This window comes from Talpa europaea (genome assembly GCF_964194135.1).
Source record: "Talpa europaea genome assembly, chromosome: 8".
In the NCBI taxonomy this organism is placed as follows: domain Eukaryota; kingdom Metazoa; phylum Chordata; class Mammalia; order Eulipotyphla; family Talpidae; genus Talpa; species Talpa europaea.
In genome coordinates this window covers 26,273,472-26,417,650 of record NC_140075.1, presented here as the reverse complement: position 1 = coordinate 26,417,650, position 144,179 = coordinate 26,273,472, and the positions used below count along the sequence as shown (strand labels likewise).

Here is a 144,179-nt window from a genome sequence, read left to right as displayed (position 1 = left end):
GTTACAGAAGAGCACATTTGGAAAAAAGAAATAGGCTCCACATAGTCCATGATGTTTTCCTGATGTTATGATAAATGGAGCCATAATCTTTGCTAACATTTATAAGGTGCTTTATATTTTACTTTTGCACACATAATTTTATTGATATTACAAACTTGTTAAATAGATGACTATCCCCATTGTGTACATGAAAACACTGATATGAAGGTGAAATAACTGCCCTAGATGATATAACTGGCAAAAGCCAATAAAAGATGTCATTCCATAGCCCCAGCTCCTTACCTAAACTATCTCCTATGAACACTACCTTGACGGCAGCTAGACTCTTGTGCTGGGAAAACCATCCAGTGTTTTCACTTGGCAAGTCAAATGTCTCATATATAAACTGAACAGGGGGCAAATATTTAAATTGCACTTAAAGAAAAGATTTAGCTTAGAAAAACAACTTTTTGTAACAGTTTTAGTATAATAAAATAGTAATTTTACTAATGTTAATTTAAAAAAGTATCCCACTATTCTAATACCTAGTTTGTGCTTTTAGATTATTGATTTACTTTTTTAAAATTTTCTCTAACATACATATCATCCTGAAAAGAGAAACACAAGAAGTGATAAGGTTTTAGTTGTGCCTAGGGAAGGACATAGGGAGGACAACTAAAGAAACTTACAATAACTGACAGTTACCAGTCATGTCACCACTTCTTATCCTACTATGACACAAGAAGTTTCTCTTATTCTCCTGATTCCCTAAGTTTTATTTGCCTAATTATTCTTGATGCGGTATATGATCAAATTAAAAAGCTACTGGCTCTTATTTCTGTTCAATATTATCTTGAATTGTAACTGATGATTTCTCCACTTTTCAAGATCTCTTAAAGTTTTGCCTTTTGATGATCCCAAATAATTTAAACTGATAAGCAAGCACTTTGGGAAAACAGAAATATGTTCTGTGATATTTATCTTGCCTGTCAGTCCATTTATCTTTTTTTAAAAAATATTTATTTATTTATACAAGAACTGGGGTACAGGCCAGATGTACGGGAGAATAAAAGGATTCAACAGAGACACTGTGGGGAACAGAACAGGCAGACTGACCAAAACACACTGCTGAGGGGAGCAGCGGACAAGACAGGAGAGGTCTGCTCACCATGTGGGTATCTCCTCAGCTGGTGGGGATTGAACTGGCACTGCAGAGGCTGCAGACAGCTTCACTGCACTGCGCTCAAGCGCCTGCACCACCGGGGGGCCCTATTTATCTTTGAAATTACAAGCCTCATAGACATCATGAACATTTCTTGTTCTCATATATTGACAACTACATGCATTCAATACACATTATTATGGACCTGCCATTTTTGCTACTGCAAAAATAAATGACACAATCGCAAGAAACTCCCATTAATAGAGAAATTGACACATATCAAATTATTAGAATGCAGTTGGATAATCACAATATTAGAAATATATGCACATATCCTGAGGTCACAGGACTATTTTTTTGCCTCTATAATTAAGACAAAGCTTCACAGAGGGAGAGTCATCTGAGTTGGTTCTAAAATAATGAAAAGACTTTCATAAGAAAGTGATGGAAAAGTGTATGTTCAATACATTATTTTGTCTCTTGTTTTATGATTAGATGAATTAATATTCAATTAATAGTATGGAGCCACACAATATCAGATGTTCTAACTTAACATTAAAAACATCTTTAGAGGGCCTCCCTGGTGGTGCAGGGGTTAAGCACAGCACTATGAAGTAAACTGCAGCCTCTGCAGTGCAAGTTCCATCCCAGGCTAGGGAGCTGGCACAGCAGACCTCTCCTGTCTTACCCGCTGCTCCCCTCAGCAGTGTATTTCAGTCAGTCTGCCTGTTCTGTTCCCCACTCTGTCTCTGGGAACCCTCTCACCTTCCACACCTCTGGCCTGGACCCCAGCTCTTGTTTGCATAAATAAATAAATCTTTAAAAAAAAAATCTTTAGAAACGGGAGGGAAGAGTACAAGGGACTATGGTGATGATTTACAAGTGATGAGGTGGTGGGAGATTTGTGGGGATTTATTCATTAACTGCACAAAAAGGAATAACAACATAAGAAAATAAAATAAAATTTAAAAAATCTTTAGATTTCATAATGTATCATTTTTTTATAAAGTCTGTATTCTCTTTAAATTCACCAAAATATCTATCATCTTCACTGTGACTGCCACTGAGTAGAATGATAATAATTCACTGTTAATCAATAAACATTAAGTCAACTATTAAGTTCCTTGATTAATTGATCACGGCACTGATGCCTACCTGCACAGGTACCATTCACATTAACACTGTCTTTGCGGGCCTGGGCATTCTCTTGTAAGCCCTTTTAACTCACAGCATTTGTCTACATGTTCCTTTACACAAATCTGTTTTAACTACTACATTTTCCTTTCTAGTTGAACTACAGTTGCAGTTGAATTTTAAGAAAAATATTGCTGCTTATTGTTTATGCTGACCACTTCGCCATTTAATTTGGTTAAAAAGAATTTCTACAACAGTAATAACGAATTTCTATGATATTGTCTCACTACCTGTCCTAACCTGATACTAGGTATTGATGTAACATCGATCAGTAAACAATATAATCTACATTGTGTAGTTGATATAGTTTCTGGCCAGCTGATACATGCTAGAGTGATTCAGAAATCATAAAATTTTGAGATTCATGCTAAGCTGTGTATTCTCTTTTTACCACTAGCTAGGCCATTAAAAAGAATTTCATTATTTCTAACTTCTTCTTTGATGGCCAATCAGGTCACAAATGTCTGTTGTCTAGAATTCTGAGTGGCATTGACCTTGCTTGCTCTTTGCTAATAAATATTTTGGTTCTTTTAATATGCATAATTTTTTTTTACAAATTTGAAATAGATAAATGAGCAATAACTTAGATGGTTCTTCTGTACAACCTTACTTCATTTTGTACAGTTTTATTTTGGAGCTCCTCTATACCATTATATTCCTTTAACTCTGCCAGGCAAGGACTTTCAACATTGCATTTTCCCTAACTTAGATCTTCACCCATCAGAGATCATGGGCTTTTTTAATAAAAGGAAATTCACGTGACCAGAGTGGTCTGAACATTGAATGTTCAATGTTCAATGCAAGTAAGTTTGCAGGTCTCTCCAGTTCTGGGATTCTATCTGTACAATGGCATAATGAAAACAGACTGCAGTTGTATGAAAGTCATCAGTATTATGTCATGGAGAAAAACACCAAATTCACCCTGGATCAAATCAAAGGATGACCCAAGCAATATTTAAAAGAGGTAAAACTTAGTTAATTAATTGAATTGGACATTATAATGTTCAGTGTTTAAATAACATATATTGGAATGAAAGTTTTTTAAAAATATATTAAAATCTTCCTAAGGACTTTTGAATTTGCCCACATTTATTGTGAAACATTTTAAATAAGTCACATCAGAGTTGGGTATCGGCACAGAACCATAATGCCTCTGAGTGGGGTTCCTCACACAGCCACACATCATGATCAATAACCTACCTAGTGGAATCTTGTTCTCTTCTTAAATCTAGGAATGAACAACAAAAAATAATAACTTTTATAAGAAAAAGACTATCTATTGCCATTAGGGTGATTGTCTCATAGTTGTAGCCTTACCCATTCCTCTCAGTAAATGCCAAATCTGCCCTCAGAAGCCTGTTCTTTTCAGATATTTCTCTAATGTTGAATGGATTCATACAAAATCTCTCTCTTATCCAATAATAATAAAAGCTAGCCTTTGTTGAGAAATTTAATACCCACTGCCCCAAACACATGAGTATATCATCTCATTTTATTCTTACTCTAACTCTATGAGATAGGTATGATAATAGTGCATTTTTCAGATGAGTAAATTGAGGAACAAAGTGCCTAAGTGAGATGTCAAGGTCGTACAAGCAATAAATAGTAGAGAGTATATTAGAAGTCAGATTATCTGAGAGATAACTGTTACTTAGCAAGGAGGAAAAGTTCAGTCTTATAAAGCAAATGGGAAGTTAAAAGAGTTTCCCTCCTGCCATATGAGGGCCATAATGGCATTTTTCCTATAAGATTATTCTACAAAGCAGTAGATGCACCATAAAATTACATATAGTAAATTGGGGGAAGGGACATCTCCCCAGGCAGTGACCTTTATTACTAAGATTTGATTTGGAAACCAATTTTTATAGCTCAGTTAAAACTGCTAAACTCAGGCACTTATATAACAGAAATGCTGACATGACCTTAATTCCAGAGGTGCAAAGGGTATAATTGAATTTAAGAACAATGTATCTCATCCATTAAGTCATTAAATAGATCGTAATGATCTGACACATTTGGTAAGTACTACATGAAAGTGGTTAACAATGGTATGCAAATAAAATGAGCCTGCACTATTAGCTACTGTATTTTAAATGTGTTTGCCAAATATAACATTAAATTACAATACAGTCATTTAGAAAATGTTATGGCAATATATTTTAAATGTTTCTGAATATAATGCCAACATAAAGAATGGGAATTTAGAATCTACATGATCTTGCCAAGCGCCTATGTGTAATTCAGATAGTTTAAATTTACAGTTTTTGGAATTAAACTTAGTCAGAAATACATCCTTTTGACCCAAATTCATGGAGTTGCCCCAGAGGTGTAGTGAATCTGGTTGAAGAAAATATATAAAGAGGCCAATTAAATGCCAAAATAAGAGCATTTCTCCAAACAGATGTATATTTGCACTATTGAGAAAAAATATCCAGATGCTTGGCATCATATAACCAAATGCATAAATCCAAGTGAAATCACAAGTTAGGCACACATTCAGGGAATTTAATCAATATACACATCCAGTCAGGCTGACACAAAATAAAACAAAGAATCCCTCTCGTCTTCTCAGTGGCAGGGCTAGAGATCTTGATTTTCTATTTATAGTGTCTCAATTCTTCATTTAATCTGACTGGCTTGCAGGACCAATAATGAAGTGTCCTAATCATTTCAGTACAATAGAGAATTTAGTAGCATAAAAAATATTGACTCTCAGAAGTTCAACAATAATCAGAGCTTCTGCTTATTTTATTTCCTTATTAGCATTTTATATAAATGCTAATAATAATAATTTTATATAAATGCTAATAAAGCAAGAAAGTTAATAAATAATAATATACCTAATATATTTTCCAGTAAAGAGCTGGTCACAATAATTGTAAATATATTAAAATGTTTTACTTTAGGTTTATGTATAGGTAGCAAGTCATGGATATGAATATGTGCATTTATATAAAAGATAGATAATATAGTGATATAAAAATTAAAAATGCCAAAAATCACTACTACAAAATAAAATGTTAAAAACTCAAGAGTTTAAATGGAATATAAGTGATTCAATTAGTGTGATGATCAGTTGCAAAAATGACTCCAATTTTTACCTTGCCATCAAAATACAATATTACCACACTAGCACACCTTGAATTGGACCATTTTACAACTTCCTCCAGCCTCTATTATTTGGTGAATGTGATGAGTTGCCATTCTTAGCCAAGGCCTCAAAGAAATGTAATGCAAACTCTCATGCTTTCTTTCTCCTCTTTCTTCACCATGAGAACAACCCTAACCCAATGTGCTGACGAATTAGAGACCATGTGAGAGAGAGTCAAACTGTCCAAGCTGGGATCATCTTAGACCAGCCAGTTCCCAGTTGACCCACCAGCTGCTCACAGATGTGTAAGCAAGCACAACTAAGAACAGCTGAGTCTGACATAGACCAGTAAAACCCACCCAGTCCTTTGTAGAATTATGACAGATAACAAGTATTCATTTTAAACCAATAAGATTTAGAGTAGCTTCTTACGCAGCAATAGATAACTGATACAATTAATGTCAGACATTATTCTTATAGCAACATAACCCAAATACCATGGTATCTCTGAATATTGAATTTACGTTTAACATATTTTAAATGCACTGTCACAGACTGATGTGATAGATAAGACAATTATGATTATCCTCATTTGGAAAACCAGAAGACTGCAGTTCTTTTCTCTCTAAATCCATACCAGTTTTCCAATAACATTTGTGATCTTAACTGATTTCATTGTGAATTTGGCTTAAGGATTAAAAATGCCATCATCCTGGTACCCAAGCTATTATGGCAAGTTCTGTCCTCCTCATCAGAAAAGCTATCAATAAGATATCATTATCTTCAACAAATCCACTAAAAAATGAGAAAATTTCCAAAAATATACAAATAATATAATATTAATCATTGCTTTTATTGTTGAACTTCTATTGTTGAACCCATGATGTTTACCCTTCATTGAGAAGCATTAGGAACAGAGAGAAAATTCACCACTTTTACTTTGGTGTCAACCTTTGGACTACTTAATAAAACAATTAAATTAAAGATGCAAAATGCACCAATCTTTACACTAAGATAACCACTGAGCAATCAATGATAATTAAAAAAATCAATTTGTCTTCTGTAGTAATTAAATTTGTCCACTTAGATATAATTGATATTGTTCACAACTAATTATCCAAGCAAAGGCTCAGAGGGACTTTTAGAGACTGAAGGATTGAGCCAAAGATTCTTTCTAATTTGAAATTGGACTGAATGCCATGTTTTCTCAAAAACTGATTAAGTCTTCCCTAGAAACAAAGTATTGAACAAACTCTACTACAGTCAGGAAATCAGTATTTCATTAAAGGCAGTTTAGCTACTTTCTAGTACTCTCCATGTGGGCTAATCACATAACCCCTGTGTTTCAGTGCACTCATGGCAGGTAATAACATTATCTATACCTCATGGAGTTGTTGTAAGCATTAATTTATATTGGTAATGTATTTAGAATAGTAAGTCCTGCCTTAATTTCATCATTTTCAGTATTATTGATACTATTTTTAGAAAGAATGGTAAGACAGTCACTAACCACAAGTTTATTCCCTTTGTTTTATTCTCATTTGTAACAACTCCAACAGGCATCTTACATTCAAAGGTTACTTCTACCCTTTCCCATATTATGACAGTCAATTGTTCTTCTTGGAATAAAAGATGGCTAAAACAGGAAAATGGGAAGTTCACATCTGCTATGTGGCACATCTGATTACAAGTTATTAAGCCAATCCTTCCCTCTCATAAGCCATTCATTTCTCAGGACCAGAGGGGAGGAATAATAGTAAAATAAAACACAGGATGATCTTATCATTGATGCTTAGCATTTGTATATTCACTTTAAAAGGTGGCAAAGCAATTTACTGCAGCCCTCAGGTGGCCTAAATGACAAGTTAGCATGTTATATAGATATGATATTACCTATTTATTCTGATACTCAATGCAAAAGTGTCAGGGAGATCCCTGGTTAAGTACACTAAATTACTGGCTCCTGGGGCTGGAAAGTACACTAAGAAGCTATTAGCTATTGAACCCGTCCCCTGGATAAGAATCTATGGCCCGTATAGAAGCAAACCTTCCAAATTCTAGAGAAAGCTATTAAACTATCTTCTACATTAAGATCCTCACTCTTCCAGGAAATTCTTTTCAAGGTATTCTGGCTTCAACTTAAGTACATTTGCTCTATCATTTGTTGGAATGAAAACAGCTGGTGAACCTTCTGACCCATTCAGCAGTTCTTTGAATTCTCTCGTTTATCCCAGACTTATATTTCTCAGTACCAAAAGGACAGCCTTATCTGAATGTTTTCCACTTACCCTATAACCTATCTTCTCATATGAGATTAAATTAAGAATATCCTATGCACTCTGATTGTGGAAATGGAGGAATCATAAACTGAGCTTTGCAATCCAGAATATTTTCCCAAACTTCTAAAATACATTCATTAGTTGTATAAGGGTGAAGGAAAAAGAACAGTCCTGACGTTAGATACTTCTCATTGATACTGACAATAATGGGCTAAAACATGTAGTCAAGGGTCAGTATTTGAGCCAAAAGGCCAGAAACAATTCACAGTAGCACAATTCATGGCACATTACAGCTTCCAAGAAAATATAGAATTGAAACAAATAGATGCATGAATGAAATACAATAAAAAACAAACTCCTAGACTTCTAAATATATTCATTAACTAAGGAATTCTGGCATAAAGCAATTGGAAAGTATTTCATTTCTTGTCTAAGGGAAACCAGATGGTTTTTGATGGTTTTATGAAGACATACAAGGTACCTGTTTCAAAATGGAAGACTGCTCACATGTGTCTATAACCATTTTTACCAGTGTTATTAAAATTCATATTTATTAATACACATACTTCTAGAAAAGACTAATAGGGGAAGTAAAATAAGGAAATCTATACCCTGAAACAAACAAAAAAAAATATCCATTCCTACCCTAGGAAGTTCTGAAGAAGGCCCAATCTGGAAACCAACTGGGCCTTCAACCAACTGGTGAAGGTGGCTGATCATACCAGGATAAAAATATTCCTTCTGAGAGGATAAACAGCTGGGACTACATCAAATTAAAGAGCTTCTATACAGCAAAAGAGACAGTAACCAAAACAAAGAGACACCCCACTGATTGGGATAAAATTTGAGCACACAACACTAATGATTAGGGACTGATCACAAAAATCTACAAAGAGCTGACAAGACTCAACAAAAAACAAAGTAAATAACTCAGTCAAAAAATGGACAGAAGAGCTAAAAAGAAACTTCTCCCAAGAGGGAATGCAAATGGCCAACAGGCATATGAAAAAATGTTCAACATCACTTGTCATCAGGAAATGCAAATCAAAACTACAATGAGATAACATCTTACACCAGTGAGAATGGCACATATTAAAAAAAACTAGCAACAACAAATGTTGGTGAGGATGTGGAGAATAATGAACTCTCCTACACTGCTGGTGGGAGTGCAAACTGGCCCAACCACTCTGGAGAGCTGTGTGGAGATTCCTCAATCTGCTAAAAATGGAGCTTCCATATGATCCAGCAATTCCACTCATAGGTATCTACCCAAAGGACACAAAAACATTAATTCAAGGGCCTCCCCTGGTGGCGCAGAGGTTGAGCATTGGGCTGCGAAGCTGCCTGCAGCCTCTGCAGCGCCAGTTTGATCCCCGGCCACCAGGTGAAGGTCCCACATGGCGCACAGACCTCTCCTGCCGCCCGCTCCTCCCCTCAGCAGTGTATTTCGTCGTTCTGCCTGTTCTGTTCCCTGCTCTGGCTCTGGTGAATTCTCTCACCCTCCCACGCTTCTGACTGTACCCAGTGTTTGTATAAATAAATAAATCTTTAAAAAAAAAAAAGGACACCAGCACCCCTGTATTTATTGCAGCACTACTTACAATAGCTAAGCTATGGGGGCAACCCAAATGTCCAAAAATAGATGACTGGATCAAGAAGATGTGGTGCATGTACACAATGGAATATTATCAGCAATCAAAAAGGATAAACTCATGCCATTTGCAGCAACATGGATGAAGCTGAAGGGGATGATGCTCAGTGAAATAAGCCAAAAAGACAAAGAAAAATACCGGATGGTCTCACTTATAGTGGGAATTTAGAAGACCCAAATAAGGGATCAGGAAAAAAAAGACGAATTATAATAAAGTAAAAATCAAAATCAACAGGCAACTATAAACCAGAGACACAATACAGGGGGAGAAAAGGGAGTAGGATCAAAACAAGGGGGGGGTATTTTACGGGGACTATAACCAATATCAAAATGCATACATTGTACAAAAATGAAAAATGATGTAAAAAATATAAAAAATAAAAAAATAAAAAAAATTATACTGGCGCTGTGCTGGACTAATTTACCATGCACAGATTTACCTGCCAATGTATGCTTTTAAAAATAATTTTATTTTATTGAACACTGCTTTACTGCTTTACAGTGTATGTGATTCAGAGTTACAAGATAACTCCTCCTCAGATGCATGTCACCAGCCATTCCCACCACCAAGATACCCATAGTTCTCTACCATTATCCACTGGTACCTCATCACCATTGCTCTCCACCCTCTCCTACGCCCCTTAGTAGCCTTAATTTTATTAACAGAATTCTAGGATTTGTTACTGCTTTGGTTTTGACCAACCTTTTACTTTGTTTCTCTGTAGTCCACATGTAAACAAAATCTATTATGATTAATATAGTTGTCTTTCCCTTCTGACTTATTTCACTTAGTGTAATCCCCTCTACTTCCATAAATGTTGTGACCAATGGCAAGAGTTCACTTTTTAACAGCGGATGTTATTCCATTGTGTACATATAGCACATTTTAATTCACTTATCTATCCTTGGACACTTGTGTTGTTTCCAGAACTGAGCTGACCAATATATGCTTTTAAAGTGCTTCAAAATCAAAGCAGAGACATCCTGCAGGGGAGGAAAAGGGAGAGGGATCAGAGGGAGGGAGGGAGGAGCCCAGGGGACTGTGGTGATGGTGCACAGGTGCACTGATGAAGGAAATTTTATGGGGACTACACCTGAGGGGTGGGGGGAAGCAAATATTGTTTAAAATTGAACAATGATGTAAAAAATAAAAAGTTAAAAAAATTCCTTCTACTTTTATATACATTGAAGATTTTCAACAAAAAAAAAAAAATTTATAAAACCACTTAGGGCCTCCCTGGTGGCGCATGTGGTTGAGTACCGCACTGTGAAGCTGTCTGCAGCCTCTGCAGCGCCGGTTCGATCCTGGCCGGCCAGCGAGAATCCCACATGGCGTGGCAGACCTCTCCTGTCTCGCCCGCTGCTCCTCTCAGCAGTGTATTTCGTTAGTCTGCCTGTTCTGTTCCCCTCTCTGTCTCTGGTAAATCCTCTCACCCTCCCGCACACCTGGCCTGTACCCCAGTTCTTGTATAAATAAAAAAATCACCACTGAGCGCTGAGCAGAATGAATGAAATGCTGTGCTCAAGATTTCCACTATGAAAGAATGACTATTTTCAAATAATACATGGTATACATAATATTGAATTAAAATACAATAAAAGCACCATAATGATAAAATCCCTTATTAATTTAAGGTTAAAACACACAAAAAATCCAAGAAGTATACAACGTAAGTAAAAAGGTAAATTAAATCCTAATCTCCTATATAAAAAGATGAGTGAAAAAGAATGGTTATTTTGATGGGAAATGTAATTTTAAAGACATTAAGTGATAGTATTCAACACATTTAAGCAATGATATTACAGAACAAATATTTACATAGAAGATTTTTTTTTAAAACCAGGGAATCATTAGATCAGAACTAAGGGAAAAGAAGAAGCCTTCCATTAAAGGTCACTTGACAAAATAGAGGTTACCCAGTTGAATATGGATTTCAGGTAAACAAATCATCTTTTTAGTATAAGTATGTCCCAAGTATTTTTATTTGCAAAATACAGCAACAGTTTCTAATTCTTTAGCTTGTTTATCCCCCAGCTTTACTGAAATATCATAGACATATAATATTGTATAAATTTGAACTGTACAATGTCATGTTTTGGTATACATATGTATTGTGAAATGCTTTGGCTTGTTTTTATAGTTTTTTCTTTCTTTCTTACCGCCATATGACTGCCTGACCTAAAACATTATCCATATGGTACTTCATTAAAGCAACTATTATTTAAAGTCTCTCATGTTAAGAAGTTAAATGTTAGAAATCTAACGTTGTCACCTCGGGGATGGCAGTTCTGGTACAGCTATTTAATTTTGAGATCTCAAAATAACAGCAGAAAAATTATCCCCCAGAGAATGAGGAACCTGGAAAGTGTTTTTGACAGATGCACCACATTCTTACACCAGCAAGTGCTGCCACTTTGTTCTCTTTCCTCCCCTTTCCCTTACAATAACACACAAACTAAATTAATCAACCAGATAATGGCGGTGGTGAGTGGGTTTGACGAGGGTTCCACAGTACTGCCTGAGCTGACTCTATCACTTGTATGACTCAAGGTGGGAAAAATGAGAACCAGAATGCAGTCCCTTAACCCAGCCAGAACCCTTTAGAGATTACCCTATTTCTTCTATCTCTCAACTACTATGCACTCACATTTGCATTATTTGCAAGGTTCTTTCCTACACTGCCCTTTGCTAGTCAGAAAAGTTACAAGAAATAAATAGGTTAAGCAACCGTCCAAAGGCCACATATACTGAGTAAACCTATACTTCTGTTTCTTTCCTGGGCTTCTTGGCATAATTTGGATAAAGCTGAGCTTTGGTAAAGTTAGGAGATCTCTCACCTGCACTTCCTGTGAGCTGATCACAGTTCCAGGGATCAGTTCCAGCCCCTACCTTTGATCCTTCTAAGTGAAGGACTCACTATGCACACCACCTCAGATTCTCTGCTCATTCAGTCTTCAATACATATGAACTTTGGGCTAGTTATGAGGAAACAGTAGCGGACAAGACAAAAAGTTCCTATTCATTGAGCCCACAATTTAGGGAGAAATGGATATATGAAATCAGATATATGATAATAATTCAAGTGTAACAAATGCTATGATACAGAGTTGTCAGAATATACTCTCTAAACTCTATGTTGGGAACCCCCCCAGGGAAAGGGACGCTTAAGTTGAGACTTGTAAGACTAATGATAACATAGGTGAAGGGAAAGAGGGTGAGAGAGAGCAGGTGAGTATTCCCAGCAATGAAACTAGAGATGTGCAAAGACCTAGAAAAGAGAGGAGGTGATATGAGAGACAGGGCAGGAACAAAGAATGGGGGTGCATGAACCAGGTCTATGATCTGCTGCCTCTTCAAACCAAATTAAAATATTTACTTAGAGGAGAAATCTGGCCTGGAGAAAAAGTAGTGGGGGAGAATATGGGTGACCCCTCAGTTACTCCTCTCAGGTCCCTAGGTGCTAAACAGGGAAATACTTCGGCTCCTAACCTCCCAGTCAAATAAAGGGTCTGCACCTACCAGGATCTGTCCTCCTGAGAAGCAGTTTAATGACCATTTGTTGTTACTGAAGCAAACTCATTCAAGGGTTCATCACCTCGCCCACTCACTATCCCCATGAGACTCTTCAACCGTCAGTGCAATTCTCTCTGAGGAGTTCTACTAAAAACAACTTCCTCTATCTTGGTACCTTTACATGTTTTGTTTTAACACCGTTTCTGATTCTGACCTTTGAGAGGGACAGATGAGAATCAATAGGAGCTGTGACTGGAGAGTTTTGAGCAGGGTGTGAAATTCACAGGCAATTCCTCCAGCATTTCTCAGTCAAGGGGCTGAGTGTTCAGGATCATGCCCAAGATCACATCCTGCCTCACTGTCCACAGGGGAGCTGCAATGTGGAATGGACGTCCTCCACTGCCCTAACTAGCTAATCAAGGAGACATTTTAAGATACAAATTCCTTGGTCCCATTGCTAACCTACTATCAGGATTATTAGGGATAAGCATTAGAAATTTGTATTTCCAAAATTTTCCTTGAGTCAATCTGGTGTCAAACAATTTTGTAAAATGTGCAGATTTCAGAGCCAGTTAAACCTGAATTCAAGCCTGAATCCAAGCTGTGCACTTAGATAACAATTTTTTTAAACAAATCTTGTTAATTTTATTTATTTTTTTTAAATAATAAATTTTATTTTTATATTCCCCATATGTGAGGTAAATCATCTTATTTCCTTCTCCTTTTCTAACTGGAAAAACTCAAGCTTAGTTAAAAATTGTATGTATAGATAACATTTTTTAACTCTCTAAGCTTGAGTTTCTCCAGTTAGAAAAGGAGAAGGAAATAAGATGATTTACCTCACATTATTAGAGGATTAAATGAGATCATGACTAGCAAGTACCTTACACAGTAGTCCATAAACAGAAGTAGTCATTTAACTTACCTTACCTTGCTGTAATAGGTCAGCAAACTATTCTGTACCTACTTGCTTTTTTTTAATGTATATATTTTACCTTCTATGGTTCGTTTGACAAGCTTAGAGTTGACAATACTTTATTGTGTTAAGCTGAATATTTTTAGTTTATTAATGAATATTTTCTATAAAATAAGCACCTAAAATTATTTGATAAGAGGGGTTTACCTTATTCCTATTTTCTTGTTTTCAAACTTTTTTGTTGAAGTAACACTGCATTATAACATTATATAAGTTCCAGGCGTGCATCATTATCAATAAATAGCTGTATGTACTACAGTAATTTTACCCCTAAAAGTCCAATTCCAACCTGCACCACATAATGGACCCCTTTTACTCCATTTACCCATCCCTGGTCCCCTTCCCTTCTGGTAAGCACTAATTTTTTCTTATAATCCAAGAGTGTATTTTTGTTTTATTTAGTTCATTCATTTTGTTCCTTTGCTTTTCTTTCCCTAAAACCTCCTCCAACTTACCAGCAGCTTCCACAAGCAACAATAAGCGTGACCTTACCTGTTGAGAAGAGGGACTGAAAGTGAATCCACAGGGGAGAAAAAAGAGCCTGTCTACACATTTCCCATACCAACCTGACCCTGGCACAAGCAGAAAGACTTTCACAAAGAACTAGCCACCCATCCTGATGACTGAGAAAGCTGCTGTGGAATGACTGAGGGTGTTGTGGCTTTTTGTTGGAAACCAGAGTTAGTACACAGAAATAACCCCAAGTGGAAGTGACATACATAGTGTGCTCCTCTAAGGCCCGGGAAGATCACTTCCAGGCACGCCCACTCATGGTTAAGGAAAAAGTTGTACCTGGAGATATACATCAAATATTTCCTTTAACATAAATACTTGAATTATTTAACAAATGTCTGTCAGATTTAGAGGGGATTTTAACATATTATTTCCATTTTCACAACATATTTATGAAATAGGTTAGAGCTCATTGATTATATTAAAAACAAGCTATTTTCCCCTTAGAGTAAAATTAGTGTATGTTAATTAAACACAATTGAGAAAAATAGTAAAAATACTACATAAGGGAGAACATTAAAACAATCTCTCTACCACCTAGATACAAGAAAACAAACATTTTGGTGTACTTGTAACAAGTATTTTATAAAATTAGCATAACTCAATATACAGTTTCTGAATCATGCTTTTTTCACTTTTCATTATATTGTGAATTTTTAGTATACTGCTACAAATCCTCCAAACTATAATTTTTAATGTTGACACTATCATAGCACATAAATATTCCATAATCCATTACCCAATTGTTGGAAGTTTCGGTTTTACCTCCTTTTCTTATCACAATAAATATTAAGAGCCGGCTTTCTTATTTACAGCTTACCTTTGGGAAAACTGACTTACAGATGTTAAATGACTTGCTGGAGAGCTGGGACTGGAATAAAAATTCTGCACTCTGTTCTAATCCTCTTTTTCATAGACTACAAATATTAATTTGTTTTAATACTATTAATCAATGCTTAGACCATACTTCAACCTCAATATCTTTTATTTCCTGACTTCATTTTTAAAGCAAACTGACAGTGTAGTACATCATTAACAGAGTTGCTATAGAATACCAAAGTGGGAGTAAATGGGAGGGAGGGGGTAATGAATGTCCCCACAACTCCCTACCTTCCTCATGCATTAACTTCCCCAACTGAATCATCTAATACTGATAACATCACTTCTTGGCTTTGATTCATAAGATGAAGTTTCTCTGGTGCTCAGCATCCCCACGAAAACACCAGCCTCTGCATTTTAGTGCTGTCTCTCTCTTTCTTCACCTGATTTCCTACCCCTCGCCCCCACCCCCGTCATCTCCCCCTCCCACACAGTCTACTGGGATATTTTTTTTTATTTTTCAGTAGAAACCACTGGCATGTGCCATTCTGCTCTTCTACATCATTGAAAAGATATACTTGTAGTACCCTGTGGTCGTCCTTCTCCATCTTACCTACAGTTTTACTTCACAGGGATTCAGCAGAAGGTCATAGAAAAAAAAAACAGGAGCCCAGAACCTGGAAGTCCAAATTCCCAATTTGAGGCTGAGCTGTATTATTGACCTACAGTCTGACCTCGTGGACTCATTCCATTTTTATTAGATCGTCTTGAAAAGTCTTTCCAGTTCCCACAAGGCATACTTTGAATGGTATTGTTCTTTTAGATGCTCTTTTAGAACATTTCTTGATCCTTCCCTGTTTAAAAAATAACTTGTTTAAGGTGGCCTCTTTCTGGCCACTAAAAATCTTTGCCTTCATTCCTTATGAAGGACCTAGAAGAGGACACTTCTCCACCCCAGAGGATTCTTGTCAGAAGTATAGCTCTCGATCCATTCTAACAGAACTTCTTTCCTAGGTGCTAGGCTTTAGAAGCCCCTATTCTGGCTCCCCTCTGGACCTCTTCATCTCAACATGATAATAGGTCTGTGATGCAATGGGATTTGCCCAACTGGAACTTCCTCTCCCTCTTCTAAACTGAATTTTTTTTCCTATCTGGGAAATTCAGAATTGTCTACTCACAAAGCCCTGTGTCTGCTTCCAGGGTCTGCCTAGGTTTTGTTCCTCTGTGCTTTTAATTAAGGACAAAGTATATTCCAGAGGAGGCTGTCTGAGGAATTTATGTTTTTTGACTTGCGAATAGAGCTTGGATATGTAGAGTGGAGGCTACGTTCTTATATACAAATGACTCTGAGGTAAGTACAGATAGAAGGGTAGGTGATCTATTGGAGGAGATGATGGAGACACCATTTGCATATTCACCTCGGCTTGCCCATGAGATACACTCTCTTGCAAAGAGAGGCACAGAGGAGTCAAAGAGAATGGCTCTTCAAAAACTCCATGAGTTAAGGATGCACTGACTGACACAGAAAGAGACTAGGAAGCCAGAAACTCTTCAGGTTAGCGTTAGCTAGAGGCAAGGTCTAGACACGATAGTAACTTATAATTTCTTTTCTGGTCTCTATTTTCCAAATTAGAATTATGTTCTTGTGGGTATAAAGAGTGATATATTAACAGCAATGACAATAGATTATTGAGCCTGCTCAATAATTGAGATTATTGAGCCTAGCTTGATTCCCACATTGACATTATTTCTCTCTATTTATATTGATCCACTTTCCCTCAATTCACTAAAATAAAGGTTACTGGGTAGCAAAGCAATCTCTTTAGGCTGATCTAGCAACCCACAATTAACTAGTACATCTGAGGCCAGACTTGTAATAAATGGTCTATTAAAAAGCTGCAAACCTCATTGAACTGTTTCTCATATCACATGTTTTTCAGGATTAAGAGGCATGATTTTTGTAAATTTATTTCTATAAATTATACCCACATATTTCAAAATAGCCAAGATGGAAAAGCATGTGCCCTTTAAAATGATTTTATAGTTGTAGCTCTATCCAAGTCAGAAAATTAGCTTGGGAAAATTTTACCCAGTTTACAAATTAGCTGGATGACATTGAACAAGTTATTTATCCTCTTGGGGACTCAATTTCTTTAACTGTAAAATGAGGGGGTTGGATTAAAGGGCCTCTAAGGTTCCCTAAAAATCTAAGGTTTTATGAGTGCCTATGATTTTATAAGCAGTTGTGCCTAGAGCTATTTAGCGGAGAAAATTGCAGAATGTGCAAACCTTTAGGACTTAGCAAAGAAATGAAAAGACCATTCATCAGGAAATGGGGTCAAGTTAGAGAGCAAAGAGTATAGTTGCCCGAGCAACTTGAGTTTGAAAAGAAATTATTAGAGTTAACGGCAGGCCTATGTTAGCCAAGGAGAAAGAAAAGAAAGATGCATCTTTTCCTATTGCTGTCCTAGAAGAGAAATCATATGACAACAACTGAACTTTCTAGAACAAAGTAAGATGTGATAAAATAAACACAGAAAATACCTGATAATAAGTTGACTTAAAGTGTTATCTGCTATAGTTTCTTTCCTAGTGTTTTAGTCAAAACCAAGTTTGAATGTCAGCTCTCCGGGGTACTGCAGGGGCTAACTACAGTACACTAATTTGCTCTCCTTCTTTCATTATAAGAAATTTCCCCCAAAAGTCCTATGCGCATAAGAAAAGGTAAAATGAAGAAGGGAGCTGTGGGGATTTTTAATTGCTGGCTCCCTCCCACCTACTCCCTCTTTGGTATTATATGTCGATTCCTTTCATACCTTCCTACATTGTCAGTGATGTTTGTCTTAAAAATGAAGGTCTGACACTGGGATTGGAAGTTGGTGTCAATCCCCACCTCCACCCCCCCCACCCCAAGAAATCTATCTATAATAATAAGAGGAAATAAGACATTCAAACTTGTTGTGAAATTAAATCACAATACAACAGACAAAAATGTGAAACTATTTGATCAGGGTTTTCAACCCAAGACTCTAGTCAAACTACCCTGAGTATATGGAGGCACCAGAAAAAAATGGACTTTTAGTTCCTATATTAGCCTGCTAAAGAGGAAGTGAAAAACTACAGTTTGCCTTGGAAGTTTAACCACATTTAGAGAAACAAATTTCGGGGGCCTCCTTGGTAGTGCAAGGGGTTAAGACACAGCCTATGAAGCAATCTGCAGCCTCTGCAGCACAAGTTCAATCCCCAGCCAGGGAGCTACCCACATGGCACAACAGACCTCCCTTGTCTCACCCGCTGCTCCCCTCAGCAGTGTACTTCAGTCAGTCTGCCTATTCTGTTCCCCGCTTCATCTCTGGTGAATCCTCTCACCCCTCCCACACACACCCCTCTGGCCTACATCCCCATTCTTGTATGCATAAATAAATAAATTTTTTAAAAAAGAGAGAGAAACAAATTTCATACCTGACTCCAAATATTTTGTGATTGATCAAAATGCAGGAAATTGCAGGGATAGTATGGGGAGGAAACAGTGACAAAAGACATTTTGCAAAATATCACATGGCTAATTAGCTCTTCAAAAAATAAAAATTGTAAATAAAACATGCCTCTATAAAAAAAATTGGCTGTATTTCTGATAGTTGTAACATTAAAATTTGAAAATGTGAGTCATATATATATAATCATTTAACTTCCTATCATTTTTTGTGTGTATGTTTAAAAAGTCAAGTTTCCTGAGAATCTAGACAACTTTTACTGTACTTTTTTTTTCTGAAATTTAACTCAGTTTCTTCTGTTTTTGCAAATCTTTTCTTCCCGTTAGAAAGAACATGCTAACAACTATCTAGGAAACAAACACTCAATATCTGTCCATTTTCTTTTCAACCTAAATACAATGTCATTTCTCGTTAGATATTTTGATATTCAGAAAACCCTAATGAAATACAGGGATCTAGTAAGCACTGAAAAGAGAAATTTCTATAGTGAAGGAACTGACAAGGAGAAAAATGGAGATTTTAATATGATATTTTGAGCAACTTCAATAATATTTGACTATGAAGAACCACCATAGAGCCTTTCACACTGTGTGATTTCATTTAACAAACACCTGTACAGCACTTATTTGTGTGCCAGGTCCTGTAAGTGCTTCATAAATATTTATCTTTCATATTTCATAACAACCCTACAGACTAGGCATCATCATCATCATCATCACCATCTAAGAAGTAACTGAGAGAAAGAGAATTTAAGTTATTTTCTCGAGGCCAAGAGCCAACAAGTGACAGCACCAGGGTGTATGGCTACAGAGTCCATGCTCCTCTCCAAGTAAGTCACTGTTTGAGGTAGAGGTGGAGGCAGAGAGAAAATATCCTGGATGTCAGGGCTCTTTAGTATGAAATTTCTCTAATGTGGAAACACAACTTTAACTTCCAGCAACCTCTACCTGTATAATCTGGAAATTCTTTCTCAGGCCTATCCCTCTTATTTGTTCACACAATAAAAGATATGATGAAATGAACACCAAAGAATTATTTTAAAAGTAACCAGCAGAACGACACTGCTTGAGAAGCTAAAATCAATCAACTAAAGGAGGGAACATCATGATATTAACAGTTTCTACCAGATTTGAATTCTCTAAGTCATCTTATCATTTACACAAAAATAAAATGGTTTTGATGTATATATAGGTTTTTTAATGACTTCTCCTTAAGAGAAAAGAGGTTTTAGTTCTTACAAAATATTACTTTGGCCAAAGACCTCGGAAAGTAAGGCTCTTTATACTACTACTAAGCAGTAGTATAAGCATATAAATTTGAAGGATTATTTGTATTAATAAAAACTTAAAATGAACCAATTTATCCATTAGCAGGAAAATGGTTAAATTAAAGAACATCTAGGCAAACATCTTAAGAGTGGTTGCGGCTGGAGAATGTGGTGAGGGGAAGAGGAGTGTTGGTGAAAAAAATAAATTTTTACTTTACAGACTTCCACATGCTTGTGATAGGTCAAATTCACTAAATGTACATGTAAACCTTCAGAAGCCATTAAACATTAGGAGAAAGACTGAGAAATTTGCTTAATGTCATTTATTTTGAGGTTTTATTTTCAATAAAACTTAAGGAAGAAAAAATAATATCTTCCTAAAACTGGAAAATCAATAGTAAATGCAACCATCTCTTATTCCTACGTATTCTTTTTAGAAACTAAAATACATACTTGTGTGGACCATCACTATATTTCAGACTGATTGGATGGCAATACGGTGGTGCCAAAAACAACATAGCAGTTAGAAGAGGTGTCTAGATTCTATCAGGCTTGACTGAGAATTACTATCACTTAACATTTACAAGCTGCTGTTTGATTCTCTTTAAAAATAAATAAATAAAAACTGTAATTCAAAAAAGTAAAAGAATGGTATCTCTCTTGGTTGACTGACAATGAAATGCATCTCCATCCGCTGGGCAGCTTGCTAAGCAAAGCCGAAGATAACATCTGAAACAGCTGTGAGGGTCCTCTCCTTGCCCCCAGCATGTTTCCCCTGCCTGCTCCAAGCTCCATCTACACGTCACCTTGTGTAGTCGTGGGCGTCACTGGGATCAGTCTTTCACCTCTGCCCCGTCCCCTGCTCTTCTTCACTCTCAGGTGTGAGAGAAATCCCGAACCCAGGCTGTGCACTGTGACCAGAACAATCTTTCTTAAATAAAGTTTACCTAACTATAACATCCCCTTTAAAAGTCTTGATCACAGATCCCCAAATCCATACTCTTGGCTTAATATATAAGCTTTTTTTGCCATGACCTCATGACTCTGATCCACTTTTCCTGCCTCATCCCCTGCCTTCCAATTCCCAATCAATGCCCCACATGCAAAATCTTCTAATCATACGGAAATGTCCCTGGTTTACTCTATCTATTCACTTAGATGAAGCTCTAGAGACAAGTGGTGTTTCAGAATTCATGACTTTTTAGATTTTAGACAGGTAATCACCACGCATACCCTGTATGCATACAGCAATCTAAAGGATCTAAGGCATCAACTCATTGTCACACACATAAATATTTCTGCAGCAAACCTACAATATTCATAGCAAGTGTGATAAGGATGAAAATAGCCTCAGGTCAATGCCAGGGAGCCACTGCCCTTGGCCCTTTCAGATCCATTACCCAGTGTTTTCCATGTGCTCTGTGCCCGGAAACTGACCTGCCTGGACTTCAGCTCATGTCCATTGCTCCCATATTTCTGATAGAATTCAGTCCTGGGAGCCCAGCAGGCCATCCAGGAGCTTAGTGTATTTCCCTCTCCTGAAGGGCAGCCATCTGTAGACAATTGCTCTTCAGGCAGTCTTCTTCCTCAGCTCTTTTGTTCTGGCTTCTAAAAACCACTTCCCCTTCTTGTCTCCTTGTGTGTAGGGATCATAACAGCCCTGATGCCACTAAAACCAGGCTGTTGTCCCACTACCACCCTGCTGCTCCACTACCCCATTAGCTCCCTTGTCCCAGCAGTCTACCCACACCTTTACAAGTGATCTCTACTAGATCCTCTTCTGACCACCCCAATTTGAGAATGACATTTGTGTCCTGATAGATCCCTGACAAATGCAGCATATCAGTGGTTTCAAAGCAGGTCAAGTTTTATGGCCCAATTGATTTTTAAAAAACCCAGTTTTTATAATTTTTGGATTTTAGAATTACATATAAGATATTGTGAGCTATCCTCTACTGTCTCTTTCTTTTTAATACCTGCAATGCCCTTCTATCCAATTAACTTCAAAGTAGTCTTTAAACACCATCTGTCTGATGAATTCAAGAATGAACAATCCACTGACCAATCCCCTGCAGACAACCCCCATCGAACAGTCTTAGACACCTATAAATTCCCTGGAATTGCCTTGGAAAACATATGTGGCTATGCTTGAAGGGAAAACCCCAGCTGGGGAAGCAATAGACACAAGTATTGTTATTGTACCATATGTTGAATACATGTTGGATGAAAGGTTTCATATTTCTTAATGTTGCTCTGCAATTCAAAAAAACAATAGTTGAGTGTACTTATAATGACTAAAATGTAGTGGTTTATAAACTTCTTTTGATCACCCTCGCATGCCAAAGACTTACAGACAAAACCTAAAAGGAATTTTTTTTTAAATACTCATCTTTAACATATGCAATGAACTGTAGCATTTTCTAGCTTTTTGTAGTTAATATTGCTTTAAAATATACTCATCATGGGCCTCCCTGGTGGCGCAGCGGTTGAGCGCTGGGTTGCGAAGCTGCCCGCAGCCTCTGCAGTGCTGGTTCTATCCCCGGCTGCTCCCCGGCCACCGGCGGAGGGTCCCACATGGCTCGCAGACCTCTCCTGCCGCCCGCTGCTCCCCTCAGCAGTGTACTTCGGTCCTTCTGCCTGCTCTGCTCCCCGCTCTGGCTCTGGTGAATTCTCTCACCCTCCCGCACTTCTGACTGTACCCACTGCTTGTATAAATAAATAAAAAATAAATCCTTAAAAAAAAAATTACTCATCATGCTGAGAAAAGGGCCATGTCATGCACAGTGTGAATGACACCAAACTATACATAGTTCACTGATAATTGCTTCCAAACATTGAAAAAAAAAACAAATGTTAATTAAAATTGTAACCACAGTTTAATATGTTTTTTGCCATTTACACTGTCATGTTTTTTTTCCCCAACATTTTCAGGGACTTGCTCGAGCAGGGGCAAGAGTTCCTGTCCTAAAGTTGGATGACATCTGGCTAGAACCACAGGATGTGTGCTGAGACAGAAACCAGAGCAGCTGGGCAATCTGGGAGTTGGGACTGTCAAGACCAATTTTGGATATTAGGTCACCTTATCTGAGAATATATGTAAACTCACTTTTTTCCATCTCTCAGGAGGCAGCTTTATTGTGTAATTTTAAAAGAATTTTTTTCTGTGTTGTTTAATAGTTTGGTTAATTTTAAAAAGGGCTTTATGAAATGTGAGCTGGTGGCAGGAAAATGTGGATCAATTGTTGCTTCCCTAGAGTTATTAGTGTTGCTTTTAATAATAGATCCCTGCAAAGTGTCTGTATTTCTTTTAGGACTTAAAAATCAAAGCAAAACATGATTTGGATAGGAGTTTTTTGGTATGTACAAACATTAAATTATACATGGTCTGTGTAAGGAAAAAAACTGTTCTAGGTATACTTTTCTTTGACCCTAACAGATAATAATTTAGCACCTTTGAAAGAAAACTTACTTATATGGATATTGTATCATTTAGGGTTAACACTGGTTACATGTGACAGCAACCCAAAATAGTGGCATTTTAAATAAGATAGTACTTATCTGTCTTATAGAGACAGAAGGTAAGTAATCCAGAGCTGGCATGGCTCCGTGACATCAAAGGACCAGGATTCTTCTGTGCTGCTTTCTACTGACAATCATGACAATGTATACAAATGTGTGACAACTACAAGGAAGGGAAAAGAGAAATGGTAGGTCACCTTCCTTTAAGGACATTTCAGAAAACGGCATATTCCATGTCCCCGTAGAGCCCATTAAGCAGAATGTAATCACATGGCTGTACTTAGCTGCATGAAAAGCTGGGAACTGTAGTTTGTATACCAGTAGGCCAAATGCCCAGCTAAAAAGTAGAAAGTCTCTTACTTAGGAAGACGGCAAGGGCAGATATTGGGGGAAGTGAGCAATTTCTCCCACAAATATACATGATCTACGACTGATAACCCTTTCTGCAACCTTTGCCTCTCCTTCTCGAATAGTTAGCTTTCTCCCTATTCTTCAATGTAGGGTTGAAGGGATTAAGGGAGGATTAATCTATTCCGTTGATTTCTTTGTCCCTATAGAATAGAGCTTGCCGTGACAGCACAGCTTGTGGATGGATGGAACTAGAGTCAATCAAATGCCAACTCCAAGACTGGGAAAAAGCTATGTTGGAATTCTTGATAATTTCTCAACACAGGGCCCTGCATTTTCATTTTTTACTGGGCCCCATAATTTTGTAGATGGTCCTAACCGTTAGATGTGAGGATTGAGGGAGGAAAGAGGCTCAAGTATTACACTTAGGTTTTTGGTTTAAAGGACCAGTGAGCATTTAGTTGTGCAATTTGGGAAAGAAATCAAGAACATTGAACATGTTAACTTAGAGCTGCACCTTAGATATTGTGGTAAGATAGCTGTTGATTGCTTCCATAGCATTCATTTCCCTCTTCCTAATTTTCACATAGACCCATTTCTATTTCTTAACGGTTCTATATGATCCAAAAAACAATTGGTATTGTTCCGTTAAGAAATAGAGACAGGGCCTCCCTGGTGGCACAGGGATTAAAAACACAGTGCTACCAAGCTATTGCCAGCCACTGCAACATTCAACAAGGCATAAAAATGCTCTAAAATGGGGTGAGAGGGACTACAAGTTTCTATCAGCACAGTTGTCTCTTAAAGGCAAACTAATAAATTTCTTTAGAAGGAGAAAGAAAAACATGCAAAGGGAGGTATGTCTACATGTGCAGTGATAGATTTCCTCTGTGAAATTGAGATCCAATCGCATTTATTGATCTCTATGAGTAGTCTGCCACTGGCTTTCCAAACACCCCAAATTCCAGGTGTAAGGATGCTGGTTTACTGAGAGTGATTAATATGGTTGTAAATCCAGGTTGCCAAGTCAATCAGGTATTTTAGAAATGCCTACATTTTACTCTCCTAATGGCCCCTGACTCCATTTTGAATGTTGCCTTTATCAAGGTTCATTCCATTTCTTAGTCACCACAATCCCTATGATTCTCTGAGCTCATTTTGTTTTATACTACTTCCTACTTTATATCCATTCTCAAGTCACTGATCTACTTGTTCCCCCTATCTGAGGGTCTCTGCACTAGCTATAGCTGCCTGCAACTCTTTTTCCATTATCAATCTTCACATTACCAGCTCTTTCTCTTTATTTAGGTTTCAATTCAAATGTCATCTTCTTAGAGACCTTCTCTGGCTATTTAATCTAAAGAAATCCTTTTCAGTGGAAAATTTATTGGCAGGCATGGAATGGCAGGAGATAATTTAAAGCACTCAAAGACAAAGATTTCCAGTCTAGAATATTTTATACTGCAACATTTTTATCACTCAGGACAGAAAGATGTTTAAGGAGCTTTACTGCAAAGCAGAAACTAAAAGAATTTATCAATGCCAAATCAGACTGGAACTAGCCTGTGAATTGGAGGTGGTATAAAGACCTTAAGTAAAACACGGTTGTTTTACCTTCTGATCCCGACTCACTACTCCCCATTCTCACCCCATCATTCTGTCTTCAGAAGTCATGGAGCAAAAACTGTAAGAGGTTACAAATATTTTTCCTGAGGAAATATATGATAGGAAGGAGATTTATTTTCTAAAATCCTCTTTTAAAAGGGGGAGATGTCCAAGACATTCAAACAACCTAAAAGCCCCCAGACAAATGGATCAAAAAGTTGTGGGAATATACATGATGGAATACTACTCAGAGACCAAAAAGGATTAAACTTGTGCCATTTGTGGCAACATGGATGGAGCTGGAAGGGGTTATGCTCAGTGAAATAAGTCAGAAGGAAAAAAGATAAATATTGGATGGTTTCACATATAGAAAAATTTAACAAAAGGTCAAGAAAAAGACAAAAATTTTCAAGCTTACTATAGATTTGAGGCATACAGAAAGGGAGGGAAGGCAGGGGGACTCAAAACAGGGGAGGGAAGAACACAAGGGACTATGGGGATGGCTCACAGGTGATATGGTGGTGGGAGAACTACGGGGACTACACCTGAGGGGAGAAACCAATTACAGTACAAAAATAAACAACAATGTAAGAAAATAAATATATATTAAAAAAAAAAAGGGAGAACCTGTCTTGGTTGCAAAATTCTTTGATAATTGCTTTGGGGTAGAAACTGATACCTGAGGGGTGCAGATCTTGGCAAGATCTGCAGGAGGCAAGAGATGATTTTTTGGGATTTTATTTTATTTTAGAGGGAAGAACAAAAGGAAAGAAGAAAGATAAGAGGCATGATGGAAACGGGAGATGTAATCTCCTTGCTAGGCCTAGTCATTTGGAGACAGGAAGAGGCTTTAACAAGCATTAAAACTCATTTTCAAAATTTTTGCCATTAAAACATTCCAAAAGGCATATGAAAGATGCTAAAAGTAGATTCCTTTCAGTAAAATTATCTTACGCTCAGTTGTAGCTGAATTGCTCCAGGCCCCACATTCTTTCAGTTGAAGCCTTACCTCATGACTTCTAAAATTTCAGTAAAGTATTTAAAAACAACACCTTCAACACACAACTTAATGTCAATGGACATTTTCCTAGAGCTGATGAAGAAAATAAGTTCTATATTCAATGTCTTATTGTTCAAAAGGAGATAGTCCTTAAGGTTAAGGACTACAGAGAAGAATAGACATACACCAAGAGAGAACTGTGAGAAATCACAGGTGTCGTGAAGAATGCCGCCGACTATGGAATTGGATTGTTATTCAAGGTAACCAGACATATGAAGAATAGGAAACCCCTAAGTGATAGCATGACTATTCTAATTTTTGCGTCATCAACTTTATACCTATATTGCTTCTGAGCGAGCTAAGAGACAAATCTAGGCTTGTCACACCTGTGATCAAAATCCTTCAATATTTCCCCATGGTCTACTAGATTAAAAGAAAGATGAAAAGAAAACCTTTATAACACATGTAAGAAAACCTTTGCCAGCTTCCTGTGAGTAGGAAGTACTCAAAACATGGAGGATGGGCAGGGATGGCTTTCTCGTTTCTACCAAATCTTGACTCAAAAAAAAAAAAAAATCACAGAACTCAGTCAGGTCATCTCTGGTCATCTACTAAAACGCCAATAATCCCTCTCCCTCAAATTTTCCTAACACCTCTGTGCTTATTCTTTCCCAGATTTTCTTACCAATATTCAACATATGTGTTTTACTTGTCTAACTCCTTCAGCAGGCACATAAATGCATAATATATAAAATCCATGAAAACAGGAATTTTTAACTTTTAAATTTCTCTACTAGTCTACCTCTAGTACCTTAAATTTAGCATATAGCAAGTGCTTACTAGAATATATGCAGGATGGCTGGATGCATAAAGACATCATTACAGCCTCAGCTCGGAGACTATCTCTAATCTACCTGAAGCCCCCAGAGAGGTTTATGTACTCCTCCTCCACCCTCCTGCCCCATACAGATCTTCTCTTACATTGAAATCTACATTGAAGTCAAGAACACCAGTTTCACTTGCATACAGTAAGGAATCCTTTGTGTGTGATACACGACATGTCATTGAATAAACGAATGATTAATGATACCCCCATTTTAAAATTGAGGGAAATGTGGTTAATAAAGTTTAAATAATTTCTCAAGACACACACTAGAAAATTGCAGAGGTAACTTTTCCTTGGTACCCTACCCCCTCTCTCTGTATGTTCCACCCTGCCCCCACATTTTCTATTTTGTACTCATTTCAAATTCCCAGGTCAAACATCACTCTTCAGTGAAATCTTCCAGTTGACTCTTATTCACATTAATATCTCCCTTTTTTCCAGAAGCTCCTGAACTCGCTGTCAGGGTGAATGGGGGAGGTTATAAGGTAGGCTACAGAGCCTCGGAGAACAGCTTATCTATGTCCCATCTATCTTGCATATACTCTAACTGTTAGGGGGAAAGGCTGTCCTGAGTTAATCCCATACAGGCTTTGTGGACCCCACCCCCACTCCAGACTAAAGCCATCAGGACACTGGGAAAGACAAATCTCATCACCACCAAAGGGAGGGTGGCTGGGACCTGAGGGTGGAGTTGGGCAGCCAGGTTGGATATAAAAACCAAACACGTGGGCCTTGGGCTCTCTCTGGCTCGCGATCGCTTGCCTCCTGGCTTCACCGCTCCTGGCTGGCGGTCAACTCTGAGAGCGCCATTTTGGGATTCCTGATCGGCGGATCGGGTAGGACTCATTTAAAACTTTGTCTCCCACTTTTCTCCCAGAGCTGTACATTTCCTCATTTCCCCTTCCCTTGTAAATAAACCTTTTATTAACCTTTCACGCGTGCCTGCAGTAGAGCATTGATAAGTCCTTTTAAGCGCGCGGGTGAGGACCCACAGTCAGGCACCCCGTTTTATATCGGGGTTGCTCTACAACATAACCAGGGTCTTGGTGCAAAGACCTATTTCTTTTGCAGGTAATACACCCTCCATAGGACCCAGGTCTTAGGTAATATTCTCTCAGGATCTGCATATATCTCTCTCAAGGATTTATATGGTTGGTCACACATGCAATTGTTTGCATGATTTGGTTGAACTGACCTCCTAGGAGAACCTGCAGAATGGAGCAGATCTCCAAGGGTTACCTGAATAAATAGCATCCTCACCCTGAGATTAGCACTCCAGACATCTAAAGCTTTTCCTCCCCCTCTTCCCATCTTTGCTTTTGTTGGAAGTAGAGGCTTTAAATTTTCCCAAATATGACTCCTCCAAAGCTGCTACATGAGAAGCAAAATCTTATTTCCTATTAAAGCGTGTCATGCCACCACATCAAAAATGGAGACTTTTCATTGACTCAACTTCTCCCTTTTTAAATAGAACATATATCAAAAATTTGAAACAACAATTTTTGTCGTCAGTGAAAACGCAAAAAGTTACTTACAGTCAAAAATACGTGCTTGTTACTTGCGTTCATTTTCTCACCTCTAAGCTGAGTTACCATCGGAACCTGCAAAAACCCACAATAAATTCTTCTCTATGCCCTTTGGGCTTAAAACTTTCACTAGGTACTTAACTATCTTACTCAACAATTATGTGCCATCCTAGTCCATAAATGAGTTACATTTATCCCTTAATGTCTCCATAAAATGTGATAGCTGTAAGTCAGGAAGCAGCAATGAATTTAAGGGGCCTGTCTGGTAGTGTAACAGGGCAAACCCCAGGGAAAGGGAAGGTTCCAGGTTCCGTACCCAACCCTAAGGATGGTGGAGCTGGGCAGGGAAAGGAAGCTAGGCAAAGACAGAGAGAAGGGCTGAGAGAAAGAGTTTCCAGTTAAACAACCAAAGGATGAAGGATGAAAAGATCAGGAAGGAGACCTGGAAGTGGAGCATGGATTAGAGACACATGTGAACAGGTTCTGGATTTGTACCAGGGACTTGGGGACATGGAAGGAGGCAGTTGAAAGAGGCAGTGCCTTGGATGAGAGATGCTTGGGGAGGCTAACAGTAGCAGGCTTTATCTTGCCTTGGGTTTTGATTTTGCTCCTTTCCTTTCAGACTTTCCTGGCCCCTCCTACCCCTTTACTGTGGTTCCCCACCAGAAGGCGCCTTGGACTTGTAGCAAAGTTTCAGGCCTCAGAGGTCCTGCTTTGGGCCGACACAGTGTGGCTCAGCATTTACTCATGGGGGGCAGGTGAGGGGAAGAGGATGGGGAACTTTGGCTGTCTAACTGGAAACTATTTTAACTATATTCTTTCTCTTCTTTCTCTCTGTTGCACACTAATTTTATTAAAGTGCCTTTCCATTAAAGGTCTTATACACTAGAGTATGTTTTGTCTTCATTCGCAGGATGGCATAACCCATTCTGAGGGCAGGTTTGGGGGTCTCGGGGTGCCCTTCCTCCTAACCCCTAACATCATTACACTACCTGTGTTCAAATTCACCTCCATCCTTATCCAGCCGTGTGACGTTAAGTCTCTTGTCTGTCTCTTTCTTTCATTTTAAAACGGGGTTCCTATGACTTTATAAAATTGCTGTATTACATATAAAAATAGTCATAAATGATCCCCACTACTTGAGGACTTACTCGACAATGGGCATTGTGCTGACCACTTTACATCCTTTCCATCTAATTATCAGAGCAAACCGAAGGTGCTGGAGCATAGACTCTTGTTCTTTGCAGACAACCAAACTATGTCCAGTCAGGGGGCTCAGAGCCCAGTCAGCTCCGCGAGGGCCTGCCATTGCTGGCGGCGAGGAGAGCGGCGAGGAGGCCTGACCGCCACGCCTAAGCTCCTAACCCCTCAGCTTTAGCCCGACAGCGTCCAGAGCCGAGGCCTGGGCTGCACAGGCCGCCCCCAGCCCGCGGCGCCCCGCTTCTCCCGGGCCCTTGCGTCAGAGGCGACGCGCCGAGTGGGCTTCGAACTTGGGCGCGCCAATTTCTAGTCAGGCCTCGGGCCCGCCGGTCCGGGCTACTCGGTTTTCCTAGAAAACGCCCCGTCTTCACTCTCCCCTCTTCTCCCCAGAACTGCAGTGCGGGGTGAGTGGCGCTGCGGCCAGGGGTACCCCTCACGGGCCCCCCGAGAGGCGACGGCGGCCGGCGGGCCTGGGGCGGGGGGAGCCTGTTTCCAGCCGGACCGCGTCCCCGGGCGCTCCCGAGCCGCGCGCATGCGCGCTCCGTGCGACGCGGCGCCGGCCTGCGGACGTGCGCTCCTGCCTGCGCGGCGCCGGGGCCCGGAGGTGCGCGGCCGCCCGGCCCTGCCGGCTCCAGGTGCGTGGGGAGGCGCTCGGCACCCCGAGAGTGACGGGGAGCGGGCCCCGGGAAGAGGCGGGCCTGCCTCCATCCCTCCACGGAGCCCAGGGACCCGGAACGGGGGCGCCACGACCTCAGCTCCCTTTCTTGTCCCACTTCCCCGCCTCCCGCCTGGTCTCGGGGCGCGGGAACTCCCCGAGGGGAAGGTGTGGGGAGGGTGCTGGCCCCCGCCTGGGGGTCCTGGCGCTAACGGCGTTTTTTCTGCAGTTTTCACCCTTTCTGGGGTGGGAATTGGCGATGTCTGCAGCCGGCTTGACCTCGAGGTGCTTGTTGGCTGTGGGCGGTTCGGGCGAGGTCCAGCTGTCAGGGTCCATAGGGTCCACTGTCCAGGCCGTCAGAGGCGGCTCCCCAGCTGCAGGTTGTCCAGGTTTCTCTCGGGTCTTTGCTTTCTTGTTTCCTTCGTTTTAATGAGGTTAGTTAACCCCAGAAGACGAAGGGGCTTTCAGCTTTGAAGCAACATTGGATTGATTGATTGATGATTTATTATTATTATTATTATTATTTTCTAGATCAGTATTTACAGCCTTCCCCCGGAGTCTATTCTGCAGATATTCAGGATAAGTTTCGGGTTGAACCGTTGAGATTTACTATTGTGTTTTTAATTTTCAGTCTCACAGGAAAATTGCGGTATTAGTTTGTTTATTTTTAATGATCGACCCAAAGAAATGGAGAGCCAGACAATCAGTTGAAGTGGGGTTTGGATGGTGTTCTAGCGAATTAATGGGCACCCTGTCCAAGTACTTGGGGGACTGCACTTGTCCCATTGGGGAACCCTGAGCTGTCACTTATAAATAGGGAATGAGATCACCGCTTGCCACCAGTGTTTCTAACAATATAGGGCTCTCGGTTCGTGTTTTCCCACGTGGTGTGGAAGCAAGTGGCAACAGTATTCAGTCTTAGTGCCTAGTGGTAAGTGATCAAGTAAATGCACCTTTGGGGCACAGGAGCTGTGCATACTCCGTTCCGGTTATAGTCAGAGATAGTTGTCCTGTGTGTGGTTCTAGTATAGGTTGTTGGGTTTTGGGTTTTTCCCCCAGCAATGTTTTATAGAAACGATTAAAGGGAAGGAAGAATAGGCAATAGGAATTGAGTCTGACTGCAAGCCAAAATCTGATGCGAGGTCTTTTAGACCTGATCATAGTCAATTTCAGGACTTGGCTGGCCTGAGGTGGGAATAGGATTGGGGAGCTGCCCTTCCCACACCAGGCTCTGTGCTTAGCCAGTGCATTTCAGTTTTCTGGAGGGAGTTGCAGTCTAGGCCTTTCCCCTTTCCTCCAGCTAGCTGTGACCATACTATTCAGAATTCCTGGCTGAGATACCTCCATTCTGAGGACCTTGGCCAAAGCACTTGCCCAGTGCATCCATCTAAACCTCATATTGTAAGGATGGGTGACCTTGGCTGAGGTGCTTTTCTCCATTTTGACTTAGGACCTTACTACTTCTAGCCCTTCCTTCCTCCTGCCCTGCCCACAGATCCATAAAGATGCAGAGGCCTTTTGTTTGCGCCTCCTTTGCACTAAGATATTTGTGTGCAATACACCCACCTGATCCTCACTCACATGGTGGTGTTCCCTTTAAGGGACCACTGGGGAACATGCACTTCTTTTGCCTCCTGCCTACACTGTTGCAGTAAGTGAATAAAGGTTTCATTATTACTATCAGTTGGATTCTAATTGACCACCTAATTGATTGCTTGTCTGAAATAAAGTAAATTTTCAAGCTCTTGGCAGGTCACTGGATTCATGACTTAATTTTAATCCTCATAACTGTTGTAGTTGTTAGGGATTTGGAGGTCGTTCATCTCTAATTTCTGATTCATTGTTGCAAAAATGCATAATAGCACCGATAGCTGAATTTTGCTAACATGGATATTTGGGTTCTATGTTGTATTTTGTTTCTTTGTTTTGTTTTTTAAAAAGATTTATTTATTTTATACAAGAACCGGGGTACAGGCCAGATGTGCAGGAGGGTGAGAGGATTCATAAGAGACAGAGCGGGGAACAGAACAGGCAGACTGACGAAATACACTGTTGAGGGGAGCAGCGGGCGAGACAGGAGAGGTCTGCTGTGCCATGTGGGTTTCTCCCCAGCGGGCTGGGATCGAACTGGCACTGCAGAGGCTGCTGGCAGCTTCACAGTTCTGCGCTCAACTGCCTGTGCCACCAGGGGAGGCCCTCTATGTTGTATTTTGTTAATTAGTGGTTTGCAATGTGATTATTCTACATAGATTTGTATGGTGTGTTCCATTTAACGTCTGAGTTTAAGTAAATATTTTGGAGTTATATGGACCAATTGAAGAAACCCAGACACGCTTGCTTTCCTTGATAATCCTGTGAACACCAATCTTAGCTTATAGATGACTTACCACTTTGAATAAGTGGCTTAGCCCATTTATTGTGGGTTCCTCTGTCTAGTGGTGTGTGAAAAGGTATGCCTGGAACAGCTTTCACAAAGTTCTTTGCCTCTTTACAGAATTTTCACAGTATGGCGTTTATCCTTACTATTTGTTAGATAGTCTGATATTTTCTACTCTGTTTCATTAAACAAAAATGCTGATCATGATCTGCTAAATTGATTTCACAATTGATTAATGGGTAGTAGCTTATAGTTTAAAAGACACTATAATAAAGCTACTAGCAGAAAATATTTACTCAATAAATGAATTACGATTTTTTTTCTGTTTCTAGTTCATATTGCTGTGTGTGTCCATGAGTGTATTTGTAATTTTGCATTTAAGGTGTCTTCTATAAGACAGTAAAAAGCAAATAGCTTATATGTTGCATGATTGTCAAATCAGCTAACAAAAGCATCCTGAGTTTAGGTGAACTTGTCAACTGTGATTTCAACTAGAAGACATAGCATTAGAGTGAAAGAGCTAGAACAGCTTCTAAAAAAAACCTCTGACTCCCTTATTTATTTTTAAAAAAGTAATAGAAGGATGAGAAGAAAACTGTGTTCCCTGATAAAAGGGAAGATAGGGTGTAAGATTGTTGTAAAAGTGCCTGTGTTTTTGTCTTTATATTAACTCTGAAACTAAAATGATCTTTTTATAATATTGCCTGAAAAATGAACCATACAAACTTTCAATTCCTCAGCCATAATTATGTAAGTAGCCAATTTGTCAATCTTTTCTCTGCACTTGCCTTTTAACAATTCTACAACAAAGTAAAAGAGAGAAATGGAAAGCACTGTAAATTAAGTTAGTGTTTTTATCTTAGCATCCTACAAATGATATTAAGTAGATAAGGATGAAGTTTTAAAATTTTAATTAGTGTTGTGCTGAATAATACCTTACGTTTGTGTATCATTGCATAGCTTGCCAATATGTTCAGATGCATTACCTCCACTGATTCTCACGATAACTTGATTTATGGACAGGCAGGTAGGCATGTTTTTCTTTTAGAGATGAGAAATATGGGCCTCGCCAGTGGCGCAGCAGTTGAGTGCTGGGCTGCGAAGCTGCCTGCAGCCTCTGCAGCGCTGGTTCAATCCCCGGCCGCCTGGTGAGGGTCCCACATGGTGCGCAGACCTCTCCTGCCGCTCCCCTCAGCAGTGTACCTCGTCGGTCTGCCTGTGCTACTCTCCTTGCTGGCTCTGGTGAATTCTCTCACCCTCCTGCGCCTCTGACTGTACCCAGTGCTTGTATAAATAAATAAATAAATCTTTTTTTAAAAAAAGAAAAAGAGATGAGAAATCTGTACTTCCTTTTTTCTACTACTGAGATCATGTGTTGGCAAATTTAGGACTAGAACCTGGGTTTTCTGGGACATTTCTTCCCACTTGTCCATGTGTTCTTTATTGATCCAAAGAAGTAACTGAGAGTGTTAATGATGTGGCTCAGAAATCTAACTTTGATAGATTGGAACATTCCATTCTTGGATCATGTCCATGGTATAGTATAATTAAATCAAGCACATCTTATTTTCATTAATGTATTTTAATTCTTACACATTTTACCAACTTAGCCCAAATGATAAAGCAACTAATAATTGATAAATGTAATAGTGCACTAAAAAATTGAAATTAAAAGGTGTATTTAGTATTATGAAATGCTATATAATCACCTTTTAATGCATCATCTCAATTAATTAGAAATACAGCTTAAATAGACCTTTAGATATTTATTTTAATATTTTTTGTGTGAAATTCATTTTATGTATCTAAAATAGTCATCTAAAATGATTATTAGCTCAATTTTAAACAAATTCCAGATTCCTCTTTAACCTTAATATCTTCAGTCAAAGAATTTCAATTGTTTCTTTACATGTATTTTGAAATTATATATATTTTTGTATTTTATTTTTAGACCTCTGTGGAGTTTAAGAACACGATGGAGCTCATCAGAGTATATCACTGAAGATTATGATGGCTGAAAACAATTTTAAAATGCTAAAGATTCAACAGTGTGCAGTAGCCAACAAACTACCTAGAAATAGGCCATATATTTGCAATATTTGCTTCAAGCATTTTGAAACACCATCAAAATTAGCGAGACATTATCTCATTCATACTGGTCAAAAGCCATTTGAATGTGATGTGTGTCATAAAACTTTTAGGCAACTAGTTCATCTAGAGAGACATCAACTAACTCATAATCTGCCTTTTAAATGTAATATTTGTCAACGCCACTTTAAGAATCTGAAGACATTTGTGAAGCACCAACAACTCCACAATGAAACCTACCAAAATGATGTTAAACATGGCAGAAGAGTGTTGGAGACCAAGCAAGAAAAGCCAGTGTATGGAATGTATCATACGTTCACCACAGAGGAGAGATGGGCATTACATCCATGCTCTAAGTCTGACCCTTCGTACAGCTCTACAAAGAAAAGAAAGAGTATTCATGCATGTACAATCTGTGGCAAGATGTTTCCATCACAATCCAAACTGGATAGGCATACACTTATACATACTGGTCAGAGGCCTTTTAAATGTGTTCTGTGCAGTAAATCTTTCCGACAGTCAACTCATTTGAAAATCCACCAACTCACACACTCAGAAGAAAGACCTTTTCAATGTTGTTTTTGTCAAAAAGGATTTAAGATTCAAAGCAAACTTCTGAAGCATAAGCAGATACATACAAGGAATAAGACTTTTCCAACTCTTTCTTTAAAGGTGAAGAGTCCAGAATCATGTCCCTTGCCTAATAAGTTCAATGTAAAGCAGGATGGTTTTGAAAATGGTGACACAGGTGAATCTGAGGAGAATAATCAACTTGATATCCACTCTATTTATATTGTCCCTTTTCAATGTCCAGAGTGTGAAGAGTGTTTTGAATCAGAGCAGATTCTCAATGGACACAAGTGTTTTCCTGCCAGAGGTGGCAAAATTCCAAGCAAGCTCAAAAGAAGCTACAACTATAAAACTGTTGTTAAAAAAATCTTGGCCAAGCTTAAACGTGCTGGGGGTAAGAAATTAGATAACTTTCGATCTGAGAAAAAAGTATTTAAAAACGGTTTCTTGAAAAATTGTGAACTTATTTCTAGTGAGCAGAACCCTGAACAAACCCAGAGAATGTTTCTGGGTTCTTTTGGCAATCGTGGAACATATAAAACAGTTGGCAATAAAAAAAAGAAAACACTGACTTTGCCATTTTCATGGCAAAAGCACTTCCAGAGCCAAAACATGGGAAAAAACTTGAAAGGTATCCTAACAACAGAAAACATGTTAACTATGGATAACACAGTGAATAATAAAGACATGTCTCTCTATGGTTCACCAGGTGAGGAATTCTTTGATAACTGCGAAGTGCTTCCGTGTGGTTTTTCAGTTTCAAGTGAAAATATACATAGTGGACATAAGGTGTGTCCTTGTGACAAATGTGAGAAAGTATTTCCTTCTGTATCCAAACTACAAAGACACTACTTAATTCATACCGGACAAAGGCCATTTGGCTGTAATGTTTGTGGGAAATCTTTCAGACAGTCAGCTCATTTGAAAAGACATAAGTTAACTCATATTGAAAAGATTCCCTATAGAAGATCTATTTGCCAAGTTGAATTTGACAATTTGAACAAACTTTTCATTCATCCAGGTGATAATGTTAACTATAATCCTTCCCAACAATGTCAGACTCTTGATTTTCAAAATTATGAGGTCTCAGAGTCAGATCAAATATCAGAAATAAAAGTTAAGGCAGAATCTGAGGATTTCATTCTTGGTACCCACTATAGGAACAGACAGCCCTATATCTCTAATGCGCTTCTGGAGTCAGAGCAGAGCCATTACAGTCACTGCTGTAATTATTCAGAACGTACGGAGCGGAATGATGGCCTCCTTTACCAATGCAGTGTTTGTTCTAAAAGTTTTAGATCTCCATCCAAACTGGAAAGACACTATCTAATTCACGCAGGGCAGAAGCCATTTGAATGCTCAGTTTGTGGCAAAACATTCAGACAGGCTCCTCACTGGAAGAGGCATCAACTTACTCACTTTAAGGAACGACCGCAAGATAAAGTGGTGTCTTAAACTCGGTTATGTAACTAACAGAATCCCTCACACGTTTGTGGTCTCTCTGGTGATCTTGTTTGTAAAGCCTGTATCATTTAAAATATATTTTTATCAAGTGGCTTGTATTAGGTTAAATGATTTCATAGGCAGTTAATTGGCCTACATAGAGAAAGGTAAGACACATAGACTATTAATAACAATGTTATAGCCAAATTAATTTTTAGAGGGAAGTATTTGATTTGGTGCCATAAAATAATCATTTTAATATATTTTTTGGCTATATGGAAAGTGTTAATCTATCCAAGATGTGGTACAAATAATTCAGCCTTACTCATTTTTAAAGAAGAATTACTCCTGAAGACATGTCATCTCTAAGATATTCAAAAGACTGAGTGGCAGAAATTGGTTTTTTACTGCAGCAAATAGCCCTACAATATTTCATGTATTTTATATTTTGCATGAAAGCATAATTTTGTCCACCTATGGCTCAAATTCTATTGCAAAACTTATTCTCCTAAGTTTAAAATATATAAGAGCAATAAAAGTGAAAATGGATGAGAAAACCATACCATTAATTTCATCAGTCTTTTAAGCTATTTATTCTACGACTTGAATAGTTTCACCTCCTTTTCCACAGGCAGTTAGAACTAGTTTTGTGCCCAGCCTGTAGTTGTCTTTCCCAAAAGAATTTATAAGTAAGAAGGAGACTAGGATGCATCTCTATAAATTTACCATGTTTACTTATCAGGTTTATTGTCTATGCAGTGTTATCTTTTAAGAGGAATAAATGCAATTCTTCTATTTGGTTATTAATGATTGACAGCAGTTGTTGTGGACTTAAGACTCATCTATATACCTGTAACTCTACAAAAATTATATATCTGCTTTAGTAAACTCTTTTAATGCCTCTTTAAGTGGTTCTATGACTTAACTTACTCTGTTAAGTTGGATCAGATGGCAATGACTAGATCTAGTTTTTAATTCCTGTATGTGTTTTCAAGACTAATGCTGAAGAATTTTATTTAGATTTTTAGTAAATTGTTACTTTAATTAATAAAGTAATTATTCCTATATAGGAAAAAGTTGCTTAGAGAAAATTCAGAATGCCATTCTTCTGAACAATATTGTCATGATTTGGGAAATATTTCACCTACTCCTGAACTACAAAAGACTTATAGTCACAAATTATCCTTCATATTTGGCATTTTTTTAATAAAATCTTGAAGAATGATATTTTCTAATAAGAAAACCCGTTATATTTCTAAGATGAAAAGAACAGGTAGGTATTTATCCTGGCACACTTAAATAGAGTGACAGTCCCTCTACTGAGAATGGATAAATGAACATTGTGAGTTTACATCATTCTCCAAGAACGGTGTGGGGGCAGTGAGAAGGGGAGGTTGATCTGCTTGCTTTTACGAGTGAATGTTGAGAAACTTGGGTTTAATTTACAGAGACAAAACATGACAATACAGATGAATACCAATGTTGTATAAATATTCAGGAGAATCATGTTTTAAAATAATTATTTCTTTAGGTTTATTTGAGATATATTTCTCTAGAGTAAGTAAGATTATCATTTTTAGAATTTGCTTTGAACTTGCAGAACATATCTATTACATAAAAGCAAGAAATAGTTCATATTTTCCAAAACTAATGGTTCAAAGGTTTTTTTCCTTAAAATGTCTGAAAATATTTATTTTGGGATTCTTAAGCTATTTATGTAATTTTATTTGAAGTAAATAGCTTATATACTCCATTCATACCCCAAACAGAGAGAGTTCTAACAGTGTTGTGTTTGTATGATCATTAGACTATTTGCCTAAGTGATACATTTTCTTTTGGCCCATGCCTTTTTAAGCTGTTTCATATTGAAAGTTGGAATATTGTAAAAATTTTGTCAAAGATGTACTGTAGTGCTATTTGAAGTACCTGTAACAAAATACATATTTACTTTTAATATCATCGCAAGCTTCTTGTGGAAACTTTATAGGAATGAAAATAAACTGTATACATCCATGATAAGATTAAGCATTAGCTATTAAGTGATGATTTGCTGCATGCTAAAACTTTTACTATTGTTGAATCAATGACTGGTTTTCAGAAAAGAATAAACTTTAAAGAGAATTAGAAGAATTTTTTGTTTGGCTGATTCCAGACTATAGCATAATAACTTACAGAAGCAGTTTGATTGAATGAGTTTGTGTTTCTGTTTTACACTGCAACAGAGACTACAATTTCAAAACAAAACATGTATGTTGAAGGAAAGAAGATGGTGATTTAAATTCCTGAAAAAGTCACATCAGAATATTTAAAAAAATAAAGTTGAAAGTTACACAGTTTGGACTTTTTTTTTTTTTTTAATGAAAAAAGAAAATCGCATAATACTGGAACAAGGAACTGATGGCCAGTTGCTTTCCTGGGCCCACTCCAACTGACCTACACTGAATTTTCTAACATGATATTTAATCATGTACTTCCTTCCTATTAAAATGCTTCAGTAGCTCCTTATCGCCTACAAAAAAATACATTAATTCCACTGCATGTCATACGATCTTCCTGCTTACTTATTTATACTCCTCTGGCCTTTCCAGGTTTGTACTGTTATAGAATCAGGTCAATGCATATATTTTTCATTTACTGCCTTCATTTCATCTAACTAGTATTAATTTAAATTATCTTACACTGTTGAGTGAAGAAATTTTGTTGGGTCAGGTTGTGGGTTTTTTCCCATGTGTTAAAAACTCACCTACGGAAAGCATTCCAATTCATTCCAATTCATAACTTAGGTAAGGTAACCAACTAGAGTTAGACAATTTAAGGATATAGGAGCAGTTTCTGAAGTCAAGTCTGGGTATCTTACAAGACTTGTTAAAAATAGCATTTGCAAGGGATACTTATGATGCAGAATAGTTGCCTTTTAGAAGCTGCAGGGAAAGAAGGAACATTTCATTTCTATCTTGTTGAGATTTATATTGCCAATTAGGCTTAGAATTTAACTGGAAAGAAAAGTAATGCAATGGTATTACTGAACGGAATATAGAACATGTAATATATTGGATCTGCTTTAGCAAACATACTCTTTGAAGTTAGAGCTTAAATACTTCTCTGGAAGCCCTTAAAATTTACCCAGGACTCTTTCACCTGTGCTCCACTGCTTTTTGTTTATAACTCTATTACTTGGTTCTGTTGATCAGTGGTTTCAAAGCAGTGTGTACTGGAATCATCTATGGGGCTTGTTAAAGCACAGATTGCTGTACTGTACTCTCAGAGTTTCTGATTCAGTGTCAGATTGGGTGGGAGAATTTGCATTTATACAGGTTAGCAATTGCTGCTGTATTAAAGCTACTCTTTGAAAACCACTGAGCTAAACTACATGCTTCTGGAAAGCAAGAAAATGCATCTCAATGTTTTATGCAGAGGGCTTCATACAGTATCTGTAGATGATGTTTGTATATCCTTACGTTCTCAAATGTATACTGAATGTGTGCAAGGAGGAATGAATGAAGCCATTACTACAAACCCTTTTACATTCTCCTTAAATAGACTTACTTAGACTTTTCATTTGCTCTTGGGATGAATTGGCCTTGTAATTTGTTGAGCTCAAAGCCAACCCAACATGTTCTCTCAGCCAAAAACGTTTATCTTTACTCCTCTGTCTCACCATATACTTTGAATAATAATGTTCTCACGCCTTTCTGAAGCTTGCTTTTTCCTTCCTCTCCTCTAGGAACTTCACCAATAGCCCCATCTTTTTTCTAATATCTTTCATTTTCCCTCTCCATTGGTTCCTTCTTCCTACCTGAAAAGGAAAATTCCATGTGTTCCCAATTCATTTATGATAGCTTGACTGCAAGTAAAAGAACACTTAACTCAAGTTGCTCTAACAGTAGGAACCTTCATTGGTTTATATGATGAGATATCCGTTAGGGTTGTTAAACCATATCATTAACTGGTTCCTTCTATCTGCTCTGTCTTTCACAATTACAAGGCTTGTTCTTTGGTACTTGTAGGATGTTTTGTCTGCAACTGGGATTGCACAATTCCTTCACAGGGATATGATGGAACAGGGAGTGAACAGGAGATCCAGAAATTCCCATAAGAGGAAGAAACAACTTTTCTAGAAGCCTACAGCAAATCTTACCCTATAATCTGCCTCAACTGCTCACAGGTACATTCCTGAACTAACCACTGACGGGGGGAGATAGGATTACCTAGTCCTGATTTCCTGAAGGTGATATGCATACAGGTCAAATTTTAAGTTGTGTTTGGAAATAAGAACTTAGGCAATCAGCTGTGTTCATTTCACCTACCTTAAAAAGAGAGTAGTTGAAGCAAACTTTACTTTTACCTGTCATACTAATTTTTGTCATATTTTACTCTTCATTTTATGATCAGAATTGTTGAAAATTCATCTTATATCCTCCATTGCCTCTTCGCTTACTAACTTCTTAGTATTTTTTCTTTTAACCTAATATTTTACTCACCACCTCTTGAGATTTGCTGTATCAATGGTCATGGTAATGAGCATCACGAGTTCAAAACACAACTTCTCCTCCCCTTCACTGTGGATCAGCCAAGTGGTCTGGACACACTGGCCTAAGTTCATCTCCAACAATGGTTCATGACCAATCTAAGCCTCATTTTTCCCTTTCTATCAGGACTATTCAAGGTTGGCTGATATAAATCTAAGCCAGTCAATGTATAGCATTACCTTGGCCAGAGTAATTGGAGTAGGACTTGGTAATACTGACAATTTCACTTCTGAAACTCTTCTCTTTTTATCATTTGGTTCCTTTGCTTGCTTTCTTCCTCATTTGCAAAACACATTATAGAATAGTTGTAAAAGAAATGAAAAATAAAATACACACAATTTTAGAATATTCATATCCATCACTCAAAAACTTGGTTAAGAGAAGCGATATGAAAAGTAGGACGATATAATGACAGAATTTTGTCATAAATCTACTAGGTATTATAAATTAGACATTTACACAGGTTAGATCACTGAGGAGCTGAAGCCTGTTGACTTCATGTCATAAAATCATAAGATAAATTATGAGTTTAATAAAAACGTCTGCTGGCAAACTCACCTGGATACCTCCTGCTATGTCCGACTGTCCCTCTATATAATGGAATCGGCTTTTCTTTCTAAGCTTATTCTATCTTATGTCTTCTCTATTGTGCTTTATGGTTCTACTATTTTTTCAGTTAGTTAGGATGAATTTCTCTTCATTCTACATTTTCAGGGTCTTCATGTTTATTCTCCCCTCTTTGTTTATACTGCCAGAACACAAACTTTGGCCTAATTTTTACTTTTTTCTAAATTATATATATATTTTACATCATTTTTCATTTTTTGCACAATGTATGCATTTTCATCTTGGTTATAGTCCCCATACAATTCCCACGGCCCCCTTATTTTGATCCTAATCTCCCCTCCCCCCAAGTGTGTCTCTGGTTTATAGTTGCTTGTTGAGTTTGATTTTTACTTTATTATAATTAGTCTTTTTCCTGGTCCCTTATTTAGGTTTTCTAAATTCCTGCTGTGAGTGAGACCATCCGGTGTTTTTCTTTTTCTTTCTGACTTATTTCGCTGAGCATGTTCTCTTCTAGCTCCATCCATGTTGCTGCAAACTGCATGTGTTTATCTTTTTTGATTGCTGAGTAATATTCCATTAATTTTACTTTTGCCTCAGATTGACAATAGCCTCCCAGCTGGTATTCTCATCTCTATGTTGCCTACTCCAACCCATAGGCATCTTCCAAAAGTAGATTTTCAATCATCGGTGTCCCATGGCCTTCAACAATAAATGCATCTCCTTCCTGCCGTTTTCAGGTTTGTACCTCCATAAAGCGCCATAAAGTTAAAAACCAAGCGCCGGATCCCGATATGTGGTGGTGTGGGTTTTTTTTTTTTGTTTTGTTTTGTTTTTTTCCATTATTGCTTTTTTTCCGGTAGGAAGAAACTCCAATCTCCCCGCCCCAAGCTATCACCAGAAACCCACACCCTCGCCCTCAGCGTCCTGGCGCTCTGAGACCCGCTCACACCCGCAGGCGGCCTTCTCCCTGCTGGCCGCGAGGGGGCGCGCGCGGGGGCGGCCACCGCCCCCGGCCTCTCTAGCCCGGAGCCGGCACGCACACTTCCGGGCCCGGCCGCCCGCTTCCGGGGAAGCTGCCGCGGCGCGCGCTGCCGGGGTGATCGCTCGGCTCGGGCTGCCGGCCGGTTCCCCCCGCGGGCGCAGACGGCGCCGGGCGCTCAGAGACCGCGTCGGGCCCGCGGGTGCTCGGCGGCGCGCTCCTTCCCCGGGGCGCAGGGAGGGCGCGACCATGGCGGCCGCCGCTCCCCCCAAGAAAATCGTGGCCCCGACCGTGTCCCAGATCAACGCGGAGTTCGTGACCCAGGTGCGGGGGGGCGGGGGAGCGAGGGGGGGCGGGGGAGCGAGGGGGGCGGGGGAGACCGGGGGGCGCGGAGTCGGGGGTGACGGGGGCCGCGAGCCCGAGGGCTTAGGGGCGGGAGACCGCGAGACGCAGGCATCCGGCAATTCGTAGACGAGTCTTTAAAAAAAAGAAAAAAAAAGGAGATCTATTTATGCACACGAGCTGGGGTGCAGGCCGGGGGGGGGGTGAGAGGACCCCCAGAGAGAGGGGCGCGGAGCAGGCAGGCTGACCCGTGCACGGCTGCGGGGAGCCGCGGGAGCGGCGGCGCGGACGGGGCTTGGAACAGGGCGTCTGAGCTGCCGGCCCTGGGGTGCTTGCGGGGTGCTTCGCTGAACCCCTTGTGCCCTCAGGAGCTCATGTTCCCGGGAAAGGCGCAGACAGCCCGCCGCCCTCCCCCGCATCCTGGTTTTCATGGGTGCTTCAGGCTTTGAATGTGAGAGCGAGGAGCTCCGCGCAGAAAGTTACTGCTTCACCAGAAGACATTCTGGTTCTGGCTCAGCAGATCTGCCAACACAGCGGTCTAGGAGTCCGGGAGACCGCTTCCTGTCCCCTGGTGCACCTCTGCATTCTAAATGTCTTTTTATTTTATTTTATATATTCTTACATCTTTTTTTTTAAGATTTATTTATGCATGCAAGAGCTGGGACACAGGCCAGGGGGTGAGAGGATTCACCAGAGACAGAGCAGGGAGCAGAACAGGCGGATTGACTGAAGTACACTGCTGAGGGGAGCAGTGGCCGAGACAGGAGAGGTCTGCTGCGCCATGTGGGTAGCTCCCTGGCCAGCCAGTGGATCGAACTCGTGCTGCAGAGGCTGCGGGGAGCGTCATAGGTTGCATCTTAACCCCTTGTGCCACCAGGGAGGACCTATTTTTACATCACTTTTCATTTTTGCACAATATATGCATTTTTATCTTAGTTATAGTCCCCATACAATTCCCACCCCCCCCTTATTTTGATCTTAATCCCTCCTTCCCTGCCGCCGCCCCCCCCATGTGTGTCTCTGTTTTATAGTTGCTTGTCGATTTTGATTTTTACTTTATGATCATTAGTCTTTCCTGGTCCCTTATTTAGGTTTTCTAAGTTCCTGCTATGAGTGAGACCATCGGTATTTTTCCTTTTTTTTTTTTTTAAGATTTATTTATTTATACAAGCACTGGGTACAGTCAGGAGTGTGGCAGGGTGAGAGAATTCACCAGAGCCAGAGCAGGGAGCAGAACAGGCAGAGTGACGAAGTACACTGCTGAGAGGAGCAGCGGGCCCAGCAGGAGAGGTCTGCACAGCATGTGGGACCCTCGCCCAGCAGCCCGGGATCAAACCAGCGCTGCAGAGGCTGCAGGCAGCTTCGCAGCCCAGTGCTCAACCACTGCGCCACCAGGGGAGGCCCTCCAGTATTTTTCTTTTTAACACTACACAACATACACCTCAGTAACATCTTTACAGACACATCACCCAAAGCAGTGATAGCAAAGGCAAAGATAAACATCTGGGATTACATCAAATTAAAGAGCTTCTGTACAGCAAAAGAGACAATAACCAAAACAAAGAGATACCCCACTGACAGGGAGAAAATTTTTGCACCTAACACTAGTGATAAAGGACTGATCACAAAAATATACAAAGAGCTGAAGAGACTCAACAAAAACAAAGTAAATAATCCAGTCAAAAAATGGGCAGAAAAGCTGAAAAGGAACTTCTCCATTCTAAATTATCTTTTAAGTCTGTCTGCTTCTTTGCACCTCTTTACCATAAGCCATTTCTTTTTTCTGCCTAGATTTAGGCATCTTGATCTGTCTTGTCTTTCCTCTTGCTCTCTTCTATTTCATTCTTCATATTGCTGTCTGAGTTAGTTTATGCAAAAGCAATCAGGTCATCTCTTACCTTCTTCATCTTTAAAGAGTTCTAATTGGCCTTCGGATAGTGATCAGAATCCTTCAGAGTATGTGTGGTATGGCTTCTGCTTATAGCAGATTTTCTCGCTTTTCCCTCCCCAGCGCTGTCTCTGTGCTTTAGCCATAGAGAACTGCAGTTATTTGAGTGTGCCGTGCTACTTGATCCTCTTGTACCTTTTGCTTAGAATCCTCATCCCCTCCTCCCCCCATCCTTTATGTGGTTAATTCATTGTCTTCCACCTATTTTTGCTTAGAAACCTCATCCCCTCCTCCCCCCATCCTTTATGTGGTTAATTCGTTGTCCTCCACCTACATTACTTTAGAGATACTTTTCCGGACAATTTAGATTGAATCCCCCTTTTCTCATATATCTGTATTTTTTTTTTATAGAGGCATGTTTTATTTATTTATTTGTTTGTTTGTTTTGTTTATACAAGCACTGGGTACAGTCAGAAGCACGGGAGGGTGAGAGAATTCACCAGAGCCAGAGCAGGGAGCAGAGCAGGCAGAAGGACCGAGGTACACTGCTGAAGGGAGCAGTGGGCGGCAGGAGAGGCCTGCGCGCCATGTGGGACCCTCCTCTGGTGGCCGGGGAGCAGCTGGGGATCGAACTGGCTCCACAGAGGCCGCGGGCAGCTTCGCAACCCAGCGCTCAACCGCTGCGCCACCAGGGAGGCCCCTATATCTGTATTTTTTCTAGTAAAAGTCATTTATTAGTTTTCTCCCTGAGAGACATTATGTTTTGGAGGGATGAGTCAGGTAAATGAATAATATAGTTTTAGGCAGTGATAAATCTATCCGGAAAGATGAAAAAGGTTGTTAGGACACCGACTGGGATGGGATGCATGAAGACAGCCAAGAGAGTCCTCGCTGAGGTTACATTTAGGCTAAGTCCTGAATGCAAAACGGCAACAACAAAAACCAGGGGGCAGTTCTGGGAGAGAAGGAAATGCATATTTTTGAAAGATCACTGTAGTTAATATGTTAATGTTGGATGGTGGTAGCAGAGCAAAAGTAGTAACATGGTTACGAGTTAGTCCAGTAAGGAGATTATGGTGGTATCTACTGTTAAAGACTGATGTAGACATCTATATTTTGAAGCTAGAGGCCATATCATTTGAAGATTGTGGAGGATTTGAGGGAGACGAGTTGACATGGTTTAACCAACCCAGGTGATTGCCTTGGACATTTACGGAAATGGGGAACATAAGGAAGTGAGATTGAGTGGGGAACATCAGGTGCTGTGTTTTGGCCATACTAAGTGTGAGCTGCCCAGCAGACATTCAGTTGAAAGTAGTTTAGACAGTTGACTATATATGAGTGTAGAGCATGTTGGCAGAATCTGGACTTGAATATAACTTTGGGAGTTAATGACCCAAGCTGATATTTAAAACTAAAGAACTAACTGAAATATCCTAGAGAATTTATTATACCCTGCATTAAATTGTGGAGCTGAGGAACCTGTAGCATTGTACTGGCCACACATTGATGAGTATTGGTTGGAAGAAATACATGAATGAATGAATGAATGAATGAATGAATGAACATACCAGGGCATGTGCCACTAAATAGTAATACCTAATATTTGCCAAATACTGTTTTAGGCTCCTGTAGGCTACAGAGATGAATAAAATGTGGCCTTTGTTTTTAGGGAGCTCACAGTCTGTGGAAGAAAACTTTAAAGAGACTTAGACAACTCATCACAGTTAAGTGTGACACATACCAAGATAGAGCTATGAGGGAATTGTTTCCAGAAGAAAGTATAAAGTAGCTACATTTGTCTCAGGAAAGAATTTCCAGAAAGAACTTTCTCATTGAGAAGGTACCATTTGAGATGGATTTTGAAACCAAAATAGGAAGGTGGGGAGGTGGTTTTCTTCCCTCTTGGACTCTACTTCCTCCCCCTCCTTTGCTGCTTTCTCTTTCTTGTCACTTTTTAAAAATTTATTACTGAATTAATGGGATATGGAAGTTACATATTTAATTTAAAGATCAGGTAGTTGAACTTTGTGACCTCACTTTTGTATGTGACTGTATTTTAATTTTTTTGGGTCCTTCAGTAAGATTTATTTGAAAAATTTATGCTGTCATAACAATACTGACTGGAGAATGAAAAGAATTTCTCTTTTGCATGAGACTAGAGCATGTATGGGGGAAGGGCAATATATTCCTACAGTTAGTGTCAGAGAAGGTACAGAGAGGTTACCTTAAGGAAAGGAGACCCTTAGAGAAAAAATAGAGACTTGATAGGTGCTTAACAAATGTTTACTGAATTGTTCATGAAGTAGAGATATACTGCGGGACTTTGAATAAAAAGACAGGACTTTCATATTTATTTGGAAGTCCCTGACTCCATGAAAACAAGTCAGATTCAGTTCTTTTAAAGGTGTGATGTAAGAAAAAGATGGCTGAGTCTGTGCGGTGCCCATAAGGATCGGAATGAAGAAATGAGGATAACACAGAATAGTTGGGGGTGAGCTAGTATTTTCTATTGGTTGGAGGTGATTGATAATTTTGGAAAGTGTCACACAAGTTTCTATAGTATTACCAAGAGGTTTCCTCGGGCACGTGTCTGTCTGCACTGGGAGGCTCTTCAAGTGAATTGACTGTGACAGGTACTTTGCTACAGAAGCAAAAAATAGCATAGGTCTCATCCCTTAAGTGTTCCTGTTAAGCAGGAAGGAAAGAAAGCTAGATAAGCAATCAAATGATTGATAATACAAAAGATAATCTATTTAAATTTATTTATAAAACGAAGGGAAGAATTAAAAAGAGAGAACATTTCAGATTTTACTTCTTTCAGTCATTCATCCATCCATCGGCTATTATATGAGTGCCCTCTGTGTGCCTGAAACTGTAGGTTTACCTTTTTAATAAATATACTGAGTCTTTGTGCTTGCCAGCATTTTGTATTTTTCAAGAGTTTATAGTTTATTTCTCTAAGAAAAACATATCAATAAGGCCAAATTATTTTTCTATGTTATACAATCCATTTTAGTGTCTGTGACATTGTATAGATATATGTAAAATTCACAATGTCTAGGTAAGCTCATCTGTTGAAATATACCATTGTTTTTACTTTCTATAATAATCTGCTAAGAGACTTCAGTTTTTAAAGGTTTACTTTAACTGTGTCTGGATGTGTTCTCGTCACTTAAAGATTTATTATTTTAAAAATCGACTTTCCTGAAGATTTTGATTGTGGTTTTGACTTTTAGTTTTGACTTAACTAATTGTGATGGTGGGCAGCTCACTTAATCTGTCTAGACCTGGGTTTCCCTAGCTCTGAACTGAAGATGCTTGACTGTAGTTATTAACTTTCCCCTATTACTTGTTTTCTTAAGGGTGGTTAGGAAAGTACATTTTGCTTTCTTAAATCACAATGATGGAGCAGTTTGGAGCATTAGTGGCATTTAGTAGGTTGGGACCAAGGATGCCAACTGGCCTTCGTAAACCTAGAGTCCCTTTAGAAGGTAAAATTACTCTGTCCCCCAATGCCAGTAGCGCCCTGTTAAGAAGCAGATTGTCTTTAAATGATCTCAGTTGTCTAGCTTTACAGTGGTATGAATCTGTGACTTACTGTTTATGCTATTTACTTTTCCAGTTAGCATGTAAATACTGGGCTCCCCATATCAAGAAAAAATCACCTTTTGATATAAAGGTAAGTATTTTTGGTTTGTGACATATTTTTTAAATAGGAATGCTCTTTGTATCTCTTTTTAAGAATTAATTTCAAAAAAGCTTTCCATATTCTTTTCAAAAGTTAAAACTACAGTCTTCTAATTTTCAGGCTAATAATTACCTTAGAATATTTGGAATATGTAAGTCAGACTTAAAAAATAAAGGTCACAGCCAGATATAAACTCTACTGTAATATTTTGTATTTTCATTAATCTTTAAAAAATAATAGGTGTGGATTTTCATGTCAGGAATCTTAGATTGTTTTAAGTTTAATTTATTGTTACTGTAAATGACTACTCACCCTAACGCAAATGAATGTAAATTCTTAGGCTTTATCACAATACATTTAGAAAACTGAATATAACAGTTGACACTTGCTTCTATTATGTCTCTACGCTTTTAATTTGCTTTCTGTCTGGCTTTGGAAAGTACGTTGTCACAACTTGTAATTCGAGTCTAATAACACTGATACATTTTAAAATTAAGTTTTAATAAAAGATTCCAATCTTGTGAATTTTTATTTTGCATAGAAATATTACAAAGAGTTCATTTTAATGATTCTCTCTTGGACTTTTTATGTAAATACATTTTATTTATCTTTCCTACTACTTCGTTTTCTGTTTTTTCATATTTTAAGGAATGGAATGAGATTAGGAAATAATCTCTGAAGTATTGTTTCACTTGCACTGATATTTGGTGGCTTTCTCAAACTAACTTATTTTGTTTGATCTCAGTAATTGAAAACTATTGATTTGGAGTCTGAAAAAACTTAATGATATTAAGTATTTTTAATGTTTTTGATAACAGGTCATTGAAGAAATTTATGAAAAAGAGATTGTCAAATCAAGGTAGGAATGAGTTTAATTTTTATACATAGAGTTTAAGTAGAACCACATTGTATCTTGTCTGAATTTCCAAACTGTCATTAAACTTGGGAAAAAAAAATTTCTGTTTTGGTTTGGTCATGAGTAAGGTATTATGAATATCATAGATGTTATAAAATTTGATTTGATATTTTTTAGTGTTAGGAAGTAAATTTTACTAAATATTATGAAGATAAATTCATGGTAGTCAAGGTAAAAAGCTGGTTGTGAACCTGTAGACGTAGGCCAAAAACAATGTTAAGAATTTTGTTTTTTATTTGAGGATCAGTGGGTAGCGGAAGAGAGTTGTAAGCATCATGATGATGTTTTACAAAGAGAATTTGGAGGGGGCAAGAGACAGCAAATTATTGATAGTTAGATCAATGAATATTATAGTAAGATTCAACATAGTGATGACTTGGGCTAGTATGGAAAGTTGTGATGCAGAGGAGTTATCAGTTTGAAAGAAATAGAACTGAAGAGGTGGTAAGTAGTTAAATGTATGGTAGGTCAGGAAAAGGAGCAAGAATCAAGGATAATGCCAAAGTTTTTGGTTGAGGTTGCTGGATAATTATTGGTGCCGTGACTGACTTTGGCTTGTTGATGTTAGAATTGGATATAGATTATTAACTCACTCTAGGTGCTAAAGGCTCATGAAAGTAGAGATGCAAAATAAGCAGTCCTTTATATAGGTGTAGAGCTCAGAAGAGAGAAGTGAGTTGAGACTGTTTTGTATCAAACATTTGAGTGTTAAGGGTACAGTAGTGGACATGGCAGGTAAAGTTTCTACCCCTGGAGCTTAAGTCCAATGGGAGTTACGCAGTTATGTAATGTTAGCAGGTCAGAATTAAAATCACCTGTGGTTAGGGTATAGTAACAGGGACTACAATTTTAGATTAAAGGATCTGGCAAAAATCCATACTGAAGACAGGCTATTTGAGCATATGTATAATGTATGGCTTATTGGCCTGTGGGTGGGTTTGGATGAAATTGCCAGAGAAAACTTAACTAAAAATGAGTGGGTAGATATAGTCTAGGATCACTTTTTCTTACATAGTAGCCCCCCCCTTATCCACAGGAGATATGGTACAAGACTGCCGGTAAATGCCTGAAACTGCAGAGTACCAAATCCGATATCTACTAAGTTTTTTCCCATACATACATATCTATGATAAAGTTTAATTTACCAGTAAGGTACAGTAAGAGATTAATAGCAGTAACTAATAATAAAGCAGGACAGTTATAACAATATTGTTATAAAAGTTATGTGAATGTGGTCTGTCTCAAAATATCTTGTAGTAGGTGGTATATTGGATCACTGTTGATGGCACTTTACCGAAACTGCGGAAAACTAAACCATGGATAAGGGTGGGGGTCTGCTGTACATAAAGGGTCATCCAATCTGAAAATTATCTTGAGCCTTCAGAACTAGTTTTCTGCCTCTTTAGAACAGGCTTTTCTCCAGTGGAGAGTAATTGCTTATTTTGTTTTTTCATTTAAATGTTTACGATTAGTATTTCTTCTTTGAATATAATTTTTACATAACTAATAATTGAAAGCTGCCAGGGACTTTTGTATTATATAAACTTGGCTATGTTATTTTTCATTCCTGAAAGAAGTAACTGATTGGCCTGACTCACTAAGAGAGCAAAGAAGGAAGGGAGCACAGTGGAATGTGGCAATGGATTATGGGTGCTTTGGTGGTGGGTGCTTTCCCGTGGCAATACCTGATGGAAAGAGCCTGTCATTCTGAAATACCAACAATAGGGCCTCCCTGGTGGCGCAGGTGATTGAGCGCAGCACTATGAGGCTGTCTGTGGCCTTTGCAGCGCGATTTCCATCCCCGACCGGCTGGGGAGCAACCCACATGGCATAGCAGACCTCTCCTGTCTCGCCCGCTGCTCCCCTCAGCAGTGTATTTCAGTCAGTCTGCCTGTCCTGCTCTTGGCTCTTTCTGGTGAATCTTCTCACCCACCGCGACTCTAGCCTGTGCCCCACTTAAAAGAAATAAAATACCAACAATAATGTAAGCTAGTGTTACCCCAAATAAAATAATTAATTAATTTAAAAAGATTTATCATGGCACTCTTAACAGCCATTTTCTTTTCTTGTACACATTTTGAATAATTTAAGTGAACTTATTGCATTGTGCCCCCCAAATCTCCAGATTCAAAAAGGTAAGTTCACTTCTGTAACTTATAAAATGTAGTGTTTATTTAAAAATTTCAGTGATCCATTTTTTTAGGCTAGAAAGCTTGATTATTAGGAAATGACTTGATACGAGATTTATTACTGTTTGTAGGTTGTCCAATGTGACAGTTTATAAGCTTAATAGTGTACGTTAAGATTCTCATAATACACATTTTTTTGCATATAGCCTTTTTTCCCTTGGAGGTACCTGGAAATTAAATCAAGCAGTTCTTTATATTCTTATAGTATAAATGATTAGTGCTAGGATCTCAAAATTAATTTAGTTTTTAAAAATAAAGTAGAACTACCCTGAAACAGCAAATTTTAAAGCATAATTTGTTTTTTTCAATGTGTATTAAAAAAAGGTCAATATTTCAGTATTAAATCAAGATTTCAAAATATATCTGCCCTTACAACTCTGAAATGTTTGTATTTTCTCAGCCTTTTTACTATCTGCTTTTGTCTTTTTAGGTTTGCCATCAGAAAAATAATGCTTTTGGAATTTAGGTGAGTTGAAAGGCTTTACTTTGAAGTTAAAGATAACAATGTGATTTAACACTTAGCTAATTTTTTGAGTGTTTAAGGAAATAACTCAGTTTTGTAAGTTTTATATTTTTGTGACCGGCTAGCTTTGGAATATGTGTGTGATATCTTTAGTTTTCAGAGATCATGTTCTGTTGTTAATATAACATATTGTTAGAGTTGCTTCTCTCAAATTCAGAGAGTGTGTGCTTAGCAATTCAGAACTCTTACATGGACCATCTAGTCATCAGTAAATTGGAGTGCATTCTGTAGCCCTTTTATTCCTGCCAAGAAAATTATTATTACTGAGGTAGTCTTCTTCTGACTTAATCACTTGTAATGTTAATATTTCAGACAAAATAGAATATACAACGTTCAGATTATAAGGGTAGATTTGATTATGTTGCAGCCAGGTGAGGCCAGTAGACTGACCAGCAGGTCAGTCTTCCATTGCTGTTGATAATAGTAGTGTTTGCCATTTATTGAATACTTTTCTTCTGCTAGGCACAGTATTGGCCATTTTACGTAAAGCCCTCCCAGCAACTTTGCTAAGTGTTATCATTTCCATTTACTTAAAAAAGAGATTGATATTAAAGAGGCTAAATAATTTGTTTGAGATAACAGACCTAAGTTATTGACAGAGCTGGGATGCCAGTGTTTAATGCTAAACTCAGATTTTTCTGTCTTTCCACAATACCTTAAAGTCTAGTCTTTATCAGAGGTTAGAGACTCTGTATTAAGAAATGTTACTTCCTACCTACACTGATTTGATCCTCACAAAAATGGCATAAATTAGGTGGCTTTAACATTTTTCAAGAAGGAAATTGAAGTTACAGTTATGAATTTACTAATAAGGTGAGTACCTACTGTATTCTAAGAACTGTGTTAGCAAATGCTTGGTCTCATTTAATCCTCGTAATAATGTAAGTAAAATCTTGTTGTGTAGAGGAGAACACTCCCACTAGAAATTGGAACCATCTGCCCCTTAAGTTAATATCCCATTCCATAAGGTCATGCCATCTTTCAAGACAGAAAAATATCAAGAGGATATTGATACACAATTAGAATAAATCAGAAATCTATCATTGTGGCAAATATCCAAAGTCAAGAACTGTTAGAACTGAAGTAGAAAGCTCTGAACAAATAGCAGGCACCAGTGACAGATAGTGAAAGATGGTACCTATTAGAACCTTTAATGTAACTTCTTTGTGAAAGTGTTATTTTTTTCTGTGTCAACCTTCCAACATAAGTAGTCTTAAGTTTGTAGCAGGGATAAGTGGTCTCTTGCTAGAGTGAAAAGTAAGAGGGGTTGCAGAAGGTGACTAGGTACAAGAATAAACTGAGAAAAAAAAAAGAATTTTGCTAATGAAACTTACAGAAATACATATCATTGTATTACTTTTGCTGCAATTGCTAAAACAGGATCAGGGAAATATTGATGAAGCCTTAATTTTGGAGAAAAGCAGTGTAGTTGGAATCAGATCTGTATCATCTGTGTCTTTATAACCTTGGGCAAATCATTGACTCTCAGAGCCTCAGTTTCCTTACCTAAAAAAAATGTAAAGAATAAGTTTGGAGTTTGCCATGCAATGAGATAACACCCAAGACAAGACATTCCTATTAAAAACTGGCAAACCATTGATATCCCCTGGTGCATTTGGCAAAAACAAATATAAAGATCACTCTGGAATGATATGTATTCCAACTATACTAGAAAAATTCCTCATAGATTAAATTCTGGTAAAGATGCATTCAAATCCCAAATTACAAAGCACATTAGGATAATAATCCACAAGAATCAGTTGGAACAACAAAGAATGGGGTTAGATACTCTTCCTCCCTTTCCAAGCCTAATATTAACTCTCATCATTATTTTTTAAATTACTATGGGTATTAAAAAAAAAGAATGCGTGAACAAGGATTGGGACACTAAAAATGGAGAGAATTAGGGGAGGAAACAAATTTGAGGAATAAAATCTTTGATCAGTAGACAAATTAAATAGATTAGATCCAACCACCAAGGGAATTAGTGAACTGGAATATAGATCTGAGGAAATTAGATAATAGCAAGAGAAATTGAGGTGAACAATATAAAAGGAAATTAAGAGATATACAAACTAGAATGAAGAAGATCAGTAGAATTTCAGAAGAGATTTAGGGAATGTGGGGGAGTGTTTATTTAGAAGAGATGATGGTAAAGAAGTTCTACCATTGAAGCACATGAGTTGTTTAGATTTTGAAATACTCTACATAGCAACTGCAAAACAACAAAGACAGGGTAAAGATCTTAAAATCTGCTGGAGAAAGCAAGATTTAATTTCTCAAAAAAACACGGACAAATAGATTGACTGTAGGTTGTAGTAACAGAAGATAATAGAATGAGACTAGTACATAGGAAAAAGTCACCACAACTTAGAATTTTATAACCAGTTAACTGTCATGAAATAAAGAAATTTCAGACAAATGCTAAGTCTGTTGCTGACAGAAGTTCTTAAGGACATAATTCAGGAAAATGGAATTTTACTTGTAAGAAAAGGATGAAATGAAGCTCCATACATTTTAATTATGAAAAGACCACTCTAGTTTCCCACCTGGAACCTTCTGACTGTTATTTTAGGTAAAATCCTACTTTTCCACTTTCTTAGGTTCTTGCAAACTAAACAAGAAGGAGTAATACATGGTATATGGAAGGTACATGGAAATACCAATGGAGCAGAACTTTAAAACATAAGAGGAAGTAGAAAATGTATAGAACTATAGCAGTATTTAAAACATTTAATTCTGTGGAATGATTTAAAGTAGCAGCAAAATATCCTGCTTGGTTTTGCTAGTGTTTGAGACTGTTTTACAACTCAGTATAGTAATTGATGCTAGTAACTACCGGAATGATAAGAAATGACCAAGTTATGTTTTGGAAATCATAAATACTTAAATTTGTTTAGGAGAATTTTCACCAAAATATTAAAATATGAATTTTGGTATCTTGAGGTGAAAACTGCATTTTTTTTCATTGAAAATTGACTTATGTTGGATGCCTTGTAAATGAAGTATTATGAAGCCTCTTTTTGATTGTCTCTTACTTTCTAGAAATCATTTAGTCCTGATATGCATTAGTATTTATGTCTCAAATATAGTTACCTGTAAAACTGCCCTTCATGGGCCTCCCTGGTAGTGCAGGGGGTTAAGACGCAACCTTTCGTGCTTTCCTTAGCCACTGCAGCACGAGTTCAATCCCTGGCCAGGGAGATACCCACATGGCATGGCAAGACCTCTTCTGACTCGTCCTTGCTCCCCTCAGCAGTATATGTCAGTCAATCTGCCTGTTCTGTTCCCCATTCTGTCTCTGATGAATCTTCTCACCCTGCACACCTCTGGCCTGTACCCCAGTTCTTGTATGCATAAATAAATAAATCTTTTTTTAAAAAAACTGCCTTTCATATCACTTTGTTTTAGAGCTTAGCGCTGGTACTTGTCAGATAGCTTGTTTTTATTCACGTCATGCATACCCCTAAATAAGGGAATATCCAGTATTCTAATGATGCTAATTAGATGGCAGTAACTTTTGACATCATCTTACTTGAAGGTAGAAGACTTTATCTCCAAAGCTGTGTTCACTATATTTACCTTTGTGGTAGCAGTGACTTAGATTAGTTTGTGAAGGATTCTCAAATTATAAATACAGATTTTCAAAATATTTTCAGAAAGTTGTAAATAACTATGCTTTTCCAGTTGAGTGACATATTAAAATGAGCGGCAGTAACTAATGAAATATTCTCTGCCTTTTTACTCTTTACAGCCAGTATCTTGAAAATTATCTCTGGATGAATTACTCTCCAGAGGTATCCAGCAAGGCCTACTTAATGTCCATCTGCTGTATGGTGAATGAGAAGTTCAGAGAAAATGTTCCTGCATGGGAGGTAAGATTTGTATTACTTCATATCTTTCACTGTGTACTCACTTAAGCCATTTCAAAGTAGCAGAATTTTTTTTTTTTTAAAGATTGATTGATTTATTTATACGAGAACCCGGGGTACAAGTCAGATGTGTGGGAGGGTGAGCGGATTCACCAGAGACAGAGCAGGGAACAGAACAAGCAGACTGACGAAATACACTGCTGAGGGGAGCAGCGGGCAAGACTGGAGAGGTCTGCCGCTCCATGTGGTTAGCTCCCGAGCTGGCCGGGATCAAACCGGCGCTGCAGAAGGTGTGGACAGCTTCACAGCACGGTGCTCAACTGCCTGTGCCACCAGGGGAGTCCCAATAAATAATGCTTTTACAACAGAATTTTACTTAATAATAAAATAAACATTGAGAAAAAGAGTAGGTACAAAAAAATACTAGTTTTTTCACTTTAAGTAGTTTCTTCAAACTAATTTATTATACCTTAGAAAATTATGAGTGTAGATTTGTTTTTCTGCTTTGTGCTTGAAACATAGAATGACATGGATAACAAAGATGTCTCTAAGATAAAGTGATGTAAAATTACATTAATTAGCATAAATATTTCAGGCTCAAATGAGAATTTTTCCATGTCTATTTCTTAACAATGAATATGTGTTTATAGAATAAAGTCGTGTTTTCAATATCAAGATAGGTATTCATATAATAATTTTAGTTTTCTCTTTGTCCCTGATTTGGGATCTGTTTTTGCTTTGTGCTGACATTTTCTCTGTGCTAGTGCAGAAGAGGTTGGGTCAGTGGAGGTCCGAGAGGTCTGTTTTTCCTTTGGCCTCCATGAAATGGTCAGTCCGTTAGAAGCATTTCTTCCCGTCTAGTCACACTTTTTTAAATGAAGGAAAGGCATGGGTGCTCACCTCTTTTGAGGGAATGGTCTCTAAAGTGAGAAGATATTAGACTTTGAGATAACACCATCAACACATCTCAAATATTCATTAAATGACAGCAGTCTTAGGGCAAATGAGAGCCCAAAGTATATTATGGGCCTTGTGTCTTTTTGAGAAATCTTAAGGATTTCTTGAAGTTGCTTCAAACTACTTTAGGAAGGGAGTGGGGACATTTTTTGGAACTAGAGAAATGAACTGTTCAGTTTATATCACATTAAGACTGCTTTAGTAATTAGGACGTGAAGTAGAAAAATGACAAAGATTAAGAAGAAAGCATACACAGAGATTTAAGATTTCATAATTAAAGTAGCATTAGGAAAGGATGTTATTTTCTTTCTTTCTTTTTTTTAAGAGGCATGTATTTTCATTTATTTATTTATTTGTTTGTTTGTTTGTTTATACATGCACTGGGTACAGTCAGAAGCGCGGGAGGGTGAGAGAATTCACCAGAGCCAGAGCGGGGAGCAGAGCAGGCAGAAGGACCGAAGTACACTGCTGAGGGGAGCAGCGGGCGGCAAGAGAGGCCTGCGCGCCATGTGGGACCCTCCTCCGGTGGCCGGGGAGCAGCTGGGGATTGAACCGGTGCCACAGAGGCTGCGGTCAGCTTTGCAACCCAGCACTCAACCGCTACGCCACCGGGGAGGCCCAAGGATGTTATTTTCAATAACAGGCTTGGGCAATTGAATATAACCAATAATAGTGCCACTTCCTAAGATAAGTAATAGAAAGTTGAGGAATACTTTGAAAGGTACACAATTTTTTTTTAAGATTTATGTATTTGTGCATACAAGAGCTAGGGTCTAGAACAGAGGTGTGGGGGGGTGAGAGGATTCACCAGAAACAGAGTAGGGAGCAGAACAGACAGAGCCACTGAAATACACGGCTGAGGGGAGCAGCCGGAGAGACAGGAGAGGTCTGCTGCACCATGTGGGTCAGCTCCCTGGGCGGGGATCAAATTCGTGCTGCAGTGGCTGCCCATAGCTTAATAGTGAGACTTAACCCCTTGCACCACCAGGGAGGCCCAAAAGGTACACAGTTGTTGAATCGAGTTTTGGATATATTGTTTCAAATTGCCTTTGGAATATGCAAACTAAGGAGAGAACTGTGAACTGAAAATGTGTGTTTAGCATATGGAGGTTGCAGTAGAGGAAGAAGAATGAGGCTAGAACTCCAGAAACTATGATTTAAGGGACAAAGGAAGAGTCACCCTGAACACACTGAAAAGGAGTTGAGTGTTTGTAGGAGTCCATTGAACTTGACAGTGCTGACGTCTTTAGGGGAGTTCTGTGGGTGTTTTAGAGAACTGAATGAAAAGCATTCATGTAGACCACACATTTGAAGCACTTGTCTGTGAAAGAAGAGATGTGACAGTAACTAGATGGGAAAGAGGATCAAAGAGGCTTATTATATTACAGTATTATTTTTAACCTTATTTATATGCAGTAGTAAAGAGCTACTACAAAACACGAGAGTTTGCCCTTTAGATTAGAGTGGGAAAGCTATAACTTTTACTAAACTTCTTTTTTTATAATGTCAAAAGAATTAAAGCACTTCAGTTCCTTAATAAGAAGATAAATGGCCTCCCTGGTGGTGCAAGAGGTTAAGATGCAACTTATGAAGCTATCAGCAGCCACTGCAGCACAAGTTTGATCCCCCACGAGGAAGCTACCCACATGGCACAGCAGACCTCTCCTGACTCATCCCTGCTCCCCTCAGCAGTGTATTTCAGTCAGTCTGCCTGTTCTGTTCCCCACTCTGTCTCTGGTGAATCCTCTCACCCCCACACCTCTGGCCTGTACCCTAGTTCTTGTATGCATAAATAAATAAATCTTAAAAAAATAATAAGAAAATAAAAGCGAAATATGGGCATAATCCACAAAAGAATAACGGAATTAAAGCCATTTGTTTCATTACCAGGTCTCTGCAGCTCTCTCAAAGTCCTGACAGAAACCTGTATTTATTTGACTTGCTATCACTAATTATAAGTAAGCTAATAATTTTTTTGTAATTATTTCATTTTGCTAATAGACTCCTAGCAAATTTACCATTGTTTAAGAGCAAAAAAGAGGTGAGCAAGCCATTTCAAAATGAATCCTTTTTCTTTCTCTTTTCAGACTTTTAAGAAGAAACCAGACCATTTTCCATTCTTTTTTAAGTGCATCTTAAAAGCGGCATTAGCTGAAACTGATGGTGAATTTTCTCTCCATGAACAGACAGTCTTACTGCTTTTTCTCGATCATTGCTTCAATAGCTTGGTAATTTTGCTTTATCTTTTGGGGGAAATCTCAATGTTTCTTGCTGTTTAAAGTTGAATGTAGATGAGATTGTCTCTGTAGCCAGCTCCTCATCCATGCTGGTGGTGAATAAGGATAATACTCAAAGCTTTTTTTGAATGACTTCCCAATAAAACCATTTAATAAGATCTGTTCACATTTTAATAGATTTGGACTTTTTTTCTATATAGATTCTAAGAAAAATGATGAGAATTGAAATTTTCCAAAGGTGTGGAGTGCAAAGATGAGAAGAGACAAAGACTCTGGTTAAATATGAGCTTTCAGTAATGAGTTCTGTGCCACAAACTGCACACAAAATCCTACATTCATTACTTTTCGTCATGCCTGTGCACAACTGGCAGATCAGTAGAGAATTGTGTGTCGAGTTGATTGATCAAGTGCAACTGCGGATAAACTTTTGAAATCGCTTGTGTGTGATACATATCCATCCTTCATAATGTTATCTTAAAAACTTGCAATAATTAATATTTCATTTGTGCTTCCCTACTGTGATTATTTGAAGGAATGTACCTATTAAAGATAAAAAGTTTCCGAATTAGTAGTGCCCTTAGACTCATACAGGAGAAAGCACAGAGTTCTTTCTGGTCCTGAAGACTGAATGTTGATGGATGGACAGTCATTACCTGTGTCCATGTACTATGTCCATGGGTCTCTTAAAGGCATAGGAATGATTTGTGATGCCCCTCAGCGGTACCACTGTTAGCTCTTTAACATTTACTAAACTAAATAGAGTAAATAGAAACAAATAGCTCTCTTATCAGAAATTAACCTAAACAAGTTTTATTTACTATTAATAGTGTGGTATTAGGTATCATTATCTTAAAAGTTTAATGTCGAAATACTTTATTCTTTTTTACCAAAATGCTTAATTTTTATTTTTTTAGTGTGTATTAATATGCAGTGATGTCTCATTATGTGAGGTGATTGTGTTCTGTAAGTTAGTTACAAATTCTGAATTAGCTAAAATTGAGCCATAGCTACTAGGGATACTATGGGATTAGGTTCCTATAAGCCTCTAGTCACATTTTCTTCCACTGATTTTATGTGTGTTTCTGTTTGAAGATACCTTATTAAGATATATTATTGATTCATTAACTTTGAACTCACAGCCAATAGCAGTATAACTTAGGTTGGACTGAAAATATGAACCATGTATTTTCTCCGTAAGGCTCATTGCAACCTTGTTGTGCCTTGGACAGTTATACCACACTTCAACTCTGTGCTTGGGGACTATTTAAATAAGAAAATTACCACCAAAAAGCATAAAGCTGAAAAAAAAGTGGCACTAAATATACAATAAAAAGGACACTTGTTTAGACCATACAAACTGAAAAAGAAGGCAGAGAGTCTCCTTCTTCGCTTCAGCTGGAAGTGTGGAAGTTGCACGTGTGCAACGCAACGTTTTCCTTGCTCTGTGCTGTCTGTCTGTAACTTGAAAGTATCTGTGGCATGGTTTCCCTCCTGGACTTAGGAAGGGAGTATGTTCCGTATATGGAGACTTGTGTTAAAATGCTGGTGTGTTTATAAATTTGTTTTCTTTTTGCCTTAAACAGGAAGTAGACTTGATTCGTAGTCAAGTACAGCAGCTTATCTCCCTTCCAATGTGGATGGGTTTACAGTCTGTAAGTATCTAAATGTTAGAAGCTTGTGTCTGTGTGATGAGCAGAACATAGAATTTTGGACTGTAACTTTAATATAGGTGTACAAATGGTGGCTAAAAGCCCCTTTCCTGCTTATAAAATTTGTCAAGATAATCTGCATTATCTTATTGTACTTGTGGTGTTTTTTTACTTTTAAAGTTTTTATGTCCAGGCTAAAAGATGTTTAACCTACTTTCAATATTGTAAGATGAAACAAGGTGCTATATATTGAAACCATAGAAAAGAGGGTTTCATTTAGCAGAGAATGATTATCCTTATGTACGTTTTGGAAGAGAACATTTTTTTTTTTGAAAATTTATTTATTTATGCATACAAATATGGGGTACCAGCCAGAGATGTGGGGGGCGGGGGCGGTGAGAGGATTCACTAGAGACAGAGTGGGGAACAGAACAAGCAGACTGACCAAAGTACACTGCTGAGGGGAGCAGCAGGCAAGACAGGAGAGGTCTTCTGCGCCATGTGGGTTGCTCCCTGGCCGGCCAGGGATCGAACTCGTGCTGCAGAGGCGGCGGACTGCCTCAAAGTGCGGTGCTTAACCCCTTGTGCTACCAGGGAGGCCCTAATTCCTTCCTTTTTTCCATCAGGTCTTTATTGAATAATATGTGCAAGTATCTAAGTCAAATTAACATATCTTAGGGAATAAAGTTAATTTAATACTATGAAATTTCAGTATAATACTTTATTCAGAATTCTGTTTCCTATGGACATGTATGTTTTTGTAGATACCCACATCTGCAAGTTCATTCGGTTGACATGGATGAAAGCACACACATATAAATAATTAGTTCAAAAATGATAAATGCCATAAAAGAGAATATGATGACATAGATATGTACTTGTTTACTTGTGATGGTTGTTAGCAACATGGCTTTAAAACCCGTATTTGTCAAACTTTAATGATTATGCTTTTTAAAAATAAAATAACATTTTATTAAGTATAATAGGGAATTAGAAAAGTAATAAATTAGAAATATCCGAATTTTGAATTTAATTCAAAGAATTTTAAATCTATTTTTTTTTTTTTGTTTAAATCTATTTTAATTTGCATGTTCATAGCTTCTGATAAGTGTGCCAAAATATACATATTACCTTTGAGGGGTTGTAAGTCATACATCTGTGTTATAAAATTTGGTGATTAAAAAAAGGAATATATGATAATATCTTTCTTTAGAGTCTACATTTTTAGATATTTAATGGTATCCTTATTTAAGTCTAAATTGGGATTATGCTTTGAAGTGTTAATGCTCATATTTTCAGATTTAAATAATTTAGAAATGATATAGAAATTTAATTATTGGACTTAAAATCTTCACTAGAAAAAGCAGTTTCTTTGGGATTTTTTTTTTTTTATTATTGACAAGAGTTAGATTTGAATAGGTTTTTAAAATGTAGTTATTTGTTTTCAAGTTTTGCTTTGTTTCTTTAGGGTTTATCCCATTGCTCTATATTGTATCATTGTACTCAACAATAGTCGACTTGCTTTTTATCCTTGTAAACTTGAGGTTAGTGATGGTGTAATATATCACTCTTTCAGGCACGATTGGAATTAGAGTTAAAAAAGACACCTAAGCTAAGAAAATTCTGGAACTTGATTAAAAAGAATGATGAAAAAATGGATCCAGAAGCAAGAGAACAGTATGTTGGCAAAGCTTCTTTCCATGTTGTTTTATTATTCTGTGGGCCTTAGATAATGTTGATTATAAGGATTAAAGAAGCAAGCAGGCATGAGTTTTGTCTTTTATCAGCACATTTTTATGTGTGTTTTTTAGGTGTTATCAAGGACTTTTTAAGAATAAGTCAGCTATTTCTACAAAAATTAATGTTTTTATCAACAGCAGATTTCACTGTGTATAATTTCAGCCATCAGCTTTTATGGCATATTTTTAATAGTAATATTATCAGTTGATTAAAAGTCTGTGCTTGCAATATTTCAATGGGAGCAAAGTGCTGTTAGTAGGAAACAGGGAAAGGTTCTGCAAACTCTTAAAGAGATTTCCCTTTTTCTCTTTGGCACTAGCCTGTTGTTCTACCTTATGTACCGCTATTCCACTAGGAATCCTTTTTCTTTCTTCATATTTAATTACTCTTTTCTACTTCCTTTTTCTCTGCTTATGTATATATGTTCAGGACTCACTTCCCTTGAGCCTATAACTCATTTTAGCTCTATCTATTTTTTCTTTCATTTAGGACAATAGTCTACATATACTTTTTTTTTTTTTTTTCAGTCCTGTAGCTCCCACTTGGATTTAGTTCCCCTTCCCTACTCAAAACTTAAATTCTTTTTGACCTCACCAGTCACCTTGGGATTTTTTTCTCAAATATCTCACTTTTTTCCGCAATATCTCACTTTGGGATTTTTTTTCCCAGCTATGAAAAATAGACGCTGTCTTAGCTGGCCTCCTGGGTCAGTAATGGGGCTCCTCTTTCTTCATGTAGTATTATATTTACATACAAAGAAAAAGCTGTGTGTTCATAATATATTAGAACGGGTTTTGGGGCAGAAGTTTAACATTTGAATGTTATAAGAAAGACTTATTCAACATTTGAAATTTACTTTTGAAGTAAGTATTTTTCAAAGATAATTCAGTCAGCATCATCTCTCTGATTTTTTAGGGCCTATCAAGAAAGAAGATTTCTTTCACGACTCATCCAGAAGTTTATCTCTGTGCTGAAATCGGTCCCACTTTCTGGTAACTAATTTTTTTTCCACTTAATTGTGACACTATCATTTAGATGCCCTTATAGAATAATCTCCTAAGATGATTTTAAATTAGGATGACAAAGGGTGTGTTCTCTCTTTTTCAGTTATATTACTAAGTACTGTGATTGCTTAAGAATTGACATTTTTCTTTTTTATTCCAAATCCACTGTTCATAGTGGGTGCTGTGGTGTTGTTTTCACCTCAAGGTTTTTTGCCTTGAGGAGGTGAGCAAAGTGTTTTTACCATAAAAAATTCACATATTTTGAAGGCACCAACATGGTAATTGAAATGTTCACTTTTTACCAAATATTTTCTGAGCTTACTTATAAGACCCAAGACCTTGTAAGGGTTATTTATTCTGGGATACAGTGGTGAATATGATACAGACTGTTCTTATCACATTTGTAATATGGTGCTAAATAGTGTTTTCAAGTGACATCAAATACTGTTTGGAGGAGAAGAGAAGAATTATTTTTGAGATGTAGCTATAAGAAAATGAAAGGATTTCCTTTTGTCATGGCTTCCATTTATTTGTGAAAACAATAACTATACAATATGTAGAGTGTATACTTTAAAACATGCCATGATTATATTATTTATAGAGATGTATATTTATGTGCCTGTGTTACATAACTATATGTCAAGAGGTGTTAACTACATTACACTGTTTATAAGCTCTTTATAAACATTTAGTGAATGCAAATGGAATAATGTTTACCTAAATAAAGGTCTACAAAAGCAATGTAAGATATCCCATTGGTTGATAACATTTCCCAAGTGAAATATAATCAAACCACAGCTGTGTAGATAGATCATATTTATATCTTCCATTAGAGATTGTAGCTTTGTTTAAATGAAGTACAACAGAATTACTTGTAAAACAAATTGATTCTCCAAGTAATATTTTATAACTGAAAATCATATCTACAGTTTGGTAAGGAGTAGATATAAATGCTGTAAATGTTGATTTGGGGCAAAATATTATCAATATAAAGAAAAAAATCATCATGCTTGTGATCTAATTTACATGACATAAGTATATGTAAATTAGATCACAAGCATGATGATTTTTTCTTAAATATTTTAAATATTTATGTCTAAAATATCTATATCTACATATAAAATATTTATATATTAAATCTAAATTTAATAATCTGTATCTATATATTAAATATCTTGGGGCCTCCCCGTTGGCGCAGCGGTTGAGAGCTGGGTTGCGAAGTTGCCCGCAGTCTATGCGGCGCCAGTTCGATCCCCGGCAGCTCCCCGGCCACCGGAGGAGGGTCCCACATGGCGCACAGACCTCTCCTGCCGCCCGCTGCTCCCCTCAGCAGTGTACTTCGTCAGTCTGCCTGCTCTGCTCCCCGCTCTGGCTCTGGTGAATTCTCTCACCCTCCTGCGCTTCTGACTGTACCCAGTGCTTGTATAAATAAATAAATAAATAAATCTTTAGAAAAAAAAAACTACATATAAAATATTTATATCTTAAATATCTTAAATTTTCTTAAATATTTTAGTTAAGTAGCTTATACTTGGAAAGATGACTTGGATTTCATTTTCTTGGAACAAATAGTGTAATAATCAGTGCTAGAACTGCTAATGTCTAATAATTAGGATCATAAAAATCAATGTACAGCTAGCTGTATCTATGGGGTGTTTTTTCTTGGTTCATGTAGAAAGATTCAAAAACAAGGTTTTAAAGGTTTAAAACAAGTAACAAGGCCTGCAATAATTTTAACAACCCATAAAATCACTAACTGTTGGCAATGTTGTTTATATATTGTAAGAAAATGAAAATTCTTAGATGGATCCTGAGCTTTAATCACTATTTGCTCGCTCTCTGGCACAAGAAACCAATAAGATGATGGAAACAGTGTGCAGTCCAGAGAGGGTATAAAGATCATGGCTTATATAGTTAGGAAGCAGAAAGCTAATTTTTAAAAAAACTACAAGAAGGATTTTACAGGATCATTGAAAACAACATGTCCATACCAGCTGTTATAAATGAACTCTGCAAAGGATGACCAGAGAGGTCAGGACTGCTGTCAGAAGAAAGGGAAAAAAAAATACATAATACACTTGCCTAGCAGAACCAATTAATATAAAAGCATTCAGTGTTGTCCTCCAGACCTCAGAATTTGAGCACCCAGCATTTTGTTCCACTTTTAAATAATAAAATATTAGCGACTGTTGTTGCTAATAATTTTCTCGTGCTATAAATAAAGATACAGAATACGGAGTTTCCTCAATTTTAAAATTTTGGAAAATATTTTCTTTTGATAGTATAAGAACAAACGATAACAACAGAGGACTAGTTTGAATGGACTTAACTTAAAAGTTGCTTCTTTAAATTCTTTAGTTCCAATTGCTGTGTGACCTAGACTATGTCTCAGAAAACTTGGATTCCAGTTCTAATCAGTCATTATTTCGTTCTGTACTTTCTTCGAGTCAGGGTCTAACCTGGAAAATGAAGACCTAGAATAGATGTTTTCAAGGTTTATTCCAGCTATTAAACTCTATAGTTCTTATATTTAAAGTCTGGCTTATGGGCAAGTGCCAGTTAACATTTCCATGTATTATTCACAAACAAATTCATAATTCTTCACATAAAACTTTCCATTGTCTTGTATACTGCAGATAAATAAATGGATTTATGTAAGCATTTGTAGGGTGATTTTTACAGGTGTAGCACTGGGTTAGTTACATCTGGGAGTCCTTAGTCTCAGCAGCAGTAGGAACCCTGAAATTATCTCCTTTTTAACTGAAACAATCTTGGCAGGATGGTTTTAACTCATAAAATGGTAGGCCAGTTTTCCTAGCCAAAAAAAATACCAACTTGTACGCTGAAAGTATGTCAAGTCACAAGGTTGTAATTTTAAAAACAAAAATATTCTTAAAAATAGTATGCCCAACATAGCTTAATGTGAGACTGTGATTTAAAGGATATTTTATTGTCTCTGTGTTATTGGCATATTAACGTCAAAATATACATGTACAGAGCAAAGAAAAAAATAAAAAATTGCTGCTTTAATTTGTTTGGTATATATAGCTCTCTTTTCCACCCGTTTTCTTTGTATTCTAAAAATAAATGTAGACATAGCTGTATATATCTTTGTATTTATATGTATATACACATGTCTGTGTACATGAGAGTTCTGGAAGTTAGTGTGTGAAGACAATAAGGAAAATAAAGCAAAAACTGATGTGAAACTGCCATTCTAGTTTTTATATTTCCAAGTACTTTGAAAATCCTTTGGTACAGACTTTTTTAATAAACTTTAAAAAAAAAAATCTTTGCAATTCTGATTTTTAAAATGTCTTACCCAAGCTAGGTTTTTTTCATTTTCTTGATTTATGTGCTAAATACAAGAGTAAACAGCCTTATTTGAATATAGGTGAGGAGTCCTTATTCTGAATCAAAGTCCAATCCTGATAAATAAGAGACAGTTAGGGGCCTCCCTGGTGGTGCAAGGGGTTAAGTAAGACACAACCTATGAAGCTATCTGCAGCCACTACAGCATGAGTTCAATTCCCAGCCAGGGAGAAAACCACATGGCGCAGCAGACCTCTCCTGACTCACCTGCTGCTCCTCTCAGCAGTGTATTTCAGTCATTATGCCTGTTCTGTTCCCTACCCTGTCTCTGCTGAATTCTCTCACCCCCCAACACCTCTGGCCTGTATACCCCACTTCTTGTATGTACAAGTAAATAAATCTTTAAAAAAAAAGAGAGAGAGAGACAATTAATGTTAATAACTAAAAAACTGCCAATTTTAAGATACAATACTCAGAATGGCCTAAGTGAGAATATTCTAACATGTTTTCTCTGTTATGTCTAGATACTGTCACTATGGACAAAGTTCACTACTGCGAAAGATTCATTGAACTTATGATTGATCTGGAGGTAAGAAATGAGCAGTAGCTTTTTTTTTGTTACATGAACACTAAGGGAGCTAAGATTAAATGTATGAAATATTTCTTTAATACCTCAAACAGGCCTTTGTCCCTATCTCAAGGGGTTAAATACTGAGAGGACTCACCAGAGACAGAGTGGGAAACAGGACAGGCAGACTGACTGACATACACTGCTGAGGGGAGCAGCTGGTGCGACAGGAGAGGTCTGCCATGTGGGTTGGCTCCCTGGCTGGGGATTGAACCCAGGCCATAGCAGTGATAGCACTGAGACTTAACTCCTAGGCTATCAGGGAGGTTCAAGAGGGGTTTTTTTTTTTAACATGAGAATTAGAGTTTGGATTCAGATTAGAATTTGGACTAACAGTCACTCATGAGATCTTCATTCAAATTCTATCTCCACTTAATAACTAATTTGTAACCTCTAACGAGCGCAAAAACATCTTCTGTAAAATTATGCCATTTGAATAAATGAATGATTTACAAACTGATTGTTCTAGTTTCTCAGCTTTGTCTTGCTGACTGTCGTTGGGGGTTGTGGGCAGAGGAAATGGAGAAATGAGTCCAAGGATTGTCAATACTTCTGAGTTAAGTATCAGTAGACCTCACCTCTAGAATATCAGCAGACTTGTTGCTGTGTTATTTTTTTCTAGGCCCTACTTCCCACAAGACGCTGGTTTAATACCATCCTGGATGACTCCCACCTTTTGGTGCACTGTTACCTTTCCAATCTTGTCCATCGGGAAGAGGATGGCCATCTTTTCTCCCAGGTAAGCATTGATGTATCTGAATATACTTACCGTTCTTATTCTAAGGTTGTTTTCTTTGCCATGAAGCTGGAAGTACCAGATCGTAACACAAGGAAACTTTTGCTGACTAATGAATTGAATATCGTAAATTCCTATTTAATCATTTTGTTTTAATTGGATGAAGTCTTATTATTGAACTGAATTATGATATTGATGAGGTAGTCCCATATACCCACATATATTGATTTTATGTTATTAATGACTGTGGGATATCAATAGATGATAAACATTAATTTCAAGCAAACTACACTGATTCCAAGGCTCTCTTGGCATGATGATGGTGACAGGCAGTTGGTAGTGTGGAAATGTATATGTGCTTCATTTACTGCCCTGCCTAAGAAGTTGAAGTACTACTGTTTCTCATTTCATGTAATGTCACCTAGACAAATTGTCTTCAAACAAACTCTAACACTTGCCTTTCAATGAGATCATAGAGATAGTTTTTATGTGTTTACGTATTCTTTTAGGAATTCTTTAACCTTTAATCTGTGTTTTCCTCCTTTTTCTCATTCTCTTGTTGTTTCTCTCTAGTGATTGCCACATTTATTAAAATGTATTAAATTCTGATCTGATCTGCCATACATTAGATTTAAGGTGAAAGCAGCTAGGAAATTCTGTTGATGTTGCTGCCACAGGGGGAAACTAGACCTTCATTAGTAGCAGGAACTAATCCAAAGATCGGGCTTGATGGCCTTGGGGACTGCTGAGAGGAATGAGCAGCTTAGCTTTCCCCACTTTGCTGTTTTTCCCTAATAGAAAAACAGCATGTGGAGAAAAATATCTCCAATTAGAATCGTAAAATCCTCATTCAGAAAATTCTGTATTAATGGCCTAAGTGAAAGACCTTAAGAGTTCCTGCTAGTGCTATAGTTTTATAAATTTTTCATTATGTAAATAGATTTTTGTAATTGTCATTAAAATCTTTGGCTTTCTTTGATGGAATCTTTAATGTCTTTTTAGTATTGTGATTGCAGTTTAAATTCTTCCCTGTGTGAATAGACTTAATTTATTTACAAGGCACATCCTTTATCTTCACACACTAAAAAGCACTTTTAGATATCTTCTGAGATGTGTATTGCAATATTAGATTCCAAAGTTTTTCTGCACCTCCCTGAATGTATAACTTTTTATTATTTTTAATCATGTTTGTTCATGCTTTCCTGACCTTATGTTCACACAGTATATTCATTTAACTGTATCCTTCAGCTATTGGACATGCTGAAATTCTACACTGGTTTTGAGATTAATGACCAGACTGGAAACGCCCTGACAGAGAATGAGATGACCACCATCCACTACGACAGAATCACTTCTCTGCAAGTAATTGAGATGCGTTATAGCCTTTGCTGCTGCTCCATAAACTTGGGGCACACTTACATGCTAGGTTTTGTATAGTACAGACAGAAAATGGTAGTAATTTAGTAGTGTTTTCATCTTGAACTTTCAAAATACTGCTAATTCTGATGTTCTCTTAAAAAAAAAATGGCTTTCTTTCATATTCCTCAGTCCTCAGAATCAATATACTGATACTTGAAACTCAGAAATAGAGTATTTTAATGTATGACAAGTGTGTAAGCACTTTGTACATTTTTAAGATAAACACATATGGCACAGCAGTTTACCAGTCTAGCTCAGCTATGCCAGAAAGCACCTTTGTGTTCTGTTACTGATCTAATATTGACCTTGACCTCTATTTCCTCTGGTGTCAGGAGTTTTTGTCAACTTGGAGTTATCCAATTCTTTCTGTTTTAAAACGTCTTTTTAGGAAAGCATCAGACTTAAGTTCAGACTCTTTCATAATCAGTTCCACTATCTCTGAAGGACTCTCTCGCTCTCCCTCTCCCAGCTTGGCACATGGATTCCTAGAGACAGACACTAAGATATCCTTATTGTTTTGGAAGTGGTGTGCTCTGCCCACTGTCCTACCTCAGCTGTCTTTTCCTGGAGCCTGTGTGTTTTATCCTGCCTTGTCCTTGCAGTGACCACATTTGGTTTGTGGTCTCTCCTCTTGACACAGGCAAAGCATGCTGGTTATGGTTGTTCCTGAGGAACTTGGCTGCCTCCTGCTGCTGAGGTCCCAGTCTTGGTGGTGGTGGTGGTGGTGGTGGTGCTAGACTTCTCTTGAGAGCTTACTGACCTTCATTTCCTAGCCTAGCTCATTCTCAATCGTGGATCGCAGGGTCATTTTGTTATCGTAACCCAATGGCTGGCTTAGCCATAAGCTTGGCCACCTTCTGTCACCCATAGTGAGGCACACAGATACTTCTGTATCTTTATGTGCCACATGTACGTTAGGGAAGACAAGAGATGTTATCTCCACACTTTTACAAAATCACCATGATGCTGCTATTTTTATTTTCTTGCAGCTTTCACCCCATCTTGGTTGGGATGTAGCCTCCAAAGAGCCTCTTTGGGCAGATTTCCTAAGCAAAGCAGGGCACAAACACACGATGCTCAAGCTGGCTCTTCAGCGGGAGTTTCCCTCAGGGACTTTTAGTTTTGTTACACCAATTCTTGATAATGAAATGTTTTCTTTTTCTCTCCATGAAGCTGGCCTTTATGGCTATTTCCATTTTTATTCAAAATAAAATTTTAGAAATTAAAAGCTGAACACTTTTTTTTGCCTTTCTGCTAAAACAGTTCTCTTTTTCTTCCTTTTGGGCTGAATGCTTCTGTCTGAATAAGGCTGGGTTCACATATGAAAAGCATGTAAGAGAGAGAAGTGCATTAGTAATTTAAAAAATTTCCACTGCATAGCGTATAAATTGTAGCTGGTGTATTGATACGTAGATATTAATTATTAACTTTTTTTACTTTTTTTCTAGAGAGCTGCTTTTGCACATTTCCCTGAACTCTATGATTTTGCCCTCTCAAATGTGGCAGAAGTAGACACTCGTGAATCCTTGGTCAAGTTTTTTGGACCTCTTAGGTAAGGGAGTGTAAAGGAAAACTATGCAGTCTCTTTTACTCATGAATTTTAATTTTCTTTTTAAGCTTTTAATCTATTACTTTAGATAATGTTACTTATTATACTATGCTTTATTGACACCTGGAAATAATTCTTCCTCCTGCCACTTGGTATCTTACACCCACCTAAATATAGTCATCCATACTATCTTTGTTTTGGTGGCGGGGAGGGGGTTAAAATCTATATTTTTCATAAATGATATTTTTCTTAGATCTTAAGTATTTCTTTGAGTAGAAGATAACACATAGTCTATCAAGCATAAACATAAAGGAGACACCAGTATATGTTCATCATGTGTGATACTAGAAATGTGACTTAGGAACATTTTTTCACAAAGGGCAGTGTATTTTAATAGCTTTTCCAAATTACTGAGAATATTCTTCTTTGATATATGTCAAAATTTGACAGATGATGGTATCTTAAAGGTTGTTTGACCGTAGAATAGCAAACCATGTTTGGGACCTACATTCATTTTTTGAAATGGAGACAAGTGACATGGTTATGAATGAGAGGAGTGAGTTGTGGTATTTATTCTGCCCAAATTGATCTATAGATATAATTAATTTCCAGTCAGAATCCCAGCAGTATGCTTTTAAAGAAATTGACAAACTTAACTCTAAAATGAATATGAAAAGGCAAATAAAGTAGAATAGCTGAAACACTTTGAAAAATTATAATAAAGTTAATTCTACTGCCTAATTTCAAAACTTCTATAAGGCAGCAGTAGTCAAGACGATGAAAAGAGACGAGAGAGAGAGGAAGGAAGATAGATAGACAGAAAGACAGAGATAGATAGATAGATAGATAGATAGATAGATAGATAGATAGATAGATAGATAGATAGATAGATCTGAAACAATATAATTCAGTAATATACTACACATACATCATTAGTTGATTTTTTTTTTTTTTTAAGATTTATTTATTTACACAAGAACCGGGGTACAGGCCAGATGCGCGGGAGAGTGAGAGGATTCACCAGAGACAGATCGGGGAACAGAACAGGCAGACTGACAAAGTACAATCCTGAGGGGAGCAGCGGGTGAGCCAGGAGAGGTCTGCTGTACCATGTGGGATTCTCACCAGCCGGCCAGGATCGAACTCGCGCTGCAGAGGCTGCAGACAGCTTCACAGTGCGGCGCTCAACCACCTGCGCCACCAGAGAGGCCCCATCATTAGTTGATTTTTTTTTTAATTCCTTAATTTTTTATTCCTGGTACCACTACCACAATTTACAGGGCAATATACCTGATGTAATGAAAAGAAAAAGAAAAAGACAAAGCTACAACAGATAAAAGACCTCAGGAATGTACATCTAATTGACACTACCTTGCATTAATCAATAGCTGCACTTTTTGCAAACTGTGGCTATGACAGTCCTGAACAAGAAGGGTTTCCTGTTTAAGCTGCAGTAACTTTTCTGACTATGGATCATCGTTCCTTCTGTGGCAGATTTTTACAGTTCCTCTAATGGATTTGGGACGACTGTCTCAAAGTAACCTGCAGCTTTCCTGACAACTCCTCACTCTCTCTCCTGCTAAGAACGGTAGCCCTTTTCTGCTGAATTTTTAGAACCTTCTGCTACCATAGCCACCACTTCCACCACCAGATCCATAACCACCACCATAGGGACTGCCCGAGCTTCTTCCACCAAAACTGCCCCCCTTCATGGATCCATAATTTGATTGCTGTTGTCCACTATAATTCCCAAAATCATTGTAGTTCCCACCACCACCATAGTTACCACTTCTAAAATTTCCTCCTTCATTGTAACCATCATATCCTCCTCCTCCACCACCATATCCACCACCTTGGTTTCCATATCCTGGTCCACCACCATCATAGCCTCCTCTACTACTATAACCAGGCCCACCACCATAGTTGCCACCATCACCTCCAAATCCATTATATCCACCATCACCTCCTCCATAACTACCTCTGCTGCCACCACCTCCACCACCATAACCTCCTCTTCCACCAACGTTTCCACCACGGCCAAAGTTCCCTCCACCACCTCCAAAGTTCCCTCCACGACCCATAAAGTTGCCAGATCCACCTCCACGACCTCTCTGTGATCCAGCAGACTGCATTTCTTGTTTAGAAAGGGCCTTTTTCACTTCACAATTATGCCCATTAATAGTGTGGTATTTCTGAACAACAATTTTATCAGCTGTGTCATGATCATCAAAAGTTACAAACGCAAATCCTCTTTTTTCCACTCTGCCTGTCTTCCATAACTTCTATGGTTTCAGTCTTGCCATACTTTTCAAAGTAGTCTCTCAAATTATATTCCTCTGTATCTTCCTTAATACCACCAACAAAAATTTTCTTCACTGTTAAGTGGGCACCAGGCTTTACAGAATCCTCTCTATAAACAGCTCTCTTTGGTTCTACTACACGCCCATCAACCTTGTGTGGCCGAGCACGCATTGCGCCACTGGGGAGGGCCCCCCCCCCTTTTTTATTAAGCTGTTTTCTTACTATTGAGTTTCCCACTTTGGGAAAATTTTACAATTTCTTATAAAGGCAAACATGCAATTATTATATGATCTGATGTCTCACAGATCCACCAAAAAGGATGAAAACTTCTATTCACACACATTTGTACAGAAATGTATATAAAGCCTTTATGTATAGTTGTTAAAAACTGGAGTACATAAATATCCTTCATCTTGGAGATGAGTGAACACGCTGAGATATAATCATACAATGGAATACTACTCAGCAATAAAAATAACCAACTACTGCAATGTGTCGCTTAATGATGGGCATACATTCTGAGCGATGCATCGTTAGGTGATACTAATATTGTACAAAGGTCATAGAATGTAATTGCAAACCTAGATGGTCTAGTCTACTTACTACACACCTACGCTCTATGGTGTATATTAGGGCCACTATTGTATTTGTGGCCTGTCATTGACCAAAATTTTGTTAAGGGCAATGTGATTATTTACAAACAACAAGGTGGGTAAATCTCATTGTATTATGCTAAATGAAAGCAACCAGTGTTAAAAGGCTACATGATGTACGATTCCACTTATTTATTGACTTTTTGGGGAAAGCAGAATTATATAAAGATTGAAAGCAGGGCCTCCCCGGCGGCACAGCGGTTGAGCGCTGGGTTGCGAAGCTGCCAGCGGCCTCTGCAGGCCGGTTCGATCCCCAGCTACTCCCCGGCCACCAGAGGAGGGTCCCACATGGTGCGCAGACCTCTCCTGCCGCCCGCTGCTCCCGTCAGCAGTGTACTTCAGCCCTTCTGCCTGCTCTGCTTCCTGCTCTGGCTCTGGTGAATTCTCTCACCCTCCCGCGCTTCTGACTGTACCCAGTGTATGTATAAACAAAACAAACAAACGAATAAATAAATAAAAAACATGCCTCTATTAAAAAAAAAAAAGATTGAAAGCATTTTACCAGAGAATAAGAGAAAATTTAATGTAAAGTGGTATGAGGGGATTGTAGGGCCAACGTATATAAGTAATGAAAATTGTCAAGCTCACAGTAGTCAATGCAAGTCTCATAAAATTATAAATTTTGCTTGGAAGTTCAAATGTTATGATTGGTAGCAAATATCAGTCGTTTTCCTTAAAGTTGCAGGTCTGTTTTGTTCAAATTTGAAAAATGTTTGTTATTTATTCAAGTCTAAATAACCATGGTTTAGCAGTCATTCTTGCAGGTAAAAATTGCATGCAAAATGTTTTGTTACCAATTTAAAAAATATAGATACCGAAGAATCCAAAGGTTAATTAAATATATTTTTAACTGCTTCATCAAGGATATTCTTTTTTCTTAAATTTTTAAATTTTATATATTTTTTTTACATCATTTTTCATTTTTGCGCCATGTATGCATTTTCATCTTGGTTATAGTCCCCATACAATTCCCACCCCCCTTGTTTTGATCCTTCTCTCACCACCGCCAACCCCCACCTGGTGTGTCTCTGGTTTATAGTTGCTTGTTGATTTTGATTTTTACTTTATTATCATTAGTCTTTTTCCTGGTCCCTTATTTAGGTTTTCTAAATTCCTGCTATGAGTGAGACCATCTGATATTTTTCTTTTTCTTTCTGGCTTATTTTGCTGAGCATGATCCCTTCCAGCTCCATCCATGTTGCTGCAAACTGCATGAGTTTATCTTTTTTGATTGCTGAGTAATATTCCACTGTGTATATATGTACCACATCTTCTTGATCCAGTCATCTATTTTGGGACATTTGGGTTGTTTCCATAGCTTACCTATTGTAAATAGTGCTGCTATAAACATAAGGGTGCAGGTGCCCTTTTGAATTAATGTCATCAAGGATGTTCTTAGGAAATTCTTGTTTGTTTTTTTTAACTGCCTATTTGAATGAGGAATATGATAACATACAGCACTGGTTGGTGCCCCTGCCTTGATTCATACCAGCATTGTTACCCACCATTACTTTTGCATTGTTACTGTAGATTTAAACATAATGACAAAAAGTCTTAGTATTAATACAAAAAAACCAAAAACGTCCTTGCTGACTCTGAAGCAATCTCCGGGACCACCATTGGTTTATAGAAGACTCTTTGAGAACTATTTAAGGAGCTTAATTTTCACTGTCGGTTTATTATATTCTCTGTCCATGTAAAAAGACTATTTGCTAGATATAACTTTTTTTTTAATAGGATTTATTTATTTATTTATTTATTTATTTATTTATTTATTTATTTATGCATACAAGCACTGGGTACAGTCAGAAGTGCAGGAGGGTGAGAGAATTCACCAGAGCCAGAGGGGAGAGCAGAGCAGGCAGACTGATGAAACACACTGCTGAGTGGAGCAGCGGGGTGGCAGGAGAGGTCTGCGCGCCAGGTGGGACCCTCGCCCAGCAGCCAGGGATCGAACCGGTGCTGCAGAGGCTGCGGGAAGGTTTGCAACCCAGCGCTGAACCGCTGCACCACCAGGGAGGCCCTAGATATAACTTCTTAAGCAATTTTTAAAACTACATGTTTCAAAAGTGAAGTAAGAATAAAATGTTGTGATCTCAATATTCTTTATTCTGCAGTTCAAATACACTCCACCAGGTGGCATCATACCTCTGCTTGTTACCAACTCTTCCCAAAAATGAAGACACAACTTTTGATAAAGAATTTCTTCTAGAATTGCTGGTAAATATCAAAATCCTTTGAATTTTTGCATGTGGTTTCCCCAGACTTTTTGAATCATTTTAAAGAGGTAGGTAGATCTAGTTTTTTTTTTTTTTTTCTTGAGCTAAAGATTAATTTTGGTGATTTCTACCTGTTTTAGAATTTTATCATTTAAGTTTGTCAGATTTATTTTTTTCTCATTCATTCCACGCAAACATTTATAAGTAGCTTCGTTGTTGAACACTAGATTTAGCCATTGGCGATACACAGATAGTTAATGCCGTCACTGCCTTTTGAATATCATTGTTACACACACACACACACAAATGCACATACATGTGTGCACATAAGCCAGAAAGAAAAGGTATAAAGATATACCTTTAATACCAGAAAACTCAGAGATGTTTAGTTATAAGGTAAGGTAGGTGATGCTTGACTCAGTAATTTTAAGAATTTTATGGAATTTTTCCATCATTTTGGGAAGTGAAAGGCTTTAACTCTCAAATTAATACTGCTGTGGTAAAGTTTTACTTTTTTAGACCAGTTTTAAATTCACAGCAGAATTAAGAGAAAGTGATATATTGTATTTTTAACTTCACAAAAATGTTATATAAAATACATGAGTATTTAACCATATTCCTACTATGAATATTTGGGTTTTTGGCGACATTCACTATTACAGATAATGTTACAAACTTTGTGCATGTGGTTTTGTGCCCATATGTGAACAGTTAGAACATTTACTACCAAGTGTCAAATTATTTGATTGAAGTGTTTTTTTTTTTAATTTTTTTTTTAATAGAGGCATGTTTTATTTATTTGTTTGTTTGTTTGTTTGTTTTGTTTATACATGCACTGGGTACAGTCAGAAGTGCGGGAGGGTGAGAGAATTCACCAGAGCCAGAGTGGGGAGCAGAGCAGGCAGAAGGACCGAAGTACACTGCTGAGGGGAGCAGTGGGCGGCAGGAGAGGTCTGCGCGCCATGTGGGACCCTCCTCTGGTGGCCGGGGAGCAGCTGGGGATCGAACCGGCGCCACAGAGGCCAAAGGGAGCTTCGCAACCCAGCGCTCAACCGCTGCACCACTGGGGAGGCCCAAAGTGTGTTTTTTTTTAAAAGATAAAAGGTGCAGCCGAATTATACTCTAAAAAGTATGTGTTCTCACCAACAACAGATTAAAATATGTTTCCCTGAACTCTTCAGCACTGAATATTATGAGTATTCCCAAGTTTTGCCAGTCTTATGATATATAAAAGCATAGTAGCTGGTTTTAATTTTTTTATTTCCTAACTGCTATAAGGTTGAATAGTTTTTCCAATAGTTTTTGGATTTTTTTTTATACCTGTATACATATACACTGTGTTGATATGTTTTGAACATATGAAACCATATTTAGCACATAGTTTAGTAATTTATATTCCAAGCTAATACTTTTAAGAAAAGAAGATGGCTATAAGTTTTTAGAGATTGTAACAAGAAACTGTTTGTAGCAGGTGTTTTAAGCCTGATGACAGTTGTTTCAGTGCCATTTGGGGAGAAACTCTAGGGAAGGGTTTTTAATTCAAGAATGGAAATGCTCTTTTATTGATATATTTACTTGTGTGCATTACATGTCTTGGGTTACCATCTTTACCCACCTTCTAACAAATCACTTTTCATTGTTTCTAGCTACAGATGCTTTCTAGAAATTCCTTGTTCTATATTCTGACAATGTAAAAATCTTTAATTCAGGTTTTGGGCTTTTATAATAGATTCTTACTATAAAAAGAAATGAGGAATTTTCCTGGACTCTTTCTGTTGGAAATAGCTTTGAATATAAAGTTGATCCTATTTGCCTTTTAGAGTCTTAAAGCTAAAATGTCATCCTTAAAATTTAATATTATGCCAAAAGAAAATAATTTTTAAAATTTATACTGCTACCGCGTTATCTTTTCATTTCTGCCATTTCCTAAGAGATTTCTGAGGCTTTGGATTTTTCTAATATCACTTGATTTAAAAGTTGAAATAAGCATATTGTTTAGGTGATATCATATATCTTTTATAAAATACAACTTTACTATGTTTTTCAAGTGTATTGTTATTTTAGCATGTATTAAGTAGCAAGCTTATTTCCCCATTTCAGATGGATTGCTGTAATAGTAACAGTGAAGCGCTTATGGAGATCATGTCTAATTTTCTCACAAGGGAGAAGACTGAGGCAAGATGATGAATAGACTTCCTGATTGTTTAGCTTAGCTGGAATGAAAACTAACCTAGAACTTAAGGCTTCTTTTTTTTTTTATTAGATTAATGAACATTAAGTCCTCTGGTTTTAAATTCTTGGTATAAGGTATATGCCTTATACTCTATTATAGTATTCCATTTCATTTCTTTTTTTATGAATTAGAATTTTATTTCTCATTTTCACAAGAAACCTGAGAAATGGCATTTGATCTGTTTTACTGCAAAGGAAACCAAGATCAGGAAAGTTGAAGCAACTTGCCCAGTTTTTACCCAGCTCATCACACAGATGCTGAGAGTTGAACTCACATCTGTCTGACTCCAAGAATCTTCGCAATTGGTACCTCTTTCATCTTTGATTTATGAGGAGTATGGGGAAAGAATAAAAAGTTTTCAAGTATTACAATAACTGAAAGACAAACCTCTTTCCATACTTTATGGTGCATTTCTCCATAAAATGTTTGGTTTAACTCCGAGTCATCTTATTTCTTCTAGGTATCTCGTCATGAACGGCGAATATCTCAGATTCAGCAGTTAAACCAGATGCCATTGTATCCAACTGAGAAAATCATATGGGATGAAAATATTGTTCCAACTGAATACTATTCTGGGGAAGGTATGGTTAATCAATATGGACTCAGGTTTAATATGAACTTCAGTTAGAATTTATCAGGTGTTACTGCATGTCTACTTTGTACATTTGCATTATTTTCTGGTACCCTCAAGTTTAATTTTCTAAGCTAGAAACTATTCAGTATTTTAAGTGCTTAGCACTAAGGATTTTTATTCAATTTAATCACACTTTCGTGTGAGGGGTGTGTGTACATGTGTACACATGTTTAAAACAGCCACATTTTTTCCAAAAATATGCTATTGTTCAAAAGATTTCCTAAATTTTTTTGTGAAAAATGTCTTTAAAATTGTGTCAGAATGCACTTTGGCATATGGTCAATTGTGGCACATTCTCATTCTCTGAGGATAAGTGAAAAGCATTTAGAAACAAATCTGGTAAAATGGGAAGGTGAGCAAACTATGAGGTGGTATTTTGGGTCAGAACAAGGGTGTATTACCAGCAAATGATGATGTCTTTTTGGGGGGTGGTCCGTTAGCTGATTTTACAGGGAGTTCAAACAAACCTCCCAAAAAAGTTTCACAAAATAAAGCACTATCAAATAGCCTATTACAGTGACAGAATGAAAGTTACACTTCCTGTGTTATTACATTTCCTTGAATCACAGTTTTACCTCTTTATAGTCATGTGTTAAATATAGGATTAGAGAGATAGACAGTAAAATGTTTGAACTTTTTAAGATAATTTTTTTGATACTGCTACCAAGTATTTGGTCACTTGTCCAAGTAAATGTTAAGTGAGGGTGATGGAAATCTATCGTTCATTAATTATCAGAGAACAAAAGCAGCTCCTGGAAAAACAGTCAATACCTATTCTTAAAGTCTAGCAAAAAAGGCAAAGATTCAGAGCCCAGTATTAATCACTGGAGATAAAGTAGTACAGTGTTATATATATTAATTCATTTTCATGTAAATTTTATCATGGACTAATAAGTTTATGGCAGCATTATTTGCTGGGTGGTAAAGGAAATATTTTAAAATTATTTGAGATACTTCAAATACTTTTTAGAGGCACTATTTTATATCATTGATATGCAGATTGATGAAATCTATCCTTTAATCCTAATTCTTAATTACAGCATTTTTTACTTGGTTTCAGTTTTTGTGTGAAAATAAAAATCAGAGCTCATCAAATACTGTATGCTTTATTTCAGACATTAAATCAGACTTACCAATTTGTGATCGCTTTTTTAAAATACATTGACCAGGTATCTGATTAAAAGAATAAATCAAATATGGATGTTATTTCCTTTTTCAGGTTGTCTTGCTCTTCCCAAGTTGAATTTGCAGTTTTTGACTCTTCATGATTATCTCCTAAGGAACTTTAATCTCTTCCGCTTGGAATCAACGTACGAAATCAGGCAGGACATTGAGGATAGTGTCAGCAGAATGAAGCCATGGTTAGTAAATTGGTTCCACTTGTAATGAAGAGATGCAGGCAGTGACTGACATACTTGTATCAGTTGTAAGTGTATTTAGAAATAATATATACTGCAAGAGAATGTCTTCCAAAATATGAGATGTAATACTTTATACTAAAGATAGTATGTCTATACATATGTATTATGTCTATACATGATATGTGTATTGTGTCTGTATATATGTATAGACATATAGCATTGTCTGTACATACACATGTATTATGTGTAGACATAATACTATGTCTATACATATATTATGTTCTAATACATTCTAATTGTAATTCATATTAAAGATAGTATTGTATTGTGTCTATACATAATGTTTGTGTGTATGTATAGACATAATACTATCTTTAATATGAATTAGAATTAGAATGTAGTAAATGTGCTAAAATATAAATTATGCATTGGGTAATTGGATGGGGCTGGGGAACTGGGTATAAGAAGGAGGAGGTCACACACAGTATTCCTTGGTGGGGAGAGGGATAGGTGTGGAGGGGAGTAGGATGAACATTAGTAAAAGGACAAAGAGGGCAAGGGATGGTTTGGCCAGCAGGCCTATGCATGGGCAGGCAGTTTAAATACCAGAAGTTTATAATAAAAGGATAGTGGATATGCTCGTCACCACTAGTTCAGTCTCTTTCTAAGGGCCCTGATGGGGTTTGGGTGTTGCTAAACATTGCATGGAGTGGAACACTGTAAAGTTTTCCCTCGCCTTCCCGTCCACAGATTGCCTTAAAGATACTAAGTCATCTGCAGTTACTTTTAACACCAGTTGATTATGTCTCATTATTTGAGGAACTCTTTTACTTAAATTCAACTCCCCTTCTGCTGGCTCATGTCTTTAATTTCTTTAGCAAAGCAAAGCATTTCATACTAATTATTGTAGGCAGCTCTGTGTTACAAGATTTGTGAAGGTTTCTCTTTTTTAGACATGACTAACAGGGTAAATACCCTGTGTTCATTATCTTTTTTTAAATTTTTTTTATTTATATATTTTTTTACATCTTTCTTCATTTTTGTACAATGTATGCTTTCTCCTCTCAGGTGTAGGCTCCATGAAGTTCCCACCACCCATTCACCTGTGCACCATCACCAGAGTCCTTTGTGCTCTTCCCACCCACCTTGTATTCATGATTTTATTCTACATGTGAAATTGATGGAGATGTTCTATATCATAAATGACTATAAACAAGTAAAATCAATTATGTAAAATGGATTTTTATTACATTTAAAGTCACACCATACATACATATACAGTTATTCTGCATTTGTTATGAAAAGATAAACAATTTTTGAAAATGAACCAATTCAGGTATCTTCAGGGTTTCTCTTTACTAATTGCAGAGAGCTGCATGGACACTGTGATTATGATCTATTTTTTCATTTTCATATGCTGTTTCATACACAGTTCTATTTTTTTAATTAATTATTATGTGAAAAGTTATTCTGGGTGAGACTGTAAAACACAAAAAGTATTTTTGACTTAATAATCAGTTGAGTCAGTAGGCAGGCTAGCACTATGAAATTTGTATACCCACTGGCTGATCATCCCTGCCCACAGCTTCGCTGAAATTACTGCCCATTGTTTGGACCCCGGGGGAGTGCTTGATTAGAAAACTTGCTTACAATCTATGGTTACCTTGCATTTACATGTTCAAATTCTGGACCTAATTTTGGCCATTTTGTAAATAGAATTTATTAACTAGGGAACTTCAAATAAACATAATATATTTTACTTAAATGCCAAATAAAACAAGCATACTTGGAGATCTTGCAATTTGTCAGTTTTGGTTTTTTTTTTTTGGACAACATTTTCTGCAGAGGGAAGAAGAGAATGTCCTTTTTTTCCCCAATTTTTTTTCTTATCACACATGATGATTTGTTTATTGTCCATCATAGGAAACTGCTTAGTGAGAAGGGGGTCAGTCAGGCTTCTCTCTGTCCCATGGATCTTGAAAGTAGAGATACAGCATCTTTACTCGTTGATGGTTCTAATGGTCCTGTGTTCATGCTGCTGAAACTATTGGGCACTAAGAGAAGATGTGCTTACATGGGGCAGAAAGCTATACTTTTTAATGCTTGATGTTGCTAGTCTATCTTATAAGGGGAAAAGTGAGCAGGGAGAGTAGATTAGTTGGTTGCCTGGTTGTATAAACAGATTGACTACAGTTGGATGAGAGGGATCTTTTTTGAATTGTGATAGGAATTCTAAAACTGAATTTCGATGGTAGACCCCAGATGTAAATTTACTCAAAATTATTGAATTGTGCATTTATGATGAGTGTATTTATGGCAAATAAACTATTACAGTAAAGTTGAGAGTGATATCAAGTCATCGCAAAAGGGGTTAGATGTAATGTAAATGCCTTTTAGAAATTGTCCAATGACTAACAAAGTCATTGACTTGCAGAATTTTTAATTTGTTTCTCTCTTTGATGAAGTTCTGCAATGTTTTGTTGTGACAAAGCCTTTATATAGAATATAGTTTTTTTAAATCATGTAAGCAAATGATTTTTGGCAGTAGTTTCCAACTTTGAAGTGTTGCTGCAATTTTTATGTTACAGATTTCCCAAATATGCTATTTAATGTAGATTCTAAAGCACTTCTTGGACTAATAAAAGAAGAAAGAATGAGTATTTGGATGTTAGTATATTTAGTTATTACAGCTAGCTTGATTATTTTCCCTCCAATTTACGGCAGCATCTTTTAAATTATTTAAATATTATGCCTTGAAGGAGGCATTTTGCAAAGATTTTTTTTTATGTGTTTTTAATTCTAGCATGTTTTAAAATCTTTTTGAGGAACTTTATAGTAATACTTAAAATATTTAAGAAAAATTATAAATGATTCAAACTAGATAAAGAGGAAAATGATAAAAATATAAAATTTTAAAAGGTATACTGGATTATTTCATTTGTTAACATAATAGTTTAGCACTCTTATACGTAGAACTCTCTTTTTCTCTGTGGGTGTGGAAAATATTTTATCTGGGCTGTGTTTTACAGTTGCTACCATAGATATTTCCTATGTATTGGTCCTTAGTAGTTTTTAAAAGTTTAGAAATAGGAGTTACTAGTGTGAGGCTTAAATACTGGTTAAACATGTGTGCTTATTTACTAATTTGTAAGTTGGGGAAGGTTGTTTTTTATTTGAGTAATTATCCATTTCTTTGGTTTTCAGGCAGTCTGAGTATGGCGGTGTTGTGTTTGGTGGTTGGGCACGAATGGCCCAGCCCATTGTGGCTTTCACTGTGGTTGAAGTTGCTAAACCCAACATAGGTGAAAACTGGCCAACCCGAGTCCGTGCAGATGTCACCATCAATCTGAACGTCAGAGACCACATTAAAGACGAATGGGAAGGTAGTTTTCCATTTCAGAAGTGAAGTTGCTTTTGCCTTTTTGGTTTATAGACTTTCACTTATAGCATTAGAAAAATGCTTTTATTAAATGTTACCTTTTTAAACTTTTATTACATTTTGTCTAAAATTTGATGTACAGAATGACAATTGTCTTTGTAATTATTATTAGTAAAAATACCAAGGCTCAGACAAGAATAAATACCACGACGCGTTAATAAAAAGCATAATATAGCGTACATATCAAAGTGTTTTGAAAATTGCAATTTGCAAATCCAAGAAGATGGCAACTTAAGTCATAAATTTAATAAAATAATATTTATAAATTTATAGGATCAATACAAAAAGAATAAATATATTAGGGTCCTAAAGAAGGAACAAAACCCACATATAATTTGTGTACATGCAGAATAAGCAAGGAAAATTGGAATTTTTGAAATATAAAAGCAGTCAAAGTAAAGAGAGTAAGAGTCCATACTATATGAGGAAGATAAGATACCAAACCAAAATTAGACAAACTCAAAAGGCATTTTAGAGTCTCTAGTAAAACAACTCAAGAAGAAAGCTAGTAGTTTATTTCCACCAAGGAAGTCAGATAAAGGATCAGTGAAATAAGATGTACTCACTCCAAGATAAACAATACTTGCAGAGAGGTTTCAATGTCCTTATTCATTATTAGGGCAAGATTTTGAGCCTGGAAGTTCTGTGTAACAGTTAATTTTATTTAGAGGCAGACATGTTCAAAGTTACTAAGTCATATAGAAGTAAAACAATGATAACATCTGTGCCAGAAATGACCCATGAACTGACTTTTATTTGGCACCTTTATATTTCTCTCCCAGCTGTCCATGAGTACTCTTGCTTACTGCCGTGTTATGAGAAACATAGCTGGTAGGTTTTATCTCCTTTCACCTTCTTGGCATTCCAGAAGAAAAGGGGTAGTCCCTTAATAATTCAGATTTTAGATAATATTGCTCTTCATATAGCTGTTTATAAACATAGAAACTATATATATGTTGTATTCATATTATTCTGAAGAAATCTAGCAACAGAACTGCCAGATGTTTAACAAATAACCATTGTAGTGCACATAGTTTGACAGGTTGTTTTTATGACTCCTGTTTTCTCCAAAAGAGTTATGATCTGATGTATCATTCTAAAATAACAGATACTGAAACTCAAGAAAGACATTAAGTTGCTGGAGAAGGTCTTAACATTTATTACTCTTTGGAGCTTCAAGAGGTATTAAAATAAACACTGCTTTATACAGTAGGTAATAAATTGAATTAGCTACCTCTAGAAGTAGTCCTGATTGGAAGTAAAACTTAAAAAAGAGAAAAATCATTTATAAAATGCATAGCCCATAAATCTACATTATAGTGTAAAGAAAAATAAGAAAAAGAATGTTTTACCAGAATCCCTTTCCTTTATTTGAGATTGCTGTCAAAAGGATATTGACCTTTTTTTCCCTCCTTTCTTTCTTTAAATGAAAAATAGAATGGGTGGATTTTGATGGGCAAGAGAGGGTACAGTAAGGTATAGTGGGATAAGGGATTTGTCCCATGGGGCATGATGGAAGAGGTGTTTTCTGTGTGCCACAGCTAATACTGAGGCCCTGTATTAGTCACAGATGCAATAAACCAATAGAAATAAAGAGAACAAAAATGAGAGGTTCTGTTAAACAGTGATGAATATTGTCCTTTAAGACAAAATAGTTTTTAAAGAGTTTAAGCTAAATACTGTAAAACATTTTTTTTGTCCCTTCAAGAAGTTGTGGAGCTCAGGGCTGTCTTCTCTCTTACCCCATTGAAAATTAAGGAATTCATGAAACTAAAATTCTGGATTCTGCTCCAGAAGGCACAGTCAGGGCGAGAGCAGAAGGCAAATGGCTGAATGGAGGGAGGTAGTTGAACTCATTATGATATAGGTGTTTTTATTGTAGATCTGAGATGTCCCACAGTAAAAAGTCTTTAGAAGGGAACAGATGGCCAGTCATCTCTCTGTGATGCCAAAAAGTGACACTGGTAGGGACTAAACTACTTCTCAGGACCACTTCTTTCTAAGACTTAGAAGTTTTAATGAATTGTTCAGACCAGATAGAACAGTTGTCCTTAGTCCTCCTTATTTCTCTGCTTTTTTGTATAGAATTTGTTGAGAAATAAACATTCATGTTATGAATCAGTTATTTCTAGCACACCAAAACCCCACTCCATGTTAAACAAACCAGAATGGTACCAATACTATTAGCCCTATGCTAACATTAATTGATTTAATTGTATGTCCTACTACCACGCTTATGAACAAGTAGGCTGATTAAATTTGCATTTATGTCATATAGTGTCTAACAAATGTCCCTAATGGTCCAATGCCTCTACTTGTAATAATTCTTGAATCTATCATTCTGATGACTGAGACACCATGGACTCTGGCCCATGTCACCTGTTCTTCACATTCACTTACGAAAATGTTCAGCGTTTGTCAACTGAAGCTATATATAGTCAGCCTTCTTCTCAAGATGTTATCTGTAAACAATGCTTTTGTGTCGTGATGAATTATTCTTGAATTGACCTCCTTTGGTGAAATGCAATTAGGCTGTTGTTGGAATGACACTGATGGATAGTTTAAACTAATGTTAGAAACCTGTTAAATATGATACAGATTTATTACATGCCAGCCATACTTTTGGTTACTTACTAAGAATGTTAAAAATAAGAATTATGACAAAGCAGGCCATTTTGGAGCTGTAGCATTACTTGGAGGTTTATTCAGTAATGTATTTGTGGCATCAAAGTTTCTAATTTTAATATAGATTTTTATTTTAATGATTGCTATCAAGCAATAAGTATTAAAGATTATAAGAAAACCAGTAATTACATTACAATGCAAATATCATTGATCATCTCTGGTATTTTTTTTTTTAATCTATTCTAAATATCAGAGGATGAGGACTTGCCATCAAAAACTGAAAATAATAACATTCTTATGTGTGAAATGTCTTTGTTTTACCAGGGCTTCGTAAGCATGATGTGTGCTTTTTAATTACTGTGCGTCCCACTAAACCTTATGGCACCAAGTTTGACCGGAGGAGACCTTTTATTGAGCAGGTTGGCCTGGTTTATGTCAGAGGCTGTGAAATCCAGGGCATGTTGGATGATAAAGGACGTGTCATTGAAGACGGTATGGTGATCCATATTTTTGAAAGTGTGTGAACTTAATGATCAGTTTCTTTTCTTTTTTTCCTTTGTGCATCTTAGCTAATTTTTTTAGCTGTTTTGCATATCAAATTGTCACAAAGAATTGTATATAAAATCTTTGTAAAGTATATGCAACCCAGTTTTAGAAATAATGTGGTTTCTAAACTTTGGTGTTAGGTATTAAAAAGGATAGGATCTTTTGAAATCACCTTTATTTAAAACTTTTCCATTTTGATACTGTATAGTATTTCTTTTACAAAAACCTTCTATTATTGTTCAGTGATATATTTGTCTAATTTTTTCTTAAGTTCTCCTGATTTGATTAGTTATATAGAACCTATCAACTGGGAATAGCACTATCCTACATTTTGAAATGTGGTGATATTTATGTTGTCAGATGACTAGGGTGTAGTGAGTTATGGCATTTGATGGAAGGAGTCCAGAAATGTGAAACATCTAAATAGAACTGTCTAAGATGCCAGCATTCCCCCATTTAAAATCACTGCCTTAGATTGTTAGTCAGCACTTTGATTTCTTAGGTTTTTTACTGATCTTTCCTTGAAATGTTTATACTGTCCTGACCTTTCCTTTATAATGGTATTAAAGTAGAATTGAATCCTTAACTAATGTTTATTTTATAATTTGATTACTCAACTTCTCTCAGAACTTGAATCAGCTTTACCATGACTGCCTGTTGCTAAAATGCTACTCTTATAGTTAGGCTACTCCTGTAACTAAATGACAAGAAAATAGGAAATGGATAGGAAGGATGAACACAAGGCCATATAATGGAGCCCGACTTGGCGATCTAAGACAGAAAGAAAGGAGAATAGAGCAAAGGGACAAGAAAAAGCCCTTGAGCTGTTGTGTTGGTTATTTGTATCCCATATTTCTGTATACATGAAATTTCCTTTTATACTAGTGAATAAGGAATGGATTTAGAAGGATGAAGAGTGGCCAGCTGAGTATTTACTGTATGTAAGGCCATGGTGGGAGCTATGATAAGAGTAAAGAGAAATTCTTTGACTTCTAAGAGGGCATATACAAATAACTATAGTTAATGGCATTGCATCATACATATTACATGACTATATCATGGGAACAGTAAGAATTTAGAGAAGGGAAACAACTTTCTGTTCTGTGGGATTTGATGGATGAGTGGAAGGCATTCTAGTTGGAGAGGAAGTGGCTGAGTTAAGCCTGGATGGTTCACTCATTTATAGAAAAGGAAATACTCTTAACTTACTTTGATATTTTAAAAGTCTGTTTCATTTAACAATTTTTTTTTTTTTAAATATCCAGGACCCGAACCCAGACCCAATCTTAGAGGAGAGTCAAGGACATTTAGAGTATTTTTGGATCCAAACCAGTACCAACAAGATATGACCAATACTATACAAAATGGAGCAGAAGATGTGTATGAAACTTTCAATATAATAATGAGGAGAAAACCAAAGGAAAATAACTTTAAGGTAATTTTTGGGCTACATAACTAAAAGCACCTTGTCATAATTTGAATAACTTAAGATAATCACTATGCAGATACTATGTAAGGAAAAAAGTTAAGATAATAATCCTGTTTTATTTTGATTTAAACAATTCCTTTATTGAAATTCTTGACTATAGATAAGAAAATGAAAACTTAAGGACCTCATCACCTCCACAGATGCCGCATCCAAGATCCTGTCACCTCTCACATCCCTGCTTCCATTCTTGACTGTTCCTTCCCTTATACTATCTGCAGATAGCACTGAATGTAAATTATATCTATATGTAGCCCTATTCAGCATTCTAATAATGTTCCATCATATTAGAAAGTCATTATCATAATCCAGGAAGCCCCTTCAGTATCTTCCCTTTGACCCTTTCCAGTATCATTGCCTGTCACTTTCCCTTATTCACTCTATGTCAGCTACAATGACCTTTCTTGCTGTTCCTTAAAAATCCAGGCTTTGTCATGTGGTATCCCCTTTACCTAGATGGTCTCCCCAAAGTATTTGCAAGGTTCATTGGCTTGTTTTACATAGACCACTCTGTTTAAATGTCACCTTTCAGAGACGCCCTCTCTGACAATCTTATCTAAAGTGGCCTCGCCCCTTCGCAACATTATTAGTCCAATTATCTTAAATTTACCCTCATTGCTTTTATTATACCTGAGAGTTATGTATTTAACTTCCCTCTTAAAATGCAATCAGGCCGCCCCCCCACCCCACCCCGGTGGCGCAGCGGTTGAGCGCTGGGTTGAGAAGGCGCCGGATCGATCCCCGGCTGCTCCCCGGCCACCGGAGGAGGGCCCCACTTGGCGCGCAGACCTCTCCTGCCGCCCGCTGCTCCCCTCAGCAGTGTGCTTCGGTCCTTCTGCCTGCTCTGCTCCCCGCTCTGGCTCTGGTGAATTCTCTCACCCTCCCGCGCTTCTGACTGTACCCAGTGCATGTATAAACAAACAAACAAACAAATAAATAAACAAAACATGCCTCTATTAAAAAAAAAATGCAATAAGGACAGGGTCTCTATTTTGTCTCTGTTTCTTAGTAATGATTGAATTTCAGTCACTTCACTAAAACCGAAGTTTACTGTTTCTTTACCCATTTTGTTTTGCCTACTGTGTATGTGGTATTATGCTAAGTTACACGGAACTAATAGAGATGAGTAAGACACAGCTCAGCTCTTTGGGAAGTTTAGCTTACTAAAAAGGGAAGTTAGAGATAGAAGCAAATAACGTCGAAGAATGGTTCAAAGACGCCAGAAATAATAAGGATAGAGATGAAAATATGGAAGATCAAATGAGGCATTCAAGTTCTTGCCCAACAAAGAGGGGACATGATTAACCTGCCTGTGTTTGGGGAAGGAGGAATGCTCTGTTGGTGTCTTCAGTGTTTCATGAAGTCCCTGGGCATCCCTCGTTTATTTCCTTCTCTCTTTCTGGACTTGTGTGGGCTGCCCTAATCTGGATACTTCACTGAAGAGTTGCGCTGACCTCCTCTGGCCTTGCCCTTGTTCTCCTCATGAACACTCATTTTTCATACATTTCCACTAGTTATTTTACTCTCGGTGGTCCTCTACTTTGATCTAAATCGAATTGTTACTTTCCCCCATAAAACTTTCCCCAGTGCCACAAGGCTCTCTTACTTAAATATGAGCTGTTTTTGTTGTGCTGTTTCAGTGTGCTGTTTGTCACATTTTGCTGCTTTGTATCATTGTATCATTATTTTAAATAATAGTTAGATATATTTTAATCATTTCAATATATTTGTATCATTGTTATTTATCTACTAGAATTTTAATTTCCTTAGAGAGTAGAGCTCTCATTTATATTAGGTGAACATTCATTTTCACTTATCTGTTCATACATTTAACCTGTCCCATATTCAAAGTCTACTAGATCCCCGTTCTCATGGAAATGATATTCTAGTGGAAATTAGAGAAGTGATGAACAAGTAACTGAGTACGTGAATACGAAAATTTTATGTAGTGATAAGTGCAAGAAAATGAAAAAAGACAATGTGATTAACATACATATGTTATTTTGTTGTCCTACTGGAGTGTGTGCCATTTATGATATGAAAATGACTGGTTTGGGCATTTTATTCATTGAAATTATTAGCCTAGAATTCTGACTTTTATTATGTGGCATGTGTTACTTTATTGAAGTAGCTCTTCAACAGTCTAAGAGTTTACTTTAGCTTTTGGTAGTTAACTTTGGATAATTCATATGTAGCTATTATAATGATCTCTTATTGTAGTCATGATTCCTTCATTGTGGAATTCTATTTGACATTTTATTTTTATCACTTTGGTTCCTTTTTTTATTTCCAGCAATGTCAACTTATTATTTCTGATTTGCGATATGTTTCACACTTGAGGCATACATTACTCTGTTTCTGATTGTGGGGCTTTGGAAACTTAGGAGATAGAGGAGAAAACCCCAGGAGCTTCTAAGAGAAAGCATTTGCTTTAAGGGTTTGTTCTATAATATTCTCTTGCTGTCGTGTAAATGTGATCAAATTTTCATCTAGCCCCTCAGGAGTCAAGTGGTAAACTCATTTTTGACATTCTGTCTAAACTTCCAAAGGATAAACTGTCCTTGCTAAATTTGGTCTTTTGTTTAACTCAGTGTATGGTATCAGCTGAAAATATAGCTGTTGATTCAGTCTAGCCAAGCACCTGTCAGCAGAAAATGGCTTCTTGCCCTGAAACACACAGGAATTCTGGATTAGCAAAGCAGTCCTGCATTCCATTGAAGTGCAAATGCTTGAGATGTCTTCTTGACACAATCGTTTTCTGTCCTTTTATGACAGGCTGTGCTGGAGACTATTCGGAACCTGATGAACACTGACTGTGTGGTACCGGACTGGCTGCATGACATCATTTTAGGTTACGGAGATCCAAGCAGTGCACATTATTCAAAAATGCCCAATCAGATTTCTACCCTTGATTTCAACGATACATTTCTCTCCATTGAGCATTTAAAAGCCAGCTTTCCTGGTCATAATGTTAAAGTCACTGTGGATGACCCAGCTCTGCAGATACCCCCTTTCAGGTAAAATCAGAACTGGGCCTGTCCTTTCAGTCATTGGGTAGTGAAGTCTGAATTTAGCACTCAGGGCTGTGGCTAAAGTAAATTTTGAGTCCCATAGCTGGACTCTGTGTGGGCAGGCTTTACCTTCACCATGTAATCACTGGGATAAATGCTTATAGTAAGAATTCTTAGTGCAGAAGTTGTTTTTTAATACCGTGATAAAAGTAGCCTCATGTCTAAGGGGTCAGTAAATGCTTTCTGTTTGAAGAGTGCTGTATCATATTTATAACACTTGATTGAAGAAATATGTCTTTGCATATTATGCATATTCTGATATATTTCCTACTCAGTGCACATAGCTATGTGATATTGAACTTTGTTTCTAAGAAAAAAATCTTTTTTTCTTTTAACCTTGCTTGCATTCATAAAATTAAATACTCACAAAATTGTTACTTTTGATGCTAAATGAACTTCGATTTTAAAATTTGAGTAGAAATAGAACAAAGTATCTGAAGCAACTCGTTATTGTTCTGTGAATTCCATCATGAAGAATCAATCACTGGCAAAGCACTCCGTACACCTTGGGGGTGGTAGCAAAGGGATTACTAGAAATTAGATCACAGAGCTTTCTATTGACTGTTAAATATAAATACACCCAAACCTAGTCTTCATCCATACTTTCCTTATCCTAGCAATGGCAAAATCATTCTTCCAGTCAGTCCATCATGAAATATCAACATTATTTTTGAATCTCTTAACTCCTGTGAATCATGCTTTGTCTTACAAATTCTCCCTTAAGGATACTTTTTTCCCATATCCCTCCTGACTATCTCTCTAGGCCTTCAACACCTTAAGTCTTTATGATGGCAATGTCTTTCCTCCATCTGTCTCCTCACATGGACCCATTACATGCCTTCCTGCTAGAGTCACTCTACTCCCTAACTAAAAAATTCAGTTGTTCCTGTTGCTTATCAAAGTAAGGGCTGACCCCTTAGACTCTTTGATTATTAGCATTTTCATTTTGGTATTACCCATCCTTTCACTATGCAAAGTAAGACTGGAAAAAATGCACATAGAAAATGAATTTTTCAGTTGAATTTTAGGATATTTATTGACTTTCCCGGGTACTTATTGGGAGTTGCCTCTTCTGGTATCCCAAGGCAGACTAAGAACTTCTGCCTTAAAAGCTTGATATTTGAAGGCTACAATAACAAGGGTCTGGCCTGTCTCTAGCCATACTTTCTCTGTTATAGCCTACGCTCTGGCAAAACTAGTTACTTGCACTTGAGCCTCAGTCTGCTGTTGCTTCTTTCTTCCTGGAATGTCTTCTTTCAATGTTTGTGTACCTAACTTCTTCACTCAGCCTAGCTGCCTCCTCTCCCATGAGGTCTTTTCTAATTAATTGAAGGACAGTGTTCAAAACACTTTGTGCAGTGCATGTGACATGTGACATAAATGTTTCTTCTTTGATTTTCCCCCAATTGGGTGGCTTTTCCTAACTTGAACATCCTTAACAAATATTTTAGTGCTTTCAAATCTTCCTTTTAAAAAAAAAAAAATTTATGTATAGATAATGACTTTGTTTGAACCATAAAGGCTTTTTACTTATTGGTAAGTTATTGTTTGTTGGTAAATTATTGTTTGTTAATTTTAAAAATCAACAAAGATTTTGGTCTTGTAGGATAACTTTTCCAGTAAGAAGTGGAAAAGGAAAGAAAAGGAAAGATGCAGATGGTGAAGATGAAGACACTGAAGAGGCAAAAACCTTAATTGTTGAACCCCATGTTATTCCTAATAGAGGCCCTTACCCTTACAACCAACCCAAACGGTATTTTTGCTGTTCATGCTAATTATAGTATAGAATAATAGTTTGCTATTGGAAATTGATTAGTAATATCTTTGAACTTTCTGATGCTTTAAAAATCCCAGTAACTTATGTTTCCAGACCCTCTTTCCTTCTGTCATTTAGCTGAATAGTTCAGACATTTTTGACCATTCAATAATCATATCTTTAAAAGAATGAGAAATAAATATTAGAAAACAACTCTTTATTTGAGCATAGGGTTCTTACGTCTTGGCCATGTATTATTACATGTACCAGTAATATCATGCATTTCCGCTATGACTTACAAAGTGGCATTATATTTGATATTAGATTGGGAATTAGAACTTGGACACTCCAAATGGGATATAAAATGTGCTGAGTTTATTGAAAATTAACTGTAGTCTTTTCTTTCTATAAGATTTATTCAGTCTGGAGGGGCGAGGGTGAAGGAAATCATTCAGTCATGTAAAATGCAAAAGTTTCAGAGATCTATTATACAGCATTGTGCTTATTGTTAACTGTACTGAACTCTTGAAATTTTTTAAGGAGATAGATATCATGTATTTCTTACTTCGCTCCCTTTCTCTCTTCCCTTTCCTCCCCACAGGGCTGGAGTGGGGGAAAGAAGCGATTAGGAGAACAGGGGCATATACAGAGCAAATGTTTAGCACTCTGGTTATTGTCTGAATTTTTACTAAGTGTTATTTATCTATATTTTTAACCAACTTTTAAATCTACTCTTTGCAGCAATACAATTCAGTTCACTCATACACAGATAGAGGCCATCCGTGCTGGAATGCAACCTGGGCTAACTATGGTAAGAAAAATACTATTATATGTCTTCTTACCTGTATTCAGACTAGAAGTGTCAGATTTTTAGTATGTTCTATTTGAAGCACAAAAACCCAGTCTAATTAAAGTGTTTATAAGCAATTGTGACATTGTATGCATATGGTCACTTCAGTGTTCATAAATAAAGGTTTATTAGAACAGAGCAATGCCCATTGTTCATATATTGCCCTTGGGTGCCTTTGTGCTACAAAAGCGGATTATGTATTTGTAATAGAGATTGTGTGACCTGCAAAGTCTAAGTAAGACTTTTTTTGTGTGTGTGTGTGTGTTTTCCATTTTTATTTTATTTTTTTTAAATAATAAATTTTATTTTTATATTCCCCATACAATTGCAGCCCCCCCATTCTGACCCCAATCCCTCCCCTCCCGCCCCCGGCCCCCTAAAAGTGTCTCTGGTTCATAGTTTTTTTGTTGATTTTGATTTTCACTTTCTTATAGTTATTCATTTTCCTGGTCCCTTATTTAAGTTTTCTAGATTCCTGCTATGAGTGAGACCATCCGGTATTTTTCTTTTTGGCTTATTTCGCTGAGCATGATCCCTTCCAGCGCCATCCATGTTGCTGCAAATTGCATGTGTTTATCTTTTTTGAATGCTGAGTAATATTCCATGGTATATATGTACCACATCTTCTTGATCCAGTCATCTATTTTTGGGCATTTGGGTTGTTTCCAAAGCTTAGCTATTGTAAACAGTGCTGCTATAAACATAGGGGTGCAGGTGTTCTTTGGAATTGATGTTTCTGTGTCCTTTGGGTAAATACCTAGGAGTGGAATTGCTGGATCATATGGAAGCTCTATGTTTAGTAGGTCCAGAAATCTCCACACAGCTCTCCACAGTGGTTGGACCGGTTTGCACTCCCACCAACAGTGCAGAAGAGTTCCTTTTTCTCCACACCCTCGCCAACATTTGTTGTTGCTAGTTTTTTTAATATGTGCCATTCTCACTGGTGTAAGATGGTATCTCATGGTAGTTTTGATTTGCATTTCCCTGATGACAAGTGATGTTGAACATTTTTTCATATGCCTGTTGGCCATTTGCATTTCCTCTTCAGAGAAGTTTCTTTTTAGCTCTTCTGCCCATTTTTTGACTGGATTATTTTCTTTGTTGTTGTTGAGTCTCATCAGCTCTTTGCAGATTTTTGTGATCAGTCCTTTATCATTAGTGTTGGGTGCAAAAATGTTCTCCCAGTTGGTGGGGTTTATCTTTGTTTTTGTTATTGTCTCTTTTGCTGTGCAGAAGCTCTTTAATTTGATGTAGTCCCAGCTGTTTATCTTTGCCTTCACTATCACTGCTTTGGGTGATGTGTCTGTAAAGATGTCTTTGATGTGCAAATCACATAGTGTTTCGCCTATATTTCCTTCTATATATTTTATGGTTTCAGGTCTTATGTCTAGTTCTTTAATCCATTTTGAGTTGATTTTTGTGTATGGTGTGAGGTAGTGGTCAAGCTTCATTCTTTTGCATGTAGCGACCCAGTTTTCCCAGCACCATTTATTGAACAAACTTTCTTTGCTCCAATGCATACATAGTCTTTGCTCCTTTGTCAAAGATTAGTTGACCTTAAATCTATGGGTTTATTTCTGGATTTTCTATTCGATTCCATTGGTCTGTATATCTGTTCTTGTTCCAATACTATGCAGTTTTGATGATTATGGCTTTGTAGTATAGTTTGAAGTCTGGGAGTGTGATGCCTCCATTCCCTTCTTTTTTTTTCAGGAGAGCTTTGGCTATTCGGGGTTTTTTGTGATTCCATATGAATTTCATCAATAATTGTTCTATTTCTTTGAAGAATGACATTGAAATTTTGATTGGAATAGCATTGAATCTGTATATTGCTTTTGGAAGGATGGCCATTTTAATAATGTTTATTCTTCCAATCCATGAGCAGGGGATGTCTTTCCATTTCTTTGTGTCTTCTTCTGTTTCTTTTAACAGTGTTTTATAGTTTTCTTTGTATAGGTCCTTTACCTCTTTTGTTAGATTTATTCCCAAATATTTGATTTTTTTTGTTTCAATAAAAAAAGGGATGGTTTTTTTGATTTCTTCTTCTTCAGATTTATTGTTTGTGTATAGGAAGGCTACTGACTTTTGCGTGTTGATTTTGTATCCTGCCACTTTACTGAACTGATTGATGAGTTGAATTAGTTTTTCTGTGGAGTTTTTGGGGTTCTCTATGTATAATATCATATCATCTGCAAATAGTGATAGTTTGACTTCTTCTTTTCCTATTTGGATTCCTTGGATGTCTTTCTCTTGTCTTATTGCTCTGGCTAGGACTTCCAGTATTATGTTGAAAAGCAGTGGTGAGAGTGGACATCCTTGTCTTGTTCCAGATCTTAATGGAATTGCTTTCAGCTTTTCACCATTGAGAATGATACTGGCTGTTGGCTTGTCATAGATGGCCTTTATGATGTTGAGGTATGTTCCTTGTATCCCAAGAATTTCAAGGGCTTTTATCATAAGACTTTTTTTTTTTTAAGATTTATTTATTTATGCATACAAGAGCTGGGGTACAGGCCGGAGGTGCGGGGGTGGTGAGAGAATTCACTAGAGAGCGGGGAACAGAACAGGCACATCCACTGAAATACACTGCTAAGTGGAGCAGCGGATGAGTCAGGAGAGGTCTGTTGCGCCATGTTGGTTGGTTGCTCCCTGGCTGGCCGGGGATAGAACTCATGCTGCAGAGGTTTCAGACAGCTTCATAGGTTACGTCTTAGTGTTTGATTAGTTTTTGCATGATACAACTTTTCTCATATTTTTATTTATTACCTCTTATATTTAAAGTGTTTTTCTTGAAGACAGCCTATAGTTGGTTTAACCATTCTGTCATTGTCTTTTTATTTCACATACTTAGGCCATTTACATTAAATGTAATGATGTTTGGATTTAGACCTATCATTTTATTATGTATTTTCTATTTGCCCTTTGTTTTATATTCCTGTTAGCCTTTCCCTACCTTCTTTTGGGTTCAGGATAGTTTTTGGTGTTCATTGCTATTAATATTTAGCTATTATGTTCTTTTATTGTTTTTCTTGTATAGTTTTTTTCTTATTGGTTGCTCTAGAGAATTACAGTATACATAGTTAACTTTTCACAGTCTGTGGTAGAATTCGTATTTTGTCTGAGTTAAATGGAGGATCCTAACCTCCCTTTACCTTCCCTTTTGTGAAATCATTGCCCTGTGCTAAATGTGTTGTATAAATACCTTGAAAATGCCACCAGGCAAGTAAGATTTTTTTCTTGTAGGCATACTATCAAGGATTGTAGAAAAGACAATTATATTTAGCATCTGTCCTTCATTCCTGATGTTTCAACTTTCTTCTGGTAACACTTCCTTTCTTTCTGAAGAACTCTTTTACCACTTTTAAGATCAACTCTGCTTTTATCGTTACTTTTCTTACTTATCGTTACTTTTCTTCAAGTGATATATCTCTAATGCACTTTAATTCTTTAAAGATATTTTCATAGGCCATAGAATTTTGATTTGACAGTTCTTTCCTTTTAGCACCTTAAAATGTTATTCTACTTCCTTCTGGCTTCCATGGTTTCTGAGAGAAATCGCAGGCATTTGAAACATTATTCTGCTACCTATAGGCTATAATATTTCTCAGTGCCGTTAGAATTTTCTTTCTCTTGAGTTTTCAGTCATTTAGCTATGGATTTCTTTAGCATTATTCTGTTTGAGATTCACTGAGCATCTTGAATATGTGGGTTATCTCTTTGCCAGATTTGGGAAGTTGTGGTGTTTTTTTTTTTAAGATTTACTTATTTATGCATACAAGAACTGGGGTACAGGCCAGAGTTGTGGGGACTGAGAAGATTCACCAGAGACAGAGTGGGGAACAGAACAGGCAGACTGACTGAAATACACTGCTGAAGGGAGCAGCGGGCGAGACAGGAGAGGTCTGCTGCACCATGTGGGTAGCTCCCTGGCCAGGGATTGAACTTGTGCTGGAGTGGCTGCAGCAAGCTTTATAGGTTGCATCTCAATCCCTTGTACCACCAGGGAGGCCCAGCCGTTATTCCTTTAAATATTTTTTTTCTATACTCTGCTTTTTTTCTCTCCTTCTAAAATGTCAATGACATGAATTTTAGGCTACTTAGTATTGCCCTGCAGATTCATGAGACTATTTTGTTTCAACCTAATTTTTCTGCTTGTTGTTCTGGTTGGGTGATTTCTGTTGATTTAGCTTCAAGTTCAGACTTTATTCTATCTATTCTACTATTGAATTCATCTAGTAAATTTCTTAATTTGTTTTATCTTTCAATTTTAGAATTTCTGTTGTCTAATTTATTAATTTGCTATGTGTTCATCACCTTTGTAGGTTGTAGGCCCACCAGGTACTGGAAAAACAGATGTGGCAGTCCAGATCATATCTAACATTTACCACAATTTCCCAGAGCAGAGAACTCTGATTGTTACTCATTCCAATCAGGTAAGTGTATGTTTAGAGACATGTGCATATATAGAATGAATGTGGAGGGAGTAAAAGAGAAGAAGAAGGTGATGAACAAAAACACAGTGGAAATTTCTGTTTGTATAATAACTGAACATAAGTAACAAAGAATACCAGGAAAAGCTGGTGAGTATGATGTTTGTTATTGAGCTACTCTTAGATTATCACCTGTTGCTTTCATTATAATTTATGTTGATATAAATAGAAAAATAACCTTTTATTTCTAATGCAGAGCATCAAAATGTGGAAAAGCTAAGGAAAATATTTGGCTAGATGGTCAAATATTTGGATTAAATAAAATGGCATTTTCCCTCCATCTTCCATGCTAAGCTTTTGCTTTGATACTGAAAGCACTAACCTTTATTAGTAGCTTTTTTTGTAGAATTACTATAAACCTAACTCTAAGCTTACTAATACTGGATTAAATTTTGTATCCTTATGAAGTATATATATGAATATCTATATTACATGGAGGAACTAAGACAGCAGTTCTAATGCATAAGGCATTTATAAGTAATGAAAGCAATAGGAACTAACTTCTTTCCTATAAATAATGCCCTGACTTACAAAAAATTATCTTTACACCCGTGTTCTCTGGTAGTTACTAGCGCAACAAAAATGAGCAAGAATAGGTAACATTTATTGACTCTCTGGTAAAACATGACAGCAGTTCTCAGAACATCCTGAAACACTGTAAAACTTGCATGATAGTCTAAACCTTCAAGGGTACTTATTTTCTCTGAATACATATTAAAATTGGTGACTTTAATTGACTGATTCTTTAAGAGTTGATCTACAAAGAAACACTGGGCTTTTAGAATGCTAAATGTCAGGTATCCTATTGTTCATTGACTTTTAAGCTACAGGTTTTTTAAATTATTACAATTAATACAGTTAATTGTGATTAATACAATTCAATTCATTTCTTTGTGATGTTTTTATACCTTTGAAGTTAATAAGTAACGGTGGCACATTGTATAGTTTACTAAAATTATATGGGGGAGGCCTCCCCGGTGGCACAGCGGTTGAGCGCTGGGTTGGGAAGCTGCCCTCGGCCTCTGCGGCGCCGGTTCAATCCCCGGCTGCTCCCCGGCCACCAGAGGAGGGTCTCACATGGTGCACAGACCTCTCCTGCCGCCCACTGCTCCCCTCAGCAGTGTGCTTCAGTCCTTCTGCCTGCTCTGCTCCCCGCTCTGACTCTCGTGAATTCTCTCACCCTCCCGCGCTTCTGACTGTACCCAGTGCATGTATAACAAAACAAACACAAATAAATAAAAACATGCCTCTATTGAAAATAAATAAATAAATAAAATTATATGGGGGAGAGTGTTGACTGAAACTGTCTTAATAAAAGAGAAAAATTGTTACAATATTTTTTTCCATAATGTAGTCTGTAATAATTTTACTTATTTGCATATTCTCGAGAGTAAAGAATAATTGGAGTATTATTTTACATGTTTGGTCACAACTTGATAGTGACTTTGTAAGTATCTTCTACTTAAGATTGACTTGTCTGATCCAGAGATAGAGAGAAAGTTATGTTGCAAGTAATCAGAGACTTCATTGTTTGCTAAGTACCTTTTTGGATCCTATGATAATCAAATCACACACCTTGATGTCTGTTAAATTTTTGATTGATTTTTCACAACTGCTTTGTCAGATCTTAATTTTCAAGCAGTTCTCCAGCATTACTCTAATTCACAATGAAGTCTTGCAGTTTTTTCCAATATAGCAATGTGGAAGTATTTTTTGTTTCTGTATTTTTGTGGTTCTTTAGTTTGGATATCAAAAATTTGGTTTGTGAGTAATAACATGTGGTATGATCTGTTGGGCCTCAAGTTAGAAGGTAAGTATCAAGAGTTTGAATAGTGGGGAATTTTTTCCTGAAAATTTACATTAATCTCTTCAGTTCCTATACTCTAATTGCTGGGATTTTGATAAGAAGAGTTATCAGTATTTACATTTTGTAGCTGCAGTGTTTATGAGACTGCGTGTTGATTTGATGAATGGGTTTAGGCTGATGGTAGATTACAGTTACTTGAGTGGAGACTAATTTTTAAATGATACGTCTTACCATATGAAACTTTTGCCTTCCTGTAATCTTGACTACAGATGTTCAGATAATACTAGAATTTGAGAGAACCCTAAATATAAACATTTCATAGGTAGAAAGAAGTGACTTCTACATGAATTTCATCAGAGTAGTTTGCAATAAATGAGTGCTTTGCACATTGTTGCTTAGAGAACTTTAGACTTTCAGCCTAAGATTTATTTATTTTTTAAGATTTTTATTTATTTATTTTGTTTATTTAATTTATTTATACAAGCACTGGGTACAGTCAGAAGCGCGGGAGAGTGAGAGAATTCACCAGAGCCAGAGTGGGGAGCAGAGCAGGCAGAAGGACCGAAGTACACTGCTGAGGGGAGCAGCGGGCAGCAGGTAGAGGTCTGCGCGCCATGCGGGACCCTCCTCCGGTAGCCAGGGAGCAGCCAGGGATCGAACTGGCGCTGCAGAGGCTGCAGGCAGCTTCGCAACCCAGCGCTCAACCGCTGCGCCACCGAGGAGGCCCTCAGCCTAAGATTTAAATGATGCACTTTACCTTTGCACTTTGTAGCCCTCTTGATATATTCCACCTACACAATGCCTGAGCTCCTTCAACCATAAAAGCTCTACAACCCGTGGAAATTTGTTTGAGTGAAATGAAATTGTGTGTGAATATTCATTATTTTAGTATTTGTTATTACTTGGGAAAAATAGAAACTAAGCCAAAGCTTTCTCTTTTCATAAATTAGAATCAGTGTTGAAAGATAGGTGACTTTGTGGTCTCTGATTATTCATTAAACCAAGTATGCACAGACAGCAAAGTTGAAAATCAATTTTAAAATACCTGTTTTGTTTAAATTATAAATGGCCTAAATACAAGACCTGTTTCTTTGTTTTGGTTTTGGTTTTTATCTAACTGGCAACAATCATTCTTTTCTTTCCTTCTGAATGTTAATTTTTATTATATCTAAAGGAGCCTGTTGTTTCTGTAAAACTCACCATCTTTTTGTTTCATTCTTCAGGCACTGAACCAGTTGTTTGAGAAAATCATGGCTTTGGACATTGACGAGCGCCACCTCCTGCGTCTCGGTCATGGAGAAGAAGAGCTAGAGACGGAGAAAGATTTCAGCAGGTCAACAAATGGGATAGATGTACATTGTTTTGAAATCGTATATAAAAGAATTTTTAACCTTCTCTTTCTTTCTTAAAGAAACAGCAGGAAAAATTCTGAAAGATCCTAGTATAACCTTCTTAGACTATAGGTTGACCTTAAAGACTGATTATTATCTCCCTCAAGTTCAAGTCCCTATGTTTATGACATTTTTCCTCAAGCATACAGTTATTTCAGTGAAGGGAAATATCTTTTTCATCTTTTTATTTTTATTTTTTTTTAAAGATTTATTTCTACAAGAACTGGGGTACGGTCAGAGGCGCGGGAGGGTGAGAAAATTCACCAGAGACGGAGCAGGGAGCAGAGCAGGCAGATGAACCGAAGACACTGCTGAGGGGAGCAGTGAGCGAGGTGGGAAAGATCAGGTTCGCCGTGTGGGTTTCTCCCTGGCCAGCCGGGAATCAAACCCACACTGCACAGGCTGCGGACAGCTTCACAGCGCTGTGCTCAACCCACTGTGCCACCGGGGAGGGGAGGCCCCTTGTTCATCTTTTTAAAATTGAAGATTACCATTTGCTTTCAATTCACTGAGGTGATTTTTAATATAGTCAATTTAAAACTGCACAACATTACATTTTTTTTCACATTTCATCCACATATTTAATTTGCATATATCTTGGGTACCAATTAGGAAGTTGATTCATTTAATGAAATGCAATTGAATATTAATGATACTTCAGGGTTGTGTGTACTGTTTCAGGGTCCTATTTCCAGTGTAGCTGGACTTTAATATTACATATTGTAAAGTGACTAAAATTTTACAAATTGAATTTCTTCTGTCATTAGTATTTTTTTTCTAAGTTGCTTTATAATAACTTTTCATTTATATTTAAATCTACTTTTAAAGCATAATTCCATGCAATAGGCATAATTAACAGCTGCACATACTTAATACAGCCTTTGGCTATTGAACATGACCTTTTACTAAATTGATCATAGACATCAAAAGAGCTAAGAATATTAAATTATTATGTTGTATCTATTTTGGGTTCTTGTATTATGGAACTCACTGAACATTTGTTAGCTTCCAAAACACCAGAGGGCAAAGAACAGACACATTAAGTTATTTGTGGCTTTAGATTCTTAATTTTGGACCAGCCTATGATACTTCTTTAAATATTTTCTTTGGGTATTTCCTCATATTAAAACTAATTTACAAAAGTGGGCTAGATTCTAAAATCTAGTAGTCTAGAATATAGTGAACATAAAGTTGCTAATGGAATGCTAAATACTATAATTATATTACAACAGAATTTATCATTTTTAAAGAATATTATAGTAGAACCGAAGTAGAATTTTTTTTAATGATTTTTAGATAATATCAAGTTTCTGGAGGGAAAATACTTTCTGCTTTCTGATATGTAAGCCAAACTCCTGTCTTATTAATAGGTGTGTACTTATTCAAACTGGCGTTTTTTTATTTCTCTTCATGATAATTAAAAAGAAATCCAGTAAATATTATCTCATAGTAAAAGAAATGTCTCTTTCCCAAAAGAAAAAAATTGAAAACCTAGTGAGATTGTACATCAGGAGTTGCCATATACAATTTGTTTACTCTAACACAAGTCTGTTAGTCTTTTTTTTAAATAATCATGCTATTATTTATATTTGTATGTATTACTTTTTAAAAATTAAGTAAGAGACTGTTTTTTAAGGATAGTTTCAGAGTTACAGAGTAAGCAAATAGTACATTGATTTCCATTGTAGAGTGCTTTTTAAATTAAAAATTGTATTACAACACATTGTATCACAATAATTTTATCATTTTATTACAGATTATTTATAAACATCACTAATTTTGTTCTCACTACCAAAGGGTTCAATGTAGGAAAAGTTTTAAATTACGATAAGGAAACAGCAAAAAGTTATCTTCTTTATTGTTTATACCTAAGTTGGAAAATTCTTAAAAACATTAAAGCATGTCTTTTTTTTTTTTTTTTTTTTTTTTTTTAGCATTAACAGGTTTTAGGAGATACTTTGTTATTGTTGAAAGAGTATGTTTAGACTTTAGGATCCACTTCTGGTTCTACCATTGTTTTTTTCTTAACTCTATATGGCTGGGTCAGATACTCTAAATTTCAGTTGTCTTACTCATTATGTAAATAGTGATGAGCATACCAGGTGCCACACTACATGCTGGGATATGTAGATGACAAAGAATGATCAAACACATTTAAAAATTACTTTTAAAAAGCTTTAGAACTAACCTGCTTGGGCCTTCCTGGTGGCGCAAGGGGTTAAGCACTGTGAAGCAATCTATAGCCTCTGCAGCACAAGTTGGATCCCTGGCTGGCCAGAGAGCAATCCACATGGCGAAGCTGACCTCTCCTGTCTTGCCTGATGCTCCCCTCAGCAGTGTATTTCATTCAGTCTGCCTATTCTCTTCCCCACTCTGTCTCTGGTGAATCCTCTCATCCCCTGCATCTCTGGCCTGCACCCCAGCTCTTGTATGCATAAATAAATAAATCGTCAAAAAAAAAAAAAACTAACCTGATTTTCTGATAATATATATAATGCTATTTAAAGCAGCCTGTCTGTGAACTATTGAGTTATTATGATGAGACACTAGAGTGTCTTGTACTGCTCTTTTTTTATGAAGGTCTTGTTATGGGAAAGGGGAGAGGAATTAATTAATGGTGTATTTAATGATGCAGTTGATTTTTCTTCCCCCAGAAATGAACACATTGGCAAATCAGCGAAGATCCATAGAGTAGACTTAAAGTAAACTTTGATATAAAACAGCAAGAAACCACGATTTATAGTTAAATATAAATATAAATTCTATTTTCTATTCTTTCTCTGTGTGGCCATTTATAGTTTTAATTTTAGTATGATTGTATTATGAGTTTTATCTTATTTTTGATTTTATTTTCCCACTGTGGTAATTTGTCATTTTATATACTCTGTTATTCAGCTTTTTTTTTTTTTTTTTTTTTTTTTTAGGTAAGATGGTTTACATTGTATTTTGAAGGTTTTCTTGAATATTTTGCCTACAAAATATTCCTGAAAGTCTCATTTCATAATTTTGCCATTTTGCTTAATTGAAATTTCTAGGTATGGAAGAGTTAATTATGTCCTGGCTCGAAGAATAGAACTTTTAGAGGAAGTCAAACGTTTGCAGAAGAGTCTAGGAGTCCCAGGGGATGCTTCATACACTTGTGAAACTGCAGGCTATTTTTTCTTGTATCAGGTAAGGGATTAAGGTAAAACATATTTTGTTATACTGTTGTCTTCCATTGGGAACTGGGATGAATTCTTGAGACACTGCAAAAGCTATCTTGAAATAACTTTCTTATTTAGTAAATTGAAATGATACACTGTTGCCAAAACTATATTTATGAATGTTAAATGTTCATGTTTCCTATTTTCAGTTTTCCTTGTTAAGTAACTCTGATGATTTATTCTGTGAAAGGTCAATGATGCTACATTAAAATTTTTTTTTCTTATTATTAACAAGTTTCCAATCTTTTTTCATCACTGGGATACTATAATTAAATATTCTAGTTATTCCTTGGTAACAAAGTGCAGTTGTGTGACTGACTTTTACTATGTATGTTAATCAAATAATGAACAAAAATATATTTTCCTTTAAAATTTCTAGAAAGCATATTTTAGAACAAGTTTCAAAATGGGAGTTTAAGTTAAAAATTATTTTTACTTATTCTAAAGGTAAATTTTAAAAAAAAATTTGCTTTGTTAGAATTTTTTATATGAAAATAGGAAGCTGAATAAAATGAATAAGAATAAACTATTAGTTGATTTACTAATAATTTTAAATCACAGCATAATCAAATAATGAAAGATTTTTTTTAAAAAAAGATTTATTTATTTATACAAGCACTGGGTACAGTTAGAAGCGCGGGAGGGTGAGAGAATTCACCAGAGCCAGAGCAGGGAACAGAACAGATAGACTGTCGAAGAACACTGCTGAGGGGAGCAGTGGGCGTGGCAGGAGAGGTCTGCACACCATGTGGGACCCTCACTGGTGGCCGGGGATCGAACCAGTGCTGCAGAGGCTGCGGGCAGCTTCGCAGCCCCGTGCTCAACCGCTGTGCCACCAGGGGAGGCCCAATAATGAAAGATTTTTGTTTAACTTTTCTTATTTGTATAACAATAAAAATGGGCAGATGTCATGGTTTCTTGTGAAACAGGGAAGATTATATGCATCATCTTGGAAAGTAGTTGATGTAAAACTTAGACTTGTTAAACTTTAAATAATATAGTAAATACCATGCTTAGTTACATCTTTGGCACAAAGTGAAAGTCCCTGTATTCTCAGGGAGAAATCATCTGTAAATTAGGGAGGCTTAGTAATAAATTTGGGGGAAAATGAACTTGAGCCTTTACAATGCAGATCAACAATTTTCAACACATAAGAATCACACTGGGAAAGTTGTTCCCCTCAGATTCTCTTTCAGTAGGGGGTAGCACAGGAATCCACATTTTTAACTTGTCAGATATTCCAGCTAAGGACCACACTTTGAGAAACACTAAAGTTATAATAGAAAAACATCCTGGAGGATTACAAATGTTGAATTTGAATATGAACTGGAGGACAGAGGCATAGTTAATACTGTAATTGACTTTTATTGCAAGTGTTTTAAAATTAGCTCTCAAATATGTGTTCATTCAGCTTAAGAGGTTGTCCATAAATATACTAAAGAGAATCAGAAAAATTAAAAAGGTCTGGGTGAAGTGTTGACAGGTGCCAAATTGATTAAAAACTTGATTGTCATGTGGAGAGAAACTGAAATAAATGTTTTTGTCCATTTTTAAGCATCTGTAATAAACTGTCTTGAGTATATGTGGAGAATCTGAAATGTCTAAGATGAAGTCCCGTGAATTTATACTGAACTTCTTTCCAATGTCTTCCATTTTGATTTAAGAGCCTTTTATTTCCTACAATCTTAAAGCTTAGTTTTATGAAAGAAGGGCAGTTTAATAGTACCTTGGGTAAGAAATAGTACTCTTAAGTCAAAAATTGCTTTTCTTTTACCTACTAGCTCTTGCTTTTATTCGTTGTTTTTTTTTTTTTTTATTTTGTTATTTAAGACTTAATTAGCTGGTAAATTTGAGCTTAAGTCCCTTTTTCCTATAGGTAATGTCTCGTTGGGAAGAGTATATCAGCAAAGTGAAAAATAAAGGTAATACATTGCCAGATGTTTCAGAAGTCTCCACTTTCTTCCCCTTTCATGAATACTTTGCAAATGCTCCTCAACCCATTTTTAAAAGCCGATCTTACGAAGAAGACATGGAAATTGCTGAAGGATGTTTCAGGCATATTAAGAAAATCTTTACACAGCTTGAGGTAAGGAGTCTCAAGTCCTTTTAACTTTCCTTTAAAGGTTTCAGGATTAGTTGTTTGGTCTTTTCATTAGTATGGAATGTTGCTTTTAAGTGTGACTGTTGAAGATGTTTATAATTTTAGTTCAAGGGATCAATAAAAATGAAGGTATGAATTGGACCCCATTAGTCTGACTTTTCTAGTATAAATTCTTAGTATTTAAGAAAGGAATAATTCTGGCAGGAAATTTAACAGTACTTCTTTGAATTGGAGTTTGAGACTACCACGTGGTCCTTCTAAGTTCTTCCTACCTCTTGACCAGTGTGCAGAAAAATTGAGGTTGCTGTGTTAATCAGCATAATGGATCTTTATTATTAAAGTGAAATAAAGATCACTACTATATAAAGGGGACAGGGACAGGGAAGAACATGTCTGGCTTGCAGGGATCTCTCGCCTGAGATGCTTCCTGGTTTTCTCATTCCCCATGGAAAACATCAGTGGAAGACTACAGCATTTCTAGAAAGGGATCACATTTGGGCTCAGATCCTCCAAGATGAAAGTAAGGTGTAGGGCCTCATATGGTGGCGCAGTGGTTGAGCGCTGGGTTGTGAAGCTGCCCGCAGCCTCTGCAGCACCAGTTCAATCCCTGGCCACTGGGCGAGGGTCCCACATGGCGTGGCAGACCTCTCCAGCAGTATATTTCGTCGGTCTGCCTGTTCTGCTTCCTGCTCTGGCTCTGGTGAATTCTCTCACCCTCCTGTGCCTCTGACTATACCCAGTGCTCGTATAAATAAATAAATAGGTTTTTTTTTTTTTTAAATAAATAAATAAATAAAAATAAGGTGTAGGCTTACTGCAGGCGAAAAGGACTGAGACTTTTTCTCTTTGACTTTTTAGATCCAATCATATTCTACTTCTTAGAACAGTTTCCTGCACATAGTAGATATTCAGAAAATATTGATACATGGTATGGGTAGGTAGATGGATGGATCTATAGTAGATACAGAATAACAGTATGATAATCACATTGTAAAGCCTGTACAACACTATTATGATTACATTTATGATTACGTAGACAAAAAGCAGGGGCATAAAAACAATTCTTTTTTTTTTTTTTTTAAGATTTATTTATTTATGCATACAAGAGCTGGGACACAGGTCAGAGATGCGGGGGGTGAGAGGATTCACCAGAGACAGAGTGGGGAACAGAACAGGCGGATTGACTGAAACACACTGCTGAGGCTCGGAGCAGCAGGCAAGACAGGAGAGGTCTGCTTCACCATGTGGGTAGCTCCCTGGCTGGCTGGGGATCGAACTCGTGCTGCAGAGGCTGAGGATTGCTTCACAGTGCAGTGCTTAACCCCTTGCACCACCAGGCAGGCCCATAAAAACAATCCTTAATAGTAGCTATCTTGGAAGGGGATGGGAAGAAAGATAAACAGGGTACTGCATCTCAACCTATAAGGTTTTAATTACTTAAAAGACGAAAAGTGTCTGAAAGGTCTAAAGTAAGTATAACATAATGTCCAAATTTGATAAAATTCAGTGTTAGGTGCTCTGCTTGGATTTGTTTGCTCCTAACATCCATCTGTTGTCCATCCCCAATTGCTGTATGAGTGATCCTCTGCCATGGTTTGGGGAGAAATGGGAGTTGATCCTTGGAGATATTATTTCCTGGCATTCCTTGTCAACTGACTCCTGGCTGGATTTAGCCAATGAGAGATGCAGGAGGAATGGCAAAAACTGAATTCAGCTATATATATATATATATATATATATATATATATATATATATAGAAATATCCTACAGGATATTTCTCTGCCCGCCTTCTCTGACTGCCATTTCATCTCCTCCATGTCTCTAGTTTCTGTTGGCCTGGCCACTGTGGCTCCAGCTTATTCTGATACCCCACTGCCTGGGCTCTGTTAGCAGTGTCTCCTCTCTTTCTCCCTCTTACCATAGGACCGGTAGTAACTTCCTGCTTTTGCTTCACCACTCTCAGGTTGGACTTTCTGCTTCTCTATCATCTGTATAAACCAGACCTCTATTCCATTCCCTTTGTTATGAATAATGGAAATAGTTTCAGTTTTCCTGGCAGGACCCTGAGTATTTCATGTATATAGTGATGATTGTTGTTTTGTTCAGTATTCGTGTTTTTTGTTGTAAATATTTTACCTTACAAAACAGTCTGAATTGTAGTTTGAATATCAGCTATGATTTGAACTCAGTTAACACCTAACTAATAATAAACGATTATAATTCATTAGACTGATTTATGATAGATTTTATTATTTTCTCAAGAATTAAGTCTCATCAACTAGGATGTATGAATATATGCATAAATTATAGTTATTTTCTTAAAATCTTTCACTTCCACCCACTCCCATAGGAATTCAGAGCCTCTGAACTGCTTCGTAGTGGACTGGACAGATCTAAATACCTTTTGGTGAAAGAAGCCAAAATTATTGCTATGACCTGTACTCATGCTGCCTTAAAACGACATGACTTAGTCAAGTTAGGTTTCAAGGTAAAGAATTCATCTATTCAGCTGCTGTTAGGTTTTTATTTCTTTTCTTTCTTTTTTTTCTTTTTTTTTTTTTTTTAGCTAGGCCATTTTCTTTCAAGATTGGCTCACTTAATTGAGGTTTGCAGTTTGCACTTTAAATTACTAAAAGAGATGTCTTTTAATGGTGATGACAGCCTCCCATGTATTTATAACTAGTGAACTCCAAATTTAATTATTTTAAATCTAGTGGTAGGTAATATGTCCAGTGGGTAACATTATGATAATATGATTGTCTAACCAAATTCTACTACTTGTTAAGGTGGGTTGATTTATTTCCACTGTGTTAAAAATTATCCAAACAGAACTAAAAGCTATTAAAATAACATTTGATAATGTTTTTCACCTATTAGACATCTGTGTGCTTGCATCATTTACATTTTAAGCAAATATCCTCTCCCAGTTGTTTATTCATTTCAGTATATGAAAAGTCTTCCATAAGAGAGTATGGAATATTTTTATTTAGACTATAAAATAAAATAATCAAATTACTTCATATGATTAAAGACGGGGAGAGCTAAAGGGCATAGTCTGTTAGCCTGTGACTTGATTGAAGAGTCATATAATAATTGATCAATAAATTTGACTTTGTAGATAGATCTTTTCTCTGATTTTAATGCAAATTGCAACTGGTTTATCTGTTTTTTAAAATAGAGTGTGTAATGACTTAAGTTCAAAGTTATCGAAGTACTTGTTGTTGATGAAAGTAACCGACAATTTTAATGTTATGAGGTCACTGGAACATAAGTGCTAAATACAAGGTGATGGAGTTGTTATCTTGAATGAAATGTTCCTCAGCTACAAGATAGGACAAAAATGATAATTTATTAAAAGGTAGTGAGATTTTACCTTAGTGGTGTGAACTTCCCCTTTTGTAAATTATTAATGAGCATTTTTCACCTATTTCAATCTTGGGGGTGACAAAATATACCTTGAATTTGACATCAAGGCATATTAGTTTAATAACAAGGGGAATGATACAGGCATATTTAGCATTTTATGCTTTTATGGAGTTACTTAAATGATACTCTCTAAAGCATTACTTGTAGCTTATCAGATGTTCATTACTCATTTTCTTAACTTACATCATGCCACATAGCAGAAGATTGTTAACTTGAATGCTAATAGTATCCCTTAGATTTTCTATATTTTTAATTTCAAGTTCATTTTTACCAAACTTATACATGCATCTGGTTTAAGAGTTTAAAACCCTTGTAGAGCTAATTCAGTAAGATAGCCCCCTGCTTCCATGATACTCCCCAATTAACCATTATTTCAACCTTTATAATTTCCTTTGTGCTTTTCAAAAGACATAATAAATTTCCATTTTAGACTTTGTCTTTTCACTCTGTGCTACTTCTGAGCAGACATAGATGGATATTGGTGCCCTCTCTTCCTTCCGTATTACTTCATCATTTTTATAATTAAAATTTTTTTAAAGAGCAAACTATAGATATGTTTTTATAAGTTAAATTGCATTATGTTCAGAGTTGTTTTGCAGGAGGCAGTGCTTAAAGCTGTTGCCTTTGATCTACTCCCACTCTTGTATGTATTGTAGCTATTGTCCTGAAACTATATGCAGGAACTTATGAGAAAATGTGGCTTTTTAAATTTCTCTTTTTCCTAAGCTTCCACCAGAATGACCTAATTAATCACTGTAATAGGTGATTAATTTTATTTAGACTATAAAATAAGAGGTAATTCACCATCAGGTAGAGAAGAGACCTGTCCACATGCCTAAACCATCAAGTAAAATTGAGTAGCACAGAACTTACAGAATAAATAAGCAGTAGTTTTAAAGAGGAGAGTTAATTAAACATTAAGGGTAAGTATGCTTCCATCTCCCACCTCCTCCCCAAAAAAAAGCAAAGAGGGACACTTTTAAAATTGAAAACTAAGGAACTCTAATTTATACGTAGTGTGATTTGCAAAGAAGATATTTTACCAATAAAACAAGGGATAGGATGTCATACTAAATAGTAACCAGAATTTGAAGCAGAGGAGAAAAATAAAACATGTTGAGAAGCAACCTAGAAAAGAATTGTGTAGAAAGAATTAATAATCAAGCAAAGAATGAAATTTTCTCTGTGGGAGAAACTTGGTTTTTCATTATTTTACAAATGTGCAGTGCCTCACATTACTAGAGACTGGGCTAGTGGGAAGACAGACTTTAAATTTCTGGGAGACAAAGGAACAGAGTACTGGGAAACCCATTTTTGTATTTTAGGAAGTGAGAGAAGGCCTGGATAAAACATGGGTTTGAAGCTGATATTTAAAGAATGCAGTAGAGCCAAGCAGACAGAAGGCAAAGTGAGAATAGCACCTCACTGCCAAGGTTCTGAGACAGGCCTCGTTTTGCCAGTCAGAGAAAATGAAATAGGTCAATGTGGTTGAAGTTTAGTGGGTAAAGAGAAAGGTGACATGAAGGAGAAGATGAAAGCAGGGCCTAGACTGAAGGAAGGACATACTTAATACAGCTCATGTGGGCCATTTTAAGAGATTTTTTTTTCTAAGACAATTTTAAGGTTATGAAGGATTTGAAACCAAGAGTTGACGTGACTTGGTGATCATTGTATCAGTGGTTCAGGGAGGAAAGAGGAAGGAGGGGAGAAGGGACTAATAAAAAGATTACCGTCAGCAGTCAGTGTGGAAGTAGAAATAAAGAAAAGTGAATAGATTCAAGAGGGAGTTTTGAAGGTAAAGTTGACATATTTGGGTGTCTGAACACCCAGATGTGAGATGGAAGTGGATTTACTGAGTATTGAGTAGGATTCCTGCACAAAAAAGAAATTCTAAAACTTACTGGAGGAAGAATATCCAATGGAAATCATATATAGTCATAAATTGATTCTTGCTTGTGTAGCACTTACAGGAATGAATTGAAAATAACTAAATTGATAATTACAATCCAAGGAATGAGATTCAGGATCACCTCAATATAAAGTTGTGTATTTGAGGAATTTCCCTGAGGTTAAAGCCTTAAATTGAAGAAGCAGGAGGTTGATAATAAATAAGATCATGAACTTTCTTTTTGAATAATTTGTTTTATTTTTATCAGGAATTTATTTGGGATTTTTCTGATGGTTGTTATTGTTATGGTGATAATTGTTCAGTTTTCAAGCTGTCTTTTTAAAAATACTTCCTCTTTCTCCCCTTTTCAGTATGACAACATTTTGATGGAAGAGGCTGCTCAGATTCTGGAGATAGAAACTTTCATACCTCTTCTTCTACAGGTGAGAAAGGAAGGCCAGAGACAAAGAGTTTTAAGAATTCTGAGGGGCAGCATCAGAAAACTGCACAGTTTTGGGATACTGCCATAATTATATATTCTCCTTAACTTCATTGTATTTGGTATTCCATTTTAAGCCTGTTAGCTTCCTTTAATCTATCCATGGTTATTTTGTAGTTTGTATTGTTTCTGGGGGTACTGCTTAAAAATTCATAGTTTATCTCTAAGTTTTGAAAAGACTTAGTAATTTCAATCAAGAAAATTGCGTTGTTGAGCTAGTTTTTCATTTCTTTTGTTAGAGTTCTTTCTAGAGTTGTTTTTGATTTTCACTGAGCACATTTTTCTTTATACCTAAATTTTTAGTGCAATAGTGGTATCTAAGGTGTTTCTTATTGTACAGCAGTTTTTACTATGGAAGTTTCAAAAACTAAATGTGAAATTCCAACTTAAAACTTGACTGTTCTGTTGTACTCTATGGACAAATTGGGTTCTAAAAGTTGTTTTATAGACCAAGTTATTTGAAACTTAGAATGCATTTTATCAGGATATATTTCAAAGATCAAGGAGACATGTAGAGAAGGAGGTTGAGGAAGTAGTATAGGAAATAAGAAGATGTATGTTTTTACTGCTTTGGGACGTCAGAACTGTCTCTTGGCTTGTGATGGAAGGCGTTTACTAAGACACCTTTCCATTGCCCTGCATGGACACCTGTTTTGTTTTTTTCTATGCACCTTTACTTAATCCTGACCTAGCCTCCCAGATCTTTTGGACTACCTGTTAAACTAAACTACCTGTGAAACTAGGGTAATTCCATGCTTGTCTGCTCAACGCCTGCACCCTCCCTCATCCAATATCAGCCAAGATGATGGCACCCATTCTATAAAGTTGCCAGATTCCTCTCTGGAACCGGTGACTATCAAGAACTAATAAGTTGATAAAGCCCATTTTGTTACTAGCAAGACTCCAGTGCAATAAATTGGAGACTACAGGGTAATTAATATATTATTTTGCCGTCTCTTCACTTCTAGAATCCTCAAGATGGTTTTAGCCGACTTAAACGATGGATTATGATTGGTGATCACCACCAGTTACCTCCAGTCATTAAGAATATGGCCTTTCAGAAGTATTCCAACATGGAGCAGTCGCTCTTCACTCGCTTTGTCCGGGTTGGAGTCCCCACTGTGGACCTCGATGCCCAAGGGAGAGCGAGAGCAAGGTAAAGGAGCCACGGTGCTGGGGACAAGGGGGTTACTGCAGAACATCAGGTCCGCGATATGGGTATTTAACATCTTCTGCAGAGACTTAGCCTTCCCTGCTATATTTATTCATTGAGGTGATTTTAAGTGACTTATATATGAAGGTTATCTTTCCACCGTCCAGTCCCCTTTCTTCACACTCGCAAAAGTTACATGGCCTTAATGTCGTTTTGAATTTGAAATCAAAAGGTGAATAAAAGGAGAACACAGCAGTTCTTCATCAAGTGTTTGCAGACCCCATCTCACAGTTACCTCAAAATTTCCCTTAATTTACAGGCTGTTCTCTAATTTTTTTTTTTTATTTAAAGAGTAACAGTAGCACTTCCTCAGAGAACACAGTGAAGTTATCATTTCTGTAATATCACCAGTCTCCTGACCTTTGCATACTTAAAGTAGGAAAACAAAGGTTGGAAAGCATCGCTGATAAAAAGATGAACACAAAATGGGTAACATGAAAATTAAGAGTATAGTTCTTTAGACACTCCTAGTTTATTAAAAGGGATTTTACATTGCTAATATATCCTCTTGGTGGGGGGTTGTCTCTGGAAAGCTTGTGCAACCTCTACAACTGGCGATATAAGAATCTGGGAAACCTACCCCACGTGCAGCTCTTGCCGGAGTTTAGTACAGCAAATGCTGGCCTGCTCTATGACTTCCAGCTCATCAATGTAGAAGATTTCCAGGGAGTCGGAGAATCTGAACCTAATCCTTATTTTTATCAGGTAAGAAAAAATGTGAACTTTTAAAGAAACTCTGCATTTGCATTACTAATTACTACCTAAATCAGTGATACTGAAGCATTTGGCTAGACATTTAAAAGGGGAAATTAAATACCCGTCTCATAACATAAAAAATTTAATTTCAGATGAATTAGAGGTTTATACACCAAAAAATAAGAAACTAAACATACTAGAAAGAAGAAAATGTTGTATATGTTGTTCTTACTAAAGCAGAAATCATAAAGGAAAAATACTGATTTGAGAGCAAAATTTATTTTCATTGTTTAACAAATAATGCGTCAAATTCTGAATATATGTAGAATGTTTATAAAATCACTTTGAAAAAACCAAAGCCCCACAGAAAAATACACTAAGGAGAAGATTGTACAGTTCGCACACATAAAAAAAAGGATGTAGATTTGTAACAAGTTAAGTCACTGCAAGATATTTTCACCTCTGATAATATACTCAGCATTGAGATAGGTTTGCAGAAATGCTATGCTTATACAGCGCTAGAAGGAATGTAATTTGGTGGACAGTTGTTGATATGTTTTAAAAGCAGTTTTCACTTTTCTTGGAATTTATCTTAAAAAAACATAATTGGACAGCATTACAAAGACTTCCATACTAAATGATCATCACATCTTTTTTACTGCAGATTATTTTGAAATTTAGAAGCAACTTCAATGTCTTATCAGCAGGCATTAATTACATTATTACATATTCCATATATTGAAATACTGAAGAGCCACTCAGTATAATAACATTATAACTTACTTTATTGACCAGGAAAATGTTCGTGCTATATTAACTGAAAAAAAATCAGGTTGCAGAGTATACAGTGTCCCATTTTATTTTTTAAGGAGAAAAATAATACATATATACAGAAATACATACAAAATTACAACAAGACCTGGTATCGTATGCACCAAAAGATTATGCTTTCATCTGCATTGGAGCTTATAGTTAAATAAATGTAGAAAATGGATGTAGAAAATGGAAAGATTTACAGACATGTGACTTCTTTTCCCTTCTGTCTTCCAAAGAGCTAGAAAATTTGAATGAAGAAATAGCTCAAGCTATGTATCACCAACAACCAGAATATATATGATTTTTTCTGTAGGTCTTCCTGTATTTTCTGTGTTGCCTTTTCATGAAATTCAGCTTCTTGTCTGTCTTTTTTGATTTTTGTGTTATCTTTATGTCCTCATTTTACTTTCTTCTCTCCTCTGTACTTTCAATTTGGCCTCCACTAGCCTCGACTGACCGACCAAGTTCAATTAAGCTTCAGCTTTAAGGTCCTCCCCCTACCTTAACCAGAGTCTCTAAAATCACAGTAAGCCACACTTGAGATCCTATTCCCACCTGAAGTGGTCTGGTAACAGAAGTAAACATCAGCAAGAAAACAAACACAAAATACATAATTAACACCAGGAAGATGAGGAAGAAGTAGAACACTGCGTAAAGATTGAGTCATGATCCTTTTCCGGTTCATAAGCATGATGATTGGGTTTTCACACGGCTGTGTGAGATGTGCCTCCCTTAAACCTTGTTACGACGTCAGCACATTACCGTTCTGACATAAAAAAAGGAAAAAAAAGGGCCTCCCCGGTGGCGCAGCGGTTGAGCGCTGGGTTGCGAAGCTGCCTGCAGCCTCTGCAGCGCCGGTTCGATCCCTGGCTGCTCCCCAGCCACCGGAGGAGGGTCCCGCATGGCACGCAGACCTCTCCTGCCGCCCGCTGCTCCCCTCAGCAGTGTACTTTGGTCCTTCTGCCTGCTCTGCAACCTGCTCTGGCTCTGGTGGATTCTCTCACCCTCCCGCGCTTCTGACTGTACCCAGTGCTTGTATAAATAAATAAATAAAATAAAATAAAATAAATCTTTAAAAAAAAAAAGATTGGGAGTCAACTAATAGTACTGCCAGACGCAATTTCTTTTTGCTTCTTAAATAGTCATCATGCTCTTTAATGTTAATATTTCTTTCATAACTACAGTTGCAGTACCCTATAACAGAATATTATTGATCTACATTGTTTAGATTCTTATGGTTCCAGAAATACCAAACCTTTAAGTTGGTAACATTTATCATTATTCCATGTATTACAAATACATTGCAGATGACAAAGGGAAATATCTACCACATGCTCTGTATTGATTTATCAGTATTAATCTAGGATGAGGTTAGCTATCAGTTTTTGAAAAGTGTTCACTTGTCCCAATTAACTTTTCATTTCTTGAGGTGTGATAAATTAACAGATTATGCTAGTTAACCATTTTCTTTACAAAATCGAGAAAAGAAAAAAAAGGCACAATCTGATTTTCTTTGCATTACAGAATCTTGGAGAAGCTGAATATGTAGTAGCGCTTTTTATGTACATGTGTTTACTTGGTTACCCTGCTGATAAGATCAGTATCCTAACAACTTATAATGGGCAAAAGCATCTTATTCGTGACATCATCAATAGACGATGTGGGAGTAATCCATTGATTGGAAGACCAAATAAGGTAATTTTATGAATATGATTTGTACTGTATTCATTGTATTGGCAAAATGGAAAGATTTCTATTTATTCTGTGTTATTTATATTGTTCTAATTTGGCTCTTTGCTGTGTCCTCTTAAGAGAGGTAAGGAAGTGAAATAATAGGGACAATAAATAATTCTGTGGCATTCCTACCTGACAGCATTATCTATTTGCTATGAACTCTTCTTATCTCAACTACCACATAGAAGATTTTTATTGATACTAATTAGAAATTATGAACTCTTCTTGTCTCAACTACCACGTAGAAGATTTTTACTAATACTAATTAGAAATAAATATTTCTAAAACTTTTTGTTAGTAAAATGATGGATAATGAAATGATTTTTTTATATACTGTCATAGTAAAAATAGAAATTTGCTTTACAAAAAAGTATAATTTGTAACTGTTTTTTATTTTATATGTGTAGGAGAGTGTTCTTGGGGAATAAGGGAGATGCAAAATGCATTCAAACCTTAGGGTTTCTTTTTAAATATTTTATCTTTTATGTGATGTGATGGTGTAATATGAAATAAAAATGAAGATCATTGCTTTTATCAATAAAGGATTAAATAAATTAGAAAGAATAACAAAGCATAACTATAATTTTACTATTGATGAAATTAGATCTTTGGTTGCAAACAAATCTATATAAAAGCTTTGACTTTTTCTAGAAAATAACATGGGAAATATGATAATAAATACAGAAATTACAAAGGAGTAACCAGGAGTTTTCCTGATCCTGGTTGATACAAACAAACCTATAGTTGAGCTGTACTTGCAAAACATAGGCTGTCTCTACAGTAACCGAGGAAGAAAACTTTCAGATGTGAAAACCATCCAGCCTTTAGAAAAAGCCCTGTCCATCTCAGTGTATTGTCCTGCCCCGTCTAAGGAGCCCACTTGTTCATTAATGAATAGTAAAAAGGAAACTAGAACAAGCTTAACTTACAAAGGAGAAAAATCAAAGACAGAGCATCAGATATACCAATTGGACAAGATACAGTTCCAGAAAACATGTTGGCCTGGAATAGATGAAAATGTTGAATACACCTTTCTTTTTGAATTTTTAAATAGCTACTGAAGTAACCATTTTTGCCAGGGAAGCCTACACAGCAGAGAAATTCCGTTCAAAGAGAGATGGAATCTGAACTGGAAGAAAATAAAATCGTGGACGTGAATACAAAATTGAAAGGCATGCAGGAAGGAATAGACAATGTAAAACTGCCATAAAGGATCTAGAAAATGAAAATGAGAAGCTAATAATACTTGAAATATAAACAGTTTAGAAATAGAAGACCCTCAATATCTTCTATTTCTAAAGAACCAGAAAATCTTAAATAATATTTTATCAAATTATATTTTAAGGTCACTCTCATTAAAAGTGGATGGAATTATAGTGGCTCAGTGATGTTATCAAAGGCCAAGATTCATTTCATCCTGTCATTCTCAATGTGTGAGCCCAGTTTTTATACACGTCCATGTGATCAGGATGACAGCAGAGTTTGTAGATAGAACATCCACACATAACAACAAAGGACTTATATCCAGAGTATAAAAACTCAAATTAAAAGTCATGGTTAATTAAAGATAACCTAATATAAAATTAGCAAATCAGACACCTTACCCAAAAAGATATACTAATGACCAATAAGCAAATGAAAAAATGTTTACCATCCTTAGTTGTCAGGGAAATGCAATTTAAAACTGCAATCATGCACTACTGCACATATAATAGAATGAATAAAATTATAAATATTGACAATACCAACTGTTGACAAGAATGTGCAACACCTGGAACTCTGGAACTGGATCATTGCTGGTGAATGTGAACAGTGATATAGTAACTTTAGAAAACAGTTTGAAAGATTCTTGTAAAGTTGGACATACAGTAACCATATTGCTTAGCAGTTTCATTACTGGAAATTTATTCACAATTAATAGAAACATATGTCCACAGAAATATATATTCATGAATATTCATTGCAGCATTATTCAAAATAGCCCCTTTCACCTGTTCAAGAGCATTAAAATATGTGTAAAAATGTAGGGGGAACTTCTAATGTATACTGTAATAGATGAATCACAAAAACATGCTGAGTGAAGGAAACGAGACAAAAAAGAGCACATACTTAAAGATTCCATTTTTATGGAATTCTAGAACTGGTAAAAAATAATCTATAATCACAGAAAACAGCTCGGTGGTTGCCTGGGGTAGTGGAATACAGATTTTACTATAAAGAAGGAACCTTGCAGTGATAGGAATCTTGATTACAGTGGTGGCTACATGGGAATATATTTTGTCAAAATTTAACAAGGTATACACTTAAAATGAGTATATATTTTATTGTATATAAATGATAACCTCCATGAAGTTTATTTTAAAAGAAATGCTTTGTGATCTTTGTAAGGTAAGGAACATGAATTACAGTTTGTGTAGGCTAAGAATTTAAGCATTTTGTAGAATTAATGAAAAAAGAACTTTCCTAAACTTCCCTATTGTACATATATTTTCAAACTGAACAAAAAGTACTGTGAAAATTACTTGTCTGTTTTTTTCACGGAGGGATGTTATAGTCAAGAACTAAGAATGTGTTGTGTTTTTTTTTTCCCCTTCAAGATTTATTTATTTATTTATATAAGAACTAGGGTACAGGCCAGAGGCGTGGGAGGGAGAAAGAATTCACTAGAGACAGTGGGGAGCAGAACAGGCAGAACGACCAAAAACACTGCTGAGGGGAGCAGCAGGCAAGACAGGAGAGGTCTGCTGTGCCATGTGGGTTTCTCCCTGGCCTGCCGGGAATTGAACCTACGCTGCAGAGACTGCGGACAGCTTCACAGCACTGCGCTCAACCCGCTGCACCACTGGGGAGGCCCAGAATATGTTAAATAATAAGTGTTTATTAAGATACACTGCTTGGCACCATACTGGGATATCAGGGAATAAGCTTAAACACAGTCCTTGCTTTCATGGACTATAGCAGTGGAGGAAAACTTTTAATTCCACAGATGCTTATTTAGTTATGAGTGAAGGTAAAGATGAATGCTGTACGTGAGAATAACGTAGTAATTTGGCCTAATATGGTTAGTGTGGTTTATTTTGCAGTGTTCATTAACGTGTTCTTTCAATTGCAAGAACATGATTGTGTTTCTTTTGGGATGAAGAATAAGACTTTTACTTCTAGCAGATTCTTTAAATGATAACTCTACAGTCTTGTTTCTGTGTTGAAAATATACCAAATTTCCCATATTTTTCTTCCTAGGTGACAACTGTTGATAGGTTTCAAGGTCAACAGAATGATTATATTCTTCTCTCTCTAGTACGAACCAGGGCAGTGGGTCATCTGAGGTACGTTAGGAAAAACTTTCATATTATTCAGTTCTGCCATCTGCTTTGATATGAATCTGGGTGGGTGAGTGGTTTTAAATTTTTTAAAGTTTAAGTTATAATTAATGGTTATGACAACTTTTGGTGCTTTTTGTTGGAATGCAGCAACATCTGATTACTTGTACAGTTAACCTTACCTCCAAGTTTTTTGACTCTTAAATAATTGTTTTAGTAATTTCAGCTTTTTTATTCTTCAGTAACAATCAGAAATTAAAGGAAATAAAGTAAAAAGTTTATTCAAAGTAAATTTTTCATTGCTTAGAATTTCTGACATTTCCCACACAATCTTTCAGCTTCAGTATGAGGGTAAAGGAACCATTTGTTCTCCCAAGATGAAGAATTGTCAAAACAAACAATCTGTTTTTATCATTTACTATGATGTATTTATGTGCTGCAGATTTGTGGAAAGCAGTCTTTTTAATATATAAGCCTTTATCATGATATATAGCAAAACGATAAGGAGAATTTATCTAATTACTTTATTTGGTGGATATAAAAAAAAGTTCTCCAGCTTTCATAATGTTATGGTTAAATCAGGATCTATCTGGTGCTTAACCAGTGACCTGGTTACATGAGACCAAAACTTTTATGCGAGAGTAAGCCAAGATGTAATGTTTTAAGGGATTGTTTCAAGACAATTGTAATCTGAAATACAGATCATTTTTGCTTATTTAAGTGTCAGACATGTATTTGGAAACTGACTTCTGAGAAATTATACCTTTCCACATTTCGAATTATAGCTGCTGGTCTGAATGGGTCATCATGGTTTATATATTTAAAATCTATCAAAAACTCAATATGTATACTGCATGCTCTCTTCCCTACCCTTTATGCTTTGCCTGTTAGTTTTTAGATTCATAGTGCTTGGTCATTCATTTCACACATATTTTCAGATACCTCTATTATTCGGCAATGTGCTGGGTTCTTAATATGTGGTAGTAAATCTAACATTCATGATTTCACCTTCATAAAACTCAGAGTCCTATGGGGGAGACATTAAACATTTCCTTGGAAGATATAGGTGTTTCAATCTGCAGGAGTTCTAGCCCAACTCTCCTAATGTACAAGGTGATCAAGCTTAGAGCCCGTTCGCTATACGACAGAGGAACTGGTTCGTGATCTCTAACAGCACTATCTGCTGTACCTAAAGTGAGAGCCTCCTGTATGTCAGGGGGAACTGAGCTTCATAATACGCTGATTTCCAGAAAGCAACATCTGTTTGTTTGAGGGTTGGGGAGGGACTTCTACCCCTTCTCCCCATCGACACAAATGAGCATGTGTACATACTATGTGCTGATGTCACATAGCACTTCCTGAGAAGAGAAACTAGACCCCAATCAAGGCCATGAAACAACACAGAAAGTGAGACTAAATTATATATTCCCCAATGCTTTGTATTATGCAAAGATAAAGCCATTTGGTAAATATTCCAATTACTGGTTCTGGCCATTTTATAATCTTTGTAACATTTGATCTCTGTAACACTCTTTAACACTTTCAGGGGTTAGGAGTGATTGTACCAGACTTTATTATTCCTAAAATACTTCTCTTTTGTGGAATACTCACAAATTTAAACAGATGCCATCTAAGAGCATCTCAAGAAACAAACTTTCCCTTGTATTTGAAACCAAAGTTATCTTTTTTTTCACTAAAGTGAAAAGTTATCTTTTTTCAGTTATCTTTTTTCATTCTAATTAATAGGTAAGATGTGTCTATTATAGTCACTGTTATAAACCTATTTAATTCAAATAAACAAATTCAAATAGTGTTTTTAAAGCAGTCTTCTTGAAATATAAAAGAAAACTGACATCATTCATCAAACAGTCATTACAGGTATAATTGGATCATTCAGTTTAACCATTTTTATTACTTTCATGTGAACTTATGGGCCAGACATTGAGCCTAAGTTCCAGTGTAAATAGGTGACTAAGACATGGCGTTGTTATGTCATGTCATATCATCAGTCTATATCTGTTTGTATTTATGGTTGTTATTATTATAGATAAATATAAACAATGTGGTTGGAATTATCTAGAAAGTAAAAACTTGGCCTGGGAATCTGGTAGATGAAAAAGACGAGGACTGGCTCAGATTGACTTACTGTTGCTGTTTTAGTAAATTGGTGCCCGACTGCTTACTGCACCACCCTGCCAGTGGAGCTCCTGAGACCATATCAGTGCAGTGGTTATTTTGTGATTTGCCCAACCCAAAAATAAACATAGGAGTTAATAATAAAACTTTAACTTCTTACTTTATTTACTTGTCACATAACATGAACTTACTGTTTATTAAATCCTTAAGAGACTTAACTTCTTCTATTACACAACTTAACAGGAATATTTAATCTTTTTTAGCAAGTGTGTAGAAATATTATTAATCTTGAAGTGCATTAATCAATTTTGTTTCCCAAAGGGACGTCCGTCGCTTAGTGGTGGCCATGTCCAGAGCCAGACTTGGACTTTATATCTTCGCCAGAGTATCCCTCTTCCAAAACTGTTTTGAACTAACTCCAGCTTTCAGCCAGCTCACGGCTCGACCACTTCATTTGCATATAATTCCAACAGAACCTTTCCCAACCAGTAGAAAGGTAGGATTTTTTTCTTCATTGTTTAGACTAGCATTCTCTTATTAATGACCATATTAGCTAAGAAAATCATCAGATAAATCATCAGATCGCTGGTTCAGAGTGCTCCTTTTGACAGGGAATGGAATTAGATTTTCTCTATAAAAATACAAATACCACCCAACATTTATTGAGTACTTAGCATGTATTCAGCAATTTGTTCTTTTTATACATATCTCATTTCTTTTCAGTAATAGCTCTGTCCAGGGTGCTTTTTTATTAACCCCATTTTACATGTGAGGAAACTGACGATTGTAAAGATTAAGTAACTGACTACACATCTAGTAGACACAGAATCCAAGATTTGAAAATCCAGACAATTTGATTCCAGTGTCCATGTGAATAAGCATTGTACCATCTGCCTCTTTTCAGTTTATAAGGGGAACTGAACTAATTCCTTGGTGGTACAATACTAAATGGTTTAACTCAAGAAGCTTAGGTTTTGGGGGAAATGCTAGCCTTTTCCTGTCACCTCTTATTTCTTTCCGTAGTCCTGTCTTCCTCCCGTAGGTAACTTGTTTAATTTCTGGTTTAGCCTCCTTATATTCCTTTTGCACAAAGGAGCAGATACTTGTTTTGACAATGTAATCTTAACATAAGCTTAACATAATCTTAATGAAAATTTTTGTCCAATGGCAATTATTTGTTTTCCCCATTCCAATTATAATTTAAAATTAAGTAAACGACTACACAAATTTGATTGAGATCACACATCATGATTTTTTTAAGTCAGTATTTTGTAAACTTAGAGAACAGAAGTCTTTATATATACCCCTACATAATCCTGCACAAAAGTAATTTAGAGATGAGTCTAGCAGAAATAATGTGGCGACATATTCTTCCTCAGACAAGGTGTCAGGGGACAAAGCATTTGAACTGCATTAAAACAGGTATCAAGCAAAGATAACAGATTAACAGAGAGAACACAGTGATTCTCAGTGGGGGAGAAGGGTGTTCCCCCAGGTACATATTTTAATGCCTGTGGACATTTTGGGTGTCACAACTGAGGGTGCCACTGACATATCGTGGGTAGAGGACAGGGTGCTGCTAAACATTTGATGGTGCACCAGACACCCCCACAACCAGGTATTACCTGGGCCAAGATGTCACTAGTGCCAATTATTTTCTTTTATTGTCTTCCTTCTTACATGAAAGTTAGCACGCTATGGACTTTGGGCTTCACCAAATGTCTGAGCAGTCCACTGAATTTTCCATAAAGTTGTTTTAGTTATTAACAGTACCTCTTTTAAAAAATCCTTCCATCCCTCTTTAAAAAACAAAGATCAAAGTCCATGTTTATTTTGTAATAATGCTAAGTAGTTTTTAAAGTAGTTTTATTTACTTATGCATACAAGAACTGGGGTGTGGGCCAGAGGTACAAGGGGGTGAGATGATTCACCCAGAGACAGAGTGGGGAGCTGAATAGGCAGATCTATTGAAATACACTGCTGAGGGGAGCTGTTGATGAGACTGGAGAGGTCTGCTGCGCCATGTGGGTCAGCTCCCTGGCTGGGGATCGAACTCATGTTTTAGTGGCTGGCGATAGCTTGATAGTGCTGAGACTTAGCCCATTGTGCCACCAGAGAGGCCCCGCTAAGTAGTTTTTTTTTTTTTAAGATTTATTTATTTTTGTACAAGAATTGGGGTACAGGCCAGAGATGCGGGGGATGAGAGGATTCACCAAAGACAGAGCAAGGAACAGAACAGGCAGACAGACAGACTGAAGTACACTGCTGAGGGGAGCAGTGGGCGAGACAGGAGAGGTCTGCCCCACCATATGGGTTTCTCCCTGGCCGGACGGGAATTGAACTTGTGCTGCAGTGGCCGCAGATTGCTTCATTGGTTGCGTCTTAACCCCTGCGCCACCAGGGAGGCCCATAGTTTTTAGATAGAAGGAAAAGGATAGAGAGAGATGTGATGGGGTGGGTGTTCTGCAACCATCCCAGGTGGGGTAGGTTCATCATCAGTTCAGACAGCTTGAAATAGAACCTTGGAGCCATTAGCATCACCCCCACAGGCTAGGGGAAACAAGCCAGCAGGAAGACAGTAGTTGTACCAGCATGTTGTGACCACTGAAGAAAGTAACCATCATCCAGAGAACACCTGTTTACGTGAGGTATTGCTATCATGATTAATACTAAAAATTACTATTTAAAGTACTAACCTTATGTGCTTTATAATTTGTCATTATAAGGTAAAACACTTTTTCTTGAAAGAAGTTTTATGTTCTTTTGTGGTGTCTGAATTGTTCCTACTGAAGGAAAGGCTCAGACGGACTATAAATAGAAAAGTTTTTAGCCTTTATTCAAGGATGATTTATGAATAAATACCAATTTTGTATTTTCTTCTTTTGCTTTACCACCTCACCTACACTGGCAGAGCTGTTTATCAGACTGTTATCAAAAACTACTCCATCAGAATCACCTCATTCTTTGTTAGACCTTCTGAACCTAAATCTCTGGGGTCTTAGAGCCCAGGCCTCTCCCATTTAACATTCTACCCTAGACAGTTCTGATAGATTCCCCAAAGCTTGCACCTTAAACTACTATTAGCCAACATTTTGACATACACTTTATATAGTGTATATATGGGTCAAAAGCTTCAAAAAACCAAGCTTTTGAGTATTCACCCTCATAACAAAGAGCCTGTATATATATAAAAATAGTAAATGTTAGTTTCTTATTTTTTAGAAAAACATAACTAGGAATAATAACTTTAATATTTTCTTTCTAAATAATTTTTAGACTCATTTGTGGAAAATACGTGGTGTTAACGACCACTGCTTTCGACCATGTTGGTATTTCTCTATTCAGATAATTGCTTATCTCTTATTAATTCTTCTACACTTATCAATAGACCAAGGCTCAGCATTTAGCAGATTCTTTTCTACTCTCAACCTTTTTTAAATTGAAATTGAATCACTCCTCTTCATGAAGTCTACATTGGACTCTTAACACTTATATCTGAATGTCCCCCTCACTGTCCTTAAGTCTTCCAAACCCTAAGGTACATAAGATGGAAACAAGATCTTCTATTCAAATGTTAGCTCTTAGCATTTTAACTCTAAATTTTTTTGTTTTCTAGAATGGAGAGAGACCATCTCATGAAGTACAAATAATAAAGAATATGCCCCAGATGGCTAACTTTGTATATAATATGTACATGCATTTGATACAGACCACACATCATTATCACCAGGTAAGTTCTAGAACTAACTGTTATTTTTCTAGCTAGAAAGACTTCCCCTATTGCAGAATAAATCTTTGAAATACTTATTAATTCCTTGTAGGAAACCAACTAAACCCAAAGGTTATTATATAACATCCATATTTTTAAGCTATCTTTATGTAGATATAATTTGGCATACAGTAAGTGCCACATGTTTCAAGTATACAATTTGATATGTTGTGACATGTGTACATACCTGTGAACCCATTGCCACAGTCAAGATAATGAACATGTCTACTGTCCCCCAAAGTTTTCCTTGTGCCTCTTGATAGTCCCTCCCATCCTTAACCAATCCGTTTTACACCTCCATCCATCAAGAACCTGCTTTTTGTCACTATAGATGAGTTTCCATTTTCTAGCTATTTATGTAAATAAGAATCATAAGCATGTACTTTTTTTTTTCTTAGCTATGATTACCAGCATAATTATTTTGAGATTCAGTCTTGTTTTTGCATCTATCAGTAGTTCTTTCCTTTTTATTGCTAAATAGAAATTCATTGTATTGATATACCCATTTGTCTTTTGAGGAACATTTGGGCTATATACAGTTTGGGCTAATTACTAGCAAGGCTGCTCTAAATGTTCTTGTACAAGTCTTTGTACTTCCTCTGGGGTAAATTCCAAGGAGTAGAATGGCTACATATGAAATAAGGTATGTATTCAACATTTTAAGAAACTGCCAGCTGTGTTACAAGGTGGTGGGTATGCCGTGGTGTAGTCCCACTGGCAGTGTGTGAGTACTCCAGTTGCTTCACACCCTCACCCATATTTGTTATGTTTGGTCTTTTTTATTTTAACCATTCAGTAGGTATATAATGGCTTCTTGGCTTTAATTTGCATTTCTCTAATGTATAATGTGTGGTGCGTCTTACATGTTATTTGCTCTCTGTATATCTTCTTTGAGGATATTTTTATTCATGTCTCTCGCTCATTTTGGCGGGGAGGTTTTTCTTTTTTTATTACCGAGTTCTAAGAGTTTTTAGATTTATTCTCACTACAAATCCCTTATTAGATGTTGTTATCTGAATGTTTTCTTCTGGTCTGTGACTTGTTTTTTTTTATTTTTAAGTCTTTCAAAGAACAGAAGTTTTGCAGTTTGACAAAATCCAGTGTATTGAGTTGTTCTTTCATGATTCATGCATTTTATGAACTAAATGATATTGGTCTAACCCAAAGTTTAATATTTTTCCAATATTTTTTTCTAGAAGCTTTATAGTTAATATTTTACATTTATAGGTGTGATACATTTTGAGTTAATTTTTAATATGGTACAAAGTAGGGTTGGGTTTTATTCACTTGCATGTGGATATCCAGTTGTTAAATTACCATTTCCTGAATAAACTCTATTTTCCTCTGTTGACTTACTTTGTAATTTGGGGTAGATGAGGAGAAGATAAACCAATTTGTTAATTGAGACATAATTGACATATAACAGTTTCAGGTATACAACGTAATGATTTGGTATTTGTATATATTGTGAAATGGTTCCACAGCAAATTCATGTTATTATCATGTAATTATGATTCTTTTTGTATTTTTTTTATCTCATTGTGTTTTATTGTTTTGTTATTTCTTGGTGATGACAACCTTTAAGATCTTACCTTCTTAGTAAAAAAAAAAAAAAATTACTGGCCAGTTACGAATCTTTCTGGGCTTTCTGTTCTGTTCTACTGAACTATGTATGTCTTTTTACCATTACTATACAACCTTTATTAGAGTAGATTTATAATAAATTTTGAGGGCCTCCTCGGTGGCGCAGCGGTTGAGCGCTGGGTTGTGAAGCTGCCCGCGGCCTCTGCAGCGCCGGTTCGATCCCCGGCTGCTCCCCGGCCACCGAAGGAGGGTCCCACATGGCGCGCAGACCTCTCCTGCCGCCCGCTGCTCCCCTCAGCAGTGTACTTCGGTCCTTTGCCTGCTCTGCTTCCCGCTCTGGCTCTGGTGAGTTCTCTCACCCTCCCGCGCTTCTGACTTACCCAGTGCATATATAAACAAAAACAAACAAACAAATAAAATAAATAAATAAAACATGCCTCTTAAAAAAAAAATTTAAAAAAATATAGTAAATCTTGAAATTAGATAATATGAGTCCTTCAGTTTTGTTCTTTTTCCAAATTATTTCAGCTATTCTTGTTTGTTTAGTTTTCTACATACACTTTAAAATCAGCATGTCAATTTCTACCTCCCAAAAAATATTGCTGAGGTTTTCATTAGGATGTTTGGGGGAGTAGTAATACTTAGGATCAATTTGGAGGAAATTAACATCTTAACAATAAAAAAGGAAGGCCTTCCTTTCCATGGATATAGTATCTCTCCATTTTGCTGGACCTGTGAATTTTCTCATCACTCAGCATATAGGCCTTTCACGTGTTGTTAGTTTCGTTGCTATTATATATTTTTTGCTGCTATTACAGTGGCACTTTAAAATTATTTCTGATCTCCAACAAGAAAAACAGTCTCTGAGCAGAGGAGCTGCGCCTTAGCTCCATTCTTACTGAGTAGGGGGTCCAAGTGCCTAGAGCTGCTCCAGCACTTCGGTTGAGTGAGACAGCAGCCTTGGGCCCAGCACTTCCTCCCGCCTGGGCCTGTGTCAAGACTTGCTGTCTTCCCATTCCTCACAGGTCTCCCTAATGGGAGTTGGCCCTTTCCTTCATTGGTTTGTCAGGTAGTGTTAATGAACCACTGTTTTTCCAGAAGTTTTAACAGTGTTTTTCTTTGCTGAAAAAAATCTACTGGTTTTTCGTATTGTTTTCCACTCTACAGATTTAATAGGTGCTTTATTATTTTTTAAACATTTATTTATGCATACAAGAGCTGGGGTATCGGCCAGAGGCGTAGGTGGTATGATTGAGAGGATTCACCAGAGTGAGGAGCAGAACAGGTGGATTGACTGAAATACACTGCTGAGGGGAGCAGCGGGGGGAGAGGAGAGGTCTGCTGCGCTTTGTGGGTTAGCTCCCTGGCCAGGGATCAAACTTGTGCTGTAGCGGCTGGCAATAGCTTGAGGAATGCTGAGACTTAACCTCTTTTGCCACTAGGGAAAGGCCCTGTACTTTTATTATTATGTAATATCTGTTGTAAGCATATTCCATGGAGTCATCAAAACCTAGGCTGTTGTCATCAGAGTTGTTATATCTGTAATAGAAAAATGACTTGCAGTGTTTTGGAGAACTCAAGAGTAAACAGAATCTGTTATGAAAATGATGTTAATGTGACAGCTTCATAAGTCTGTGTTTATATTGATGTTTTGTTTTGTTTTGTTTTGTTTTGTTTTGTTTTGTTTTGTTTTGTTTTGTTTTGTTTTGTTTTGGTAGACTTTATTACAGCTACCCCCTGCTATGGTAGAAGAAGGTGAGGAAGTTCAAAGTCAGGAAATAGAAATGGAAACAGAAGAAGAGGCTCTGCCTGTTCAAGCTGACCTCAAACCCAATCTGGCAGATGCCAGCTCCAGTCAAGAAAACTCGGCCTCTGAGACTGATTCCACCCTCAGTCAGACAGGAGCGAGTTCCACTCCAGAAGCTGCCCCTATCCTGTCTGATATCACTACTACTGAGGCAGGACATGTCGCTGTGCCAGAAGAGGCTAAAACCTCTCAAGAGGCCACATCTGCCCCAGCAGAGACCAAGTAACCAGACCATAGCCCTTTTAGTGAAGATTTGTCATTTATAAAGTCTAAATAGCTTTTGTATTTTATATTTGCTACTGCCACTTTAATGGCACTAGTTAATATTCAGTCCTGATTTTTGTTAACCAATTTCAATGTTTGTCTTCTTGAATATATTAAAAAAAAATTGTGTGAAAAACTCCAGCTGTATTTGTTCAACAAGAAGGGTATATAAACATTCCTTTGATACTCTGATCATTAATTGATATATATATTAAAAGAACCAAAAGAATTTTCTATGGAATAATACTTCACATTTTTAGTGAACTTCTCTAGAGACAAGGACTTACAGTGGGATTAACCATAAATGACCATAAGCAAGTGTCCAAATTGGAGAGGAAATCCTGTCTTACTATCAGATACTCCAGTTGTGCTTCCTTTCTCCCCATCTTTCCTTGCTATCTTACTTGATTGAAAGGCATCAATGCCATAGGGTATATGTCTCTCCAATCCATTAGAGTCGTTTCATGCACTTCCTTTCCCCAAATCTCAGAATATGTTAGAATCACCTAGAGTGTTTCTTACTCTTGCTGCCTACCCCAGACCTAATCAATCAGAATCTCAGGGTTAGGTCCAGGAGTTTATTTCTGCAGGTGTATCACATCACTATTGTTTGACTAGCTGACAAAGTAGCATCAGACCAGGCTGGTAATGCTGAGCCATGATTTGTCGTCAGCTAAGCAAGAGGAATCTGGTAAACCTATCTGGACAAAAAGAAGATGCAGAGTCCAGGCAATAAGAGGCAGGGAACGTCTGTGTGCAAGATAGGTTTCTCTCAATGCAGACATTTTGCGTTTCCTGCCCTATTTGGGTCTCTTAATAGATAACCAGCCAGAGGAGACTTGAAGGTAAAATGTGCTCCAGATTTGGGATGGCAGAGATATTAGCTTGGTTTGCAAGCTAGCAGCATCAACAGAGAAGCTTATTAAAAATGCAGAAGTTTGGCCTTTATTCCAGACCTACTAAATCCAAATCCGTACTTCAGCAAAGTTCCTAAGTGATTCATATGCAACTTAGTAGGTTATGCAGCACTGTACTAAAATTACTGTGCTGTCCTCACATGAATGAAAGGTAGAATGATGAGTCTGTGATGGCAGAATTAACAGTGAGTGTCACTCATGCTTTCTCAAAAGACATCTGTTTGGGGAGGGAGAAATTGCCCATCAGTTCTCTCCTTCCCATTTTGACATCTGCTAGTATGAGCCCCAAAGGGTCTTCTCTAGTGTATCTACCTACAGACTTGACCACATCCAAAAATCCTTCAAAAAATTAAGCAACAATTATACTCTGCTATTAAATTCTTCTGTCCTGACATCTCGAAGGAGTCATGAATTCTTAAGGAAATTAAGTCCCAAAAGTCATGTCAGTGATATTTTTGTGTGACTAGTGTTTGCTCAGCTCCACCAGGCTGTGGTGGATGTGACTGAGACTCATCTTACAGTATGTCCCTCTGCGTCAGAACACTGCTATAAATGTTGGGTGAGGAAAAGGAAATTGATGGTATAATGGAGCGAATGCCCAGGAAACTGCACTAGGAAGCCAGTTTGTTATCAGTGTAAGAATTGAGCCAGATCATTTGTTACATAATTTCTGTCTGATTATATGAATTTGAAAGCACCTATGGGAATCTATATAAGGAATGGCTCTCAGAATTTTTTTTTTAATTTGTGAATATATAGTATTAGACTAAGCAAGAGAGAATACTGCTCAGTGTAATACTCCCTTTTCTGGAAAAGATTGAATTTTCTTCCCTTAGAGAATATGAATTGTGTTACCTGCAACCAAAATAAGCAAGCTATTTTGTTGCTTTCTCATTAAGTAAACCATTTTCCTATACTACTTCATTCACTCTAGCTAGGTGGCCATACTTTCTTTGCTGCTTTACTTTCTAGCATCCTAAAAAGAAAATTTCATCAGAAGGTGCCTAAGTCCTCTGCCTTTGTCAAAGAAATTAGAAAGGGGATGATAGTGGTGGAATTTGAACTATTTTACATTGTTTGTTCCATTGTTTGTTCACCGCAAAGGCCAGTGAGTTGCAGTTGACTACTGAATCATGAAATTTTTAAAGGCACTTCAGAGGTCTACTCTTCCTTCAAATAATGAAGAGATGGAATCAAAGCATCTTAACCAGGTGGGGTTGAATCCAAGTCTGCAATCCTAAGGCAGTTTTTATTTTTTTTTTTTCAATCAAGCACAAACAAGTAATTGCTTCTATATTCAAGAGTTTTCTATTTAATTTGGGATTACTACAGATGCAGGTATTTGAGCCATGTGACTTTCAGATGTGTTCCTATTGCTCTCCATCCTGTTTTTCATATCTGAATATGTCATGATTTTGAAATCTATTTTTAAATGCAAATGAAAATGATGCCTGCCAAGAGAATGAGCATGAAATGAAGCAATTCAAGTATTTAGACTGTTTTCACAAAATGCTGAGTTAAGAAAGTTCATTACCAGCAGTTGAGAATAAATAGCTCCATTGATTTGGGCAAATGAATGAGAAGATCTAAACATTATCAGGTCTTTTGAAGTTAGTGTGATGATAAAATTTGAGAGGTTTTGCTAGATTCTGGGAGAAATGGTATGAGTGAGCCGTTTGTGTCCCGCTGATCAGGAGACCATGATATTGTAGTCTTCAAGTCTCAAGAACTTGGGCTCACCCACCTCTGGCTCAAATTTTACCTTATTTGCTTGTCAGTATTTCGTTTGACTTTGGTCCTGCTTTATAATCCCTCTAAATCTCAGGTTTATCTGCAAAATAAAAATCTGTTTTGTTAATGGATTGATGTTTATGAAAATGTCATGCTCTTCAGTGTTCAGTAAATACGAATCCCTTTCTTTCCAATTTTCCATAAATGTCTGAGGCAATGATCTTGCTAACAATCCTGACTTCAGTACTTGCCTGTGTCCCCATCCAGGGAGTATGAAGGGTCAAGAAGGCCACAGGGTAGCAGTTGACCTTTGAGGACCTTCAGAAACTCAATCCATGACATTGAGTATCTCTGCTAAAGTTAAAAATACAGCAGGACAGCAGAACCAAAGGGAAGACAGTAGATTCCATCATGCTTCTCATACATTGATAATATCAATTCTAAATCCTATATTCCCTCCACCTGCTAAATCATCTACATTATTGCTTTTGTTTAGCATTGTGCCTTGAATACATTTTTTTCCTTTTTTAGCTTGCGGGTAGATGTTTCTTCAATTAAAATAAGATCAGGATTTTTTTTTAATGCTGACCATTTTGCATGAGCCAGAAGCGCTGTTAAAAGACAAGCAGTGCCTTCTGTGAAAAATACTTGGCAGCTAGCTTTTGTAATTATGAAGCAATCATGTTAATAGATGCTTAAGAATAATGCAACTGGAGCTTTACTGAGACAAGGATGGACATAAACACGTGATTTTTTTTTTTTTTCTTTTTTCATCTATTGCTACTCTTTAGTGCCCAAGAAGGAGTTTTAATTCATTCAATGGGATACAGAAGCTTAGGACACTTTTTCTTCTTAGAGACAAACCCGAGCTCAGCCCCCTGCTGACTTAACACTGTGCTGGTTTTATGCAATTAGCTCTTCTCTCTACCTTTTGGCTTTGTGCCTTGAATATGCTTTTTTCTTTTTGCCTTGTAGTCACTCAGATGGTATTTTAAAAGCAGCTTCAATTAAAATATTTCAGTAGCTACTTAAGCTTTTGCATTTACATACAAAGATGGCTAATCCCATTATTTCTCGGTGTGTTTACTGGAAACCCTGGTCTTAAAAATTACTCTGACCAACATGTTCCATGGTCAAATAAATTTGGGGAACACAATGAATTATTATTCCCCTTTTGCAGAATCACAACACATACTTAGCTAATTAAAGTTTCTGAGAATTCCTCCTGGAAAAAAATCACATTTAACTTTGTTTAACCTAGTATTTACTTGAAGATAGAACTTTTTTTTTTTAAGTAAGATACCTTGTAACTGGGTGGTCTCAGGGAAAAGGGAGGTTCCAGGTTCTCTGCCCCATCCAAGGAAGGGTGGAGCTGAGAGAGAGGAGGGAAAGCTTTAGAGGAGACTGGAGAAGGAAGCAGGATGGAAACAGAAGGAGACCTGGAGGAAGCAAATGGAGCAGAGACAGGTGGAGAAGCTGCATTTGCTTCTTGGTCTTGGACTGGTTGAAACAGATGTGGAGGAGAGACCCGGGGGGAGGTTAACAGTAGCAACATTTATCTTGATTTAGATTTTGCTCCTTTCCTTCCCCGTGCTGAACCCCTTCTGCCCCTTGCCTGTGGGTCCCCACCAGAGGGTGCCTTAGACTTGTGGCAGGCTTTCGGGCCTCAGCGACCCTGCTTTGGGCCAACCCTGTTTGACTGGACATTTACCCATGAGGGAATGGATAACATCGGGTGCTTGATTTAGAAACTATATTCTTCCCCTTTTCTGTATTGCACACTAATTGTATTCAAGTTTCTTTCTGTTAAATGTCTTAGGCACTAGAGTATGTTTTGTCTTCATGCGGCAGATGGCAGAACCTATTTAGATTGGGCAGGTTTGGGGGTTCTAGGGTGGCCCTCGGGTCCTGCCCTGTAACAACCTTAAGGAGTTAGCTGCTCAGAGCACAGTTTGGGAATTAGTATCTTCATATTAACAGTTGAACTTTGATTCCCCCTTAGGAAATGAAAGGGATCAGAATATATACCCCAAAACTTAAGGAAAATGTGTATGCCCCTTAAGGAAAATGTGTATCTTTGAGCCGAAGGCAATTGAGAGGCAGCAAGTACAAGAAGTATCACTGTCCTCTTGCTTCTTCCTAAAAGCAGAACATAAACTTCCCTTTGTAAAGGTGACATTAAGTTTCCATTTATTAAGGTGTCCCTTCTTTCTTCCAGGGAAAAAAGTAACAACCAATATCATTGGACACAGATGACTGAAATATACCTGCATAAAAAAAAATCAGTTAAATTTGTATGCCTGTTCTTTTAATCTATTTCTTGTCAGTTTAGATCACAGCCTCTGGCTACAGAACCTAAGAAGCAAGGGAAAAGTTTTTCTCCTCTACAAAATAAGGCTTGTGTGTGTGTGTGTGTGTGTGTGTTTCTCTAAGTAACCAGAGGTTAAAGTAACACATTTGAAGAAGAAACCAGAAGTGAAGTGATTTATACAAAATGTATTATATGGGATAATATGTTGGCAGATATTTGGTATTAATAGAACATCCTAAAAATCCAAATGAGTAAAAATTTGATCAATGAAGCATGGCATTCCCTCATGTCAACCTTTCACACTTGGCTTTTCCCATTTCTTGCCATGCAGTGAAAAAAGATAAATTTCCAATATCTCTTGTGTTCTAATTTCCTTACATGTTTGTTTCCTTTAAAAATTTAAGCTTCAAAAAGGGAGAATTTAGTATGGTCAATAGAGAGTGGGTCAGAAATATAGAAGAAAATTAAAAAAAGAAAATCCATTCATAAGGATGTTTACGGTAGCTTGCCAAATGTTCTCTTATTCCATTTGTGCTGGTCTAACCAACAGACACTTACTTCTCATAGTTCTGGAGGCTGAGAATCCAAGATCAAGGTTTGTGTCTTGTGAGAGTGCAATTCCTGGTTCATAAGCTACCATCTTATTCTGTGACCTCATACATTGGAAAGAGGGAAAGATTGTACTCTGGGATTCCTTTTACAAGGGCACACTAATTCCATTTGTGAGGGCTCCATCCACCTCCCAAAGGTCTCACCTCCAAATACCATCACAATGAGGATAGGATTTCAAAATATGTAGTTTGGAGGATGCAAATTTTAGCCCATTATCCATCCCCAATGGCTAAATCACATACAAAAAGTTGAGATTACCTCGGTAAGTATCCCTCCCCTTAAGACCAGTCTATCTTAACAGATTTCTATTGCCTTTAGGCACATCTTATTAATTTTATCTAGCATTTCTAGTTGTACTTATTGAGTGCTAGTGAAGCTATTCCATCATAGCTAGGTTTACCACATTTGAGAAACACTGATTTAATGCCTTATTGTACTTATTTTTATAAATCTCATTTCCCTTATTGAACTCTAAGGCTCTGCAGTGTTACTCTTAATCCTCAGCTTGGTCACACCCTGCCTAATTCCTGATGCCATTTGGCTCATTTTTTTCATCAAGGAGCCTTGAGATGTAATCAGATCCCCTGATCACTGACCAATCCATCAGCAGAAATAGAATGTAAGACCCCTAAGATAAACTTGTGACCCACAGCTTCTGGTCACTCCTGTTGCCAGTTGGGCTCAGAGAATATGCAATAGATATGGGCAGTTCCAGATGTTTATGGACCCCAAAGTATACGATTTTAAGGGCCATATTTAAGAAAAAGGCAAAATTATGAACACAAAATTTAGCATGTCTTGGAAGGGGCTGTGTAAGACAGAACTCTTAAAATTGGACTTTCCCTAACTTCATACTATTGTTGTGCCTAAAGATCAACAACGTGTTCCCCAAGAGATCAAGGACAAATGCTGCAAGAACAAAAGGGAGTTTATTGCAGGCTCGAGTCTGGGCCCACGACACGCACCGACACAGCGGCGGATATCGAGAGCCCCGAACCGGGGAACCAGAGGGTATTTATAGGGTTACAAGCAGGCTTAAATTTTGAAACAAGCTGGCAATTACTCATTGGCTACTAAAAGGCGATTTTGGCATGGGCGCGCTCCGAGTTCAAATTAATCAGTCTCCTTATTTAGTTGCCTTCTTTTCATTGGTTGCCGGAGCGGTCCGAGGTTGTCATCATTGGTTGTCCAGGATGAGGCGAGGATGAGACATAGTCCAAGAGTGTTGCATCCTTTTCCAGGAGAACCTAAACTTATAGCTAAGAAAAACTCTAAAATGGCGGTCACACACAAAATGGCAATACAATGGTCAAGCGCGTAACAATTCAGTTCCACACTATCTCTGACTTAGGTTGAAATTTTTGGTTCCTAACTTTGTTTATTCATTTATACTTAAACTCCTAACTTATGGACAACTAGTCTAGCTCTGTTTTTGTTGTTGTTGTTTTGGTTTTTTTAACACGGGGTTTGGGGTCTCGCTATGAACCTGGGCTTTTAGTGGGTTCTTGGGTTCCTGGCCTGCTTATATCCTTAATAGTGACTGGCAGGAAGGAATGTTCTAAGTGGGACCCTAGAGTCAGGCAAAGGAGGCTCAGAAATCAATGAGAGATTCTGAGGATAGACTTTGAGACATAATATTAAGACCACTGGTATATTTACTATATACCAGACACTGCTTTGATGTGCTTTCTCTCAGTCTTCTCAATAACCCTGAGACGTAGGTTACTATGTTAAAATCCCCATTGTACAGATGAGAAAATTTCTCTTAAGTCTCATTTATCCAAAGTCACCGAATGTATGTGAGAGAACTGGGATTTGAACTTTGATTCCAAAGTCCACCGTTCTCGAAACTGCTTCAAAATATAACCCATTGTTATATTTACCTACCAAAAGCCTGGCTCAGAGGTGGATCATAGTTTCCGTGATAGTACTGGAAAAGTTACATAATGATATTGTGATCACCCTAAGTCATAAATCTACTTTGATCTCTGTTAGATGAAGATTATCGACTGTTTAGTCAGTGTTTTGCTTATAACAATTACAGAGTTTGCTTCAGGAAGTTCCTCCCTCGTTCAGTTACCATGGTTATGAATTTGTTTACGTCATCCTTATTTAAACATTTTTGAGTTACTTGACTCCAGTATCACAGAAACCACCTTTGGCATTTCTTCCTGACTTGCTCCGTAGTGTATTTAATTTAGCATGGCACGGGGACATGTGCTCATGATCATTTCATTATTTATGGCCAGAGGAGTCTATTCCAGAAGAGAAACAAAACAGACGCTATTTCATCTTAGCAGGATCTGGTGTTGTATTGTTGCCTGTTGTCAGCTCTGCTTATGTAATTCAGAAGAGCACTTACCACTGGGTAACAGACTTTTTCACAGAGGGGGCCCGGGTGTGCAGCACCCTGCCAAGTTTCCATTAGTTATGGAGAAAAGCCATTTGTATTCTGAAATTGCAAATCAGCCAGGCAATCACCACACAGAAATAGCCCCCATGAAAATAAGGCAGTGCTATATTTGGCGCCTTAATCATGTATATTTATAGACCTGAGTTTAGTTCTATTTGGAAATTTTCACATTATACAGTAACATTATGATTACTGACATGCTCAGCGGGTGGAGGGGTGGGATGTTTGAGCCACTTAAATTTTCTGAGTGATGGGGAGTTAGTCACAATTTTTCTGCCCATCCTTTGCTGCAGTTTTCCTGTCAACAGTTGCTTTAGTCAGCTTCAAGGGAGATAGGTACCAATGAGGTTTTGGGGGTGGGAGGAGAAGACTGGTGTTTCCTCACCAGATCTGTCGTTGAGACATAAAAGTCTACCAGTATAGATTCATTCTTATGGCATAGGGCCCTTCCCCACATTGAGATAGAAAGCACTCGGGTTGGCTAGCACATTGACACATAGTAATGATAAGAATGTTTTAAGATTCATAAATTTAGGGCCTCCCTGGTGGCACAGTGGGTTGAGCACAGCGCTGTGAAACTGTCCGCAGCCTCTGCAGCGCTGGTTTGATTCCCAGCCAGCCTGTGAGGGTCCCACATGGCGCGGCAGACCTCTCCTGTCTCGCCCGCTGCTCCCCTCAGCAGTGTCTTCGGTCCCTCTGCCTGTCCTGTTCCCCACTCTGTCTCTGGTGAATCCTCTCACCCTCCCGTGCCTCTGACTGTACCCCAGTTCTTGTATAAATAAATAAATCTTTTAAAAAAGAGATTCATAAATTTATCGGACATTTCCTGAAAGAAAATTTTAATAAATTCAGGCTACTTGATGAACTTGGGTATCTGCATTGAGAGCAGTTTCACAGATTCCCCAAGGTTGCCCAGGGCCAGGTATGTTGGTGAGAGAGAGAAACGCCTCACAGACCTAGGATGACTCAGCATTCTGGAGCCCACAGACTCAGACATGAATGACTCATCATCTTCCTCACCCTCACACCAGCTTCTGCGACACCTCCCCACCCCCAGTCACTCACTGAGCACACTTAAGGGAGCCAGGGGGGATATTCCAGGGAACAGTGATGTCAGGCCCCTTGCCTAGGACTTTGGCCTGGGGTGTTAAGGCAAATGAGAGTCAGTCTGGGGGGCCGGTGGACATAAAAGCAGCTAAAATAGCTCTTCCATTGGCAACTGGGTGACCCTGGACCACAAAGCTTTAGTTCCCTCATCTGCGTAATTGGGGAATACTACCTTCCTCTAAGAGTCGCTGTAAGGATTAAATATGTAAAAATGGACATTGACTAGGATGCCAGACACATAGTGGCAGCTCAAGAAATAGTAGCTCTCATTATCATTATTATTCTCATCTATCTGAATGGTACGTGGACCTCACCCTGAGATGGTGTTAGTGACTTGCTTGTGAATGTTCCTCCCACTCTAGATTGGATTCCAGAGTGACTTTCTTGTTTCCTGCAGCTTAGAATCTGTCCGAAATGAAGAAGCAGCATCATATGGCTTGGTTTACTAGTCCTAAGTTTCCAGGAATCACTTAATTGACTAAAAATGTAGGTGGGCTGCCGCGGACCAGCACAGCAGTAGACGATGAGGCCACCTCAGGGTTGAGAGAAGCGTGCAGGGTGGTCAGGGCATCGGTGAAAGAAATGACAAACAGACACACTTCAAGAGTGAAAATCTGAGTGTAATTTTCTTTGAGTTTGTGACCAGTATATATATGTTTTCCAAAAGCACAGGAACAATGAATATCAATGAAATCAGCTTGCTCATGGGCTCAGCCTATCACCAACAGGGCGGTGATCTACATCTGGACTCAGCCTCATTCCTAAGTAGATAGACCATTAGTTTTGTTTTTAAAATATATAATCGCATTTTTTATTAACTACTTTTTTACCTAAACTATATTTTAATTATTACAGGGTTTAGTAATGTTTTATTTGAGTCAGCCTTGTTTTAAGGATTTCAGATGATTTTTTAATTAACAAGCAATGACCTTTATAGAAGAAAGAAGGAAGTTTAGAAAGACAATAAAGGATTAAAGTTTGTAGTTCTAGAAAGACGGGATAAGGTTATTTAGCATTCTTGTAGTGGTTCCTGGTGGTCGTTATCTTTTGATAAGCTTCTGTCTTTTCAGGGAACTTTGCTGTACTTCCCCTGCTTCAGGGTGTTTTGCTGTTCTCCCCCTGCGCGCTGGTTGCCCAGCCGGACCTAGGGACCGTGGCGAAAGCCATTCCTAAAGGTCACTGCAGGGGGAGGTGCAGCAGGTATGTCTTCAGAGGGTTTTGCTGTTCTCCCCCTGCGTGCTGGTTGCCCAGCCGGACCTAGGGATGGTTAGCCCTAAAGGTCACTGCAGGGGGAGGTGCAGCAGTGGGCATCATACCTGCCCACCCTCCCAGGGTCAGACCAGTCATTTAATAAATATGTACTGTCCAAACCCACACTGCAGGATCTGAAATGTTCAAGAAGTTCTGCTTAAGAACGTCCCTTCTCAGACCTGGTATTGTCCAAAGCTCTGCGCTAGCGGTACACTGGTTTCACAGACCAGTATCAGAATGTTAGGGGGAAGTGATGTCCTGAGTTAATCCCATACAGGCTTTGTGGACTCCACCCCCACTCCAGAGCAAAGCCCCAAAGCCTGCCACAAGTCTAAAGCATCTTCCAGTGGGGACCCACAGCAAAGGGTCAGAAATAACCAGACAAGCCCGGAAGGAAAAGAGCAAAATCAACATCAAGATAAAAACTGCCATTGTCACCTCCCCACGGGTCTCACCCACATCTGTGTCACCCAGTCCACGACCACAAGACAAGCGCAGTTTCTTCACGTGTCTCTAGGCTCCATGCGCCTCCTCCAGGTCTCCTGGCTCCATCCTGCTTCCTTCCTCAGTCTCTTCTGCAGCTTCTCCTCTTCCTGCTCAGCTCCACCCTCCCTTGGGTGGGGCAGGGAACCTCCCCCTTTCCTGGGGACCACCCTGTTACAAGAACAGCACTTGAGATGGTGCTACTGCTTCTAGGTCTATCCCTGTAAATTGAGGGAGAAGGACACAGAGCAGACATAGTCTGAGTGGGAGAAGAAGACCCTAGATGATGGCGATATTTACTGGGTGCTTCCACTGTGGGGTGTGTTTTACATAAATGAGCACATATGTTTCTTGCCACCACCTCATGCTACTATAGCTCCTGTTGTAGAGATGAAGAAATGAATATTTAAAGAGATTAAGAAACATGTCCAAGGCTTACACAGTCAGTAAGCGGTGGGGCCAGGATTTGAAGCAGGGCACTGAGTAAAGGGCATGGACCCTTCACTGGTGCATGCCCCGAGGTGGGGTCCACGCGGGCAGAACCCGGGTTTCTGCCAAGTGTGGGAGGGGCCAGTGTGTGGAGTTCTGTGCCACCAGGGAACAAGAGGAGGCTCTGGGGGTGTGGAGAGGAGTCTGCAGAGACAAAAGCTAACTCAGAATCCATTTTTATCTATTGCTGAAATATATGTGGGTGAGTGGCCCACTTGGGCCTCTGAAATGAGTGAAACCCTTCACCTGTCTTCGTGAAATGTGTTTCTAGTGGACAGTGTGCATCACAGGTGTGCAGGTGTGGCTGTGTAACAAGGTGGTCCCCAGGAAAGGAGGAGGTTCCCTGCCCCACCCAAGGGAGGGTGGAGCTGAGCAGGAAGAGAAGAAGCTGAAGAAGAGACTGAGGAAGGAAGCAGGATGGAGCCAGGAGACCTGGAGGAGGCACATGGAGCCTAGAGACACGTGAAGAAACTGCGCTTGTCTTTTGGTCGTGGACTGGGTGACACAGATGTGGGTGAGACCCGTGGGGAGGTGACCATGGCAGCTTTTATCTTGATGTTGATTTTGCTCTTTTCCTTCCGGGCTTGTTCAGTTGTTTGTGACCCTTTTCTGTGGGTCCCCACTGGAAGATGCTTTAGACTTGTAGCAGGCTTTGGGGCCTTGTTCTGGGCCGATCCCATATGGATGGACTTTTACCCACGAGGGGACGGGTAACTTTGGGTGCTTCATTTAGAAACTAGACTCTTTGCCTTACCTGTATTGTTTCCTAGTTTTATTAAAGTTCCTTCCCATTAAAGTCTCATGTGTTTTGTGTTGATGCGGCGGATGGCAGAACCCATTTAGAATAGGCAGGTTTGCGGGGCTTGGGCTGCCCCTCTCCCTGTCCTATAACAGCTGTGAGGCCAACTTCACCAGTTCTTGGGCACCATTGGTGGCAGCATCACTGATGGACATTCATTCCTCAACCCCCCGCTGCTCTTATGTGATTGCTTTTATTCATACAGCACATAATAGGTTCACTTGTATCAGCTCTGAAGGGAAAAACAGCTTCTCCTCAATCTTTTTTCAGAAATGACTAGAGACTTGGCTTCAAAAAAACATGAATGACTGCCTGGTGCTGACTCACTGCTCAGCTGTGGCTGCCCCGGCCAGGAGGGAGGCCAGAGGAGGTGGCGCTTGCAGAGTATGGGGCTCCCGAGCCTCTGCTGCTTCGGGCTTGTGAGCTCATCTCGCCACAGCTTGTTTTATTCTCCTCATTAACATTGCTGTGACCTCCCAGGATCCAAAGTCTTCTCACGGGCTTCCCAGAGCCATCCCAGCCCCTTTGTCCTCACTGCCCTGTTACCTCCTCCACCTGAGTCTACTCCACTGCGTGGTGGGGAGGGAGCCATTCTCATCTCTACTTCCCTCCACTTCTTGTAATGTCTTCTTCCTCCATCTATACTGACAAGATGTCTAGAGGCTTTTTTTAAAAAAGATTTATTATTTATTTATGCATACATGAGTTGGGGTACAGGTCAGAGGTGCAGGGGGTGAGAGGATTCACCAGAGCCAGAGCGGGGAACAGAACAGGCAGACTGATGAAATACACTGCTGAGGGGAGCAGCGGCAAGACAGGAGAGGTCTGCTGTGCTATGTGGGTTGCTCCCTGGGCTCTCTGGCC

At 37.4% G+C, this 144,179-nt stretch overlaps 3 protein-coding genes across 3 annotated transcripts; 2 read left to right on the top strand and 1 right to left on the bottom strand.

Moving 5' to 3' along the window:
* Positions 1-34,973: 34,973 nt before the first annotated feature.
* ZNF770 (zinc finger protein 770) lies at positions 34,974-37,168 on the top strand (the record flags this gene model as incomplete). Its single annotated transcript, XM_084239705.1, has 1 exon — positions 34,974-37,168. The coding sequence occupies exon 1, from the start codon at positions 35,063-35,065 to the stop codon at positions 37,166-37,168; it is 2,106 nt and encodes a 701-aa protein (XP_084095831.1). The 5' UTR covers positions 34,974-35,062.
* A 5,796-nt stretch (positions 37,169-42,964) lies between these two features.
* AQR (aquarius intron-binding spliceosomal factor) lies at positions 42,965-131,164 on the top strand (the record flags this gene model as incomplete). Its single annotated transcript, XM_084239511.1, has 35 exons — positions 42,965-43,555; positions 49,087-49,143; positions 49,971-50,011; positions 52,688-52,723; positions 56,535-56,655; positions 59,697-59,837; positions 61,430-61,498; positions 63,072-63,172; positions 64,151-64,227; positions 68,076-68,140; positions 68,802-68,918; positions 70,164-70,277; positions 71,783-71,886; positions 76,955-77,057; positions 79,750-79,870; positions 81,143-81,288; positions 84,493-84,667; positions 87,673-87,840; positions 89,160-89,329; positions 92,156-92,397; positions 94,058-94,204; positions 94,949-95,018; positions 99,380-99,490; positions 102,578-102,687; positions 105,781-105,916; positions 107,825-108,034; positions 110,401-110,538; positions 113,736-113,807; positions 114,832-115,019; positions 115,610-115,781; positions 118,113-118,283; positions 121,563-121,648; positions 124,100-124,274; positions 127,395-127,508; positions 130,850-131,164. Exons 1-35 carry the CDS (start codon positions 43,481-43,483, stop codon positions 131,162-131,164), a joined length of 4,458 nt encoding a protein of 1,485 aa, XP_084095637.1. The 5' UTR covers positions 42,965-43,480.
* Positions 73,494-74,355, bottom strand: LOC311174971 (heterogeneous nuclear ribonucleoprotein A3-like; the record flags this gene model as incomplete). Its single annotated transcript, XM_084239806.1, is given in 2 exon segments — positions 73,494-74,139; positions 74,141-74,355. Coding segments are annotated over 2 exon segments (861 nt in total).
* Positions 131,165-144,179: the final 13,015 nt, after the last annotated feature.